This window comes from Phoenix dactylifera, chromosome 1 (genome assembly GCF_051530095.1).
Source record: "Phoenix dactylifera cultivar Ajwa chromosome 1, Ajwa_hap1_PhDact_Kaust_v1.1, whole genome shotgun sequence".
In the NCBI taxonomy this organism is placed as follows: Eukaryota; Viridiplantae; Streptophyta; class Magnoliopsida; order Arecales; family Arecaceae; genus Phoenix; species Phoenix dactylifera.
In genome coordinates this window covers 7052011-7194886 of record NC_143190.1, presented here as the reverse complement: position 1 = coordinate 7194886, position 142876 = coordinate 7052011, and the positions used below count along the sequence as shown (strand labels likewise).

The 142876-nt window shown below is 41.4% G+C and overlaps 9 protein-coding genes, 2 non-coding genes and 1 pseudogene across 19 annotated transcripts; 2 read left to right on the top strand and 10 right to left on the bottom strand.

Moving 5' to 3' along the window:
• Positions 1-389: 389 nt before the first annotated feature.
• On the bottom strand, positions 390-464 carry LOC113463652 (small nucleolar RNA Z105). Its single transcript, XR_003388319.1, has one exon. It is a non-coding gene; the product is annotated as a small nucleolar RNA Z105 (small nucleolar RNA).
• Positions 465-595: 131 nt separating this feature from the next.
• LOC113463653 (small nucleolar RNA SNOR75) lies at positions 596-686 on the bottom strand. The gene has a single exon (XR_003388320.3). It is a non-coding gene; the product is annotated as a small nucleolar RNA SNOR75 (small nucleolar RNA).
• A 5658-nt stretch (positions 687-6344) lies between these two features.
• On the bottom strand, positions 6345-19784 carry LOC103721175 (cold-regulated 413 plasma membrane protein 2-like). Its single transcript, XM_008811254.6, has 5 exons — positions 19646-19784; positions 19387-19569; positions 9032-9139; positions 8205-8275; positions 6345-6784 (listed from the first exon to the last, which is right to left on the bottom strand). The coding sequence occupies exons 2-5, from the start codon at positions 19563-19565 to the stop codon at positions 6531-6533; spliced, it is 612 nt and encodes a 203-aa protein (XP_008809476.3). The 5' UTR covers positions 19566-19569; positions 19646-19784; the 3' UTR covers positions 6345-6530.
• A 10039-nt stretch (positions 19785-29823) lies between these two features.
• On the bottom strand, positions 29824-34635 carry LOC149768480 (uncharacterized). Its single transcript, XM_089930591.1, has 2 exons — positions 31288-34635; positions 29824-30528 (listed from the first exon to the last, which is right to left on the bottom strand). The coding sequence occupies exons 1-2, from the start codon at positions 34633-34635 to the stop codon at positions 29824-29826; spliced, it is 4053 nt and encodes a 1350-aa protein (XP_089786717.1).
• A 3736-nt stretch (positions 34636-38371) lies between these two features.
• On the bottom strand, positions 38372-41206 carry LOC103709194 (BTB/POZ domain-containing protein At5g66560-like). Its single transcript, XM_039114340.3, has 4 exons — positions 40780-41206; positions 40619-40688; positions 39198-40523; positions 38372-39080 (listed from the first exon to the last, which is right to left on the bottom strand). Exons 1-4 carry the CDS (start codon positions 40878-40880, stop codon positions 38532-38534), a joined length of 2046 nt encoding a protein of 681 aa, XP_038970268.2. The 5' UTR covers positions 40881-41206; the 3' UTR covers positions 38372-38531.
• Positions 41207-48110: 6904 nt separating this feature from the next.
• Positions 48111-61112, bottom strand: LOC103709173 (Tetratricopeptide repeat (TPR)-like superfamily protein). Of its 4 annotated transcripts, none has more exons than XM_089929910.1 (6): positions 60566-61112; positions 57266-57507; positions 49497-49703; positions 49332-49422; positions 48920-49190; positions 48111-48622 (listed from the first exon to the last, which is right to left on the bottom strand). In XM_089929910.1, the coding sequence occupies exons 1-6, from the start codon at positions 60871-60873 to the stop codon at positions 48239-48241; spliced, it is 1503 nt and encodes a 500-aa protein (XP_089786036.1). In that variant the 5' UTR covers positions 60874-61112; the 3' UTR covers positions 48111-48238. The 4 variants fall into 4 exon arrangements, with proteins under 4 accessions (XP_089786036.1, XP_088575522.1, XP_089786039.1 ...); XM_088719396.2 differs by having other exon boundaries at positions 49497-49700; positions 60566-60986; XM_089929913.1 differs by having other exon boundaries at positions 48111-48688; positions 60566-60977.
• A 1017-nt stretch (positions 61113-62129) lies between these two features.
• On the top strand, positions 62130-77857 carry HCF164 (Thioredoxin superfamily protein). 2 transcript variants are annotated; one of them, XM_088719395.2, is made up of 5 exons: positions 62130-62415; positions 65537-65752; positions 68365-68468; positions 69137-69479; positions 77658-77857. In XM_088719395.2, the coding sequence occupies exons 1-4, from the start codon at positions 62233-62235 to the stop codon at positions 69417-69419; spliced, it is 786 nt and encodes a 261-aa protein (XP_088575521.1). In that variant the 5' UTR covers positions 62130-62232; the 3' UTR covers positions 69420-69479; positions 77658-77857. The 2 variants fall into 2 exon arrangements, with proteins under 2 accessions (XP_088575521.1, XP_008792622.2); XM_008794400.5 differs by lacking the exon at positions 77658-77857 and adding an exon at positions 70017-70236.
• LOC103709171 (tRNA-processing ribonuclease BN) lies at positions 71303-80098 on the bottom strand. 4 transcript variants are annotated; one of them, XR_015976895.1, is made up of 7 exons: positions 79983-80098; positions 79818-79878; positions 79321-79685; positions 77934-78281; positions 77634-77856; positions 73665-73765; positions 71442-71572 (listed from the first exon to the last, which is right to left on the bottom strand). XR_015976895.1 is itself a non-coding variant. In XM_008794399.4 (6 exons), the coding sequence occupies exons 1-5, from the start codon at positions 80034-80036 to the stop codon at positions 77638-77640; spliced, it is 1047 nt and encodes a 348-aa protein (XP_008792621.2). In that variant the 5' UTR covers positions 80037-80098; the 3' UTR covers positions 71303-71572; positions 77634-77637. The 4 variants fall into 4 exon arrangements, 2 of the variants coding, with proteins under 2 accessions (XP_008792621.2, XP_088575520.1); XR_015976896.1 differs by having other exon boundaries at positions 73665-73762; XM_008794399.4 differs by lacking the exon at positions 73665-73765 and having other exon boundaries at positions 71303-71572; positions 77934-78274; positions 79314-79685.
• Positions 80099-87818: 7720 nt separating this feature from the next.
• On the top strand, positions 87819-89712 carry LOC103709169 (allene oxide synthase 1, chloroplastic-like; annotated as a pseudogene).
• Positions 89713-100267: 10555 nt separating this feature from the next.
• On the bottom strand, positions 100268-105898 carry LOC103709170 (wall-associated receptor kinase-like 14). Its single transcript, XM_008794398.5, has 3 exons — positions 104990-105898; positions 102729-102800; positions 100268-101560 (listed from the first exon to the last, which is right to left on the bottom strand). The coding sequence occupies exons 1-3, from the start codon at positions 105690-105692 to the stop codon at positions 100389-100391; spliced, it is 1947 nt and encodes a 648-aa protein (XP_008792620.2). The 5' UTR covers positions 105693-105898; the 3' UTR covers positions 100268-100388.
• A 2322-nt stretch (positions 105899-108220) lies between these two features.
• Positions 108221-116911, bottom strand: LOC103709168 (clast3-like protein). Of its 2 annotated transcripts, XM_088719391.1 has the most exons (8): positions 116694-116911; positions 116407-116572; positions 114616-114674; positions 110953-111068; positions 110610-110847; positions 110393-110516; positions 109944-110046; positions 108221-108880 (listed from the first exon to the last, which is right to left on the bottom strand). In XM_088719391.1, the coding sequence occupies exons 1-7, from the start codon at positions 116754-116756 to the stop codon at positions 109967-109969; spliced, it is 846 nt and encodes a 281-aa protein (XP_088575517.1). In that variant the 5' UTR covers positions 116757-116911; the 3' UTR covers positions 108221-108880; positions 109944-109966. The 2 variants fall into 2 exon arrangements, with proteins under 2 accessions (XP_088575517.1, XP_008792617.2); XM_008794395.4 differs by lacking the exon at positions 108221-108880 and having other exon boundaries at positions 109653-110046; positions 116694-116900.
• Positions 116912-133002: 16091 nt separating this feature from the next.
• On the bottom strand, positions 133003-133583 carry LOC108511386 (uncharacterized). The gene has a single exon (XM_017843351.5). The coding sequence runs from the start codon at positions 133481-133483 to the stop codon at positions 133166-133168; it is 318 nt and encodes a 105-aa protein (XP_017698840.1). The 5' UTR covers positions 133484-133583; the 3' UTR covers positions 133003-133165.
• Between the last annotated feature and the right edge of the window lie 9293 nt (positions 133584-142876).

Here is a 142876-nt window from a genome sequence, read left to right as displayed (position 1 = left end):
GAGAAATCAATTTGCCCAATAATTCTCAACTTAAAATGACGAGGATCCAATGTTAACATAACAACCTAAAAAGCCAACCTCTATTTCTACTCCCAATTATTTCTCAGACTCTTACGGCCCGTACTGATCGATGCCTACAGAGCCTGGTCACGGGCAAGTTGAGAATGACCTCCAAGGCCAAATCACAAAATATATATAAAAAAGAGAAAATAATAACAAGAAAAACTCTGACGACTAATATGGAGCAACAGGCCAGAGACTACCAATTCAACTGACGCCCGATCCCTAATGAGGGGGGGTCAAAAAAATAAAACGTAATAACAAAATCAGATAAAGAAAATTATAAAAAGACTTTTTTTCGATCTATGGGATTAATATCTAACTGGCATTCAGAATGAGTAGGAGGATTATTTCACTCATCAGTGAAAAGATCTCGGGAAAAAATAGTTTCATCATTATGCCATATTCTTAAGCAGCAAAGAAACTACGATTTTTATTGCAATCAAAAGCCTGAAAACAAGATTTCTTTATTAAAAAAAAAAACTCTTGGAGAAAAACGATTAAAAGAAAGCGGAAGGAGAGGAGAGGGGGGGTTATCTCTCAGACAAATGCCTCGATTCGTCCTCATGATGATTTGAATGGAAAGATCGGACTCGTCATCTATATTTCTTTGCTCATCACCGAGAAACCCCTTGGCCCCAAGATTTAGACCATCAGACTACCCACTTTAAAACCTTGCAAACAGCTGAACAAATACAAGAAAAAAAAGGGAGAAATCAAAAGATGCGGAACAATCACCAAGGAATTGAAGAAATACATCGATCAGGCCTCCGAATTCGAAATAAAAGAAAGGGGGGCGGAGGTGGGAAGAGAAGGAGACCCGGCGGGGTTTGGTAGGGGACGGACGAGAGTGCGACGGAGAGAGGGGTGAGCGAGGGGGGCGGAAATTTATAGGCCGAGCGCTCTAATTCTAGGGTTAGGTCTCGGTTTTGCTCCATGCTTGTAGATTTACGTAAATGCCCCTAACAGTTGGAGGCGGCATCGAACCCGGTCCACAACTGCGCCTCAAAGAGCGGCGACCGGTCCACCAAAGAAATATCGGCTCTCGCTTCCCGTGAACCGACCCAAGCAGGCCAAACCCAAAACCCGATCCAGATAAGCTTCCAATGGTCAAGCCCATAACCTTCTAGAGAAGCGGGAGAAGGTAGAAAGTGACATTTAGCCTCTCATAATCTTAAAAAAGAACAAAAAAAATATAGATCAATCACTACATTGATTGAAGGAGGGAAAAAATTTAAATTTAAAATAACTAAAAGAAACCAATCATTTTCTTAAGAAAAATAAAAATAAAACAAATTTTTGTAAACTTTTTGTTTTAGATTGATGATCCAACCTGGCCAATTGTAGATAAAAGATAATTTTCGAGCCTGAGTTAAGTCGAAGCTTGAACTCATGCCTACCATATAATGTTTGATTAAAAAAAATTTTACCTAAACCCAATCCAAATTGAAAAACTATGGGACAATTTTAAATAGTGGCTTAATGACTGTTATTGATGTAAAGATGTAGAAATATATAATGATCTTTACTTTTCATTAACTTCTGCTGTAACTAAGTATCGTAGCATGTAGTAGCATGTAGTGGTCGTTATTTTTCTTCATATAAAATAATATTTATTTCAAATTTTTTTCATGAAAATTCTCTCCAAGAGTGATCACATGGTTGAAATATATATTATTTTATCTAATAAAAAATAAAAAAAATAGTGCCATTAATTTTTTTGATATCATCTATTATTTTTTTATTGTGACAATCAAAATAGTTATTATTTCAATGGTTACTGTAATATTAAAAACTCCAAGAGTTTTTTTTTTGCTGAAACGGGTTCATACAATTCGAATACGAATACACTCAATAAAATTAGAAAACAAGTTTCGAAGCGCTTTAGGCAGCTCCCCCTCTTCAGTCCATAGGATACCTTCGGAGTGACTGGCCACATAAGAGGTCACTCAGTCTGCAGCTCCGTTAGCCCCTCTGAATACATACTTAGTCTGAAAGGCCATATCATCACTCACCATAGCCCGAATATTTCGAAATAGAGGATGTCCCCCTCCGCCACCAGGGCCACCTTGGATCCAATTAATCATAGTGGTCAAGTTGCCCTCCAATATGACCGAGCTGGTCTGTAGTGTGCGCCGAGCATGGCTCAGGCCAGCCTAAGCCGCCCGTAGCTTTGCTCCCGAAATTGAGGTATCGAAGATCTGGTAGCCACTAGCAGCCACTATCCTATAATTCAGGTCTCTAATGACGAAACCAGCACCTCCTCTATTGTCGCTGTTCAGCACACATCCATCGAAATTGACCTTGAGAAACCTCGGAGGGTGCGGGCTCCCAGGTGAAAAACATCATACAAGGCGCTACCTGAGCAGAAGGGGAGCTTCATATGTCCCGAGCTATCGAGGGTCCATATGCCAAGCCTGCATGAATGATCTCTACTTCTTCTACCCGGGCGCGCTTCATGACGAATCTCAAGGACGAACTACTCTTGCCAAACGTCTGAGCATTCCTAGCCAACCAGATCTAGTAAGCCGTACAGGTCGCCCCAACGGCCACCTGGCGCATCTGGGGTGCGTTGGACCACCGACGAATCGCTTGTAGGAAAGATCCCATCTGGCCGCAAGCATCTTGTGGGATCTTGACAAGTCTCCAGACTCCCCTAGCCCACATGCACTGGAATAGGGCATGATCCACCGTCTCGTCCACCTGAGAATTCGGACACTGGGGTTGAACGCCAAGTCCTCTTCTGCTCAGTAATAATTTTGTCGGCAGGCGTTCCCAGGCCACCTTCCACAGAAATAATTACCCGCAGGTAGAGTCCAAAACTCCATATCCAAGCACAATCCATCCCGAGCCTGTGCTCCTGCTGGAGGGTGTGGAAGACATCTCCCACCCTGACACTAGCTCTACAGGACATGCTCCAAACTCTCACATTTGGGCCAACACACCCCGGAATCAAGAGCGATCGAACATGCTTTACAAGGTGCTCTCCAAATACCCGACCAATCATGCCGACATCCCACTCCACCCCCTCTGGGCTAAGGAGATTGCAAACTCGAAGTTCGTCAGCAGCCTCGATGCTGAGCATGATTGGCCAGAGTCTCAAAGGAAGAGAGTTCACCCACGAGTCCTCCATCACATCCACATTCTGCCCACGCCGATTAGCCATCTGGTGTTGGCCAAGGCGGTGGGTATATACCTGCGAATCTCGCCGCAAGTAAGAGCACCTTCGTCTACTCGAGGTCGCTCCATTAGTTTGCACCCGGCCGTACCTAGCTGCCATGACTGATTCCAAAGATCCTGCGGCTCAAGGATAAACCTTACCGCATGACGAGCAATGAGTGCCTCTCGTTTCTTTAGGAGGGATTGCACCCCAGCCCTTCCTCGCGGACTGGTGCGCAGACTCTCTCCTAGGCCAACAAGTGCACTCCATGGCCACTTCCATGCGAACCTCATAGGAAGTTCCGAAGAAGCTGATCGATCTTCATCAGCACTGCCTTAGGAACAACAATATTAGACATGAGCTAGACAGCATGGGACACAAAACCGACTTGACTATTGTCAGCCTGCTTATCATAGATAGAGATGACATCCTCTAGCCCTCTAGCCTGTCCTGGACCCATTGCACCAGCTCGGAACACTCCACCACCTGCAACCTCCTCCCCTTGATAGGTACCCTAAGGTAGCTCTATGACCCCTCCTGCTCCCGCATCTCGAGAATCCTCCTGATCTCTCGCCTCACCTGCACCTCCATCCGCGGGCTGAAGCAAATGGTTGATTTCTGAAGGTTCACTAACTCCAAGAGTTTCTTTACAACGAAAATAATGGTTGTCAATTATTATAATGGTCAATAATAGTTCCAATTTGGGGAAAATTATAGCACATCATTTTAAGCTATGCTTTGGAACAAGTTCATGAGGATTTTATTGGAACATTTAAGATAGGAGAAAAAATATATATTTAATTAAAAAGTTAGGAATTTCTAATATTACTTTTTCTTACAAGTTTCATCATCAATATATATTTAGGAAGGCAGTTCTAGAATTTTATAAAAGTTTGGTTATCAGGTGATCTCACGTAATAAGAAAAATAGACAGTCGGGCCACATTGCAACGGATTGAAAGTCTTGATGGCTAATTGATACTTTTCAAATTTTTGGGATCTAAGTGTACCCCAGACTTATGGGGGTGTATCTATAATTTTTCAGAATATATTTTTTTAGAATTCTTTTAGAGAAAGAAAATAAGGGAGGTCCATCCATATTATAATTATGTAGGCTAAAATGGTTGGAGATGCATCATTTGAGATTTGAATCTAGATTTTTTTTTTTGGTTGCTAGACAAAGGGTGCAAGGTGCTAGGGAGAGACCCAGTTGCTGAATTCCAATAAAATAGATAGAAAGAAGAAGATATCTAAAGGAATAAAGAGCAAGGTGCTAGGGAGAGACCCAGTTGCTTTACATCAATTTCACTTTAAATGGCACTTTGTTTCATTAAATGGCACTTTTGATGATACCAAATCAAAGGGATTTATGAGAATACACCACACCAGCGACTTGTGGAGTGATTTACTTGATTTACTTGGCTCTGGAATCCTTAAATAAATCTATAAGTGCGGTGCACCATCCATATTGGCGCAGCAATCATCACATTTAAAATTTTAAGACTGAGATTAACAACCTCTTTTCTTTGTAATCCTCTCAACAAAACCAAAGACATAGAAGTCCACTTCCACCCCTTTTGGAATACATACCAATAATACGGATGGCATCCAAGTATCTCTTATGTTATTGACCCCCAAGAAATTTAAAAAGCCAGTGATCTAGGAGAATCATAAGACATAATATCATAAACCAAATTAGCCACTTTAAATAGATTGGAAGGGGGTTTGTGATTAGAATCTATCATATTCCAGACTTGATCATTGTCTAACTTCTGGAAGCCATGATTTTAACTTTCCTATATGTTCTATTGCATTGAACTTTTCAGATAACACCTTGAGACGTACGAGGATTCAGTGACTCTTAAGGATTTCACACTTTTTTGACCTAATGGTACGATAATATTTAGGTCTAGAAATGGAGACATAGCTTCCGCCTTAAAAGAAATTAGGCCAACACAATGTAGAAGTCGCGGTTTAGTTCTAGAATAGTATGACCCTCGACTTGAATTTCCTACAAGTTACTATTGTAGCAAAAATTTAACATTTTTTAACTAGAAGACAAATTTGATCTGGATTTGAGTAAAAGGCATTGCACTCTGTTTTCTTATTCAATTGATGAAAACAAAAAGAATATAAAGATCTTCCTTCTATTCTACTATTTTATTATTATCGTCATTATTATTAATAGTATTGCTGTTATTATATTATTATTATAGCATTGTTGTTGTTTTTGTTATTATTGTGCTATTTGGAGCGGAAGGAAGAAATTATCTGCTCATTGGATGAGTCAGCCATTACTTACCATCATTTATCAAGTTTCTCTTAAACTAGAAGATTTTACTAAATCTTTTATATGCCATGCTCGTAGCCTAAATTGGGACAACAAGGAATGAAACAATATGTTTACCAAGCTCTAAAAGTAAAGAACGGAACAAACTTCATGGTTTTAATACAGGTCGTCAAACTCGTTGGATAGAATACAATGTTTTGTTATGTACCAAACTTCCCAAGAAGACTTTTGAACCCCCTCGGTGCCAATTATTTATGTAATTAACTTGAGTGTTATATTGATTAATTTCAATCATCGTGCCTATTATTTTGACACATTTCTCTCATCGTGGTTCCTCCACGTACGTAATCAAGGTTGCACATGAAGGATGATGCTAAACCTGACATACAATGACGACCATTTCTTTATCAACTCAAGCATTTGGAATCAATTGATTATTCAACATGATATCAAGAAACTGATTTGCTACAGAATTGTGAATGCAAATCTTCTCCAGATGCATCATTTATTTGGTTAACCTAATTATCATCTCGACCCAATTAAGTCATTATGTTTATCATCTTGACTCATTTTTCAATTATCCTGATTCCTCCATGAAATAGACAAGACCGCACATGAACTCCAGCATTTGGAATCAAATGGTTAACATCTTGGAAATGCGGCCTTATTTTATTTATTGTTTTTGGTACATCGGCAACTCATACACAATGGGTGTGAATGCAGCAGCTCATAAAATCAGAAAAGAGCTCTCTAATTCGGTCATATAAATTAACCAGAGAAAAGCATGCATGGGTGCACCAAAATCCCAATGCAATGCATACCGAATCTGCCAGACTTCATCCCCAGAACAAGAAAAATATCCCTATTTAAGCACAAAACCATTATTTCAAAGAGAAGCCTATCTCAATATTTTGGTGGTTCATTAGAAAGACGACCATAGGAAATCCACAATCTCAAAATAACCAAATCCGACCGTCCCAACAACGGCAAACAAAACATTTCCAGAGCTGGAACGAGGAGGCTACATGAAACGCAGCACCAAGCACCAGACAGGATAGACGAACAAGAGAATGATACCTACAGTATTTGATATGCCATGACTCCTCGTGAATGAGTTTCTGAAGCCCCCTGATGCTCGGATGTGCTCTTGAAGCAGGTAGCAGCCAATGACCAAACATATGACGACGCCAACTAGGCCGTCCCTGATTGTGTGGGCAAAGAAGCTAGGGGAAACCACGAGAAGAAGGATCAACGATGCGGGCATCTCCAACCAGTCTGGATCAACAGGAACAATGTTCACATAAGAAAGGATCCAATTTTTTTGATCAGTTACCTACAGTATTATGATGTCTTAACATGTTATAATACATCATGTATAGGTATCCTTCTGTTAAGTGCACCATGCCAGGGCACTTCAGCATGGGATGATGTGGAATCATGCGCCTATACTACGTTTACTCATGCAAATAAAGGAGGAAGGAAGATCAACATATTTGAAAGAAGCAATGTATACAACTATAAGGTGGATCATTTAGCAAGATTTCAAAGGATATAGTTTCAAAAATAATCTACACAAAGGATAGGAGAATGCTGACATAACTTCTCCACGATCCAAGATATTTGTGGTTCAAAAGTTTTGAGCATGACCGTATATAGACATTCAGCAGAAATTTATCACTAAATAAATAGTATGATGATTCAGGAGTTTCCACAGGAAGCAAGACCCATAGGATGATGCTTTAATGTTTGGAGGCACCAAAGCACAATGGTACAAGGTAGCTTGGATAAATCCTCCTCCTTGAATGGTTAATCTCCTTTTTTTTTATCCTTCTTTTCAGTGTGTATATGTGTAATGACCCTGAAAATGGTTAATCAGCTTGTACAATATATGATAGGCATGCAAATACTTGCGGACACAGTTTATACACCAGACTCAATTCAGAGTTGAAAGGTGGAAATATTGTTAATTTAGCAAAAGACTTTGAAGTGTTCAATTGATTATGCATTAGTGCTTCTGGTAAGAGCAGAAAACATGCCTTACAAACCAAACTCATATAGATGGGGAGACACTCATGTAATATGGTTGCAATTATGTGCGAGTCCATCAACACCAAGAACGAATTAATGCCTCTGATCATAAAGCATTTTCTTCCAAACCAGGGAAAAAAGAAACAGAAAAAGAAGCAAACATAATTTGAGCTAAAATAACATCTGGGGTAAATAAACAAATAAATAATTACATAAATCTCTCATTGGTCGTACAGAAAGGAGACTGTCATATTTTCAGGTTGAAAGGGTAGTTGGTAACATCTTGTGCTTCCTATTGTAGAGTGGGTTACATAAATATCGACCATTCCAATTCCATACATGACCAACACTTCTTAAATTTCAAGATGCTGCATTTCATAAATAGCAAGGAGGAAAAAATAACTTATGAAAAGTCAGCAAATATAAATCTCAAAACCACAATTCTCTATTACTGATTGGGAATTGACAAAGATTAAACAAATAAAACATTTGTACAAAGAAAAAGGAAAAAGAAAAAAATAGAACCAATTATAAGTGCATGAACAAATAGACACATTATGACTAAACAATTGCTGATAATTAAGACCTTCAGAGTATTTGTGCCGCTAAGGGGATACTAGAAACAGGAACATGATAGATCAAGCTAGATTAACATTAAAACATATACCTGGAAATTGCCGGGGAAAGAAGAGTCGCAGCACAACAGCAATAAATGCAATCCATTTACCAACCTCCCCCCTGCAAAATATCTCAATAAAATTGAAGACCAAACCATGGGAAAATATATCATAAACAACAAGACTTGTCTGATCTGTTCAGTGGCACTTCCAAGTTTCCTTCTCAATTAGTTAATACATAACCAAGGCTAAATCCTCTGAGATTATTATATAAAAAATTAAACCATTTCTCACAGTCTCCTATCAAACCTTTACAAAAAAATCTGTAGCCCATTCAGTACCCCCATACCCAGACATTTTTTCAACCATTTAACTTCCTCCAAGGAAGAGCAGTTCTGGCCTAAATTGTCATCCAATACATAATAGTTGTCTATCATTACTTTATATATCCAATAACAAACCATATCTAATATAGCCATTGTTCATCCTAGTATCATACTTGCGAGCCTTCTCCACTGCCTAACATCCTGATGCTATGTCAAAGGTGACCTGACTATTGTTTTTTGAAATTATTTTTTGAATCCCAATGGAGTTTGATTAAATACTACCCTGAAGGCATATCTACACTTCATTTACCTCAATTTAATCCTATCAGGAATGTACTCATTTATCTGTCCATCATTCAGTAAAGTTGATTCAAGGTGAAAAATATTCCCACTACATATTTTACCAACACTAATTACATCCTTAAATCCTCTCATATTCCCGCTACACTGGTACCTTAAGTTATTTGTTCTGGTTCACCTAATTTTTGAACCTTCATTCTGCAGGTCATCCACAGAAAAAACCAATATAAAAGAAAGAAAAGGATAGTCACCTCAGTAAAGAAAACAGCACAGATGGCAAGCTCAAGAAAATGTAAGGAACTAAAAGTGCAGTCAACATGTTTGTCCTCCAGTTTGTCCGGTCCAATACCAACAGATATCTGCAGTAAGAAGACACACAAAAAACTAAATTATTAACTTCAGAAGTAAGGTAAAACAATCAAATCAATAGAACAGTATTGTGGCAGCACATATAGGCACTTCTAACAAGTTTATTGTTTAAAAAAAAAGGCTGAATATGTATATCTGTCTGTATATGATACAGAAGATTCCAGACATCCCAAAAACTCTGGGGTGTTGGTAAAAAAACTGTCCCAGAAAATTTTAAATCTATAATACTCTACTTCAATAAATAATAGGCAGAAATAGGCTTACAGAAAATAAATAGAGAAAGTGGAAAAATGGAACCCGAGATGCTGAGGCGTGGTATGTTGGTCACTTTCCTTGAAGTAGATTTCATCGCCTTACAGTGCACTAGGCTTGGATGGCGTTCTACTCCTGAGATACAACAGCCTCTCGCACTGTTCCTTCTGCCTCAATGATTTGCACGGATCAAAGAAGCTTTCGAACCCAGAATCAGTATGCAGCAAGCCCGTTGATTGAAAGAAAAACAGCAAACAGGGAGAATAGAAGTTCTCTGTTTTCAATTTTTTTTATATCCTGTCTAATCCGAAGAGGTCTATTTATAGACTTCTTCGGGACAGACGCGACCCAAAAACGATCCAACGGTCGAAACCGGTAAGAAAGTTTGAAAAAACACTGGGAGTATGGCCAGCGGATGCGAGGTTGGTTGCGAAGAGGTGCTAACGAGGAAGCGACGTGGCTCCTCGTGCTATGGGTGCGAGGCACGGCCCACGCACCTCTTGGCTCATCGTACCCGTTGTCCGACCTCGGCTCCTCTGGGCTCATCACACCTGTGGTCCGACCTCGGCCTCGGCTCTTCGCGCTTCAGTTGAGGTGGGTCGGACGAGCACAGGCACACAGAACCTCGGACGAGCAGGGGCAGGGCCCAGCGAGCACAAGCACATGCGCAAAGAACCTTCGCTCGGACAAGCACAGGCACAGCTCGGCTGCAGAGAACCTCGGCTCGGACAAGCTCGGCTGCAGAGAACCTCGGCTCGGACAAGCACATGCCCAGCTCGGCTGCAGAGAACCTCGGCTCGGACAAGCACAGGCACAGAAAACCAAGCTTTACATAATAGAAATAAAAAGGAGGGAATGGGAATCGAACCTGTTATCTCATCCCCACCCAAACAACGCACCAACCACCAAGCCAAACTCCCTTATTAACATATATGTATAATATATATATTTTAAGTATGAAAACTTTTAATCATTATTTAATAAAAATCTAACATTCCCCCACCTGATTAAAATGTTTTCAAAACTTTATAAAATAAAAAATAGTCAAACCGGGCTTGTTTATGTCACGACTTCAATAAAGGTAGCTTGCGGCTTTGAACCTTTACCTAGTGAAAGTATATTTTCATCTGAAAGGTAAAGTGGTAGCTAAAAAGCTTTGAACCAAATCCTTTGGTTCAGATTTCTATATACTTCACCCATGACAAATGCAAATACTGGGTTCATTATAGGTGGTGCTTTTTCTGGCCTTATGCACCAATATCTCAGTTTCATGAGTGCTCTAGGGGTTAAACCCTTATCCCCATAGACTGCGGCCACACAGTCACACTCACATAGGTGAGTCCTCTAAGGGTGCTCGCAGCACAGCACCTTGCCATAGTCTCGGACTCATTCAGAGTTTTAAACTCTTCCGTATACCTCTGCTGTATTTAGCACTCACATCACAGGGAGAGACCAAATGACATAAAGTCATTTTATTATATTGCTAACTAATCATTAAACAACTTGTTTTTTCCGTTGAACCTTTCGTCTTGGGATCTCCAGTCAGAAAAGGTTGGGTTGCCATTGTCAATGATTCCTTATGGGTTTCAGTCCCATCCCCTTTGATGTTTCTATGACTTTGCTTCTAGCCAGTCCTTTAGTTAAAGGATCTGCTAGGTTATCTTTAGATCCAACAAATTCCAAAGTTATGATACCATTTTTAATTAGGTATCTAATAGTCTTATGTCTCACACTAATGTGTCTTCTGTTTCTCTTGTTATACTCAGTATTTCTACAAGTATTAATTGCAGCTTCATTATCACATAACAAAGAGATAGCAGGTATAGGCTTTTCCATAATAGGTATTTCAGACATAAGATTCTTAAACCATTCTGCTTCTTGACTTGCAGAATCTAAGGCTACAATCTCAGCCTCCATAGTGGATCTTGTGATCACAGTTTGTTTGGATGATCTCCAAGCAACAGCTGCACCACCCAACATGAATATGTATCCACTAGTTCCTTTTCGATTCACTGAATCAGTGATCCAACTAGCATCACTGTATCCTTCAAGTACAGCGGGAAATCTTGAGTAATGTAAACCATAATACATGGTACCTCTCAAGTATCTAAGTACTCTATCCAGTGCTTCCCAGTGACTAAGACTAGGGCAACTATTAAACCTACTAAGCTTTCCTATAGCATAAGAAATGTCAGGTCTACTTGTATTTGCAACATACATCAGTGTCCCAATAATTTGAGCATATTTCTCTTGGGCCACTGGATCACCTTTATTGCACTTCAAGTTCAAACCATGCTCATAAGGTGTACTCACTGGTTTACAGTTGTACTTATCAAACTTCTTCAATATTTTCTCAATATATTGTGATTGATCAAAAATTATACCATCAGGTATTCTGGTAATCCTGTTACCAAGAATTACCTCTGCCTGACCTAAATCTTTCATATCAAAATTATTAGACAAGAAAGTTTTGATATCAGTCACCATATTCATATCAGTACCAAAAATTAAAATATCATCAACATATAAACACAAGATAATACATGAATCATTTTCTAACTTTGAATATAAGCACTTATCTGATTCATTTGCTTTAAAGCCATAAGAAACAATTATTTTATCAAATTTCCTATGCCATTGCTTAGGAGCTTGTTTTAAACCATAGAGGGATTTGACTAACCTACAAACTTTTTTTTCCTGTCCTTGAGCCACATATCCCTCTGGCTGATCCATATAGATCTCTTCCTCTAAATCACCATGAAGGAAGGCAGTCTTGACATCCATTTGATGAATTATCAAATTATGGATTGAAGCCAGTGCAATTAAAGTACGAATTGTGGTTATCCTAGTCACAGGAGAATATGTATCAAAGTAGTCAATACCCTCTTTCTGAGAAAAGCCCTTAGCAACTAATCTTGCTTTATATTTTTCAATAGAACCATCAGGTCTTAATTTCTTCTTAAATATCCATTTACAACCTATAGCCTTACTACCAGGTGGTAAGTCAGTTAAAAACCATGTTTTATTAGTCATAAGTGAATTCATTTCGCTATTAATAGCTTCCTTCCAAAACATAGAATCTAATGAGTTCATAGCATCTTTATAAGTTTTAGGATCATCTTCAACCATAAAAGTATAGAAATCAGATCCAAAATCTTTCTTTTTCCTAATTCTTTTTCCTTTACCAAGTTCATTAATATCATTAAGTTCATTTTCATTTTCATTATTAGGAATAATTAGAGAATTAGATGGCGAACTACAAGATGCATCATTAGATCTATCTATTACATGCTTTTCTATTTTATCCTTAAATGGAAAAATGTCTTCAAAGAAAGAAGCATCTTTAGATTCAATTATAGTATTCTTTTCTATGCCATTAATATCAGAACTAATGACTAAGAACCTATAAGTAACACTATTAAGAGAATAACCAAGAAACACAGCATCAAAAGTATTAGGTCCTAATTTTCTTTTCTTGATTAAAGGAATATTAACCTTAGCCAAACAACCCCAAACTTTTACAAAGTTTAGGTTAGGTTTTCTTCCTTTCCAAAGTTCATAAGGAGATTCATTAGAACTTTTAAATGGAACCCTATTAAGCAGAAAACATGCAGTAAGCATTGCTTCCCCCCACCAAACCTCAGGTAAACTTGAGTTGGCAAGCAAAGATCTTACCATATCTTGCAGAGTCCAATTTTTCCTTTCAGCCACTCCATTAGACTGAGGTGAATAGGGAGGTGTAACTTCATGTAGAATTCCATTAACTCTACAGAATTCATTCAAGTCATTAGAGGTGTATTCTCCTCCTCTGTCTGACCTGAGAATCTTTATTTTCTTGTCAAGTTGATTTTCTACTAAAGATTTATAACTCTTAAACATCTCAAATGCTTCATCTTTAGATTTTATTAAATAAACTTGACAATACTTAGAATAATCATCTATGAAGGTAATGAAATACCTTCTACCCCCTTTAGTCAAAGTTCCATTTAGATCACATACATCTGAATGTATTAATTCTAATAAAGTTGAATTTCTATTTACTATTTTAAATGGTTTTCTAGGTTGTTTAGATTGAACACAAATTTGACACCTTTCCTTTTCATTTAATGAAACATTAGGCAATAAACCAGAGCTAATCATTCTTTTAATAGTATTATTATTCACATGTCCTAATCTAGCATGCCAAAGAGATGAAGAACATATTGAAAGCACAATTTTATTATTATTATCAGAAGAAAAATCCAAAGATACATTATTTATTACATACAAGCCATCACACTCATAGCCTTTGCCTACAAATGTTCCATTCTTTGTTATAATCACTTTCTTAGATTGAAATAACAAAGAATAACCACTTCTATTTAGAAGAGAACCACTGATCAGATTCCTCCTTCCATCGGGCACATGGTACACATTAAATAGTGTAAGCACATTCCCAGACGTAAGCCTTAGAAGTACTTTTCCAGTTCCAAGCACTCGTGCCGAGGTGGAGTTCCCCATAGTTACTGTTAGGCCGCTGCGGACCTGATAAGTAGTAAAAAGGGTATGATCAGTACACATATGAACATTCGCACCTGTATCCACTAACCAATCGGTAGAGCAAATTGCCAAATTTAATTCTGGACTTAAAGTTACATACCGATCATCAGTACTAGTAGGACCAGTACTGGATAGCACCATGTTGGTTTGTGGATTTGCAGGTTGAGAAGGTGCATGTTCATAGTTCTGATACTTCTTCTTCTTCATCCGGCATACTCGAGCCATATGACCGAGTTTCCCACAATTGTAGCAAATCGGCTTCCGATCATTCTTATTGATATGATGTTTTGGCTTCATAGGTTTTCTTTTGTTTTTAGGTCCACCCTTTTCAAATTTGGAGTTCTTGAATTTATGGGTCTTATTCTGGCCTTCTACAAAGTTCACCTTGGTTAGAAGCTCAGGATTCATGAGTTGCTCATTATCTTTCTCAAGGTGTTGTTCTTGGATCCTAATGGCAGACAATAGAGTTTTCATTGTCATATCCTCGGTTTTATGTTTCAGGGATAACCCAAAGTCTTTCCAAGAAGGTGGGAGCTTGTCAATGGTACAAGCAACTTGAAGGCTCTCAGTTATTCCCATTCCCCTTAAGCCTAATTCATGATAAATCACTGTTAACTCATGGGCTTGGTCAACTACGGGCTTGGTGTCAACCATTTTATAAGACAGGAATTGACTAGCAGCATACTTGTCCATTCCGGCATCTTGGATACCATATTTCTTATTAAGATCATCCCAAATCTCCTTGGAGGTTTTAAAAGTGCAGTAGACATCAAAAAGGGGATCAGTAAGATAGGACATAATCCTTCCCCTACACAGGTAGTCTTTCTTCTTAAATTCCTCCAAATTACAAGTTCTAGCTGGTTCATTCTCTTCCTCATTTGGAGGAGAGTCAAAGATTATGGAAAATAACCCAAGTGTGGTTAAGAAGATATCCATCTTCTGTCTCCAACGTTTAAAGTTATTTCCATTAAATTTTTCAGGAGGAACCGGGTCACTTGCATTGGCCATTGGGGTAACTCTAAGTACTAGCCTATTATATGTAGGAAATAATCTACTTCAAGAATGTTGGTAAAAAAACTGTCCCAGAAAATTTTAAATCTATAATACTCTACTTCAATAAATAATAGGCAGAAATAGGCTTACAGAAAATAAATAGAGAAAGTGGAAAAATGGAACCCGAGATGCTGAGGCGTGGTATGTTGGTCACTTTCCTTGAAGTAGATTTCGCCGCCTTACAGTGCACTAGGCTTGGATGGCGTTCTACTCCTGAGATACAACAGCCTCTCGCACTGTTCCTTCTGCCTCAATGATTTGCACGGATCAAAGAAGCTTTCGAACCCAGAATCAGTATGCAGCAAGCCCGTTGATTGAAAGAAAAACAGCAAACAGGGAGAATAGAAGTTCTCTGTTTTCAATTTTTTTTATATCCTGTCTAATCCGAAGAGGTCTATTTATAGACTTCTTCGGGACAGACGCGACCCAAAAACGATCCAACGGTCGAAACCGGTAAGAAAGTTTGAAAAAACACTGGGAGTATGGCCAGCGGATGCGAGGTTGGTTGCGAAGAGGTGCTAACGAGGAAGCGACGTGGCTCCTCGTGCTATGGGTGCGAGGCACGGCCCACGCACCTCTTGGCTCATCGTACCCGTTGTCCGACCTCGGCTCCTCTGGGCTCATCACACCTGTGGTCCGACCTCGGCCTCGGCTCTTCGCGCTTCAGTTGAGGTGGGTCGGACGAGCACAGGCACACAGAACCTCGGACGAGCAGGGGCAGGGCCCAGCGAGCACAAGCACATGCGCAAAGAACCTTCGCTCGGACAAGCACAGGCACAGCTCGGCTGCAGAGAACCTCGGCTCGGACAAGCACATGCCCAGCTCGGCTGCAGAGAACCTCGGCTCGGACAAGCACAGGCACAGAAAACCAAGCTTTACATAATAGAAATAAAAAGGAGGGAATGGGAATCGAACCTGTTATCTCATCCCCACCCAAACAACGCACCAACCACCAAGCCAAACTCCCTTATTAACATATATGTATAATATATATATTTTAAGTATGAAAACTTTTAATCATTATTTAATAAAAATCTAACATGGGGTACATTACTGATCTACACAGTTATAAAATGGAACAGAAAAGTTGCATAAAAGTGAGGCAAATTCTAACTAAAGATGCATGCGACATCACATAAGCATCAATACAAAGTCTATGGCAACAGCTATAACAATTCACTATCTCTCCCTTCAATGAAGTTACATTACGGCATCCAAGGAAAACAACCAAGCATCAAGAAAAATTAACAAAACTGCAGCTTGTTTTGTTCAAGTCACAAAAACCAAGCATTTCCTGGTACATATACTGTTGTTTTAATCTCAGTATAACTGAGTATCATCGTCTGATGTCAGAACATTTGGATCCAGCAGATACAGAACAACCAACAGAGAAGTCATAACTGATTGACCAAACCCCAGTTCCCATGTGAAAGTACAAATAACAATGTTTTAGCTGTTTTATTTAATTATAAAGCATCTCCTGGCACAGGCACTGCTGTTTAATCAAAGCATAACTGTGTATACTCATCAGATGTCAGAACATTTAGATCCAGCAGATACAGAACAACCAACAATGAAGTCATAACAGATTAAAGTAAACCTAGTTCCCCTTTGAAAGTACAAGCAATAATGCCTTAGCCGTCTTATTTAATTATAATATGTAAATACTCTCAACACATAAGTAGAAAGTTGCAATCCGTAACATTAAGCTGAAAAAATGAAATGTAAAAGTATAAACAGCTAGAGTTTACATAGATAAGTAGGAAAGATTGCTGATGGAAGAGCTTTAAAAATCCCAGATGTTCCTAAGTAGGCAATGGAGTTATGTGCGCATCTTTAGAGGAAAGTCTACAAGAGAGGAAGAAAATATGTTCTCACAAATTTGGATTTTCTTTGCGATGGATTACATGTCATGCCTCCATCTTAAGGAGGAATACTCCACATGCCCCTTTCTTTCCTAATTGTCTCTTCTTTTTCTTCTCAGTATGCAAATCTAAGTATTGAAGCAACATGAATTCAGGACATCAAAATCTTCAGCAAATAATGGGATCTGAAGAGTACTTTATAGCATCCAAAGCTTGAAAGGCTTAAAAATGCATTTGTATGTGGCAAGTATGTCGAAGTTCATTAAGTATATTGCCTACACATATTGTGTTTCCTTTCCTTTTGTTTCTTCTTGCTTTGAGTGTTCTGCTATAACCCCCTGGCATCATGTATGTATAATAATTTATTGCCTTCAGTTGTGCTGATGTATTTCACATTTCTTTTAAGCCTTTATAATCTAAATAACACGTCCTAAAATCCTGATCAGGAGCTTTCATGAAATCATCAAAGAACAATTCCCAAAAGTCAAAGCATCCATAGCTCATATCCACCTTTTGAATTAGAAATCAAAATTATCCTCTGCATGTTTGTAGATCATCAACCTATCCTACCAAATCACTATTGGAAGTTTAGATCTTCAAAGCTTTCATCAAAACGTGAACCAGAGCTCTGGTCAGATGTCCATGTGAAAGCTTTCCCTCTATCCAATTCTTTTCCATTCCATTTTCAATTAATGGTGATAGAAAAGAAACTTTTCCGACCACCATGCTCTTGCTAGGGACTTGCACCACTGGCAACATGAACCGCTAGGACAAAATGTTTAAACGATCAAAGATCGCATTAAGGTGAATTGAGTCTTTAGTCTAACACATCCCAACTGAAGCTTCCTTATTATAGTTCTTTCCCATTCTCTAGCCACTGAACAGTTACAAATATATGGTTTTCTCACCACAAAGCTCTTACCAAAGGCTTGCACCACTAAATCCATAAGCAAAACTAGCTATACACTTTTAAGCTCTTATTTTTCCTCATGATTCATCTCTGAGCGTCCTGGCAGCCATTGAGTATGAATATAAGAAAAAGAAAAATAAAGTAGCCCAACTATGATTGTGCACGATATGAACCTTTCTCCCACTAATTTGTCTTGAATGATCTCCAGCCCCAGATTAACCCATACCTAGCTGTTCATTTCATTCTTCGCATAAGGAGCAACTATCTCCGTCTCCTAGATTCTTCTGTAGGTTGGTGAAAGCCACTCACTTGTCTTAGTCTTGCCTGCTCGGTTTTCATCCTGAGCACCATAATTGCAACAGTTCTGGTCATTCATAACCTTATATTAATAGTTCTGTTGAGGCCTGCTGCTGCATAACTTCTCCAAGCACAGACTTTTTTTAAGACTTTCGGTTTTGTTTGCATTTCATTTGAGTGAGTTCTTGAACAACCCTCATGCACTTCTCATTGATTCAAGGTAATATTTTGAATCCCTTATTTAACTAGATTACACCTACAATATAGTCCAATCCCATTTTCTAGAACCAAATCTGGATTTTAAGAAAAATGAGTCTTTTTCTTTTTGGCGCGGAAGGAGGGGGGTTGTCAACCCTAATAGTACATCAGGTCCATTGTGGAATCAAGCATGTAATGGTTTTATATTCCCCACGATGATATAAGGTATAGGCCTTCTTGCTATCCAATTTAGACTAATTCAGGTATAGCATAATGAGTGAATTAGAACGACTTATGCCAGCACCAAACATTAATTTATAGATGAAGACATAAAGAAGAAGCACTATCCATGTTTGCATCCTTGAACGCAACAAATGATGATATTTGAACAAAGGAACACAAACTTCATCGATATCATGAAACCAGCCAATATTTTCAGGAAAACCTGTTCATCAATCGTGCTAGTAGGCAAAAAACCTTAAAAACTTTAGCCACTCGGCCCACTCCAGAAAAATTACTATTAGTTCTTTGTTGGAGTCTTCTACTCCATGGACCATCCAATATATCTCTTTTTACACGAGGCGCAGGGAAGTACCTCGCCGTTATCAAAAAATTTGTTTTAAAAGATGCAACGACATCTGTCCATAAAGACAATACCTTCAATCGCTAAGCAGTCATATGGTCATGATCTGCGCCGCTCGCATCGGGAAAAAAATGAATTGTTAGAGAGAAAAGGAGACCATTATCAAAATAAAGGCCGTATCCAACGTTTTTTTCCTCAAAAGAACAGAAAAACCCTTCAGACTCAATATCCTTATTTTTTTAGACTGATGAGAATATTATATGATTCTGAAACAAGAAACTTAGGACTTTGCAGAATAGATTTAAATCTAACACCTCAAAGATTATGGTAGAAATAATCAACTGCCACAATCAACAGATTTTCTCTTGCAATTTAAGTTAATACTAAACAAGAGAGGAATGGATCGATGATGAACAGAGAGTAACTGGTACCCGAAATGAACTTAGTTGTCATTAAAAGCATACGTACAGAGAAATCGAAAAAAGAAATCAGAATAAAGCGGTCACAGGGGAATAAAGGATCTAACAAGGCGAGTCTCACATTGCTGAAAAGGAAGCGAGGAATTGGAAGAAGGTGGTGCCGAACCCAAGTCCACTGCCAAGCTTGAAGGCATGGCTGGCGAGCTTCTTGGCCGCGATCCCGAGCTCCTTGAGATCCGACTCGATCAAATCGTCCGCCAACCTATCCGTCTTCATCTCCAGGTACCCTATCTTCCCCATCCCCCTAAGAATTTTTTCTCAATTAGAAGCAGAACTAGAAGAAGAAGAAATTTTTTTTTCTTCGAAATTTCAGAGCTCACGCTAGAAAGTTCTCGAGAGGAGGAGCAACACAAATAGGCAGGAGGGAGGCAAACGGCTGGCTGGCCGGCCCACGTTCTCTGGATCAACGTCGCAAACGTGTCCCACGCCTAGCTTATTGCCGTAGGCGAATCACGAAGACGTGTCACTTACCGCGGGCGGCACCCAGGTGCGAGTAGTGAATGGCCCTCAGGATCTTTTAACCCGTTTAATCTATTTTAATTTATTTAATAATTAAATCAGATCATTATCCAATTTAGACTCAGCTGCTTATGCTGCTTTTTTTTTTTTTTTTTTTTTTTTTTTTTTTTTTTTGGAGACGCTGATAATGTCCTATCTTTATTTATCAAAAATTTATTAATCCGAATTCGATCTATTTATTAAAAAAATAAATTTTAGATTTGAATTCGATCTTTTTATTAAATAGATAATTTAAATCAGTTGCATATAATCTATTTATTAAATAAATCAAGCAAGAATAAATAAGTTAAATAATTTTTTATTAGATTAAATATATTTAAATAGGCTAAATATATTAAGTAAGCTGGATTAAATAGATCGGAAATAGATTTACCTGATCCAATCCAACTTAATTGCTATCCTTATTGGTTTGTTCCTGTTGCTTGGTTGTATCCATTAAACTTTGCCTTTACTGGCACATGCCTTACTATCTGAGCAGCGGTATCGAGCTCGAAATTTTCAAACAGAGAGAAACGTCAAAGTAGATTATCCTTGAATTTTGAACAGGCATTTTTTTGTTAAGCTGGATATATCATACCGTTTTAGCATGACTACATCCAATAAAATCAAAAAAAAGAGGTGACGAAGAGGGGTGGAGCAGACTAGTAGCTATCACAAATCCAGCCACTAGAGTGGTGCGCAACATATGAGGCGACCCAATCAACTGCCCTGTTTTCCTCTCGATAAGTACGGATGGCCTAGGAGGCCACACAGTCCCTCAATAAGTTGCGAATATCCTACAATAATGAGTGCTCATCGCCTACCCTGGCATGGCCCTAGATCTACCCAATCACAGTTGCTGAATCTCCTTCCAGGTGAATATGATCTGCCTCCAAATTGACCCGTGCGTCGGTGATCTCTTTTCAAGCAGCTCTGAGCTCGACTATAGGAATAGAAGTGTCATAGAGCCTACCACTGCAATCAATCTCGAATTAGTGTCTCTAATCACAAATCCAGCTCCTCCTCATCCTCCATCCTTAGACACATTACCATCGAAGTTTACCTTGAGAAAGCTTGAAGATGGGGTTCCCAAGAGATAAAAATCATTTGAGTCTCTCTAAGAGTTGAGTGGGGCCCCCTAGTATCTCTAGCAATTCTAGATCCTTTGATTGTTTGAGCCTAAGCAAACTCATCTGCATAAAGAAGCTTCCTATCAGGTACAATCCTCAGATTCTACCTTTGTCCCTCAAACGTCTGGCATTTCTATCCAGCCAAATGTGATAAGCAACTTAGGTAGTGCTGACTCCCCTATCACTAGTGACAAGTCTGCTGATGGACCCCTTCAGGTGAGCAAAGAAAGTTGCAGTCAGGGTCGGAGACTGCAAGAAACCTCAGTTGCCTCTAGCCAACTACCACACCTGGACTACCCTTGGGCAATGAAACAACACATGCTCATGGACTCCTCTACATCTCGGCACCCATCACAAGTAGGGTGGAGCCTCACATCCCATCTACTTAAAACTCCTAGGGCGGGAGGCAACGCCATACCATCTTCCAAAGAAACAAAGCAACCTGAGGGTGAAAACGGAGCCTCCAAAGCCAGCCACCATCCATTGACCGAGATGTCTCAACTCTGTACAACTCCCCAAGGTTACTAGCTCTCACCTTGGATTTGCTAGTCGGACTCGAGTCCTTCTATCAGGTCCTCCTCCCTGGAAACTGGTACGACTAGGATCCTCTGCCAACTGATCCCCAAAGAAGTGTTGGACCTTCACTTTATCCCATCTCCACTCCTATGGATTGAAGAGATTGCACATCCTAAGGCCCGAGCTCTCCACATCAACCAATGTGGGCCATAGTTGATAGAAAGATCAGACACCCACATATCATTCAACACATCTATCGACTGGCCATCACCGACTACCCACCGAATCTGAGTCGTCACCTCTAGAGCATGAGAGCACATCTCCTGCCAAATAAAGGAGCTGCACCGGTTAGCCTGGAAGTCTGGCGCCATGGCCTGGTCACCGTACTTAGCCTTCATTAACGAGCTCCATAGGCTATCCAGCTCAAGCAAGAACCAAGCGACATGTCTGGCCGCCATAGCCTCCCTCCTTATCAGCAAAGAATAGATCCCAGACCCCCATAGCCTCGGGGCTGATATACCACCTCTCAAGTGAAAAGATGGAGTCCCCTCCTGCCATCTAACACTCTCTATATGAAATTCCCGAACAGCTACTCCACCTTCACTAGAGGAGCCTTGGGCATAGCAGTGTGAGTCAGCAAGTAGACCAGAGCGAGCTGAGGACTTATCTCACCAATGTCACCCTACCCATTATAGAGCGCCTGCCACCCCTCCAGCCTTTGTCTGATGCCCTGCTCGATCTTGCTGCACTCTATCATCCACTATCACCTCCTTATAATGGGTACACCTAAGTATCCCCAATTGCCAACCTGCTCTTATATACCTAGGATCTCCTTGATGTCAATCCTAAGATGCGACTTAATCTTTGGGCTAAAGTAGACTGCTGATTTGGTTAGGTTGAGTTGCTGACCTGAAGTAATGTAGTGGTCCTCCAGGATTCCCCCATTCGTCCAAGCGCTCTGTCTCAAGGCTTGGGCAAGGAGCATGCAATCATCTGCACAGAGAAGGTGAGAGATTAGCTCGGGATATAAGGTAAGCCTATAGGCCTCAAAGGTCTACATCAAGGTGGCAACACAAAACGCTCTGGACAAAGCATCACCACAAATAATGAATAGGTAAGGAGAAAGAGAGCAACCTTATCGAAGATCGACAGTGGAGTGGAAAAAGATTGTAGGCATGTCGTTCACTATAATGGTGAAGGACGGGTCCTGAATGCACCCTATGATCCACCGTATCCACACCTCATGGATCCCAAAGCTCGCTAGGGAGGAAGAGAGGAAGCTCTAGCTCATCCAGTCATAGGCCCGGTTGATATCCAATTTGATCGTCATAAGACTCCATCGACTTGGAGCTCTCTAAAGATCATGCATGAACTCTTGAACAACTAGGATGTTGTCAGAAATGCCCCGGCCTCCCACAAAGGCCCTCTGCTCCAACTTGATGAGTCTGGAAAGAATCTCCCTGAGTCTGGCAACCATAACCCTCGTAATGACTTTGTAGAGAGTTGAGCGAAGGCTAATAGACATGTAATGGTTCGGCTCAATAGCATCCCGCCTATTGAAAATTAGAGTGACAAATGTTCTCTTCCATTCCTTAGGCATTGAGGACATATAAAAGAATTGTTGGATACATGCCACCACCTCACGCTGGACGATGGGCCAGTACCTCCTGAAGAAGAAGGGCGGAAAACCATTCGTCCCAGAAAACTTGTCCTTTGCTAGTGACCAGACATCCTCTGAACGTCCCTAGCCATGATTGGCGTAATGAGATCACCGTTCTCGGACTCCGAGACTCTCACCTTGGGCATTAGTCCAAAAGTAGGGCTACTACTCTCCAGCTGGGCTGACCACCTTGAGCTGAAAAACTACAGAAGTACTCGGTAGATACTCCCCGCATCCTCCATCATCTAGCTATTGTTGTCCCTAATGCTTCGGATCCTATTCCTCTATCTCCTGATAATTGCCGACCGATAAAAAAAATCTAGTAGTTTGGTCACCCTCCAAAATCCACTGTACCCTAGACTCCTACCACCAGAGGGACTTATGTTAGCACAAAAGTGAGTGATGCAAAGCCAGTTGTGCTCGCAGCTTAATCAGGTCCCTGGGGGAAAGGCCTCCATCCATCTCCTCCTTAGCCTAGATGAAGGTGATAGAGCCTTCAGTCTCTTCCAATCTCTTAGTGATGTCCCCTACCTCCTTAGCCAGCAACTACCCAGCCACCAGCCATGCACCGTCGACAAGGGTCGCGTTTCGATCATCCTCACTCCTATATTAGAAGATGCAGTGCTTCTCTGCCAACGGAAATGCCTCCATGTCATAGTCCAACTTCCCTCGGGTCTTAAGATCCCGAGCGACCCACTCGGCAGGAACCCTCTGCCCCAAACTCGAAGCTATGAGCACCATCGTCTCCTAGGCATATTCCTTTGTCAGCTCAAAAACCTCCGTTAAGTCCTGCTGGAGGTTCTCCAACTCCTCTACTGTGATTCGATAGCTCGTCCAACCTGGTTGTCAGAGGGGCCCTTGAACCACGCTAGATCTCGTCCGATTTCTCTCTTCCTGTCTCACGTTCATCCTATCCTCGCCACTAGAGAACTCCTTTGTTGGCTTCGCCTTACGATCACTCTTTCTCCTTGCCCATCACCAGTTCGACAGAATTGCACAGACACCACATAAATATTAAAGCTCAGCGACTTGGAGCCCGTTCCTTGCTCTTCCGCCTACCTCCCCTTTGATTTATTTTCCCTGTAACTATTTTGGACTGGCGATTTCGTATTCTAACGTCTTTTCCTTTCTTTTGAATTATAAAAAGAAATGGTAGCGATCTAATGGTTATAGTAACAGTATTTTGACAGTGATGTTGATACAAACCCGTTATAATATTAAGTTAGTTATTTCAGGCCCAATTGCTGAAAGGCTCAAGCACGGTGGCTTTGCTGCCAACGTGCCTCGTGGTCCGCCACATCATATTCATATGATTAAAAGAAAATTTAGGCATAGAAAATACTAATTGGACCCAAAAATGGACCTAAGCCTTATACCCCGTATATTAGATTGGGAGATGGTTAAAGAAAATTGGCCTCGACAATAGTAAAATAATAATTAAAAAGAAGGATGGGTGAAGTCTGAAAATTTGATTCATCAGATCATAAAACATATAATTAACGATTGTCACATTAAATGCTTTGCTTGCTAAAGGAGATACCTAGGTGTTTCTAATTTACCAACCAAACTCCACAATAGCTTTTTTAATATTACATCTAGATAACCAGTACAACGAATTAAACTGATTATTTATTTGCTTTTGACATGTTTAGATGATTTGATTGAAAATTCTATTGGAGTCGTGAATTAGACCACTATAAATAGTCAAATCATAGGATTATAGGCTGAGCTAGGTCTATATTTATAAATACACAAAAAGAATTTCAGAGTAAGTTGTTCCAAATTTCATACCGAAAAAAAAAACCCGTCAACAGGTCTTTTGACAGGTATTCAACGCTGCTTTTTATTTGAATCTATTTTCTTTTTATGAGGAAGGGCATGATTTGTGTGTGATATAAGCAACATTTATGATTTGTTTGCTTTTTTTTTTCTTTAAGATTTTATTTGTCATGTTTTCTCCGAGTGCATCTATAATGCAACTTTGATGTACTGAGTAATTTTGAATGTATTATTGGGACCAGTGGTGTTTTTTTGGCATTTTCTGATCCAAGTAATGAGAGGAATCAAGAACATGTACCTCAAAAGAAGCCTAACTATTTGGATCTAGATGTCATGATGGTGATGCAAGTGATTCACTCCTGAAGCATATATGTTGTCATGAGATAGCTCATATAAAGCATTCTAGTCAATGCGAAAATGCATCCATTTTCTTTTGGGTTGCTATTGCATATAGTAGAGGTGATACATGTATGATCAATGACCTTGTTCTTTATATTTTGAAAACAACACCCTCTGAAATACTTAAAATGGCTTCACTGGTTTGGAATTTCACAATTTTCTTGAAGGAAGAAAATTTTTTATATTATGCTTTACAAATGGATATCTCTTCCCTCTTTTTCTTTCTGCTAATAAGAAACAAAGATTTTCTTCTATCTATAAAATTATTGCTACTTCAATCTTAGCATAATTAGTGCTTCCATAAGTTGTTGAATGCATAAGCATCCTTTCTTTCTATTTTATTATTTTATTTTAGTGCAAATTGGATGGAGACTAGTTGTACATGCTTCTACATGCGGTAACATGTTATATAGAAAGTGGAAACTTATGCATCGAACTGCTTAATTTTAAGTATCGGTTCATGGTTCCTATTAATTTTTTTTAATAAAACTATAAGTTTTTAAATGTTGAGGAACTTCTAAATGTAGTTATCTCAAAATCCATATTTCCAAGCATATTTAAGATAATCTATGATCGACTTTTAGATACAAACTCTCGATCACTTTGCTACATACAGCATAAACTTGAAGGTACCATATATTAATTTGGTTGCACAATCATTTTGAAAAAAAAAAATCCAACAATAATCATTTTTTGAAAAAAGATAGGTAACTGGTCTATCTGATTGCTTTTGTGAATTAAAATAAAAAAGAAATCCACTTGATTGGCCCTTGTGCCAGCCCATTTGCATCGCTACATATGTAGATAGAATTGGGTTCTAACTTTTCCAAACCATACTCTAATTTGTCGTCTCCTCTCCATGTTCAAGGAAAGCCATGGGCTGAATTAATTCCTCACTAGCTTTTCCTCTTCAGCTTTAACTACTGAGGAGTGAGGACTGCTTAGCCCCCTCATAAATACCCCTCCACGGCTTCTCATCCCTGCCCCAGATTTTAGTCAATCAATACAATTACCAACAAAATCTGACTTCCCAGCTCATTTTCACACAAATTTCAGATCAGATTTAGCTTCCAACATCCCATATTTTTAAGCTTTTCTGGACCTAAATCCATAAACCTGGAAGGCACTTCAGCATCATGTCCCAATTTTAAGCAGTTTAACGCATAATGTTAGAATAACCTTAGACGAAGCAAAATGTTCTCTAGGAGTAAACAAATCAACAGCTTCGTAAGTCATCAGATAAGCAAACCTCACATTTTTAAAACTTAGACATAGCTGCAATATCTTGGACGGATTAGATTGATGGAAACAAAAGTAGATAATAAAAGAAGGAAACAGTTGTGTCTTTAGATGAATCCAAGGCTGGAAAAAGATGACACTTGAGCTACACTCACAGAATGCTTGAATTGCATCGATTAAGTTATATAATTAGCTACACTCAGTGAGTGAAAAATAAAAGGCCTCTGGATCACTTATTTTATGCCATTACAAGAGATTTTCTTTTTTTTTGGTCTGTCGCTGTGGTAAAACAGTAGTTTGTGTACCTTACCAAAAAAGAAAAAAATAAGTTAATGTTTGAAAAGCTACTAATCTAATTGGTCCTTCTTTAAATTCCTTTAGTGTTCCTATCTATTTGGGTTTTACATTATTTGCGTTGCAAGAGAAATAGTTGAAAATTATCTTCTTCTTTTTTTTATACTCTTCTCTTGACTGCCTACTAGATATTATTTTCTTATTATATAGAGTTTCCTGTAAATGGTTTCTCCGTTGTCTTTCTTTTAGCTTGTCATGTACCCTATTGCTGCCAAAACCTGAGCTGAAGGTTTGAAGAATACCAATCTGTACGCACAAGAAAGAACAGAATAGAGGTCATAGAAGTTGTGTCCAACGTGAGGACCCTCCGATGTTTAAGTAAGCATAGAAAATTTTGGAGGACAGAGGAGAATAAGACCTCAGTAATGGATTAGGCTTCTTGTTCAACCGGTATTAGGCTTCTGAGCCCTAAGTCGGGTGGAAGACAATCTCTTGGTTATCCCATCCAGTTCAACCCAAGTAGACTTGTCCAACTAAGACGAGTTCTTTTTTTCCTCAGTACCACGTGTCAGCTGATCAAATTTGGGCTCAATTTTGGATCTACATTGGTACCTTGGTCCCTTGAAGAAGTGATAATAGAGGCCCTTCTTTCTTCTTTTTTTCCTGCTTTGGCGAGTTCATCATACAAATCGTATATGAATGTACCCAATAAAATCAAAATATATAAGCTCATAGAGTGTTCGAGGCAGCTCCCTCTCTCTTGATCATAAGGTATACTCTGAGTTGTGAGTCGCATAGGCAGCCACCCAATTGGCCACTTCGTTGGCCTCTCTAAAAACATGCTTGGCCTGAAAAGCCACCCTATTTCTCATCATCATCCTAATGTCCCGAAGCAAAGGATGGCCCGTACTCACGCCCCTAGAAGAGGCCCTTCTTTCAACTTGATAGACCATCAACTTTCTCTATCAAGGGATCCAAGGCTCGAGGGTATTACTGGAGTTTGGGTTGGTATGTCCTTGCTTCCTCCACTGATTATTTTCTTCCTTATGACATAAACCTGTCCTTTAATTCACCCATCTTTGCATGCATGCCATCACTAGGATATGTAGAGCTGTTCAGATATATGGTACAGTCATATGTAAACTGATAAGAGAAAAAGGTCAAAAAAGGGGAATTTATGAGAGCTATATACTTTTATAGTACGCAGCATCAGCACAAAAACATGAATCACCATAATATTTGCCATCCTTGATTTATCTCATTTCTTCTGCTCAGGATTTTTTTAGGAAGTCGCAAGGTTGGCGTGATTGGTATTCTGGTTTCTAGGTGGACGACTTATCATGGGTTAGTAGTGAATGTTGCAACAGATTTTAACTCTTTTTCAACACATTGTCCCTGTGACATATAGGCTGTTCCTCTGGGAAAAAGAAACGGCATGATGAACATTTAAATTATGTAGCTGAACAAATTTTACTATTTATTAATGATGAAAATATTTAAATTTTGGTTTAAATTTTGGGTGTAATTGAAATATTGTTCGTTCTGTAGGACTCGTAAGCTCTTTAAGAGCCATGCACCTGTGTCACGTAGCCAACTTTGAGAGTGTGAGAAGCTGTTAGGGACAACGGAAGATACAACTTAAATAACGGATGTCACTCGTGAATCCTTCATTAAAGAGTTCTCTGAAGTCTTCCATCTCTCTCTTGATTCAGAGTAATCTCTGAATTGGACCTCCCCGAGGAAAGTTTGTTTACAGGGAAGTCATTGCTTCTGAAGGAGCACTCAATTTGAGAACAAACTACATTGCTCCCACCTTCTTGATTAAATGACATAAATACTCCTCAAGTATTTTATGTAATGAATAGGCTGTGTTTACAAGACTAAACATTTAAATCACAATTATAATAAAGGAGCTAAAAATGGATGGGCAGCACAGGGACATTGAAATATCACAGAAGTCCCACATTTCTCTCTCTCTCTCTCTCTCTCTCTCTGTGTGTGTGTGTGTGTGATGAGACTGAACATTATAATCATCAAAGCCGGTATTTCAAACATGGGAAACTTGTTTCTCTAAAATCGTTTTCTTTTTTGCTTTGGAAAAAAAAAAGATTGTAAATTATAGTTCCTTGAAGATTATGAATCATTTTTTCGTAGGTGAAGATTTTCTAAAATCTAGCGTTCATTTTGACTGCTTTCTGTCTCGTGAGCTGCGCTGCTCGTCCTCAAGAGGATAAGGCTATTTTGGTAACGTACGAACAACCTGCTCTCCTCGTTCTTTTACTCCAACCTTGTACCGAGTCCCGGTCGTTGGCTTTGGTAAGAAGAGCTCGCCAGCTTATATATATAACCAGAGCACTAATCCTTCGCAATTTGGTCTCTGTGTACTGTAAGCCGGGCAGCGCTGAAGAAGCTCGCCAACTGTTCGACAAAATGCTCGAAAGCGAACGCCAAGGCTCTTCATGTTGACTTTTGCTGAAAAGCATCCACTCGGCTTGTATCCATTGGGCAAATATGAGTTTCATCAAACTTTGTTTTTTCGAAGTACCAAAAGCGTCGTTATGAACATAAAGGCTAAGGTATGGAACCCGAGAAAGAGGCTGGCCCAACTTAAATGAGATTTGATAGCTTCTTTATGATTTTCCGGAGTACCAAAAGCAAGCATGACGTCGTTATGAAGATAAAGGCCCAAGATATGGAACCCGAGAAAAAGTGATGCAGGACGGAAGTACGGATTGAAATACAGAGAGAAAGAGGAGAGGAAGAGGGGAAGAAGAAGGGAAAGAGGAGAAGAGGAGGAGGAAGAAGAAGACCAATTTTCATTCATTAATTCATTAAAAAAATTAAGCAAATGCTTGCCCTATATATGTAGGGCCACCAAATAACAAATAAGTCCCTATGAAGAAAACAATTTGAAAGAAGCCCTCAAAAGACAATATGCAAACTAATCCCACCCACATAAAATAAATAATAAAAATGACATCAATCAATCCAGCCACAACGAAAGTGGCTGGACCGTCTTCCTGCGACAACCATGATCCTGCAAAATAATCAGTCCAGTACTCGTGTCCGCACCAACTCCCCCCGGGTAAGAAGAAGTCGACCCCGACGAATGACTCTGGTAGTACTCCAAAAGATCTGGGTCAATGCGCTGTAACTCCGCACGTGTAATCCATGTAGTATCAGACTCCGGGCGTCCTCGCCAACGAACCAGAAAACGCTGAACACCCCCATCACTGGTAGAAACAGTCTGCTCATCTAAAATGGCATCAATATTTTCTTTTTGTGCTGGTGGTAAAACTAGAGTGGTCGGGGATGGGATGGAATCAAGAATAGGAGTATCATCAAGCTCAAGTGATGGCAGAGCGAAAGGATCAGTAGGAATAGAAAGGGGGCCCTTGTAAGCAACCAAATCCTCAATATTAAAAGTGGAGCTAATACCAAAATCAGAGGGAAGATCAAGAACGTAAGCATTAGTACCCACTCGTTGCAATACCCGGAAGGGCCCAGCACTACGAGCCTGCAGTTTCTTGACGGTTCCAGATGGAAACCGCTCAGGCTGAATACGTATCATAACATAATCCCCAGTTTGAAATGATTTATCTCGCTTATGAGAATCAGCTTGTAGCTTATATTGAGCATTACTCATATGAATGCGCTTGCTAATTTCCTGATGCAGATTATGAATGTGCTGTGCAAATGCATGTGCAGACTCAGAAATGCGAATATGGGGGGACATAGGTAGGAGATCTACAGGTTTGCGAGCTTTATAACCATGGACCACTTCGAATGGACTCATCCCGATAGATCTATTGACTGACGAATTATATGCAAATTGGGCGACAGGCAGAATAGAATCCCAGTTACGATTGTGATCCCCGACTAGACTACGCAGAAGGTTACCTAGACTTCGGTTGACGACTTCGGTTTGGCCATCGGTTTGAGGATGATAAGCCGTAGAAAATTTAAGTTTGGTGCCAACCAGATGCCACAAGGTTTTTCAAAAATAGCTCATGAAACGGACATCCCTATCGGAGACAATGGTTTTTGGTAAACCGTATAACTTAACAATCTCATCAAAAAATATCTTGGCTACTCGAGAGGCATCAGAAGTTTTGGAACAAGGAAGGAAGTGGGCCATTTTAGAAAAACGATCCACAACCACAAAAATGGAGTCATGTTTCCGAAATGTGCGAGGAAGGCCGAGTACGAAGTCGATACTAAGGTCAAGCCAAGGGCGATCTGGGACAGGTAACGGAGTGTATAGGCCAGTATTTTATTTTTTGTGCTTAGCTAGTTGACACGTGCGACACTGTCCCACAATTTTAGCAACATCCCGTTTCAAACTTGGCCAAAAAAATTGACATTCAACTTCTTCTATGGTCTTATCACGGCCAAAATGTCCAGCGAGACCACCGGCATGTACTTCCCATATCAAGAAATCGCGCACGGAAGTGCGCGGAATGCAGAGCTTGGAAGCTTTGAACAAGTACCCGTCTTGTAGATAAACACCATCAATCAAAGGTCCTTGTCCATCAGCAAGGGCATTATAGAGTTGGCCAAAATCTGGGCAAGACAAGTAATCGAGCTTAAGTCTATCAAAACCGGTGATGGAAACAGACATGGCGGACAACAGAGTTACTCGACGACTTAACGCATCAGCAGCTTTGTTCGCAGCACCTGACATATGCTTGAGGACAAAAGTGTAATCCTGGAGGAACTGAACCCACTTGGCATGTCGATGATTAAGTTTTTTCTGAAAATTAAGAAAACGAAGTGCTTCGTGGTCAGAATAGAGAACAAATTCATTAGGAAGGAGATAATGTCGCCAATACCGTAGGGCCTGGACTATGGCATAAAATTCTTTGTCATAGGTGGAATATCTTTGTCTAGCCTCATTCAGCTTTTCACTAAAATAGGCTATAGGATGACGTTCTTGACTAAGCACACCACCTATTCCTAAGCCAGATGCATCACATTCCACCTCAAAAACTTTGTTAAAATCAGGGAGTCGCATAACTGGCGCTTCCGTCATTTTTTTCTTAATGTCATTAAATGCTTTAGCGGCTGCGCGTGTCCACTGAAAATCACCTCGTTTAAGACAATCAGTGATAGGTGACATAAGTGTACTGAAGCCCTTAATGAAACGACGGTAAAATGTGGCCAGGCCGTGAAAACTACGGATGTCAGTAATATTCTTAGGTTCAGGCCATTCAACAATTGCGGTGATTTTCGCAGGGTCAGCAGATAAACCCTCAGAGGAGACTATATACCCTAAGAAGTTTACGTGAGTAGTGAAAAATGAACACTTCTTAAGGTTAGCATAGAGGCTCTCGTTGCGTAAAGTCGTACAAACTTGCCTTAAATGGCCTAAATGTTGCTCCTTAGTTTGACTATAAATAAGGATATCGTCAAAGTACACGACTAAAAATTTGCCCATAAAAGGTCGGAGTACTTGAGTCATCACTCGCATAAATGTACTTGGAGCGTTTGAGAGGCCGAAAGGCATTACCAGCCACTCATAGAGGCCATCTTTTGTCTTGAAGGCTGTCTTCCATTCATCTCCTGGACGAATCCGGATTTGATGGTAGCCACTTTTTAAGTCAATCTTGGAGAAAATCGAGGCACCTGCCATCATATCCAGCATATCGTCGAGCCGGGGAATAGGAAAACGGTATTTGACCGTGATTCTATTAATAGCCCGACTGTCTACACACATTTGCCAAGTCCCATCCTTTTTTGGAGTAAGAAGGGCAGGTACTGCACAAGGACTTAGACTCTCTCGAATAAATCCCTTTTGTAGAAGCTCGTTAATTTGCTTTAGGAGCTCTGCATGATCAGAAGGGTTCATCCGATAATGGGGCAGGTTAGGAAGGGTAGCTCCCGGGACTAGATCAATGGCGTGCTGAATATCACGCAAAGGGGGTAAATGATCTGGAAGGTCTTCAGGAAAAACTTCTTTGAACTCCTCGAGGATAGCGAGGGATTCAGCCGATAATGTGCTTTTAAGATGTGGCTGAAGTTCTTTAACTAGCAGGGCAAACACCGGAGAGTCCTTAAAGACGTTCCTCTCAAATTCCGTGGGGTTAAGGATATGCAGTTCCTTCCCCTTTGAGTTACTCTTGTCCGTACTCTTATTTAGCGTTTTGGGCCGTAAAGGATTAAGCTTAATCTTTTTACCCTGGAATACAAAGGAGCAAGAGTTAGTTCGACCGTAGATGGTGACATCGAGATCGAACAACCAAGGCCTACCTAATATCAGATGACCTACGTCCATTGGGAGTACGTCACACCAGACAGTGTCTTTATAAGAGAGAATTTGAATAGGTACAAGACACCGTTCCTTAATGTGAATGGACGACGTGTCGATCCAGGAGACCTTATAAGGTTGAGGTTGGGACACAGGAGTCAGACCCAAGCGGGCGACAATGCTGGAAGATATCGCATTAATGCAGCTCCCGCTATCAATGATAACTTTACAATCTTTTTCGCCGCATTTAATGTAAGTGTGGAAAATTGAGGTTCGTCTCCAGTCATCAGTCTCTTTAGGCTGGGTAATTGCACACCTTACTACATTTATAGTGGATTGATCAGGTTCGTGGGCAATTTTCTGGGGGTTAGGTCGGAGATAGCCTAAAAATTGTGATTCTTCCTCAGTTTCGTCTTCGACATCGTGAATATCATCTAAATTAGGCTCATAAATTTGTTCCTCCAAATTATCTATGTCATCCTTCTGTTCATGTGTGTCAATAACTAGGGTCGGATTTGCACATTGGGAGGCAACATGACCAAACCCTTGGCATTTAAAGCACTGAATTCGTGAGCTTGGTTTTGGAGGTTCACCTAAAATTCCTTTGCCTTTAATATCTCGGTTTTGGATAGGTGGAGAAGAAAAAGGTTTAGGAGGGACAGAACCGACTGGGGGTCTGGGTCCAGATGGTTGGGCACTAGTGGGGACCCGCCTGGTGTCAGGGCGCCTAGCAAACATAGATTTGGAGAATTGTTCATAATTTTGCACAAATGTATAGGCTTGGTCTAAGGTGGACACTTCACGAAGGACAAGTTCTTTCCTAAGCTCATCATTTAGGCCTCGTCGAAATCGGCTCAAGATCATACGTTCATCTTCAGCTACATTACTACGCATCATAAATTCATCAAATTGGGCGATGTATTCAGTAGCTGTGCGACTACCTTGTCTTAAATTGTTCCATCGATCTAAGAGGTCAGATTGATAACTTAATGGAAGGTATTTTTCTTTTAATTTTTCTTTCATCTCTACCCAATCGGTAATAGCAGGTTGATGTCTCCTGGCTAACAGTTGTTCGGTGTTTTGCCAAAACAACTTAGCTCGACCAAGGAGTTTCATTCTAGCGAATCGGACCTTTTTCTCCTCCGACAGATTGTACCACTCAAAGAAGTGATCCATTTCGTGTAGCCAATCGGAGAAGACCTTCGGATCAAGACGACCATCGAAAGTGGGGGCTTCAATCCTAATGCCTCGCGTTACATCTTCATCAGGGTCACGAGGCTCTCTAGATTCTACGGTATGTCGGTGACCTCTATCAACAGGAGGAATGGGACCAGGTCCTCTAGGGCGAGGATAGGCATAATGGTGACCTGGAACAGACCTATGATCAAAGTTGCCCTGCCGAACCGAACCTTGTTGTTCTAGGATTTGTTCGAGGGTATCATCCTCATCAAGACCCGGTAAATGGGGAGTACTAACCTTTTGGGATTCAATAACCCTTTGAAGTGAAGCCTCAATTGAATCGAGTCGAGCATTAACCTGGGTGGACATTGTGGTTAGGTCATGAATTTGGGCGTTGTTTGCTTGGACTTGGGCATTCGTATTTTGGACTTGAATATTAGTTTTTTGAACTTGGGCATTAGTGTTTTGGACTTGATCATTAGTGTCGTGGATAGCTTTTAATAGGGCTTCAATTTTGGAATCCATGTCTAGGGGAAACTCAAGATGAGATGCGACACGACCACTACGTAGATGCATAAAATGAATGACCAAATGTATGAGCCGACCAACTATAAAGGTGCCTAAGTAGACCTAATGCATGAAATGAATTCACAATTGCAAAGTAAATGCTCAATATAAACTAAAACTACTCCCTAGTAAATAGTTATTGCAAACTGAAAATTAATATAATACGCAGGCCAACAAGTAGCTGCAAACAAGTAGTACCAAGTTCTCGGACTATGCAAGGTGTCACGGAGCCACATATGTCTCCTCGATTTGATCTAGCTCCACAGTTAGTATTAAAGAAATGTGACCACTAGGGTGTCTGGTTGTTTTATGGATGTATGTGGTTGCATGTATCGGAATATGTGGAGCGAATCACCAAGCACAAAATTTGATAATTAATGCCAACTTAAATGAACAGATGTAACCTGCGGGGAGGGGAAACAGAGTTGACCCAAACCAGATAGTGGCCTGTGCTTGCAGAAGACGTCCAAGCTGAGATGATGCTGGGAAGAAGGTCACAGCGTTACAGGGCCCGGTGGTGGTGGTCGGAGCAACTGATGGCAGGGACGGTGGAGCGGTCTGTGGTGATGGCTGTCAGAGCCGGCAGTGGTGGTGCAGCAGTCGACGGCGGCGACGGCAACGCGGCGGCGCGGCGGTGAGAGCAACCCTGCGGCGCGGCAGTGCGGCAGCAACTAGCAGGCGGCGGCGCGGCGGCGACTAACAGCGGCGAGCGGCGGCAACGCGGCGGCGCGGCGGTGAGAGCAACCCGGCGGCGCGGCAGTGCGGCAGCAACTAGCAAGCGGCGGCGCGGCGGCGACTAACAGCGGCGAGCGGCGGCACGGAAGAGCGGGGGCGGCGCGCGGCGCGGTGGTGCACGCAGCAGAGATAGCAGCGGCTGTGGAAACGGGCGAGAGCGCAGATAGCAGTGGACGGCAGAGTGGGTGGCGGAGGAGGTGGGCGTAAGTGGTGACGGCTGAGAAGGAGCGGCGTGGGATGGCAGAAACGGTGGTCGGAAAACCCAAGAAGAAATCGGGAAAATAAGAAGGGAAAGAAGAAGCTCCCGCACGTGCGTGACTTATGCGTCACGTGCGGCAATTTTTTTATTTTTTTATTTTTTTATTTTTTTTAACCCAAATGGACTCGGGTTATCGGGTTAACAGACCCAACCCGTTAAGACAATCCGATCCGCAATTTTGAATTTTGAATTTTGATTTTTTTTTTTTTTGAATTGGTTCGGGCTAACGGGTGATGGGTTAACGGGTCTAGATCTTACCCGTACTGTGGATCTTCTTCCACCTTCGACCGCCCGTCCGCTTCCGCCGGATCTCGCCTGGTTTTGCGGCGGTGGGTGCGGGGTGACGTTGCGCCGGTGGAGCGGGGTGCTGGTGCGGCAGTGAACGGGGCGGCGACGTCCTTCACTTGGTTCCGGCCACGGTCGGTGGCAGCAAGATGCTGCCGAAACCCCGGGAAAGCACGGCGGCGACCGAAGGCGAATCGGCGGCGCGGCGAAACGGATGCGGTGGATGATGCTTGCACAGTGACAATCAGAGGAGAAATTGACGAGGAAGCTGGCTTATTTGCCTCCCGGGCTGCCTTGGGGTTTTCCGGCGACAGTGCCTTTCTTCCCTGCGTGAGATCCGAGAGAAGGAGGGAAAGAAAGGGCGAGAGCGTCGGAGGCAGCGGCGGTGGGAAGTGAGGGCGGCGACGGCGTCTTGCGAAGGCGATCTGTGGATTGATGCCGGGTAGCAGTCGACCGACGGGAGGGTTTTGCTTTTTCTTTCTTCACAGTGGGTGAGGTGATGAACAGGGAAGAAAATAAGGAGGAAAGGGAGCGACCCTTCTTCTTCGGAGTACGTGCCGTGTGACGACCTTCCGTGCGTTCCGGCGTTTGCGGTGCAAATGATCTAGCAAAATACAGATGAGGAAAAGGCCGAAAAGGAATCGGCGGGGGTCCGTCCATAAACCGGATCCTTCGACTTCAGCAACAGAGGCAAAGTCAGCCCTGCTCTGATACCAAAGCTGATGCAGGACGGAAGTACGGATTGAAATACAGAGAGAAAGAGGAGAGGAAGAGGGGAAGAAGAAGGAAAAGAGAAGAAGAGGAGGAGGAAGAAGAAGACCAATTTTCATTCATTAATTCATTAAAAAAAATTAAGCAAATGCTTGCCCTATATATGTAGGGCCACCAAATAACAAATAAGTCCCTATGAAGAAAACAATTTGAAAGAAGCCCTCAAAAGACAATATGCAAACTAATCCCACCCACATAAAATAAATAATAAAAATGACATCAATCAATCCAGCCACAACGAAAGTGGCTGGACCGTCTTCCTGCGACAACCATGATCCTGCAAAATAATCAGTCCAGTACTCGTGTCCGCACCAAAAAGGCTGACCCAACTTAAATGAGATTTGCTAGCTTCTTTATGGTCTAACATTCTTGCCAACGTTCCTTCCAGTCTGAAATTTATGTGGACGGAGAGAGTTAATAAGGATGATTCGAACCCGGAAAAGAAAGAGGTGTATGAGAAGGTGATGGAGTTGCATAAAGAGATGATGGCAATAGGCTACGTGCCGGAGATGAGGTATGTGTTGCATGACATTGATGAGGAGGTGAAGGAGAAGGAGGTGATGTATCAGGGCGAAAGGCTGGCCGTTGCTTATGGGCTGTAAGCACGCCGCCGAAGAACCTCCGGAACTGTGGTGACTGCCACAATGCCGTCAGGATCGTGTCCAAGGTTGTGGAGAGGGAGATAATTGTGAGGGATAACAAACAGTTCCATCACTTCTTGCAGGGATTATTGGTGAGAGATCTGTGGAAAGAAAGTTTATAAAGTTCTGGAGGTATGGCGTACTTGTAACCCTGCCGTTGAACTCTTTGAGTTCATACGTCCAGGTCATGGGTTCAGCCAATGGCTCAACAATTAAGAAACGTCCTCTCATTATTCCACTGGCTCCCCAATAGTTTTACGTCATGTAGCTGCTATGGTGCAGGACGGCATGACGAGAACATACTTACAAGATGGATTCTAGAAGCCAAGCCTTGGAGGCTTCTCCAACTGGGAAATGCTTTTGAGTCCACATCATCTATTTCGGCAGCTCTTATTCATTCCTGAAATACGACGGTGCGTTGTGATAATGAAAAAGGGCAGTCCCTCTCCAAACTGTATGACATAATAGCTATTCATGATGGAGTAGCACCGTAGAAAATTTTATCTCAATGCTGTATCAGCTGCTTCCAATGAGCTTATTATGAACCAAGTTTAGGCACAGAAAATATCAAATAGAGCTGGAACCCAACTAAACATGAATATATTTAGGCCTAAGGCCCGGCCCATAATCAGCTTGTGTTATAACTGTTGTTATATAGACAGACCACAAACTACACTCGTCCAGTTTCTTTCTTTCTTTCTTTTTCTTTTTTGGAGCAATTCTCATTCTAGTTGAGTTGCGAAAGCCACTGGGGTTTAATACCAGTAGCCTTGGTTTGATCCCTCTACCTGGGAGTGAAAGGGTGCACATTTAGATGTCGAGCTGAAATTTTTGTTATCCTGTTAGGTAGATGAAGGTCGTTAATTGTTATAGCGTTTTTGTGACAACAGGATGCATAGAGTCATAACCATCAATTTTTTCCCCCTCTCTGAAATCTGAAACTTTAACAAGGAGAACTGTTTTCCCAAGAAAAAGAAAAAAAAATCCGATACGTGATGAATTAAAAGCTACGGCGAACGTTCAGTTCTGGACTTCCTCGGCTCCACCACGGTCCGCTGGTGGGAATCACAAACTTGGGTCGTAAACTTACATCCAAACCTCCTCGTAAACGAACCCCAAACCCCAGCTCGCTCTCCCCCGCCACGCACCCCACGAATCCGATCCATCTTCTCGATCGCCTTCCTCATCGTCGAGCACTCCCGCTCCAGCTCCCGTACCCTGCCCCTCATGCTGTCCATATCCAGCCTCAGCACCTGGTTCTCCCGAATCGCCGTCCTCCACGTGCCCCCCTCCCTCCTCCCTCCCTCCGCCGCCGCCAGCGGCCCCCCCTCCTCCTCCTCCTCCTCCTCATCCCCCGCGGCCGCCGCCGCCGCCGCCAGCGTCCCCGCGATCGCCCGCCGGAGCTGCAGCTGCTCGAAGAACAGCACCTGCACCACCGCCCGCAGCGGCAGCCTCTCGTTCTGCGCCGCGTGGGTGCACGCTTCCAGCGTCAGCTTCCGGCAGTCCATCACACCGCTCACCCTCTCCCTCTCCTCCTCCGTTATCCTCGGATGCGCCTAGAATTAAAATTAAACATGGCATAAAATTACCGAACTGCCCCCACCCGCTTCCCTCAAACGATACAATACACTTGCGGCACAAGGTATAAAGATTTGCACCATTAAATCACGCACCTTGACATAGACGTCGACGGCGCGATAGAGCCCATCGTCGAATACTCTAGCGTGGTCCGGCAGCGCCAGCGCGAGATCGCAGAACTTCTCCGGTCTCAGATTCGCGTCCGACGCGATCTCCGATAGGTACCCGTCCACCAGCTTCCCCACCATCAGCAACGGGTTGTTATTGTTATTGTTACCTGGCGGTGACCTGAAGGCCAAGTCCCCGCCGTCCTCGTCGGCGGCGACCACCGCCGATCTTTCCTGCAGGCCTTCGAGGAAATAGCCGAGGATCCTCTCGACGCAGTCCACGTCGTAGAGCGTCTCGACGAGGTAGGAATAATTCGGTATCAAAAGATCGTCCAGCGTCGCCTGCTCCAGCTGCGACGCGATCTTTCTCTCCAGCGCCGTTGCACAAGCTTCCGAGGCGCGGAGTATATTTGCCGTCCGGAGTAAACCGAAGAGGAACCGGGTGGTGACCAGACCGGAGCTCTTCCCTTGGGGGAGGTTGGAGATGACGGTCTCGAGGAGCTCCCGCTGTTCGGGCTCCGAAGCCACCGGGGCGGTGGCGTGGTGGCGGCTCGTTCGCGAGAGACCCGGGATCGATCGCTTCGCGTAGGAGATGAGCGATCCCTCGATGATCTCCGAGCTCAGATCGCAAGCTCTCATGGCGGCGATCACCCGCTTGTACGTCGGGAGGCTGAGAACCGTGAGGTCCTCGAACCACGAGTCCGCCACAGCCTCGCCGGCGGAAGACCGGATCCCGCTCTTCCGCCGGACCGCGGCGTCGATCCCGTTCCACAGGGCGGAGCTCGAAATCTTGGTTTTGGGCTCGCCGGCGGCGGCGGCGGCCTCTGTGATCGGCCAGCCGAAGAGGGAGCTGAGATCGGAGGCGGAGGCGCGGGCGGCGATGGAGTCGATGCAGCGTTGCGCGATGCCGAGGTCCTCAGCGAGGGGCAGGAGGTCCTCGCAGGACTTGAGGGCTCTCACCGATTCCTTAAGGCTTCGGAGGACGGACTGGGCGAGGAATCGCTCGGTGCGGGAGATGAGGTTCTCCTCGGAGAATTCTTCCGTCATCTCGAGGTACTCGGCGGCGCAGCGGAGCGGGGCGGCGTTCCAGGCCGTGATATCGATCTTGACGCCGTAGCAGAACTTGGCGGCGGTCTCGAAGATCTCGGCGCCGCCGGGGAACTCCGGGAGGGGAATGTGGTGGAGATCCTCCTCTTCTTCGATCTCTTCTTCCCCCCCTCCTCCTTCAATGCCCTCTGCTAGTCTCGCTCTGGGGTTTTGCTCCCGCTCCGTTATCACCTGGTGGAGCTTCTTGCTCTTAGACATCAACGGGAACTAAGCAAAAGGGCAAAACACAATCCATCTTTTAGAGCCAGGGATCCAAAAATCGGAGGAACCAAAGAGAGAAAATGGAGTTGTAGATCAATCACCTTGTGGAGATGGAAGCTCATCTCATCGACTTCGATTACGACATCGCTGGGCAATCCAGTAGTGCAAAACCTAAAAGAAATTCGAGATGAATCCTTCATTCTCGAGACCAAATCGAAGATTAAAGACGAAGGCAAAGGATTCAAAGTAGGAGAGAGCTCACCATGCTTGGCCTTTCGACCCGGGCTTCTCGGCAGCCATTCCTCCGATCAGAAACCCTAACCCTAGATCCTCCCTCATACACTCAACAGCAACCCATCCCATTTCCCATAACCAAAGCCATTCTTCCCGAACCCCATCTCTTCTTTCGTTCCGACCCCTCCTCCGATTCCGGGGAAGAAAAAGAAGCGATTTTTTTGGGCAATGGCGGGTTGGACTAGCGGTGGGAATCACAGATGGGACGGAGAGAATCCTGACCGGGCGAGCAGGGACAAAAGGAGAAGAGTTTTGAACATTTTTTTACCATAAACATAAAAAGCATTTATTTTTTAATCACTTAGTGCTGCGGTGCAGGCTTGCTTGATAATCCCACAAAGTAGCATACTAGCGTAGTAGAGCATTCGCCGGGCAACATCCGGCCGGTGAGATACCGTGGTATCTTTTAAGCCATGCCGTATATATTGGATCGCCTTATTTGCTATCTAATATTTTAGAAATTTTTGTTTTTAAACTTGGTATGATTTTGTTTCTCTAGCTGTGCTACGGTCAATGTAAAAATTAAAAAAAAAAAATAAAAAAAGATGAATTTATTTAATTATTTTTTTGTCTCACCTCGTAGATCTGAAAACCCCAAAAGCTATCGTAGTCTGGTTGCCAACTGGCTTTCATTGTTATTTGGAGCTCCCTTTCTAGATATCGACATCAACATTGCCTGCCTCCCCTGCTTGTCTTCGTTAGATATTTTAAGGAGTTATGATTTTAATGATTTTTCTGTGAGGGGGGCATGCATGGCATGAGCCTTTTGCAGGCCGCGCAGCAGGGCTCATCAATGCCCATCCACCGTTCTTACAATGCCTTAAAGGTGGGGGAGGAAGGATGCAAAAGTTCAGAAGGAGAGGAATCCAATAGAAGTGGGTAGGAAGGCATCCTACACTTTGCACAAAATTTCAGTGCTTTAAGTTATTTTTTTTTTCTAAAACAGGCACATCAAACTACATAAATACGGATATAATGAACAAAATTTAAAAATAAAATATCATAAAGTGTCCTGGACAGTTTTTTTTTTTGAAACTACAGAATATTGTCCCAATAGCTGGCCACTTAAGCCGCCACCTAATTTACAGTTCCATTGATCTTTTTGAATATGTATCCAAATCTTCTGTACTTTAAGTTCAAATATAATTATTTTTCGTTTATATTCTACATATCACAGTAACTTTCTAAGAAGTGATGGATATTTTTTTTTTTTAATAATAGATGAGTGGAAGTTGTGCAAGAGCCTGAATGATGTTTTGGAAGATCCAAACCAGGCAAAAAAAATTTCATTCTATTCATTATAGGACTGCTAAATTGCCAATATGGTACATCTGGTGTAAGATATATTTTTTTTTCAGCAATAATTATGTGGGGTCTCGACTCTTGGAGGACCACACAGGTCTATCCTATCCATAAATGCACTCGTTTTGAGTAGGAAACTTTTCTTTTGTCCATTATTCTCATGGGTGTACACTTAACGGATATCAACATTTCATCAATTCTAAAGCAACAAAAAAGGATTCACAAATTTATGCAAGACACTGCTAATCCATTACGCAAATCTTAAATATCTAAAGGAAACTAATTTGATATTGGTGGCTAAGGGAAGATAGAGGTGTGAGGAGATTTAATTATGAAGAATTGGTTGGTTGGAAGTAGGAAGGCCTCAATGAGGGTTGAACTACAAGCATGTATAGATTATGTAGGTCCCCTTGAGCTTAATTCTTTGGTCCACCTAAGATTTCCACGCTGTACTGTACCATTGAAACAAGCTGAGAGCCATGAGCTGATATACCTATGTACTTCATCATGGTCTCTACTGTAGGGAGAGTTACAGAGTATTCCTTGGTGTTTCTCTATTAATTTTCTCCAAAGAATTAGCTTACGAAATAACTTCGCAATAATGTTGCCAAAATAGGGTTCCTCGTGGGCGTTCCACTTGCATTGAAAGAGTGAGGCCCTGAAAGAGCCGAGAAGGCAGGCTGTGGGGGCCAAAGTTATTGCCATGTCTCGACTTTTGGGAGTGGCGATTCTACGAACAGCTGCCGAGCTACTTCCACTTGGAATGGTTCTTTTCTCGCCTTTTCTTTTCGTGCAATCGTAAGTTCGTGTTGGGACTTGGTACAAGACTCGGTCGTGCACGCATGGTATGGTTGTTAATCATTGAAACGTAATGATTAGCAAGGGAAGAAGGCATGGTCATAACAAACATTTGATCCTAAGGCTCGATCCAAGGTCTCTCATGGCCTCCATCTAATGGTGATACATGCAAGCCCTTTTTTCTTTTTTTCTTCTTTTTTTTTTTTTTTGCTAAGACCAATGATACTGACAAATGTTGTATAATTACATTCGTCAGAAAGTCAAATATTCTGTATAAAAATTAGCCAAACCACATCATGCATCCATAACATTTTATCGAAGTGATCTACAACAAAAGAAGCAACCAAATCCACTATGTTATTCATCTAGCAGTAAATATGGCTTGCCCTAAAGACAGTATACTATCTCGATCCTGCCAGATATCCAAGGGCAAAGAGGATCTGCCTCTGACTGTGGATTGTCCATAGACTCACCCAATCATGATGGATGAGTCATCCTCAAATAAAATAAAGTTTGCCCATGGGCATAACTTAGCATGGCTCAACGCTTGCTTTTTTATTTCCCAAGCAAAATTAAAAGAACCTTGCTGCCTTATGTCTCCATTCAAAAGCTGTCCGATCCTTTTCTTTGGGCAGACTATTGTCTTCACTTTTTCACCTCACTTTTCCAACCCTATTGTAGAAACTAAATGAGTAATATGAAAAAGTGATAATACATATGCATATATATATATATATACACACACACACACACACATTTACATACATACACACCAAGTCATTAAATAAAAATAGTAGTTATCAATGCTTTCTTTCATATACAATGTGCATGCAACACCAATTTAAATAATCTCGATAAGAGAAATAGTAGTTACATCTACATAGACTCATCCATTTAAGCAAAAACAGTTGCATAAACTTATTTGTTAAAAGAAACTTGTAAGCATCTTGACAAAGCACCTTGTTTTTTGATAAGAGAAATAAACTGACTTAATGCATGTGAGTAGTTTGTTCTGGATCACAAGAAATATGTATATAGAAATGGACCAACATATGCTTAGATTCTACTCAAATGTTGATCTTTTTGTCAAAGACATCATTCGATCCATAATTAACAAGGAACAAGTATATATCACACCCTGTCATGCCCATCGAATCCTAAGTTTTAATAAGAAGGCTAGTCCCTTCACTGCCAAAAAATATGGGGGGCCTAATATCATTTAAACAACCATCTAGGATTCCATTTGTTGTCTACTATAATGGAAATAATAGTTATTATACATGCAATTGATCAAAGCCAAGACACCACATGGAGCTTCACCAGAGTGCAGATATGAATGCCAATAAGGTTTATGGAAGTGCACATGACTTCTCTCTTCCACTCCCATCCTACTCGATCCAATACCTCAACACCACCTCATCATAGATGTTTTTTGTCTGGGAAAGGAGGAGCAGAGACAATTCTTCCAGGGAAGCAATAAGCCTACTTGGCCTGCAAAAAGGAATGATCGACATTGCCACGTAGTTTGTTTTAACCATATTTATATGCTACAATTAAATTGTATTACATTTGGATTTAATAAGCTTGTGAACATACAGGGATCGTTATGGCTCTTTCTTCTATTGTGTCGATTAAAAATGTTCTTCTCGTAGGAATTCACCGGTCGTTCAACCTGAGAGAGGATTTTTTGAACCATCAAAAGAAATGACACTGCAGCGACGTTGCCTTCCAGGCTGAGTATATTTATAGAGAGGCTCATAGAGCCACGGATTAGATGGTTGACCACTCCAGAGAAGCTCTGTGGGTTGAAAAGAGGGAGTTCTCTAAAGCACTCCGAAACTTGCTATTTTTTGATTTTTTTTTTTGAATGTATTCATACTAAAAATGTATAAGTCATCCGTCGCAACCAAAAAAAAAAAAAAAACGGCACTGCCAGTTTTTGGGACTACTCGATAAACTTGTTTTGGGCATGACTTCCAGTACAATTATTCCGAGTCCTACCATTTAGTTGTTGGTTTTTTTTTCAGTGCAAGCCTTTTCTGATCACAGTCATGGAGCACAATTTTAAGATCAGAAAGCTGATAGAAATATCAAGCAAATTTTACATGCGGATTTAACTTTGTCATCAACCAACTAAAACTACAACCATGATCATCAAACATCTTTCCATACGATTAAGCAAGGAAAGAAACGAGGGGAAAAATGCCTTGAATGTAAAGATTAAAAGCTTTGGAAATAGGATTCCAATTGGTTTTGAATTAAGAGCTAGAAGCTCTTTCCTTCGAAGTCCTTGCTCTTGTCGTTATAACTGAACTTTGGACTTCACTTATGAGGATTGCACATGCCCTTTATTTGTTCAAATTAAGAGACACCATCGATGTTTTTCCACTGGATGACTACCATTCATGAATATCACTTTGAATCTGTTTCATAGTTTGATATGCTTTTGTGAATTTTTGCCAACTTAAAAAAGAAGTCATCTCTACACTTTTCTCGATAGAGTTTGGGGCAAATCTCAGAAGCATTAAATCATTTACAAATTAATTTCATACATAAAAATTTAGTCAAAGAAGAGCCCCACTACAAGAAGAATAAAAGAACAACTGAAGTCCCCAACAATTTCATTCATCTTACAAAATATATGGTTAATGCATTAACTTATAGGAGTGAGTTGAATGACTAAAGTCCACAAGTAACCCTCGGCCGAAGGAACTAGAGGTGCCACTAATTCCTATTCAAAACCATGCCTTGTGGAGAGTGCCTTAGTTTCATTGTCTGCTACTTACCTTCACCCTATACCACCTCAGTTTGTCCCTTTTGTTGGCCCTTTCATTTGAATTCAAAGAGTTATTTTAATTCATTATAGTGGTCCTAGGTTCAACAATAGGTACCTTAATGAAAACGTTTCTAGGTACTTTAATCCTTTTCTAATATGATTCTATGGATTGGTTAATGTTTGTCTTGGTTTAGGCTGGTTCTAGCTTTTGTTTTAAGGTCCGGCCGGTTCAGCCGGGTCAACCAGTCCGACTTGCGACCCAAAAAGAGCCTATTGAGTCAAATCCCAAATCTTATGAAAAACTATTACTATCTCTTGCTTCAAGACATTCAGGTCATGCTTAGTGGCATGTGTTCAGAGTCGCTAATGGGGTCGCGGACTAGATGGCTTCGTATGTGTCTAATCACTTCGGAGATGCCCGATGGGTTGGGAAGAGAGTTGCTTAAAGCACTCCATGATTTGTTGTTTTATGATCTTTCTGGATATATCCGTATTAGAACTGTATGAATCATCCAGTTTAGCAAAAATAAAAAAATTCTGAAAAACCTGAAGTACTTCACCGGCTCGGGGTGTTGACCCGCCCAACCCACGCGGTTCGACTCAGTATTCGACTCGTCCGGGTTAAGCCATCCTTGGCAAGGCAGCGCGTGTTGCTGCTGGCGAGAAGCACGAGATTCTTGGGGCGGAGAGCTTGGCGGGAAGGATTCGCGGAGGGGAGGAGGAGGAGTCCGAGGTAGAATCCTTGTCTCGTCTCTCACGTCCCAAGGAGGGATTATTAGAGTTCTTGTCTCTGGGATTGTATGCTCGCATGATGAGCCTCTGCAGGAACTGCACTGCTCTCTTGGCTTATAAAACCAGAAAAAATAATCTGAGAAAGATTCAATGAAAAGGAGAAATATTAGAAAGAATGTTTTGGTTGTTTGAAGGTCGGAAGAGAGAGGAGTTTATAATTCTTTGGCTGAGGCTTCAAACAGCTATTTTAGAAGAATATATGCTTAATTAGAGACACTTTTTTATGGGACATGAACCGGTGACTCTATCATGCATTTAAGCATATCATGGCCCATTCAGATGATGGGAGAGCCTTGAGTATCTTCGCGTCCATCCGATATATCTCCCATTACCTCGCATCTTCACGTCCAAAGGCCATCCATCACTGCATAAAAGACTAACATTTTTGCATATAAACATACAAATAAGTGTTGCAAACTTATATTCCGAAGCTTTCCAAAGCATCGATGAAGTATCGGCAATACAAATGCCAAGAAAAAATTTACGACGTTTTACATATACACCACCTTATTAAAATATTGTGATGACGCTAGTTAGAAAAGCATCGTGAAAGATCAGTTTAAAATTTCCGACGTTTTTAAGCATCACTAATCTTTGATGCTTATTAAAAGCATCGATAGACTTCTGCACGCTCGGAGGTTGCCGATGTTTTCTGCTAATATTGGTAGCTTATCCAAAAAATGGCTTTTCCTATTTTTTTTTGTAGTGCATATCCATGCAGCCACCTCCAAGCTGCTGCTGCTGCAGCAAAGCTGCTTGGATTTTTTTGGTATTCTTATGAGGTTTGCATAATAGGATTCAAATCATGCAGTTAATGACATGTCCCTTTTGCACCCAAAGGAACCATATGTTCTCTTTTGACTATTTACTTTCTTAATTAAAACCTTTTGGCTACGCCATAGTTCTCAAAAAAGCCTTTTGACTAAGCATACAGAGGATAACAAAAAGTATGGTCTTATTTCATTAATCTACTCAACCAAAATTTCAAATAGGAAGCAGATAGAAGACCTTGGCTCACAGGAGGTTGACATCTTACACTTGCAATAGAAACGTCAAATCACATCGACATGTTTCTCCCTACAAGACCGGTTTCATTGCTAAAGACCAGAATTGTATTAACTATGATCAAAACTCTACCGAGCAGCAATACCAAGAGCTTCTAAATAACATGCAGTTCCTTTCAGCCTCACTTCTAGCCGTTTGCAGCCTCCATTCTTCCACCATAACATCATGCCATTGCTTGAGCAGTTGCTCTCTTCTTCGAATCAAGCTTTTGTTTGATCAGCATGTCGCCATGGAAGAACAATCTAACCAGCCAATTGAAGTGATTGCTCATAGGCGTGGTCAAACGTTATGCAAAAAATACAAGCAAAAAACATTTTATTTGATCATTGCTCTTTCGTCTCACTTCCCTTCAAGCTAGTGGCGGAGGAGTTCTCGGAGTGCATTGCAACCCCCCACCCATCATTAAGATTAATTCTATTTCCTGTTTTAATGGCAAATTAATGCATCAGACCTGTGGATAAAATGATAGTGACTGTGACCATACAGTCACGCACAAGAAGCAAGAAAAGCAAGCTCTTAAATAAGAAACCACACACATGCATTCGGCACATAGCAGACTAACAAAGTAGCAGCATCATAAACTTTCCTATTGGAACGACACAAGTTCAGAGCAATCCAAGTGACCGAAAGTAGAACAATTCCACAATATCAAGTCATACAGTGAAAGCCAAAAAATGGGAGAAGTGTATGAGCATTATTTTGAAGAAGTTTCAGAATCCTGGGCCATGGAATTGACAACCTCTGAAGTGCTGCTATCAGCTTTCTCTGTAGATGAGTCCAACAAAAGCTTCTTCGGTGATGGCTCTACAACGACTGAACTTACAGTAGCCCGCTTTACGCCTCTCCCTATAACGCCCAGGTGTGTTACACCTCCATTCGTTGCAGCAGTAGAAATCGTCGGCGAATCGAAACCACCAGCACCACTGATAATGCCCATCCGTGATGAACTCGAAGATAAAGATCTGGCTACACTCTCTGGCAGGTTGTTCTCGCCGGATGTTGATTTGGAAGCAAACATTTTCATAACTTCAGACACAACAGATCTTGGATTTGATTTGATTTGCTGCAGGTCTTCAAGCTGCATCCCAAAAGGGAAAAACTTGATTACTTTCATTGCCAAAGATATACCCCATCTACAGTTAACCTGTTGTAAGAAAGTTACCAAGAAGACAGGTACTCAAGAGCTCTGATTCATATATTAAATGTACCCAAAAAGGAAAACAGAGGTACAGAACATATACAAACAAATCACACAACATAACTGAATATGCCCTAGTCTCAGTAAGATAGTTCATATCAAGATTTGTGCTATTTACTTAATAACAAATATACTTCGTAAAATGCTAAATACTTTAACCTGAACAATTCAAGATACCTTCTTTTCAAGCTCAGTTGAGATGCCACCAAGAAAATCTATCTCTTCCTCCAAATTAGACAATCCAGAACTGGTTTCACTGGAACGATTACCACTTTTATCAGTGTCCGACATAGGGTCTCCACTGGTTGCTGCAGAATCTATAGTCTTCACTGCATTTTCCTTGAGTCTTTGTAAGCGGGATTTGCACAAGGAAATAGCCTTTTCACAATAGGGAATAGCCTCTTCAATTTTTGACCCAAGCTCCAACACCAAACATATCCTAAAATTTCTATACTCCAGTTAAGTGAGCTAAAAAGAATTAAAAGTATTCAAACAGAAATTAAAAATTTTAACATCTCATTCCAGAAAATGATCTTGCTACTAGGATGGTCACAAGCATTAAGCCACATGATCTACTTGATAAGGATACAATTCAACAATTCGTCGATTATCTGACTCAACCAGACATTCCATTATGGATAGAGCTTTCTGATAGTCACTAAGGGAAGTCTCAATATCCTCTGCAATTTTCAGAAAAATAGTTAAAGTTCAATATATCTCTGACAAATGCAACTATGCATGATCAAAAGCTAACCTCTTTCCAATGAGACCTCCCCCAGAGCAGCCAAGATATTTACTTTCTCCAATGAGTCTTCTGGGCGCTTCTCAACAATTGCTCTAGCAACATCTAGCATTTTCCATGCCAGATCTAAATCAGAGTCTTCTTCATCTGCTTCTGCCAGATCCTCACCATCTCCTTCAGTTCCCTCATTAACATCTTCCTGATCCTTGTCGCTACCTTCTTTCAGGGGAACAAGATATGAGAAACCGTGATAATAACTGTGCGCTATAAAACTACAGAGATTATAACTGTATCGTCAAGCCACCAACATGCTGTGAAAGGGAAAATACATACTACCCACTCTTAACTTCAATTTATATAGATAGATTATATATGAATAGAAGGGGAGATAACAAAGTTTTCAAAAAAGAACTTATGTGTGGTGTATCGTCAAGCCACCAACATGCTGTGAAAGGGAAAATACATACTACCCACTCTTAACTTCAATTTATATAGATAGATTATATATGAATAGAAGGGGAGATAACAAAGTTTTCAAAAAAGAACTTATGTGTGGCTTGTCAGGACATACAAATAATTGCAACATGAATAATAGTGAATTTTTCCCAGGTAGCAAAAGCACCTTATAGAAATAGTGATTGGAATTCTATAGCTCCATGAGAAGCATCAGATCATGTGATCCTTTGGCTTGACCTTATTTAATGATTCAACCAATTAAAATTAGAAATATAAATCTCAAAAAAAAAAAAAGAATATCAGTTGAGATTTGAGACCAAAAGAAAAGTACATCGCTCTGACTAAATTTCAGTTCCCATTTCATTTCACACCCATAGTGATGATAATGAAACCTAATTTTCAACCATACCATGCATACCAAAAAATCGAGATAGAAAGAGAAATGAGCTTCTCATTTATTCAAGATTTCCACCAGACAGCCCCTTGATGATCAAACAGCTAGCTGCCTTCCTAGACAATTTTCATTAATTGTGTGTGTTAAAGGATAATGCAGCAATATCATTGTTTTCCATCTTTTGAGGGGTCGATGTCCTTCACAAGATTGAAAGAGAAATATTTATAACTGGGAAAACACAGAAAATGTAGGTAGTTGGCTGAAAGGGTCAAATACTATTTACACACGGAACAAATTTAACAATGCCAACTATATTGACTAAGCTTTATCGATCATTTATCACCTTATCAATCATTTATCACCTTGATGTTCTACTTCTTATTTTCCATGAGTCCAGACTAGGTCACTCATCCTATATGATGACGAGCTTATTTCCCTTGTCAGTGCTCTTTTAAAGCATACATCCAAATAATAATTTTGATGATAAAGGTTAATCCAAGAACATACACCACGAAGCCTTGGATCATTCAAAAAATCAGATCAGCTGAAGGACTTAATAATGGGACTAGCAGGCATGAATAACTATCAAATTGGTCAAATAAGCAAAGAGTTGTGTCTGATGGAGGTTAAACCATGGAGTCACATACAAAACTAGATGATTAAGATAGTGATTAAAACGCATAACTCAGTCATGGCTTCGACATGAACACGCATAACTAATTAATACAAGGTTCGCAATCTCAGGACTAGACCCCCTATTAGTACCATTCTAATAAAGTGTCGGTATGCCCTCATACCGACTCTTAGTTTGGTACAAATATGGTATTAGGCCTAGTATGGGACAATATGCACAGGTACAATGAACCTTAGATTAATGCAACTCATTTTTTGCATATAATTCAAAATACATTGTTTGAAAACTTAATTCAGAAACTTTAATCAATTTTAATTTTGGTTGGGCCAAAGAGATTCTGTATCAACATTTTCAGCTGAGTATCCGTTAACAAGAAGAAGAACATTAGAGAAAATTCAGAACATAAAAAAATAAAACAGGTAGGAATTAGAAGTATATATGCACGCACAGAGAGACATACATATGCATATATAAAAACATTATTCATGCACATAAACGCATATGTATCACATAATGTTTTAGAGAATAAAATTGTTAGAATTTTATTAAAAAAATAAAAGACAAAGATTTAAGAAAAATCATCATTTAGAAAAACAGACCACATACCTATCTATAACAATGATGCATTATTTTGTAAGAATCTTATACACCAAATATAAGCATTCAAATTGAAATAGCATTTTTCATCATAAAAGTATACTTTAATTTGTAAATTTTGACTAAATTGAGATTCCTTATCATGCGTATGCAGGATCTACAATATCTTGCCAAGTGTGTGCAAGTCTAAAGCATTAATGCAGAAAAAAATGTATGAAAGATATGCAGGATCCAGCACTTCTAGCTTCCAACTCTACTCAAAGCTAGTAAAGTATTGAGTTCTTTTTGCAAAAAGTGCTTGCAAAAGACAATTTATTACCCAAGAGCAAGCTCAACCCACCCTGCCAACCCCATCTGGTGAAAAAGAAACACAGCCACACAATTTTTCAAAAAAAAGGGTTAGAATTTTAGCCTTCTATAAGCCAGCTTTAGGTCAAAAATACCAAATCAAAACTGACAAAGCTCAAGCATTTTCAATACAGTTTTGAGCAAAACATAAAACCTTTCTAAAATGCTTGACAATGAAAAAGGAAATAGTCATGTAAAGATAGGGTGGGTATCAGTCAGGTTGGGTCAGTTTAGGGATAAAATTGAAAACAGACCGATTTAGACCACTTTCCTAAAACCAAAACCGGAACTAAAACGACGGTTTATAAAAACTGAATAAATTGAACCAAAGATATTGGTTCGGTTTTGGTCTGGTTTATCGAGTTGAGGAGATCCAAATTTAAGTTCATTGTATCAGGCTGAGAAGATCGAGGCATTGCCAGTTCGTAGTAGTTTTCTTGGAGATTTTATCTGAAAAAAACATCTAAAAAATCTACGAATCCCATAGAAAAGAGACTTACAGTCGGGATAGACCTGAGAAAGGTTTTGGATGCTTTCCAGTTCTTTGTAGACATCTAACTTATAAACTTCTTTTCCTCATACTTACCATTCCAAGGATCAAAAGAAATGCATTAGGATAGGAAATAAAGCAATCAATAAGAAAGAGAAGAAAGGATTAAAAAAATAAAGAGGAAAGAAAGTGATGAGGACCTAATGAGGAGATTCCTACCAGCGAGCTTCATGAGAGAATAGTGGGGCTTGAAAGAGATGAGACATCCTATAAGGCACGAGACAGACGTCTCTCCTATCCATCATAGCTGCTCCAACTGTAGGGCCATGACATCATTGACTTGTCATCTTTGGATTCTCGGGATGAGGGGCCTCCCATGGTTGCAGTGGTGAGGAGAAGAAGAGGTGCAGCGAGATGAGGCTTATGATAGAAGAAAAGTTGTGGCGGCCTGGTGGGATGAAGGGGCACTAGTGGCTATGGTCGTGAGGAGAAGAAGAGATGGCAAGAGAAGGGGCAATCAGTGATCGTTCGAGTGGAGTACAGTGGTTGCAGTGGTGAGGAGAAAAAGAGATGTGGCAAGATGACGTCGGTGATAGAAAAAGAGTTGTAGCAGCCCGGTGGGATGAGGAGGCTCTAGTGGCAATGGTCGTGCGGAGAGGCAAAGATAATAAGAGTAGGGTCAATCGGCAATTGTTCGAGTGGGGAGGACAACCATGAAAAGGGATTAGGGTTAGGGGTAAACTGCTAAAGGGACAACATACATATGTTGATTTTTCAGTTTGGATTGGTTTTCCAAAAATTTAAACCGAAACTGAACCAACTTCTTCAGTTTGGAAATTTTTCAAACCGTAACCAAACTGGCTATAGAAAAAACCAGTTTAAACCGAACCCAAGTGATCAATTCAGTTCGGGCTCGCAGTGTGGTCAGTTTTTTGCACACCCGAATGTGAAGATGTGCTATAAGTTTTTTAAGTTACCTCCATGTATTTCTGAGTCTTGCTATAAGCGCACTTAGGATAATGTTGGGATAAGTCTATGATTATTTCAAAAGAATTTAACTAGGATTGTTTTATAAATTAACTTGATTATATTCAGCATTCAAATACATCTAAAACCCAAATTCAAATACCCCCACAATTTACAAGGATTGTAACTGGAAAGCAGAAGCTCCTATTTGAGCCTAACTATACATGATCACTGCATGCATCCACGAGATGCACCTTGCAAAGTGTTTGGCACTAAAATCAGGTTAATTTATACCACATTATTAGGGCCTGAAATTGTGGTCCGATGATTGTCGATGCAAAGTTCAGGTGGCCTTTTTATTATTTGATCATAAACTTCAAAATTGGATGAATTTGGTTATATGAATGATGCGGGTGAAGTTTAGACATTTGAGTTTCAAGCCTCTAAGTTCTACTCGATGTAAAGTTAGGTCATAACCAAGTCAATGATAACCTAATATACAGTCAACACCTTTTACCTTCTTTTTTCTTGTTTTAATCACCTTTAAATAAAACATTTTTACCAGCATTTTCCATACAATTCTACAGCAGCAACTTCTCATGAACATCACTTCAAAGTAGTACTTCTTTCTTGAATTATCACAATTTTGAGGGACCCAAGTGCGCCAAAAATACATATTTTAACCAAGATATAGGGGCTTTAAAATGTTATGGTGGTATAAGAACATATAAGTCTCTCTTTTTTTCGGAAACTTATATATTTCACTAAAAACCGAAAATAGTATCTCATTTAAAAATTAACATTGCATTGATTTATTTAGATGAATTTTTGGAGTTGGTCAATCTCCTGTTTTTCCAGGTAGAAAAATTAGGATTAAATCCCAATCCAGAATCTCATTTAGATAGTGAAAAAAAAACAGAAAAAAAATTGGAATGCATCCATACCTTTATAAGTGATCAAGTTCATTATAGGCTGAGCGAAAATTAATAGTCAAGGAAGACCTTAGTTATCTAAAAGATGAATAAATGCAAGAGCTGATCAGGGTGCAACACACGTAGAGGGAGGTTGACCACTCCAAAAACTTAGAGACATGACACCCTAAGTAGAAGTTTCCTGCTGCTAAAGACCAGACCCACCAAACCACAAGCAATTGCCACCCTTGGTGGTTCTATTGTAAAACACATAGAAAACAAAAACACCTTAAATATGACAGCAACGAGGCTGATGAGGTGGAGTTCTAATGTAACAACTTTTCAAACACCATCAAACTTGAAGGAAAAAATTTGTAACACAATCATTAGACCAGATAAATGGATCAGAATGGCAATGCAAAGATACATGAACATGGGCTGGGATCAAGAGATTGGGACAGATGTGTGATCAATTTAAGAATAAAATCAAACAGTTGGAGGATTGCATAGAAATTCCCCAGCAAAACAAGATGACAAACACAAGTGCAGTTACTAACATAGCCACCTTTCCTAAGAGAAAGCAGTTAGGACCTAGACCATTTCTTTGCCAATCCTCTTGTTTTCCTAGGACTCACTCACAAAAATCCCAATATTCCTTCAAGTCAAACAACCGAAAAACCAAATTTACACATGTATCTACAAGTAAAACCAATGATAGGTGCTTATTGCATGTATACTGCTTATATACAAAAATGTAGAGTGATGAAGATTAACACGACACATACTAGGCCAAAAAATTCTCACCAAAGCATATTGAGAGGAAAGATGACCAATGTCTCCACATTCTCTAGACAAATACAGTATTTGCAATCAACCACATCTCAGCATATTAAGGCTTAACTGCAAGTTATCATTTAATGAAATATCCCTAGCTAAAAATTTTAATTCATGTCGTTAGACCTTCTAAAAGAAAAACAAGTAGTTGTAAGCAGGTTTCCACAAAACTTATAGTTGGATTGTTTATGTTGATGAGTCTGTAAATTTTATGTCTATTATAATAAGAGAGCCTGAGTTGGGGCATGCTAAAGCTGGACTTCAAAAGTGAAGCCTCCGCATGAAGTGGAAAGTGTGACAGTCTCCAAACCATATACAACTTCCCCCTAATACTACTCTATGCCATCCTCTCCTTTTTTGCAAAACATGTGCACGGCAAGTGCAGAATACTAGTGTTTATAATCTATGCATGCCCATATAATATGTATCAACACATGGCATGTTACATGGTTTCAAATCCCATGGGACGACCCGCTGGATGCCGGTGTCAAGATATCCTGATCGACGCATCCTAGGACATCCTTCGTCCCAAGTGCGGGATAAGATATGAGGGCAAAGGCTCTCGTTCTATGAAAAATTCAGAATGACCCCATCCCATAACATTTAAAACCTTGTGGCATATGTGCGGTACAAGTTTTGGTGATGAGCATAAATGTCTTTGTATAGGATCCATCTAACATTATAATATTTTTCTCGTGGGTCCAACCTAAGTATCATACCAATACACATTGCTAAGTGTTAGGTGTAGGGAAGAGTTACGGCAGCTTGGGCCGGTCTGAGCCATGCTTGGCGTGTGCTACAAGCTAGCTCAGTGATCTTGGAGAGGGACTCAGCCACCATGATCAGTTGGATCAAGGGTGGCCTGAGCGGCGGTGGAGGGGGACTTCCCTTGCTTCGGAATATTTGGGCTATGATGAGCAATAGAGTGGCCTTTCAGGCAAGACATGTGTTCAGGGAGGCTAACGGGGCTGCGAATCAGGGAGGCACTTTGTGGGCCAGAGAGGAAAAGTTGCCTAGAGCACTCCAAGATTTGCTGTTTTCTGATTTTGTTGGGTGTATTCGTGCTCATACTATATGAAACGCCCATCTTAAGCAAAAAAAAAAGTGTTAGGTGTAGGTATTTTGGTGTAAATTAAAGGATTCACGTAACATAGATGCGGTCCACGGATGCATTTGTGTATCTCTATTTCTAGAGAGTCTACATGTAAACTTATATATGTTTGCATCCACCTGTAACTATTATGCATATATTTTAAGCATGCACACACTATACATGTATCAAAATGGCATATGTATAATCAGTAGATGCACTTCCATAATGTTAAGCAACAAATAGTTTTTCAAATGTATCTTAATGAAAAATGTTGAACATGAATCAACAAAGATGTTAAAACAAATGTATAAGGATGCAAATGTGTTAAAAGATGAATCAGTCTCCTATTTGTTTAAGTGAAATATTACAGCTAGCTTAGCTTTTCTTTCTTACCCCTATTTGCAGTTGCCACAAATGGGAAGAAAGGACCAAGCAAGGTGTAATCAACCTTTGAGTTTTAATGATGCAGGTCTATCCTTTTCCAAACCAAGGCAACTACAAAATGGGTGGGTAAGTTGGTATCAACCCAGGAAGAGAATCAGTGCATCAAGTGAAAAGAGTGAAACCAAGATCTAGGGAAACAAGCACTTAGCAAGTTCCAGAGTTAATCAAGCTGAAATTGGATAAGAACCAAAGATCTGGTGTGATAGATTCAATCTCCAAGTCAAAAATGAGACAACTGATTGGACCAAACGTCCACAATCAGAATCATCCTATTTTCAGTGATTTGTTCTCCCTGATTAGAATAGGCAAGTTGATTCCCTTCATTGGAGACCATATGAAAACTTCAATTCTAACAAAAGCATTTTTGAATAAAGAATATTTCACTTATCTGACAATATTTATGATGAATTTACTATTATGAGACCTCAGTGATAGCATTTACAATAAATTTACTTTTCTGAGACAGATAAACTAATCAACATGCATGACTTAGATACTCTACTGGTTTTGATCAGTTGCGTTCATCATATTGACTTATCTGAACTGATTAAAAGCACATAACCTTTTCAACCCCAGAATAATAACAATGACATGGCTTACATAGAGATGCATACCTTCTCCAGATTCCTCATTATTACCACATGGAATGTCTTCTTTATCATCACAAGCAGAAGCCTTTGAGCTTCCACTATTTTCTGCACCACTAGTGGTTCTATCCTTCTGCAGGTTTGTGGGAGAGCTCTTAGGAACATTACCCAATGGATCAGCTTCCTCTTGAGCCTTGTATAATAGTGCACAGCCATATTTATAATAAGCACTAGCACATTCCTGAGCAAGTTCTCCATAATGCGCAACCCTGAATAATAGAATATGTGTGTTAACTTCTCCTGATGATGATAAGCATTAATCTGCAGCATGGTTTATATTACTTCTCTATTTTTTCTGCGGCAAAGATACAAGAGGCATCTTGTAGAGCAAATGATCGTGGAAAGCTGAATAGCTTTAGAACAAGACAATGATAATGATCATCAGAAAGTAATTTATAACGCATATGCACATGCACACAAGCACGTTCAGATGTAGAGGCATAAATGATATGTACACATTAGAAACATTGTACATCGCAACCAGTGTATGATAATAGTACATTCTAAGTCAAATTTTCAGTAACATGCACCTCTAAAAAGTTTGGAAGATAAAGATAAAGCAGCATCCATAGGATATAATTTTGATCTTTGCCTTGAGATATTGCATAACGATTTTTGTGCTAGACACCGACTATAGTAGGCAGTCAATTGCAAAGGATGTACCTGTACAAATATATATACATGTCTAGGCACGCACACAAGCACAATGCTTATATGTGTATTTATAAACAAACTATACAAACATATATATGCATGTGCATATACATGACACGCATGTAGACATGCACTCATAAGCACACTCAAGAAAGCTAAAAGAAAAAACGCACAAAACACATAAATACATGCAGACACCCACCCATATGCATACTGAAGCAAGCTAAAAGATACAGGCATGTGCACGCACATGCACACACACCAACTCGCTCACATGTAGACACACTCAAGCAATCTAAAAAAAAGTAAAATGTACAAACATATATAAGGGCATATGTTGTATACACAAACATCTAGAAATACAAAACCCACCCTATGCACACTCAAGCAAGTTGATAAAATAAACACACATGCATACATACAATACATCTACACATCCATATACACAGCAAGAAGATAGGGGGGGTGCATGCATGAGTGAGAGAGAGAGAATCCTGTTACAAGGAATGAAGGCTTAATCCAACCAAGAGGATTCCAGCTCAACCTAGGAAATGATCGGATGGGCCGACTCATTTGAAACTCCAGCATGCATTGGTGAATACTAATTAAAGCTTGAAGCATGAAATGCTGTACCGGTCCGGTCCTAGACCGGTACCGGAACGACAAAAAAATCGGTATTTCCCGATTTTTTATCCGAACCGGCCGGTACGGGCCCGTACCGGCCGGTTCGCATCGGTACGATTTTTTTTTTAAGAACCACAGCGTCGCGCACTGTGATTTTTGAAACCGTACCGGACCGGGCCGGTACCGTACCGGACCGGGCCGGCCACCGGTACGCCGACCGGTACCGGTACGGCGGACCTTGGCTTGAAGGCTACAATTACTAAACCAAGAGTCAGCCAATCAACAAGACAATATCCAGAAATACAAAATGCAGTTGAGTTAGTCCAAAGCAACAAAGAAGCAAGCTTTAAAAGAACATTGATCGCAAGGAAAATTGAAAAATATACATGATGCACCTGCGGCAAGAGTATTGCACAATAATGAAGGACATAATGATGGTTTAAGCATGCTAACTGGAGGCAAATTCACCCTTCTAACATCAAGCTTCACCCCTTTTGTGAATCAGTTCAAAGCAGAACACTGAGTTTTGTGCTAGACACTGACTATAGTAGGCAGTCATTTGCAAAGGATGTACCTGTACAAATATATATACATGTCCAAGCACGCACACAAGCACAACGATCATATGTGTATTTATAAACAAATTATAGTAAATCATACGAAGCTGTCTAGGTTTGCATTTATATATATATGCATGTGCACATACATGACATGCGCTCATAAGCACACTCAAGCAAGCTAAAAGAAAAAATGCACAAAACACAATAAATACATGTAGACACCCACCCATATGCATATACTGAAGCAAGCTAAAAGATACAGGCATGCGCACGCACTCATGCACGCACACCAACTCACTCACATGTAGACACTCAAGCAATCTACAAGAAATCAAAATGTACAAACATATATAAGTGCATATGTTGTATACACAAACATCGAGAAATACAAACTCACCCTATGCACACTCAAGCAAGTTGATAAAATAAACACACATGCATACGTACAATACATCTACACATCCATATACACGGCAAGAGGCGAGGGGGGTGCATGCATGAGAGACAGAGAGAGAATCCTATTACAAGGAATGAAGGCTTAATCCAACCAAGAGGATTCCAGCTCAACCTAGGAAATGATAGGATGGGTCGACTCATTTGAAACTCCAGCATGCATTGGTGAATACAAATTAAAGCTCGAAGGCCACAATTACTGAACCAAGAGTCAGCCAAACAACAAGACAATATCCAGAAATACATAATGCAGTTGAGTTAGTCCAAAGCAACAAAGAAGCAAGCTTTAAAAGAACATTGATCACAAAAACAATTGAAAAATATACATGATGCACCTGCGGCTAGAGTATTGCACAATAATGAAGGATATAATGATGGTTTAATCGTGCTAATTGTAGGTAAATTCGCCCTTCTAACAGCAAGCTTCGCCCCTTTTGTGAACCAGTTCAAAGCAGAACCAGACAAAGAAACAGCAAACCATATATCTTCCCATTTTTACTCACAAACTGACTCCAACCAAACACAAACACCTAATCGGATCCTATAAGTTTTGGCTTTTCTAACCACCTCAACATCATCAAGGGAAAACGCATAGCAAACTTAACCGGAAAAAGACAGACGCCAACAAATTGGTGACCCTTCTTACATTGATATTTAAAAAAATATAAAATAATAAAACTTTCATAATTATTTGAATCTTTAAAGAACAGATTCAAAATACAAACTTTACCCCGTCAATTTGGTCCGATAAGAACTTCATTGCAGCTTTAGAAAACATTTCGCATCAAAATTATGATCATCAGTCCCTCGACAAAAATATCAATAATAATAAATAATATTTAGAGAAAACAAACTAAATAAAAATGGAATCGCACTTAAAGGGCGAGAGCATAGAACTCTTTACGGTAAGAAACCAAAAGGAATGCCGCAAAAATAAATCCAATAATAAATAACTAAAAAGGAAAAAAAACCTAACCTAATTTCTAGGGCGCGGCTAAGGCAATCCACGGCATCCACGAAATCCCCGGCCTCTATTGCCTTCGACCCCTCCTCGAAGAACTCATCCGCGAGAGCTAGAGCTTTCTCGGCACTCTGCTCTTCAGGGCCGGAAGACCCAGCTGCTCCGCCGCTCGAAGAATCGCCTTTGCCGTCGACACTCGGGCCATTCCCCTGCTCTTCCGAAGCTGGGGTTTTCTCAGCCTCGGGGACGACCGGATCCGCCGCTAGGCTTTTCTCCTCCTTCTCAGGGGGCTCCAAGGCGGGAGCTTGGTCGGGGGAAGACATGGCGGAATGAAAACCCTCGAAACCCTCTGAGTTCTCCTTGAGGCGGAAGACTGGCTTTGAACTGGGGGAGTACCTGGCAACACCAGAGAGCGGGGCTTGTCTTTGCTTGCAGGTGGATATTGGAAGATCGGACGGCTGATATTTTACGTCGAGTTACGTGCAAGTGATGCACGATTTTTTTCGGACCGGGGGTTTCAATCTTTGGGGGAGTTGTTTGCCGGGAAATTAACTATGACGATGACTCCGTAAGATGTGCCTTGGATTGGGCTTTGTTACCCTGTTTGGTCATGACTCATGACCATGACCATGACCATGACCATGGTTTCATGTTTTTCCCTCTCCTTAGAAGAAGGTACAAACACACTTTTTTTTTTTTTTCTTTTTTTGCGGTTCCCTGTATTTTGATTGCCATGCAGTAATGTACACTAAATGCAACTATAAACACTCATACCTTATTCTCAACTATTCTGCTTGAGTATGTGAACTTGTATCAAACCCCTCTTCATGTTGAAATGATGCATGTATGTACATTTCCTTTATAGCTATGGATGCTTCCTTGCATGCGATCATAATTATCCTCATTTCCTTTACTTGTGCTATTCATATCTAACACTAATAAAAATAAGTTTGGAAAGGAAGATCGAACCAAGAAAAGGCTCATTCAGTCTGTTCTCCTCCTCTTTTTTTTGTTTTCTTCAACAAAATAACATAGACTAAATGTGAAGCAACATAGACTAGTCTTTCAATCAAAATAAAATGTGTAATTTAAGGCCCTGAATTAATTCCAAGCTATATAGATAGCCTAAATCTATATAAATCAATGGAAATAGCAGTATTCGATAACCATATCTCCTTGTTCTCATCTCTTCTTCGTCGCCCTTTCAATGCTATTGCAAGCACCATTGCTTGACCCGGCAATTAGTAGCTACCACCATCTTTATAATCTCTTCTTGCTTCATGCTAGCATGCAACTTGAACTAGATTAATCCAAAAACGCGAACCGACCCAACCATGCTTGGTTGTTAAAATCTTAGTTACCTATCCCAACTTAGAATTTCCATTATGAACAATTCACCTCAAATTGCAGGTCATATCTTTTAGGGTTTAACCCAATCTAGTTTGATCAGCCTAAATTTCACTTCCCAAGATCAGCCCAACATCCCAACATTGCACCACATCACATGTCTTGGGATTGATTGGACCATGTTGGCCAGGTGTGCCGTGGACATCTCGAGACCCCTTTTAAGATCTTGTAGTAATAACCAGTAATTTTATAGAGCACACGGCGAGGGGCGGCCATCATCTTCTTCCTCGAAGCTGAAGCCCCCTCCAAAGAGTTGAGAAACACCAACCGTCTCCATGGCGCGGGTCGCTTCCAACTCTTTCGGCTTTCTTCACGAGCCCCTACCCCGCCTCGACCCGAACCCCCCGCAACGCTCGAGAGCCGCTCTACGCCTCCAATCTAAACCTCATCGCTTCCAAAGCCTCAGAATCCAAGCGAATACCGACCCGATCGATTCCCCCATCCAAACCCCCTCCACGGTAAGAAACTTCAACCACCAATTTATATACAAGATACATGCTATAATCCCAGTTACTTTAGTTCCTATTCGTCTTAGAAGGATCGTTGTGCTCTCGGCAAATGAGTTGTTGAATTATCGGTCATGGACCTCTTTAATCGCGAGTTTTCGCTTGCTGCCAGAGGCAAAAATATTGAAATCGTATCCAAATGCTTGTTAACTGGTTAGATTTATATCTTCCACTGCCCTGACCTGTTAGTGCAGGTCTTGATAATTTTCTCGGGAAATTGGTAGGAGGTGGAGTTCGTTTGCTGTTTTTATTGTGATATCTGCACGATGTGTCTGAAGCCTATCGCTCGTAGCATGTCATTTGAGGCTCATGGCTTTGGTGGTGGGCTTGATTTCGTTCAGGCCGTGTGATGTGGTTTCTTTCTGAGTTTTGGTGGTCAGTCATTTTCTTGAGCCGGATCAGTTTGCTTTTGATGATGGCTGGCAACTAGTTTCCTTCATGCATGATATTGAATTATAAGTTGTCTTTACGTTAAGTAGTCAACAAAGTGCCGAGAAAATTCGTTTTAATATGAATTCTTTCTGCATGGGACGGATAGTTGGCTTGCAGAATTTATTGTCTGGAGTCAATTAACCGAACGAAAGAGCAGGAAATTTTATGAGGTTTTCAATTGAAGGAGAGAAAATCTAGGGAGAAAGTGAAAGAGAGATTGTTTTCAAAATAACAGAGCATGAAGCTTTCACTTTGGTTGTTTATTTGATCTTTTTATTAAATGATCCTGACATGTTCGCAGTGTGTATTTGAGAATTTTTTGTGGAATTTCATCATTATAAAGTATAAGTTGGAGTTGCCGAACCTTTATCCTTATTCACAGGAGAGGGAGAGAGAGAGAGAGAGAGAGAGAGAGAGGTGCTTTCAATATTTAAACTTAGACTTGGTTTTTTTCGTTTTTCTGAACCTTGAAATCATTATTTTAGTCCAAACTGACAGATTGCAGACAGGAAACATGGAGTGGAAAGGGAAGAGGGAATTGCACTGAGATTTAATGGATGGAAGGGTAAATTTATGCTTCTCGGTATTCAGAAAGGCATCAAGAACAGAAAGTGGTGGTCAGCACTGTTGGAGGAAGGGCTTATAAACACATTGAATTGCTGAGATATTGGATAATGATCAGCATAATTTTCAAATCCTTTTTACATCTCCCCAGTGTTTTTATTAAAAAATATTACTGATTTACTGAATTGTGCTTCAAAGTTCTAACACACATATATCCGTGTATGTGTGCATGGAGAAGATATCCAAGGGGTCATATGCCAAGTGATGCTATGCGAAACATCCCCGCCAACTCCTAAGCACACACAGGAAAAAAGAAACCTCATACCTTTTGGCTATGAAGTCCTTCCAACAATTCAAGCATTCCTTTTTCAATGATGATTATTTGATAAGGTCACGAAGTAGATGTCTCCAAATTTCCATGCTGAAATTAACTCTCCCTAAATCCATGTTTTTCTGGAATTTCTTCCAAAGATCATTCTGCTACAATTTAGCATTGTAGGAGATCCAATTTGGTTTTCTGTACATATCTGGAGGATTGATGACTTTCAAAGCAAAATACCATTTTTCATATAGTAACAATGCAACCCCATCATGGCCTACCAAACAATTGATTTCTCCAACTTTACACCCTTATTTTAACCCTCTCTAAATCCATCTATTTCCAGAGTTTCTTTCCAAGACCATAATTTAACATCATGGGAGGTCAGATTTTTCTGTACATATCAGGAAGATCAATGACTTCGGTTAGTGAAAAGCATTCTGCATATAGTGAAAAGTGGAGCTCATTTCAGTGTCCTAGAGTTGATGTGAGACTGTGCATGTTAACCTAGTGCATAAATTACTATTTAACTTCAAAGTTAGCCTTTTGTCTCAAATATTTTTTTTAGCAATGGTGTCAGTGAGTATGAACCAAAATGTTGCATCAAGATCAGCCTTCAGTAGCTTTTTTTCCATTTCTTTGAAACAAAAAACATTTCTGGTCAAGTTGTTATTTCAGAAGAATAGAAAAAGCTCTAAGGTTATAACATTTTTGTGAAGTTTCTCCATACAAGATCTTGATTTTAAACTTTAAAGAGAAATATTTTGCATTGTTCATTTTTCTTTGTCATGCCACTGGTTTCATGGTAAAATTCCCCTTTAGTTCTGGTGTCTCATGCAGATTTTGTGCCTGGTTCGGGTTCATGCTAAGATGTCATCACTCTATAGAAAATTGATGATCATTCAAAGATGCATTTCTAAGCTAAAGTTCTCCTTGAGCTGAATATGTCTATTTATAGGAGAAGAGAGGTGAACATGCTTATTGACTGCATTTTCAAATGATGGGATAGTTTTCCCAGTAGCTTAGACAGTTCAAAACTATGAATTCAAAGACTCAAGATCAAAAAATACAACTTTAGAGAATGCTACATAGTGCAGTCTATCTTGGGATAAATGTTAGCAACAGCTTATTTGTTGGTAAAACTGTGTCAAAATTTTGAACTTTGGTTTGAGTTCAGTTTCCCTGAGAGTGATAAGGATTTTATTATCTTGGCAAATTTGTACCATGCAGTACACAGAAGTACCTCAGTCATGGCTACACAAGCATCTACATTGTAATTTGTAAACCCCATCCCAACTTTTTTGGTCAGTATGAATTTGGACCAGATTATGAAAAGAAAAAAGAAAGAAAAGAAACATGCTATGAAGCATGCCTTACACTTACCATTGCTCAGCATTGAACAAAGAAAGATGCTGAGTAAGTGTTCATTTATTTTTTTCCAGATTTTTTTTTAATTTATTTCTTCAATCCTGAAATTTTCCAAATAAGCCAACATGAAGTGTTCCAAACATGTTTGTTTTTTCTTTAACAAAAATCTAGCTACCTATTTTTGATTTGCAGTCTCATTTATTCAATGGCAACACAATGTTATTATCAATCAAGACAATGATGCTTTTGTTTTTTCAGTTTTTTTGCTAACATAATTCTTGCTTTATGGAAAAGATGTGCATCTTCAATTTTCTTCAAAACTATGGCATACTTGTTTGGTTTGATATCAACTGCTTTCAGTCACTTGATTGCAACTTTTTAGCACCTCAGGATGAGCCAGTTTTCCAGACTGATGTGGTCAAGGATGAAGGACGAACCGCTAGTGTTTCCCAAAAGACTGAATTTGCAGAGTTTCCAAATAAAGATATTAATAGGCGGATTGCTTTGGGCTCTACTGTTGCAGCAGTAGGACTCTTTCTATCAACAAGATTAGAATTTGGAGTCTCTCTTAAAGATCTATCTGCTGCTGCTGTACCCTATGAAGTGGTCAGTTCATCTTCCAGTTTCTTATTTTACATGGTTAAGCATTCTCGTTGCTTTATTTTTCTTACCAGCAATTAAATGATATTTGACCTCCAGTTTAGTATAAAATTCATAGCCTGGAGTTTCTCTCTTCGGCAGTTAGTAGGTATCGAGTGCTAGTACAATATGTTTTCATTGCATTAAACAATCTGGTGTTTTCTGCTGAAATGTTTCTAGTTGTTTTCCTTTATGTTGGTGTGGCATCAAATTAAGATCTTTGCTATGGCTACATGTGCATGATGTCAAATGGTGACAGGGATGAAGGATTCTGTCCGTCCAACATGCTTCATTCCTAGAAAATATGGATGTTGCACCATGAATACATGCACATAAATGAAATCGATGCATATATTATCATGTAGGGTCAGGAATTACCATATGATGAGATGTTTAACAAGATGAAGGAATTTTTACATGATAGTTAATTAAAGAAAGCACATCTGATTTCTGCATCAGAAACTAACATATCATGACTTTTGTATTTTGCCTCATTTAGGTAGTTAGTGTGCAGCTTGACAACAATACTTGGCGTAGTTTGGACTTTATTTTGATGCTTTTAAGCATCTTGGATTATATTAGTTATACTGACATTTCTTGGATCAGAGGTAACCAGAGTTTCAGATTTGCACAATGCAACAAAGGCAAATATAACTAACCTGGCCAGGTAATAGATTTATCCAAACAACACTCTTTTATACCTTGTACTGAGCTTACTGATGGCAGCTTCAGGTTGGCCCACTGCCAGGCTGGGGCCTGACCAAATTATTTATACCTTGGTGTTGGCACTAGGGACATTTGAAATTTGGCATATGGGTGCCTGGTGGCATGACAATGAATGTGTGGCCTCCCATGGATGGCTACCTTGTCACAGGACAATGGCTTGCTCGTGGTTGACAGGTTTGTGAAGATGATGGAGAGGAAAAGGAATAAAGAGGTTTGAAGGAGGGATCTACTTGTGTATACGACCTTTTTTGATTTAGAGATTTTAAAACAGTTAGAAACAATTCTCTCCTTTTAAAATTAATTGGTTTTTATCACTCTAACACTAAGAGAGACATCAACAAGAAAATATCATGTATCAACCATGCCAAAATAAATTATCAATAGAAAAAGAGCATCCTAGCGCACGAGGCTTCCACTATTGCGGGGTTTAGTGAGAGTCAGATGTACGCTGCCATACCCCTGCATGCGAAGAGGTTGTCAATGATACCCAGATCATAATGGAGAAATCTTACCATTTCGACAATGCTTGCCCTCAAATTATCAATGTATTCAACCCAAATCCCAAGAGTGTTTAATTAACTAAATTTAATATTAAATTATCAATGTATATAATATTAAATTAAGTTAAATAAAAACTCTTGGGCTTTTGGGTTACATGAGCAGTACCTTGCATAAAACATTTCAAGCCTTAACATTTATGCCCAGCTAGACTCAAAGCCTTGAATTGCTTATCCTGCAGGCTGGCCCAAGACTGTTTCTAGCCATACTTAGTAGTAGTTCTACAAAAAGGATGGAGAGAGAGGGATTGAGATGTCTTTTGCTAGGGCTGTACCATATTGGATAAAGTGAAAATATGCCTTATTATTTTGCATGATTATTTTTACCATTGAGACTTACATGATGCTGCAAAAGTAAGATATTAATTAATATGTATCAAAATGTAAGGTAGTATAGAGGGCAATGAGCATAAGATAATCACTTAGCATAAATGTGGATATTGACGTAGTGTGTGGTAAATCAGGAAGGTATATCTATAAAGGAGAGTGGTATTGGAAGTTAGGAGTAATTATAGACAATAGAACGAGGAAAACTGCTTGTGATAGTTATGTTGAGTAGTGCGGTCAAGTGGCAGCCTCGGTGAGGAGGTGATCTCAGATACATCTTAAAGAGCCTTAGGGGAGACCAAGAAGGAGGTGATCTCAGTTACATCTTAAAGAGCCTTAGGGGAGACCAAGAAGATTTAGATGCATGTGCTAGAAAAAAATGATTTGAGCACCTGACCTTGGGAGAGGAAGATGCCTATGCAGTGTTTGCCACTTCTGTTTACTCATTATATAGAAACCAAGAATGTATCTTGTGTGTGCAAGCTCGCATTCTTACCAATGTGGTTTCTTGAACGCTTTTGTGTGTGTTCTTTAAGGTCTCCAAAGTCTAGGAAATGCTAAGACAATGCATGGGAAACCTTGGGGAAATGAATGCCATCACAAGCAATCCTAGAGGAACCTGAGAATTGCTTCTTGGATGATTGCTCATGTGAATCCCAAAATTCCATGTGTCTTTTTTCTTTTACTTTCTGAAACATTAAGAATATTCTTTTTATATGTATGGCTTTTGCATGTTTACCAAAAGTAAACTATTCTATCACCAGAATGCACTTGCAGAAGGGCTAGAGCTTGGTCATTTTCCAAGGAATTAAGCTAGTGCTCGCAAAATATCAGAAGGGTTCTGCTAGTGCTTTTAGTCTCCTTTGGAAGCACATAACTATAATCAAGAAGCTTGTTCCATAGTTTTATCTCCTAAATACAATTTGTCTTTGTTCCTCGTAATAGCTGTTACTTTCTGCTTGTTTGCAGGCTCTTTCAAATGGAATGCCCACTGTCGTCGAGTTTTATGCAGATTGGTGTGAAGTTTGTCGCGAATTAGCTCCAGATATTTATAAAGTTGAGCAGCAGTACAAGTAATCTTTTGAATTCTGGGACTATAGCTCCAGATATTTATGGAGTTCAGCAGCAGTACAAATCGTAGTAGTAGTAGTATGATACTTGAATGACATAGACATTTAACTGATTAACTGCTTGCCTTTTTAAACTTGATTTGCATATGAGCTTGTATCTGAACACTACCTGAGTTATCATTTCTGTATTCAAGTCTCTCCATTCTCCAAGCATTGACTTTTTACGTTTGCTATTACTGCAGAAGACGAACTTCAATTAAAAAATTTCCACGTGCAAATGTTGACTTATTTTTTAATTTCTTTTTTAACCCTTTTTTTTCATGTCAAGTCGTGATACATTAAAGATGGCATAGTATTCGTTATTGTATAATACTTGAATTGACATAGACATTGCAACTGCTAAAGTGCTTGTCTTTTTAAAACTTAATTTCTGGTATTAAATTGTACGCTAACTCTATCCGAGTTCTAATTTCTGTACTACCGACTTTCTGCTGTCTCCCAGCTTTGAGTTTCTAGCTTTGCAATGACTGTAGAAGATAAACTCCAACATAACATTTTCCATGTGCAAATTAGTAGACTATGAATATATTAGTTGTGGCTTTATTTTCTTGTTTGAGATCTTACATTTTTCATCTTCATTTGAAATATATTAACATGACCTTGTTTTTCAGAGACCGCGTGAATTTTGTTATGTTGAATGTTGATAACACAAAGTGGGAGCAGGAGCTTGATGAGTTTGGAGTGGAGGGCATCCCCCATTTTGCCTTCTTGGATAAAGATGGCAATGAGGAGGGGAATGTTGTGGGCCGACTTCCAAAGCAATATATTCTTGAGAATGTTGCTGCCCTTGCCAATGGTGAACCCACAGTACCTCATGCCCGAGTTGTCGGTCAGTACTCTAGTGCAGAATCCAGAAAAGTGCATCAAGTTGTTGATCCTAGAAACCATGGTTAGGTATGCTTTACATTGTTGATAGCTGCTCAGCGCCAGTTGGAATATCAAGTTCAGATACAGGTATTTTGTTGCTTTCTCCTATACGGTCACTGTGAATGCAAGTATGCACAGTATCAGTTCTACAGAGCATTTAAGAATCAAGCAGTATAAGAGGTTTTTTTTTATTTTTATAGAGCCTGATATTTACATATTTTAATCTTTGTGGAACAGCTGATCATATCCACTGAGATCCTGATAAAAGACTCTAAATCGCACCGTTTGATTATCTCCGTGCAGGAATCGATTGATAAGTTAAAAAAATAAATAAAATACATAATCCTAGAGTCAAAAGATAAAATAAATAAAATACAGAATTCTAGAGCCATCTATCTTTTGAAATCATTTTTGAGTTCCTTTGCGAGTGGTGGCATCAATGGTTTCCATCCATGTCTTGTCCTAATAAGAAGTTATACTGCTTTATGAGAAATTCCTCGTATCTTGTCCTATTAGGATGCTTAGGAATAAACTGCTTTTTGAGAAATTCCTCTAGTTATGATGTTTAGCTCTTAGCTCTTGCTTCTTATGCTTGACTATATTTAAAATGTCCTGTTTCCACAGGCTTCAGTTCTAGATCTATTTGCTGCCGAAATCGGGAAATGCTTTCCTGTTATGGAAGAGAACAGACTCATTTGCTGTACAATTCACCTTATTAACATTTGTTGTGACACCTTCTGTTCTATTAAGATTTTATTGCACTAGCAGTCTGTTCATAATGGTAATTGAAATGTTAAAAGCACCGACTAAGTTCTATGAGGAATGTGATGATTCACAAGTTTTATATGTAATAGCAGGCAGCGTGGTGAAGCAGGGCAGGTGTCACTGCTTTGTGTGCGCTAAAAGAACGGTCTAGGATAAGACCAGTGAAAATAATGGACATTGAGTTGAACTAGTTCCTTGAGAGCTGCATCAAATAAACACTGCACAATTTGGTTAAGAAAAGTATAAATCGTCATCAAGGAATTACTAGGTGGTTAGTTGTATGCTCACCGTTGTCGATATGATATTTGCAATTATGTTCTATTAACCTATAATGTATTTTCCTTCTAAACTTTATTCTCTAACAATTGCTTCTTAGTTATTAGCAGTGTCAAACGGTAGATTACTCCATTACAAAACTGCATCCCTCTCTCTCTCTCTCTACACATTTTAGCTTAAATTGTAAGGTACTGTACACTGCATCACCCCAAGCAAGCAGCGGTATATAGTTAGGCTTGATTGTTGCCAAACAGATAAGTGCATGCAATAGGGGGCACAATGCACATGATCTTAAAGCTAACAACTTGTACTCTAAATAAATAAACAAATACAAATTTAACTTGATTTCTCAGGCTTGCATTTGATTTGAGAGGTCAAGGGACGAGGAGGAAAGTCCTTTGCTCCCGCAATCTAAACATCTTCAAAAATGCAAAAGCTATCAATTGTGGATTTCATGTAGTTGCCAGGTGATGTGTGGAGGAGACAACTGCTTGGATTGCTATAGTATCCTTTTCAAAAAGAAAATGGCACATCCCTACCCAAAAATAGCATACAAATGTGCAATCTATGGAGGAGTTTACATATTGGCAATGAGGTGGTTGCTCGTGCAATCTATGTTGAAAGAAATCTAGTGAAAACTCAAGCAGGGGGTGAAGTCATAATAGCGAAACTGGGTTCATGAAAACACCCTTCACCCACTTTTTCCCCATTCTTCAGAAAAAAAAAAATGATTTGCCCGCAAAGTCCATGCATAAGCAAAATTTGCTGTTGTGCATAAAAACTAACTTTTCTAGTACATAAACAAGATCAAGGACAGGCAGTCAGATAAAAAATGTGATGTACAATGGAGAAAATGGACTAATTTCGTAGATATGAAGGCTATCTTTTTATCAGAAAGATGATAATTAAAATTCTGTTCTTTACAAAGCACAGGTTATATGAGAACCATCAAAGGCAAATATAATGCTGCAATACAAATCAAGGGGCCCTTGAGGCCATAATTTTGCAGCTGGCTGTAACCTCTCTTGTTGAGGACCAAGGCAAAGTGGCAAAGAATGACACTGAGAACCATTTTTCGCTTCCAATTAGTTCCATTTCAGGACTGACAGTCTCCGTGACAAGTGAAGTTAGCCAACAATCTGCAATAAGTATCATTAGAAATCAACTCAGAATCAAATCCCATAAGTGAACAAGCAATTACAATGGTGAAAATAAATATTGTCAGAAAGTTGGTCAAATATTAATTTGTAAGTTCAAAAAGGTTATAATCAGAATTTCAACGCCATCTTTTCTGGATGAAAACTTGAAATTTAAATGTTTCTACGTTTTAGAGAGCATACTTAACACATCAAGAATTTTGACACTTCAATTTGTGCCAATAGAAATTTTGCAGGTTTGCAGATTTATGAAGGAAGACTAAGCTTCATTTTCAAAAAAACATCCTAAAAAAAAAAATAAATCGGGTCCACACAAGATGTACGTAATTTTTCTGAAGTTTCAATGGAATGGCAATGGCTATAATCTGCAATACTAATTAGCAGTTTGGTTGCCTCCAGTTCATGGTTTCATGTTAATACTTGGACGGTGGGTGATTAAACAGGACCAGGATGATAACCCAACCCAACTCCACTCCCTATCCCCAAAAGAACAATTTTTTTTTTTTAAAAAAAAAAAAGACTCCCCCAGATCCGGTCACCAGCCCTTCCACCTTGCACAGACAGCTGGAGCATTGAGACAAGACCCCTCCAGTTCAGACACAAACTGGAGATGATCTGGACTCATTAATTGGGTATGTTATATCATCACATCTTCGACCAAAAGAAACAGGTTGATACAAACAATGTAGCTAGTGTTCGGAAAAATGTGAACCATAGAAAGGACCATATAATATGCATGATTCGTATACTGATGAGTGGGGAAACTGGTCCAGAGCTGAAAATTAATCAAATGCAATGATGGTCAGATCTTGGCTTAAACCCAGTGAAAAATGATTTTCAGGATTCGACAGGCAAGAGAAACATATCAATAAAGCAAATTATGGATTTTGATTGAAAGGGACAAGTTTAACGATAAAAGCTAATTGATCTTCTTTAAATCAAGAGCTTCAATAATCCTGGGTTTTGCATGCAAACCAACTATGACACCAAAGACTATGCAACCTATACTCTAATATCTGTAGCACCTATCTGATCCAATGTTGCAAAAATATATCAGCATAGTTATTCCCACAATAACAGAGCCTACTAGGAAACAAAAGAACTCTCCTTTATATTGGAAAAAGGTAAAAAGCCTCTCTCTTCAGTCATTTGCCCCAACCAAACCAGTTTGGATGGAAGAAAACATTTCTCTATGCCCCTTTTAGCTAGGCGACAACTACAATACAACTATCTATTCTGTTCTTTCTACAATACTAAATAACCAGCAAAGGTAGCCCATTCCCAAGCAGAAAATAGACCCCAAAAGAATAAGCTACTCAATGCTTCACTTCAAAGAGAGCATAAGCCATCGCATTCGAACCTATGGAAGAATCTTAGCTTTGGTCATCTTTCTCCACACAAAAAAGAAAGATAAGGATGCTGCTTTAAAAAGGATAAGAAAATTTGATTCCTGTCATCGTTTATCTTATGTCTTCCAAACAAACCCTATGCTGGACATGTTCAAGACAAATCCATCAGTAGCAGATATCTTCCCATCAACATGTTGCTTTTGACATAACCAGGTATACATTTGGACAGGAGTATTAAGACAGGCAGTCCCTGGTCGGTAGAGATCCTAACAGCTTAGGCAACAAGGTGGGCTGCCTAGTGACTTAGGCTTTCCATCCTTGGAGAGGTGGGGAAGACAAAAATGGCCAACAAAAGTATAATACAATAAGCTCGCTCTCTCTCTCTCTCTCTCTCTCTCTCTCTCTCTCTCTCTCGCATGCCTATAACCAAACCAAGATTGATCAAGCTTGGATCTTTGCAAGCTCCACTTGGAATTAACTTCAAGGATGAAGTTTAGTGTCAAGCTTGTCTCGTTTATTGTTTGAACAAGATCAATCTCAAATCAGAGGAATCAAAAGCATGCACATTTTAGTATTCACTTTATAAAAATTGTATAATCTAAAATGATAAATAAATAAGAGATTGGAAAAAGTCAACGATATGCTGTCACGAATATAAAAGGACATTACCAATTATGATCCCAGCAATCTAGGGTTTTGGAGGGTAAACTAGAGACAGATCTAACCTTTGGCATTTTTCGCACAAAGTAGCTACCTAAAGACTCAAATCTGCACCATTGCATTTGCCAGCCCTAGCCTTTTACCATGGCACCAAGCAATGGCCCTGCTGTCATGCAAAATGATATAAAGAAAAGATCAGCAACTGCACAGCGAATGGTGCTAATAACTAGTTTTAATTTTTTTTCTTCCCAACCCCACCCCCTTTTTCATTACATTGGCGCACAGTAGTTTGATTCACGAATGCCATTTTTTTTAAAGATATTCTGATTCCAAATTGAACTGAACACAGTCCTATTTCAATTATCTTGATATCCCTAAGTCAAGCTGAAATCGAACTTGTTAGGCCTTAAGACAACCTTGAATAGAGCCTGTTTTTTTGACTTGATTCTGACAATTAAAATAATTTCTAAGTGCGCTTTGTGTTAAATCTTTGATAAAGGATTTAATGATTTCAAAATCCATGACGGATAATCCAAATGGTCCGACCATTGATGAGTGTTCCGACATAACATTTGCAAATATGTTGCAAGGACCACTTTTTTGGATTATTTACACAGGTTAATTTCCATGCTTCATTGCACAAGCTTATGAATTTGCCCTTGGTCCTTGCCATCTTGATTACGGTTTAATATTTCTTTGCTTGGTGGATTTTGCTATCTTTTGGTCCTTGCCCCTTTAAGATTCCACATGCAAGACTACTTATCAACAATTTTCAATCAGCTTGGTGTTATGATTTGTCAGTATGTTGCTCAGCATATTACAGTTCATCCCTTTAGCTCAGGGTAAGTCATCTTAATAAACTCTTGATGCTCTCCAAATATTAATGAATGTGGACTTTAATTGAGCTGATTTTACTCAAAATATGAACTGGTTTTAAGAACCATCATCTGCTATTTGACTTTTATCTTAGCAGTTTTTCTCCACTTCCTAGAGACTACAAATTCTCCAGTTGGCCATACCATATTTGCATGCAACTCAATTTTTTTTTAAAAAAAAGAAAGAGAAAGAAAGAAAGAAAGACAACTAACAAAGTTGAGCATGTCATTTACCCATCTTATTAGAGAGACATGTCACTAGTTTTATTTAGGATTGTGGTAAAGTAATTGCCATCTTCAGGAATCATTTTGAGTTGAACTTTGACCATTATATAAATTTTTGTGACTCTATATACATATTATTGTCTCTTGGTTGCTTGATTATTTATTTGAACAAAATACTTAGAAAGATATATAGGTAAGTGATAGATGATAAGGGTATAAATATCGTTTATCCATATTGTGCCAAAAAGCAACCTTATTTTTTTGTCATACACTCATACTACAACCAAACAACACAATTAGTTAAAGCCAGGCAGGAATAAGAATTCCTAGCCAAATAAAAATAAGCATAACTTGTGAAGTAACTACAACAAGCATGACTTTCACTAGTCCAATTTTTCTTACTCTCCAACAAGAAGCACCCCTAAAACCAACGTTTAATGTACCACCCCAAACCTCCTGGTTCTAGGCATATTGTACTGTACCAAGGGCAAACCAACACGATTTCACCCCAAAATTCGAGAACTCGAGCGTGGACGAGGAAGGAGAGAGAGAGAAAAAGAGTGAGAAAGAAGGGGAGGGAGGGAGAGGGAAGGGGAGGGAGGGAGAGGGGGAAGGGGAGGGAGGGAGGCTGCTCGGAAAGAGGGAGAAAGGGCTTAGAAGCCCCATGCCCCCGCGGTTTCGTTTTGAAACAGGGGGCCTATTTACTTTTTGCCAATTTTTTAATTGAAGTCGACAAATGGTTTGCCGATTTCAGTTCAAAAAATTCAAAAAATAAAAGTTCACCCCTAGAACGGTATGGTACGAATCCGTACCATACCCATTCTGATCACCGACCAACACGGGTTCTGGTATCAATTCGACGAACCTTTCCTAGAACTCTTATTTTTTCCATTTTTTTCATTTTTTTCATATACACTGAACTTTTATGAATTGGCCTTTTGTAGATGTCCAACAAAATTCCAAATTCTTGTCATGAGACTCAACCACCTTCTTCAACTTTTATCGCAACTATTGGTATTTGTTTCCAATTGGTGTTGCTATTTGAGATGCCTAGAACTAGGGGGTAACAATGGGTCAAAGAAGGTTGGGTTCGGATAGGGGGTTGTGTTCGAGTTAAAAAAAAATCTCAAGCCATAAGACCTATCTATAATCAGTTTGCAAAGTGTAAAGAGTAAACCCATGCCAGCCCATTTATTTTACATAAACACGTATCCATCCATCAACCTATTTGTCATTCATCAATCATATAAAACTAAAAAAGTAAAGCAAAACATGGTAATCAAAGATCCCAAACAAGTTCAAATTTAACTTCAAAGATACCATCATAATACCAATGAATTGAAGAATTTAAGATATATGATAGTCACAAACTAATTAAAAATAAAACTAGCTAAAATGCATTTACTCAAAAAAAAAAGTAACTAAAATGCAATCTCACATCCTCAAACCCCATGGTCCACCCTATCTGTCACTCTCTATAATCCTTTTTCTTTTGGGTGAACCAAGCCACATGAAAAAAAATTAGAGATCTATTAAGCTAGTTCCCCATCAATTCAACCATGGAGGCCAATCTAGTCTAGGGGGCTAAAACCAAACCCAACCATTTATAATTTAGTTGATTAAAAGTTGACCGGAAAGCGAGCCAACTTTAAGTAAAAAAAAAAAGGATTTTTTACATGGATACCCTTCTAAATATCAGATTTTGTATGAATATTCTTCCAAAATTGATATTTGCATGTATAACCTCGTAAAACTCTGTTATTGTACAAATGCCCCTAATATAACAGTTATTCTAACGGTGTTAAGAAAAATCATATTTATATTAATTAAACATAAAATAAAATTTTAAAATTATGCTATTGTCCTTGTCTTTTTCTCCTGCTATTGGGATCGCGATCTATTTGCACATCTACCCATTAAGGATATTTTAATCATTTTAATTTGAAACTGTTAATTTTTTTTACGTCGTTAGATAACATGGGTACAAATGCAAAAACAAGAATAAAAAAAGATAGAATAGCAAAACAAGTGTTTTACGAGAGTATATATGCAAATATCAATTTGGAAGGGTATTCATGCAAAAAATCCTAAAAAAAACAAACTAAACTAATTTATTCTGGGTGGATTCAGGCTATGTGGGTTAGATTTTGCTGCCCCCACCAAGAACCATCATTCTATGACTACATATTTAATCGACCTTCCTGATATAATGTCAATTATCTTGTCAAAGACTTATGAAAGTCTTACTAGCTCATAATTATGGATTGTCAAAGTTACAACTGCTACAATCTGATTGATTATAGGCCATGCAGATAGAGGCCTCTTTTAGATCTTGGGCCAAACTTGCAACAAATGTATGCCTATCACTCATAGTATAGCTCCTACTGTTATCATGCCCATTAACCTAAGGACTTTCCTCCCACCAACATGTGTACCCTCATAATGTTCTTCCATCAGTTACTTCACTGGCCATCTTGAGCAAAACAGAGACATTGTATTCTGCATGCATTATAGCACATGCGTGTCAGTGGTATTCTTCACCTAATTATCCCTTACTTGTGAGACTTTGTATGTGATCTTCATATTATAGGCACTGAATATGGATTTTATGGACATGCTGTATGATGATGTACTCACAGGTAGTCAACACTCTGTTGTAACTATGTATGTTTGACTTTACACCTTAGTGAAATCATGCATCAGCATATGCTGCTCAAGTTTCTGTAGATCATACTAAGGAGAAAACCCAGCCTAATTAGGATACAAATTTAAGAATTCCGCTCTGCTGACCTGCGAGAAAGAAGGCTGCAAACTCCATGGTTCATATTACTTAGGTTTGTAATTTTTCTGTAATTTGTTAATGCCACCAACGTCATGTACTACACAAGTTTTACATATGTGCATATAAAAGCAGAGATTATATTCTGTACTTACACATTTAGTAGTTCTCTGCCACAGGTCTAGAAGGGAAGAGTCTTAGAAGAAATGTAGTCAAGGACCACAAACAAACAACACCAAGGACTTGCAGAACAGCTAGCATGGAAACCAATGTTCCACCTATTTCCATTAACGCAGGGGTCACAGAGGATCCTCTCATTGAGAACATCAATTTTTCAATAAAATGTGCTCCTTTATTTAACTGAAACAATCTATAAACCTGCAAAATTAAATGAGTCGTGTCTTAAAATTTTCTACCAAGCACAGATGGTTCAAATAGATATGCAGGTTACATACCTCAAAAATAATTGGCAATATAGGCCAACAAGATGAACCACGCCTGTTGAGGTGCATCTCGAATGCAAATTGAGCTGCACATCCCAGTAGAAATGGAGCAACTGCAACCACAGCTGGGAGACCAATAACTGGCCAAGCAACATATACAGCAAGAATAGGAGCAAACACCTTGAAACCCATGGTGAAGAACGCAGAAGACAAGTATCCTTTGAGGCCTGTGATGAGGCTCCATCTCTTAGAGCTGAAGTCAAGATATGGTCGCTGTACATGATCTGTTATAGATAGAAATGCAGCGAGCCCAACATAAAATATGACCTCTGAGGACAATGACGCTACAATTTCTGCAAGGTTGCAGTAAAAATTGTAAATCAAAATCAATACAATATCTAAGTGAGCCACTAAAATCAAAATAAGACATTCTTGAAAGCACAAAAAGAAAAAAAATTGAGACTTTTTGCTTAAGCAGTAGAAAAGTATTTTCTAGTTGAAATCTATTACTGATAATTATTGCATAGTTATGGAGTATCTCATAGGACTGAAAAATATTTCTGGAAGATTGGAACAGTTATATTTTTACAATTAGTATGATTATGATAAAATTTCTTATATTCCCTCTCATTTCACTAATCCCTGAATTATTCTCAACTTCTGCCAAAATTTTCGGTCTCTGAGCCTAGCTGTTCACTTTCCACAACTCAAATTTATAAATGATACAGATTTGAGCTTCATCAACAAAGATCAATCTGAAAGATGGTTGTTGTCTCCAAAATTCTTTGTTTTACATATTTCAATAACAAGGATTGATAATTGATGACAACAATTATTGCCCATCATAAAATCTATTCGAAGTTTGGTGGAATATCAAATTTAGGGGAGGGGTGGGGGAAGAACAGATGACGGTGGTTCTAAGCTACCAGATTTTTGGCTGTCTTTGAAGTATGAAGCATAGTGTCCAAAAATGATGAAATCATTAGAAATATAGTCAGAAGATTGGCAGAATGGTTACTAGATTAAATTGCAATTGAATTCATGTACCAATAATGCGAAACCTAAAGGTAAAATGGCAAATCCCCTGCATAAGAGAAAAACACAGAGGAAAATCAACAGAACAACAAATTTATATTCCAATACCAAAACAACTTGCAAGATAACTAACACTTTACCAGAACAAAACTTATAAGAAACCAATACCAATCAAAACCTATTCATTATAAAAAATTCAATCTCTAGCAGAAGAATCAGAGCCAAAACAACAATGCACTGGATGATAAAATCAGTATCCAAATTAACAAAAAACTACCAGTAGTCAAATAAGGCTGCAGAAAAGAATTTAATTTCTTTCGGTAGATGCTGAAAAAATGAAATGAAACGATGAAATACCTGCAAGAATCTCATCTTTGAGTAGCATTTCAATAGCATTGCCAAGGAAAAATTGGGGAAGTACCAGTGACGATATCAATGCGAGCGGGCCGACAGCCCAAACGTACGACCCTGTACCATCCTTGAAAGGAGAAGAAACCAATTTCCTCTCTTCCAACAGCTGGTGGGTCAGTCCACAGAAAGAAACTGAACCCGACTTCCCGCGGAAGGGGTCCAAACCGATCCTCCCAACAGACCCAGACCTTCGAACCACATCGGAATTCGGAGTGCCCACCATGGAGCTAGCATTTGAATTGGGAATGGAGAGAACCACCTTTTTCACTCCATGAGAATTCTCCGAGTCGGGCAAAAGGGAGAACACCTTACTTTCCCCTTGAGGAGTTTTAGTGGAAAATTCCCAATAAGAATGGAACCAAGATTACATTGCCAAAAATATGAATGAAGATGGATGTTTTTTATAGAAAAAAAACCTTCTTGAGAGAAATCCAAAGTGAAAAGAGGTACCTTTAGAAGCATTTCCAGGTCGAAATCTGACGTTCTTCCACCCGAAATTACGGAGAGATACCTGGAATCAGATAAAAGAAAGACGGAAAAGGATCAGAAATCTAACAATCATTTAAAAACGGAAAGGGAATTTAGTGCTTAGAGGGTTATGAGAAGAGTACTTACGTTGGTGGAAGAATGAGGGATGGGGTGAGAGCAGCAAACGGACTGGACTTGCATTCCCCTCGTCGTCTGCTCTTCGTTGCTGTGGAATGTGGATTGCCTTCCACCCTTTAAAGTTTAAACCCTAGTAAAATCTTAACCCCCCGGACCTAGCGGGTCGGGTAAAAACTGATTCGACCCGTACCCGATCTGATGTGGACCTGAGCTTGGTCAGTTGGTCCTAGTTCACAGAAACATGGGTCTTGTATGGGCCTTGTATGGGCCCTAAAAGGCGACCCAAGATTAAATCTGGATGCGTCTTCTAGGTAGGGAACAAATTGGGGGGGAAAAAATGTACTCCAAGATCTGCATTCTATTTAGATATCTTACTCTCCTGGTATCTCAAATAATTGTTCATTTGCCCATTTGCTAGCTAACATGTTATCGATGAACTTTATACGATCTCCTTTTCCCTTTTTTTTTTCTGCTTGTTATTGAATTGAAAAGGAATTACTCAACTTGTGAAGGGATGATTCAGTAAAATTGTTTATGAAATTTGTATCAAAAGAAGAAAAAAAAAGAGAGAATGATGATGAAGAAAGAGTGGGCGGGCGAGGGAAACCTAGTAGCTATCTGGGTTCCCACAAGGGGGCTGGGGCGAGAGGGACCAGTGCATGCAGGCCATCCGACGATGGTCGAGTAGTCCCCAGTTGCGTCATATGGCTTTTGAAGTGACTTGCATCACCCACCAGATTTGGTTGGCTAGAAATGCTCGGACTTTCGGTGAATGTAGCTTGTCTCTACGGCTTGTGGTGGAGCGCGACTGAATACAGGCAGCGGAGTTCTTTAGGATTACCCCTGTAGGCGGGTCTTTGATAGCTCGGAATATCTGAAACTCTCATTATGCTCAGGTAATACTACGATAGTATTCTTCACCTAGGAGCCTCCACCCCCAAGCTTCCTCAAGGTCAACTTTAATGGGTAGTACTAGATGGAGGGTATAGTGGGGGCGCGGGCTTCGTGATTAGGGACTCGCGCTCGAGGGTGGTGGCGGCTGGCGGTTGTCAGCTGTCAGATACCACGGTTCCTGGAGCTGAGCTGTGTGCGGTTTGGGCGGACATTCGCTATACTCACCGGGTTTTGCAGGCCAACTCCATCATTGTGGAGGGTGACTCAATCACAATGATAGGTTGGATCCAGGGGATCCGAGTGGCCTGAGTGGAGACCACCTCCCTACTTTGGGACATTTGGTCGATAGGCAGGGACGGAATGGCCTGTCAGGCTAAACACACCTTTCCAGAGACCAACAGTGTTGCGGACTGGGTGGCTGCTTATGCAGCCAATCACTTCGGTGGCAACCTGTGGACTCGGGGAGAGGATTTGCCTAGGGCATTCCGTGATATTCTGTTTTTTGATTTTGTTGGGTGTGTTCGGACTCGGATAGTATGACCTATCCATCTTAGCAAAAAAAAGAAAAGAAAGAAAGAAAATGGCATATGATTCATGTTAACTAACTATTTGATTCAGGAGAATCCCTAGACCTATTTTAGAGTGCTTTGACCACCTCGAGATGGTCTAAACCGGATCCAAGAGCAAGTGGAAGCCAATGTGCATGCCTAACTTCGACAAACTATAGTTTCCATGTGCTCTTTATGAAAAAAAGGAGGGTAACTTTTGGGAAAGAATAATGCTACATGCATCTCCAGGGTTCGACGCACGTAGGGATTGAGAACATATGATTATATTTGGTCTCAAAACGAGCAAGTTGAGATAAATTTTTTTTTTCACATAAGACCATGACTATAACTCACAACATGCGAAGAATTAAATAAAGTAAATTTAGGTAAAATTGATGTAGAATTCAAAATCTAGCTTTAAAAGAATTTTAGTTTTTTATATTATTATTTTCACTAGTCAAAGTTATTTTAGAAAAATATAACCCCTTCCAACTAGAAGAGCAATTCCATCCGAATTTTATAAGGATGGGGCTCATTGGTATAAATAGGATAATCATAATCAATTTTATCATGAGGTTAAAAAAAGAAAATGCAATATAAAATCATAGTTTTGCTGTTGCTGCTATATTTTGAGATATCCAAATTGAGTAGGTTGAAGATTTTTTCTTCTTCTTTTAAATCATATCACCACGAAGCATCAAAAGCCAAGCAATTAGGGAAGGAGAGACTTATCCTTGTATGTGCTCTGAGTCATGCACAACTGAGTCAAGAATGTCTGAAGATAATGAGTCGAGCTAAATAAAGTTGTTAAGAATGATCAAGAAAACGAATCAAAAATGAGTCAACATAATAATTGAAAACAAATTAAGGGGACAAAAATTCAAGAAAACCCCCTCTCAAGTATGAGTGCATCAATGTAACAACCAGTCGGATACCATGCTTTGTTGCTACCATATTTCAAAAACTTAAATTATTAGAGAGTGGTTCAACAATATGTATCAGGACATAAGAATCAATGCAAGGTTTTAGGGTTCTAAAATAAGGTAAAAAAAAAAATTTTATAACGTTGAGTCTATGCTGACGTGGTTTCTCAGCTATGCATGACATACCCATGCCATGGGTGCTGAGCGCAGAACCACAAGCAATTACGTGCATGAATAAGTCATTGTGCATGGAAAAACCGCACTGCCTGGAACGAGCTCGTCTTCACATCATATGCGAATGAAACATGTTGGATTTGAAGCTAAATATAAACCTTAAGTTTGAAATTATTTCAGACTAGAACTTATTATTTCCGGAGTGTTGGGCACATGCAATTGGCCTGTGATTTTAAAAGTTCAATAAAGCTGTACTTTGAATTGTTTCTTGGCCATCCGAAAGTTGTTGTCCAGAGTCAAGAGTGTTCTAGTAACAAATTTTCAAGATTTCATGCAGGACTTTGTGATTCTGAGTGGCATCAAAGCTCCAAAGCTAGCAAGAAAGTTGCTCCTTTATTTGCTTGAATCATATGTATTGGGCTAAGGTGAAGATATTGAGAAAATAAAAAACTTTGCCTGCAGCTTGATCATGAGGTTAACAGATGACATTTCTTTAGATGGATGTACAAGGCTACTGTCACGGGGCTGAAGAAAACTTTTTGTCACTAAGTCCAAGCAAGATGGCTTGATTCTCTGATAGCTGGAGGTGAGTAGTACACCATATGTTATTCTATAACAACATTTGAGAACACTAAGAAATAAAGGTGATTACGATCACTAACAAGTAATGCTATGGGCCTCTTGGTATGTGCATTCAATAATTCTCTCCTCATGCGGCAAGAAGCGATTGGTGCAACTCATGAATAGGATTTGTTGCTAAACACAAGGATTGGTTGGTTATAAAACTGCAAAGTTAGTAATTAATAGGCTCGAAGAAATCAAGAAGATTTCTTTGAGTAATTGTTGAAATAAAGATGAAGGCACTGGTTCCTAGATGCTGCCCTCCTTAGCTGGGTTTAGTTAATGATAATAGTTTAGTTTACAGAATGGTGAATCTAATAAGAGGTAGCTAATATAGATAAATGATAATAGAAAATGAGAGTGAATCATGTGGGGGAGTATATGTCAACCGATGATGGAAGATAATAAGTTTCATTAGTTTTTATTTGGATTCACGTGTGATAATGGATATGGTCAAAATGAGGGAGAATTCTAATTATATAGTAGACTTAACTAGTAGCCCTATTATATATATTTTAGGGTTAATTATGCTTTTGGTCCTCCAAATTTAGGTCGGTTTTGTAATAAATTCTTAAACTTTAAAAAGCTCAAATTTGGTTCTCATTATTTCACAATTGTTTCAATGTTGTTATTCCGCCCAATTTCGGCTACTCTCTTACCGAAAATCCCTACTTGTATTAATCGGTGATTACGTGGCTGAGTATATAGCAAAAACCGCTCTAGATAGGTGATTACATAATTGATTGGTGATGACATAGTATATAAGTGATAACATGCAATATAGTAGATGACATGGCATATGTTAGATCTCTTGATTTCAAGTATGATTTAATGTATAGCCTTTTCGCCAATTCTAGCCATAATTTTTAACACTGGAAATGCATGGAAACCTTTGATTATGATCCATATGCCCCCTTCCTCCTCCTTTTTGGCCTCTTTTCTATCTTTGGTGCTCAGCCTCGTCCTCCTCCTCCATCCTCGAAATGACCAAACCCTCTCCTTCTCCTCTGCCTCAGCGACCACTAAGCCCCCCACCCTTGTGACGACCCAGCCCTCCTGCTGCTCCACCCCGACCTCCTCCGCTAGGTCCTCGCCCTACTTCCATCGTCGAGCCCATCGCTCGAGCTTGTCGTAGCCTCCTGCCACTAAAGCCTACAATCGCGTGGCCTTTCTCCTCCTTCTCCTCTCTATTATTACAATTTAATGTTCTTTTCCTTGTCGACGGGACAAGAGATAGAGAGAGTGAGGAGGGGGAGGAGGAAAGCAGTGTGATTGCAGGCTCGAGTGGGAGGAGGTGACAGCAAGCTCAAGCAGTAGGCTCGATAATGGAGAAAATGCAAGGATTGACGGTGGAGGTCGGGGTAGAGCAGGCGTAGCACCATGGCGAAGGCGGGGGGCTCAATTATTGCTGAGGGCAGAGGAGGTAGAGCTTTATGGTGATATTAAAGTAGTTGTGAAATAATATGGACCAAATTTAAGCTTTTTGAAGTTTAGAGACTTATGAAAAAACCAATCTAAACTTGGAAGATCATAAGTATAATTAACCAGATATTTTATTGATACAACAATGCTCATAAATTTAAGGGCAAATGAGCTGTCTCCTCTCTTTAATTGAAGATGCAAAAGAAAGCTTGCAAGAGGCTCGTCACCACCAAACTAAAATCAGCATCTGGGTGAAAATTCACAAAATTAATACTCTTCATGCATAAAACCAAAAAAATAAGGTTATTAATAAACAAGGCATTCTAAAACATTTTTTTGATTGCTCCATGACAGGTGGATGCCAAAAAGATGTAAAGAAAAATCAAGATATTTACCTAAAAATCATCATTTATATGGATACATATTAAAAACATAAATATTATTTTATTTGAACTAGAATAGATGAAAGATTAACCAAAAATCAGAATATTAGGAAGATATGCTTAGCATTGAAATCAATGATGTTATATCTGTTGGGGCCAAAATAGAAATATTGCAGAATAAACTAAGTCAAAACCTAACTAGAAACAATATTCACATAGACAATATATCAAACACTTAAAGAGCAGAAATAAAACACACCAAATTTATGTGGAAAAACCCTCCAGTGTTGGAAAAAAAAAATCACGGGGAAAATTCAATCAATCTACTATAATAAATATAGAGTTTACAATAGTCAAGTTTATGCCTAAAACTTGAGTTCTCAATAAATTGAGAAAACTCCAATATCACCTCCTTGAGAGTAGCACTGTTCTCACCCAAACCACTACAATGTGATGAACCCAAGAATGTAATGAGATGCCTAATAATGAATACTACAATTTTCTATAGCATCCAACACAACTTTTAGATAGAAATTCAATTTGTTAAATCTTCATGTGAAAAACCATACCCAATAATAATAAAAAAAAGACAGAGAAAGAATCTGTTTCTTCTTTCGTACGGTGTGCAAAACTGATTCATGGTTGCACGTGCTCTCCTCGCTATTCCGCCGCTCTCCTTTCTTTCTTTTTTGTTTTCTTCCTTTTTTTTTTATTTTTTTTTATTGCGCCGCAGCCTTCTCCCTGTTTTTTTTTCTTTTAATTTCATCATCCGGAAGCCCTTTTTTTTTTCTCTTCACGCGTATTCTTTTCCTTCACGCGCACTCCCATGCAATTCTGCCAAAACAAGCAAAGATAAAACCCTAATGGCCTTTTTGGGCCTTCCAAAGTGGGCTGGACCCACTTACAATATCAACTAACAGATCAGCATCATGCTAATAAGGATATGATGACAAAATGGGGGCTCATATGCCACCTTTGGCTGATGTACAAATTGGTTACTTCCTCAATACAAACTAGCTTTTCTTTATTATTTTTTTTTGTGCTAAACAGAAGTATCATACATAATGTGTACGGATACAGCCAAAAAAATCAAAAAATAGTACATCATGGAGAGCACTAGGCAACTCCGCTTCTTGCATCTATAGGTGATCACCTGAATGTTTGGCGACAAAGGAAGCCATCCAATCAGCAGTCTCATTTGCTTCCCTAAATACACGCCTTAATTTTTGATTATGCGCTTGTTTCATTGTCAAAGTTGTTGCTGTTTTGTCACACTCTAGCTCAACATTCCTTCATTTTTTTTCATGCGCATTGCATATCTTCATTCTTCATATCTCCACTTCAATTGCATATCCTTAAGATCAGATCACTAGTCACTTATGGAGCCCACATCGACTGAATGCATGAGCTCAATGTGTTCAGCTGCTCATTCACCTTGTGCTGAAATCTCATCAACAAATAAAATATGTTTAACTGCTCCTACCATGCCACACATATTTACAAGAAGATAAATGATATCACTAACTGAGTTATCTTTTATGCTGTTTATCACTTTGTAGGATTTATTTGAATAAACCATGTGTCCGCGTCGGAGCTCCTGTATAACTTTATGTTACTGATTTTGTAGACCACGTTCACAATCTTGAGGTATAAGTCGTCGGTGTACCAAAAAGAAAAAATTAAAATCGCACTCCCACGCGATGCTTGAAATCCTGCATTTTCAACGTCATAGTTCCCACGGTTGACATATTCTTATCAACAAAAGGTCTTGGTCCAAAGGTTCCTCCAGCTCATATACTTTTCCGGCACGGACTTTGACGAGTTGAACCCATCATTCCTCCACGCCATACAACCCACCACAAGTCAAGCGTTTACCATTCCCGAACGAGACCACCACCCTCACACATTTGGATTTTTCCCAGATCGGTCCACTCACGTCCAAAAAATAAAAATTTAAGGTTTATCCGGTGCTACCTGCCAAGGCCAGCTTCGGTCCACGACATCCCGTATGCCGAAACACATTCAGACACGTGTCGCGCGTTTACCCACACGCTGCCGTATTCCGTGATCGCACCGTCTCGCTTCGGGTTCAAAGAATATCTCCAAAATAATGAATAGCAAAAAAGATGGTCCAATCAGCAACCCTATTTACTTTTCGAAACACATGCATAATTTGAAAGACGTCACACTTTCTCAGTATCCGCCAAATGTTCTTTAAAAATAAATGGTCGAATACTCTTTGTCTCCTTATGTAGAATCCGCTCAATCACCTCCGCTGAATCTTCCTCTAGAATGATGCTCTACACCTTCAGAATTTATCTCGCACAGGAGACTTTCTTCTAGGCTATCCTGAGTTTCGCCTCCAAAACTGCTGTCTCAAAAGTGCGGTAACACCGTACAATAAAAAAAAATACTTTAAGATCTGTACGGACTACAATTCCATGGTTTGTATCGGGGGAAAAAAAAAAAAAAAGCCAATCATTGTCTTGTGCGAAAAATACAGCCCGAACCTTACATGACTCAGCCGCGAATTCGGGTATATGGGTAAAAAAGAATTTTGCTCTATGCAGCGGATCGGTCCCCTCCACCAAGCCGGCTGAAACTCTAGCGCCACTTCAGATCTCCTGCTCCTCCACGTGAAGCTTCAAAATTCGTGCTACTCCGCTGTATACCTGGTCACTCCACGCAAAGCATCAAAATGCGCGCAGATGTACCGCTAGAAGAACGGATTTTAGGGCGGCCGGGGTGTGTACTAGTAAAACCTTTTTTTTTCGAGCCCATTAAAAGCACGTTTCCCATTTGGCGACCTTGGTCGTTGCACGGCTTTTGGAGCCCACGGGCCCACCGTCTTTTCCCCTGGTTAAATACTAGTCCACCTCACTAACCACCCAACGAAACGAGTACCCAGAGAAGGAGAGCACAGAAGATAAAGAAGATACTAGAATGGCTTCCGCCTCCCTTACCTTCTCCTCTCCCACCATCCCTTGCCGTTCTCACCCTCTTATCGCTACCACCCTCCGCCACCCGATCCCCGCCCGTATCGCCGCCTCCATATCGGAAAATCCCGTTACAGCAAAACCCTCCTCCACCTCCTCCTCGTCGAAACTCCCGATACGAAAAATCCCCGGCGACTACGGGCTCCCCTTCTTCGGCCCGATCTGCGACCGGCTCAACTACTTCTATTTCGAGGGGCCCGACGAGTTCTTCAAGTCCCGGATCCGGCGGCACCGGTCAACGGTGTTCCGGGTCAACATGCCTCCCGGCCCTTTCCTTGCCCCCGACCCCAGCGTCGTCGCCCTTCTCGACGCCGCCAGCTTCCCCGTCCTCTTCGACACCTCCCTCGTCGAGAAGCGCGACCTCTTCACCGGCACCTTCATGCCCTCCACCGACTTCACCGGCGGCTTCCGCATCCTTTCCTACCTCGATCCCTCCGAGCCCAACCACGCCCCCCTCAAAAAGCTACTCTTTTTCCTCCTCTCCTCCCGCCGCCACTCCATCATCCCCGAGTTCCGCCGCACCTTCGGCTCCCTCTTCGATACCCTCGAAACGGAGCTCGCCGAGAAGGGGAAGGCTGACTTTAACGAAGCCAACGACCGCGCCGCTTTCGATTTCCTCGCAAGATCGCTCCTTGGCAAGGATCCCGTCGAGACCAAGCTCGGCCTCGACGGCCCCAAATTGATCACCAAATGGCTCGTCTTCCAGCTCGGTCCCCTGTTGACTTTAGGCCTCCCCAACTACTTAGAGGACTTCCTACTCCACTCCTTCCGCCTCCCGCCGGCGCTGGTCCGCGACGACTACAACCGGCTCGCCGATTTCTTCCGAGAATCCGCCGGCCCGGCGCTGGACGAGGCGGAGCGGCTGGGGATCTCGAGAGAAGAGGCGGTCCACAACATCCTGTTCGCCACATGCTTCAACGCCTTCGGCGGGATGAGATTTCTGTTCCCGAGCTTCATCAAGTGGGTGGGGCGCGCTGGAGCGCGGCTCCACGGCCGGCTCGCGCAGGAGATCCGGTCGGCGGTGAGGGCCAACGGCGGCGAGGTGAGCATGCGAGCCATGGAGGCGATGCCGCTGATGAAGTCGGTGGTGTACGAGACGCTCCGGATCGAGCCCCCCGTGCCGTTCCAGTACGGGCGGGCGAAGCGGGACATGGTGTTGGAGACCCACGACGCCCGGTTCGAGGTGCGGGCCGGGGAGATGCTCTTCGGGTACCAGCCCTTCGCGACCAAGGACCCGAGGGTGTTCGACCGTGCGGAGGAGTTCGTGGCGGAGCGCTTCGTCGGGGAGGCTGGGGAGGCCATGCTCCGCCACGTGCTATGGTCGAACGGGCCGGAGACGGCGGTGCCGACGACGGAGAACAAGCAGTGCGCCGGCAAGGACTTCGTGGTGCTGGTGGCGCGGATGCTGATGGTGGAGCTCTTCCTCCGCTACGACTCCTTCGAGATCGAGGTTGGGCTCGTCGGTGAAGTTGACGTCGTTGAAAAGAGCCACCTTTTGAGTGGGCGGCGCGAGTTGCTGGTCCATTTGATGTGGCTACGGGGTGTTTCTGGGAAAATAGAGTGGACGGGGTAAAATTAAAATATTGGCGTGTCCCGCCGCGCGAGAAGGACATGGAAGAAGGCACTGCGATGCCGCATGGTTTCCAAAATGGATCATGGCGTTGTTTAGGAAAGTTGTTAGTAGTAAAATTGTTAGAAGTAGAGTTATTAGAAGTAGAGCTGTTTGAAGCAAAGGATTTATAAAAAGTTGTTTGCTGTTTGATAACTATATTTCTAAAGTGTTGTGGTACTTTAATATGCATTGGGTAAACAAATTGAGAAATTACTTTTATATGACAAAATGACCATAAAAGATATTACCAGTATTATATAACGGAGCATAATAAAATATAATATATATTAATACATAAATATATGATATAGTATAATATTAATGTAATATAATATAATATTATTAAAATATAGTACTATAACATTATGTATTATAGAATAATAATTTAATATAATATTAAATTATTTAACATAACATATCAATGTATTATGATATAATACAATATAATATTATATTTATAATATAATAAATAATAAATATATAAAATATTATAATTATTAGTGTAAATTAATTTTTCATCCTTCTAATGACCATTTATCTCTCTAACAAATTTTCTAGCTAGATGGTAAAATTGGTTAAATAATTACTAATATTTTATTTATTTATTTATTTATTTAGGTTAGATTATTTGCCACCCCTCTATATTTTTCTTTTTATTTATTTTATTTATTTATTTATTTATTATTTTATTTCATTGAAATATAGGGGGGTCGCCGGTCATGGGTGGTGATCGGCATGGTGGCTGCCACCGTGGGCAGCCACGAGCTTCCAAAGCAAAAAAAAAAAGAAAAAAAAGAAGAGGAAGAAGGAACAGAGGCGGCAGCGTTGAGAGGAAGAAGAAGATAGAGAGGGAGAGGATGGGTGAGAGAGGAAGAGGCGGGATGAGGGTTCTGGGAAAAAAAGTGTGATTTAAATGGGGGTATTTTGGTCCAAAAAATAGCTTCCTAACAAAGCTGAAAACAGCGTTTTCGAAAAACTCCAAATTGGAGCTTCTCCCCAAAAGTTGTTTTCAGCTTTCCGCAAAAGCTGAAACAGCTTTCCGAAAATGTTACCACACACCATTTTTTATCTAAAAGTACTTTTGGAGGGCCAGAAAGTGCTTTTTGGCCCTCCAAAAGCTCTCCCAAACAGCGCCTCCATTTCTATGGAAAGTCTATCGTTGGCATGCATGTGTGACCGTAGAGGCAGATGCATTTTTGTTGATTTTTTAAATTAAATTTGTGAAGTAATTTAGTTACTTTTCAATGCGATTTCTATAATTAAACTTGCAATGATATTAGATAGACCCTTTGCAAGCTCTGCAAATGCTTATATGTGTTGGGAAAATGGTTAAATATGTGAATAGTGCCCTTTTGTAATATGGTTCAATGATACCTTGGCAAGCCATGCGCTACAAAGTATTTAATAAGATTTTTTGGCATGAAACTAGGGATAATGCATGTGTTTGTGGTAATGGTCATGGGTAATACGAATATAAATATATGCCACGCACTATATTGTTTTTATTCAGCACTTGACATGTGTGTTTTCATGTGGTCCGCGCGGTTCTGCAACGCTGCTTTCTTCCGTATAAATCGTCTACAACACAAGTAATTTGTTCATTATTTTTTTAAAAAAAATATTTTATTTTATATCTGTTGTCGCTAAAAATCGGCCTGAGTAAGATGTCAAGTTAGCTGGGTTGCTAGAGAATTGGCTAGTAGAAGTCGACCAAAGATTGTGATGTACCTTTGAGATGGTGAGATGGTGGTCGCTTGTTTGGATAGCAATGGCTCCAATGTTAGTTGCTCTCGAGATGGTGCGGGAAAGAGAAGACCGTGCTCGGACCTTCGTTCCGACGCCCAGTCCAATCTAAAACAGCAAAAATGAAAAAGTTTTCTTGCTGGAGAGTGACTAAAAAATTCTTTGATACCTAAGGTGGATTTTCAATGAACAACAAAGGTGTTGTGAGAGTAGCAAAGCAACAGCATAAGGACATAAAAGGGCTTAAGATCACTTTACCTGCAGGGTTCTTCATGAACAGTTTATCTAGGTGAGGGTTGACGCCCATCGTCGAGAAATTCAAGCATGCAGATTGACTGTTTTTTTGTAGTGCATCACACATATAGAAGGTCACGCATGGGCGTTTCGTCTATGCATCATGTTCCGCACATCTCACCCATGCGGTTATGGAAACCGCTCGCTATCGTGGCCGAGATATCACCGGTTGGGAAGAGAACTTGAAATTCTAAGACTCCCCACGTGTCTCTAGATAGGTCATTTGGCAGACTTTGATTGATTGATCGAAAGTTTCATAGCGAGCTCTGATGGGTCCGTCAACCATGTCAGTGTGATTGATTTCGAAACGTATCAATAACAATTTTTTTTAATTTTTATTTTAAAAATATAGGATTTTTAAAATAAGATTTATGACATGATTTAGTAGATTGCCAGCAGCCCGAAATGCCAACTAACTGAATGAAGTCTTGCCAGCATTTTAAATATAGTATTTTTTTTTATGTATGTATGTATGTATGTATGTATGTTTTTCTACACCTCGTCACCTATCCAATTTTGAAGTATTTATGTTTAAATACTACAAAGTACTGTCAAGATCTAAACATAGAGCCTCTGCCTGCTACGCAAGTATGGCCGCTAGAGATTGGCAAGTTAAATTAGAGGAACTTTCTAATATATATGCCGAATTCTCGAGGCACGAACACGTTGAGCCTGACGTTTGATAAACCGGACCTAAAAGGGAACGGCATATCATGTATGAGAATTTATGTGATTACATATCCTATAGCCAACAATCCTGTTAACTTTCCTCACGTAGACAATTTAGATGTCATATTTCAGTCCGTCCTATCTGCAGGGCCTGCCCAAAGAAGGCTAACCACAGGAAAGACCTCAAAGACAAAATAGAAAGAAAAAAAGTTCTCCTTAGTGAGTTCGCCTTAGGCCGGCCCACTGCAGAGAAGGCTTCGAAAATAAAATGGAAAGAAAAAAAAGGCTCCTTCTAGTGAGTTCACCTTAGGCCCCTAAATGTATTGAGCCACTCTTGCCCATCTGTCAGTTTTTTTTTGTTAAAGAGGAAGGTAACGAATGGCATCAAATACAATGTCGCTATATAGAGACAAGTGTGCCCAGTTCTAGCTTTGTTTAGATGCACACTATGTGAAGCCAGCAAATTTGTCTAGGTATTGAGGAATAGTCTCATCATGCAAGCCCCCTCCATGATAACTTACTATCACCTTCTATCAAAAGATGAATTATTTAGACCTAGCTAGTAGGCAAAAATCATCAGTAATTGTACTTCTCCAATGCATGTACTTGATTGCAAAAGCAGTTTCAAACAAATTACAAATTAATTACAAGGCTGTCCAGGCTTCTTGATTATTGTGCTAGCAAGAGCTAAATGACATGACCTATTACTAGTTCTGATAAAACTAATCTTGCACTAGATACTGCTTCCATGTTTTTTGTTAACTTCATTATCTCATATTGCTTTCTTTTTAAAGGGGAAACTTTCATCAAAGAAGATTTTGCACCGGCATGAATAGAAAAACCAAAGGAAAGCTCATCACAAGTAGTTAATGGCAGGAGAGGGTTGGGCTGGCCTAGCATTGCCAGGGACTATGGAATTTTTGGTCCAATTAATACTAATACTGTTGCGGGGACGGCATTCTGCCGGAGCCTCACACAACAACCTAGCCCACATTAAGCTAGCAGAGAAAGAGGACCGCGTTCCTTCCGAGGTATTGCACGCTTTGAGGGTCGAGCGTACCCGGAGCCCTCCTCACGGTTTTGTCCCACAAAAGGGCCCTCGAGAGGAAAGGATTTCCACCCCCCATTTAAGGCACAGAATCTTTCCGCTACTAACCGATGTGGGACTAAATTCAAGGCCCCCTCCCCCCTCCACAACATAACCCCCCAGCGGGAAGGTCCTGTGTCGGATTTTACCCGCGACAGCCCCCCAGGCAACCTGAGGGGTAGTCAATGGAGAGAAGAGGCGCCCCTACCTGACGCGCCATCTGTTGCGGGGACGGCATTCTGCCGGAGCGTACCCGGAGCCCTCCTCACGGTTTTGTCTCACAAAAAGGCCCTCGAGAGGAAAGGATTTCCACCCCCCATTTAAAGCACAGAATCTTTCCGCTACTAGCCGATGTGGGACTAAATTCAAGGCCCCCTCCCTCCTCCACAACAAATACGTACATGGATCCCCCTCAAGCCAAGTTCTTTGCTCCTGCAAATTGTCATAACTTAATATATAGCCTTCCCATGCTACTCGTAGTTGAGCAATAGAAATAGAGGTAGTGTGAGAGGATAGTTTCCGCAACGGAATCTGGCCTTGAGGAGAGTCTTGGATGCCAGATCTAGACCTATGTATTATCCCTGATAGAACTGTGGAAACTGGTTTTTTTCAATGCCATATGGGAGCGGGCTTCTAATGAACCATATCAAATAAGGGGCTAAGAAAGGTGCAAGAAGCACCCCAATGCCCTGCATTGTTAGGGAAGATGAATTCCGACCTTAAAGATATTTTGACATTTGAAACTATAGTGCCAATTTAGCAATCCAAAAACTAGAGGCCGGCATTCTTTGAAATCTAGCTTCTCATTACGAGCATTCTATAGCAGCCACCCGTTAAAGCCCGCAAAGCTTTTAACTCTACAAAGTCTAGTAGGCTTTTTTTTTTTTTTTTTTTTTTTGATACAATGGTGGTTCACACTGGTCTTACATGAGTACGGCTAATAAAGTCAGAAAAAAAAAATTAATGAATAGAAAAAGGAATAGTCTTGTAATTCTGCCATAGGACCCCATCCGAATATTGGGCAGCAAGGGAGGCACCCAATTAGTAGCTCTATTAGCCTTCCGATAGACACGAGTGGCTCGGAAGGAGCCACATCCTTTCGAAAGCCTGTGTATGTTCCATAGCCGATTGTCCGTCGTCGTCCTATACTGGCCTTAAATTCATTCGATCGTCGTGGCAGAATCCTCTTCAAGATAAATACAATCCACACCCAGGACAAGCGTTGCATAAGTGAGACATTTCCAGGCAACTCTTAGCTCTGCTCTGATGATAGATTGATAGTCGTATCTAAGATGCATTGTCTTCCGACCGCAATTAGCCTGGAGTCATAACCTTTGATCACAAAAGCCCACCCCTCCTCTACCTCCACCATTAGACTAAAATGTAGTAGTTTAGAGGCAGCAAATTATTAGGTTGGCATTAAAAAATGGATATATATGAAAATTTGAACAACAAATAATTTTAACTTAATTGGTATGAACAATAGAATGTGTTACTTGCATGCTTTAATGTTGAGCACTTCACCTTCAACGTGCATTTAGTTTTGGGAATAAAGAAAATTCAAAAAAATCATTTTATTTCTATGTATTCCTTTTCATCCAATTTCATCCTATTTTTATTGAATATATCTGTAATTCTATTTGATTGGAAAATCTGAATAAATTGAAATAGTTGAAAATGCTGTTGGTTGGATAACCTGAAGTAAATGAATAATTGTTAACATTTTTGCAATTCAAGAGGAATTAAAGCTATTTCAAAAATTGAATAAAATTATCCAAACCATCCTCATCAAATAAATTTATGCAGGTTAAATAAGATTTTCTATCCACCGGTTAAAAGTAAATAAAAAATAGGTTTGTGGCTGAATAAACCTCCTATTCAACACTTATCAAGGATCTATCTATCAACCAAATAGGCTTATTTAATATTAGTCACACTCATTCATGAATGAAAGATGTGATTCTTTTTATTAAAAAAATATAGCTCTTTCATTAAATTGCTTGGTTCATCTTAGGGGTTTTGAAATTCATCTCCAAGCTCATCTGCAGCAAAGTTTTCTGAAAGAAAGTGAAAACAGCCACTTTGTGAAAGTCAGATGTCAAGCCAGGCTACCATGTAATGGCTGCTTTTACCCAATAAGTCCTATCATAGACTAATTAAGGCATTCAAAATATCATGGACCATCAATTACAAAGCTAGCTGTTGATCCGCATATGATTAGTAGATCATTCATGGGAAAAATGGAAGAACTGCAGCATGGATTTGTAAACCTTTTCTTCCATCTATGATGATATATGATGCCCATAGGCAATAAGCCGACAAGAAGGTCTCACGGGCTTGCGACGCCAAAAAGTATATTGTAACAACTCAGAACCCCAGCCAAAATATCTAGCCGAAAGATATTATTTGGGTTTCTTGATCCTGAGTACTCAAGATCTTCAGCAAATAATCAATGTGGGACTAAACACACACCCGCATGAGTCCTCACATACTCTCTCCATTTAAGCTCCAACGCCCTCATCAGGCTAAGAGTTCAAATATGTTTAAATCTAATCATAAGCACTACGATTGGGCCGTGGTCAATGCCAATGGATCCGCGCTGCAGTATCCCATAGTCCACATAGATTATCACCTGGGTTGCTTCCATACTATTTGTAACAACCTAGGACCTCATCCAAAATAGCTAGTGAGAAGGTATTATTTGGATTCTTTAATCCTGTATAAGTATCCAAGATCTACCAAATAACCAATGTGGGACTAAACACACGCCCGTACAAGTTCTTATATAAATAAGATGTCTCAATTCTTCATATAGCATATTCTGCAATTAATATAAATTTACATCCCAACATCCCTGGTGTCTACCCATCTACACTAATCCTATGTCTGATTTTATAACTTATGATTTATCCACTTATGCTTTGATACCATATTAATTGTCATGCCCCCGACCCAAGATCGTGAGCTGGAGGCTGCGGAAATGCTACAGCTTATAGGAAACTCTCCTCACGAGCATGCAAGGCATCTCGTCATGAGATCATAATCAGGCAGCATGAATAATTTAAATAATAACGTTCAAATTCCAATTAGATGACAAAATTAAAAGTTTTACGAATTAATAATATTTCAAAATCTTGCATCAACTCTAAACTAAAATTTAGTCTAAATAAAGATGTCAAAATCTTGTCTCTAATCTCTCTCCTATGATAAATCCTCAAGTCGAGCTAATTCTTCATATCTGTAAAAATAGTAAAAAATTGTATAATGAGTTAAACAATCCAGTAAGCAATAAACACTTTAGCTAGATAAATCAGATAATATATTAAATAATCATTTACAGAAAAGAAGCATAAGTATTTCATCAATTTAAAACCAAATCCAGATATGCAACATTTTTGAAACATGACACGTACCAAATTCAATTTTTTTCAAAATCTAAACGTTGTTCATAAATCAATTTCTTTCAAATCATCAAATTCAACTTGACATCCTAGAACTATGATCACATCGAAATGCCACCATATAACCTCCAATGACAGGGTATCAAAATACTAACGTACAACCTCCACTGGCAGAGTATTAAAGTGCCAACATACAACCTTTATTGACAAGGTATCGAAGTGCCAATGGGGGGCCAATGTGCAACCCCCATTGGCAGGATATCCAAATGCCAACGCACAACCCCACTAGCAGGATATCAAAATATAGTTTGGTTGCAAGTCCAAATCCGTTTCGAAGCAATACTTGTTTTTCCATATTTAGTATTCCAAATTATAATATACATAAAATTATACGACATCGAAATCAATCGATCATAATCCATATCAAAATCAATACGTTCAATTAAAAATTATATAATATTCTAGAAAGAGGCATATATAATAATAAAATACCATGCTTGATTCTTGAAGTTCATAAATCAAGAATAATTTGATTCGAAAAATATTTATAATTTGTTGATAAATCTAAAAAAGGGGTTCCATTACTTACCTTACGAATGCAATCCAACTTATAGATCTAATTAATTCCGAAAATTCTTTTTAGAGCCTAATATTTCAAAATTACACTTTTCATTAGAATTTTTTCATAAAGTACTTAAAAATGAAAAATCCAAAATTCCAACACCCTCACACGGTTGATCAAGCGAGAGTGCCCGACACCCCAGTCGGTCCAATCAAAGTAAAATTCATCGAATCATGCTCGGACTAGGGCACAGATGGTTCAATAAAGATCAGGACGATCAAATCTAACAGTTTTTGGCAAGTGGCAGGGTGGAGACTGACACGTCTCCCGATGATCCTGGATTAGGATCCTTCACTAAGGTTGACCCATAATCATGAAGAGAAGTATCTTACAAGTCATCTCTCTCAAGAGTAGAGAGAGAAATTTCAAATAGAGAGAAACTTTATAGAGAGAAAGATGGAGAAGATAGAGAATCTCGATTTGGGTTCAATCAGGGGTCTGGGTTTAGTTGTCAATGGCATTGTTCAACCTAAATTAATTAACATGTCTAGCCATGAATCAAGAGAGAGAAACTTTACAGAGAGAAATAAGAGAGAGAAAAGACAAAGAAAGAGAGAACAAGATCACTCTCTAGCCAAGGGAAGAAGAAGGGAGAGGGAGAGGGTGGCTGTAATGCTGAATCAAGTTAAGAGACTCATGGTCGGCCAACAAGCGGCAATAGGAGGCTGACGGCCGACAGCAACAGATGGCGACATCAAATCAAAAAATAGGCGTTTTGACCTCCTTAAATTGCGGAATTGAGGCATCTCGACAGCCGGAACTCTGGCCAATACCATAAGCCACCATGGGGAGCTAGAGGGGGATGCCGACACAAGCGCCGATGATGAAACAAGCCGGAATTAAAAGGAAAAGCGATCGATCCACCCAAACAGGAGAAACAAGACATCACTCATTTCCACAAAATTCCAATGATCATCGGCTTAATTGGGGCTCTCAACGACCCCGAAAGTAGGAGAGAAAGAGTAGCTCAAGGGAGGCCAGATCCTTACCTGGTTTCCGGTGATGGTTGGCCACAGCAACGACGTTGATACAGTCGTCAGCTGCAGAAGAAATTGAAGAGAAATCTGATAGAGGCTGAGTTTTCTAGCGAAGTGGAAGAGGGATGAGGGAGGGAACCTCTAAATAGAGCTCAACCACGACCGAAATTCGACCCGAAGTCGGATTTCGTCCGACCAACTCGAAGAGGAAGAAGACTCCATCGGGATTCTGGCCTCTTCTTCCGAGGCATGTGCGCAATATGTGCCGATTTTTTTTTTTTTTTTTTGGATGGGCTAATTACTCTAGCCAGTCAAATGGATTGGCCCAGATAGTGGGGCATCACACACACACACACACACACACACACACATATATATATAACAACTAAGTTGACGTATTCAATTTGCTCTGCTTTCTGACTTAGCCAAATTGGACCCATCTTTTTTTTCAGCTTTCCTAAGTCAATTGAATCCTTGATTGGTTCATCTTGTTAGATTTTGTAGGCAAGTCAATGCATTGACTTGGTGTACGTTGAGGTTTCAGTAGTGAAACTTTAAGTACAGCTTACTTTTGGCCAAGAACTGGTTTACCAAACATTGGAAAGGTGTTTATTGTATTCAATAACAGAGCATTCACGTTACGTAAATCGGCCACAGCAAATGCACGAACCACTTATGTCCTTCGGCCAAGGCATGATAATTGAGAGTTTCTCTGCTCTGGGCCAGGTGTATATGAGGTTAAATCTGTGCTCCCTCGCTTGATCTCCCTTCCTTGATCAACATAAAAGAGCCTCAGATGTATCTTGAGGTCACAGAAATAGGATTTTCCAGGACCAAGCCATGATTCTATTGGATGCAGGACCTTGAAAATATACCAAACGCTATTCCCAGGAGACATCCATGAGGTTTATACTGAATCTTGAATATTGAACGAGTTTTGGTTCATGTGCAATGAGTCCGTAAGTATACTTGCATCACATTTTTTAATAAAATAGAAAGAAAATAATAACAATAATAAAAAGAAAAGCTAAGGAGAGAACGAGGCCACTTTTCATAATATATAAAATTTCTTCATATAATTAAAGCCATAACATCACATAAAATCCACGGAGAACAACAAATCCGCTACTCATAGTTATGCTAGCTTCGTGTTGCGAGATTTGCTAGAATTCTAATCTAAGAGATTTCTTTCCCTGCAATGAAAAGACGGTGGGACTGTTACCTGTTTATGATTTGAACCCAGAACTTTTTCTCTTTTTTTTGGGACACCACCCAAAAGAAAGGCTTGCTTTCCCATCAGCACGAGCTGCATTTCAAGTCCCGTGCCTTTGTTTTGCCCCACTTCTCAATGTAGACTAATCATTGTATGCGTCCAAGGAGTGCTTCATACCCACAAAGTAAGAATTCCGTGAACTGCAAAAGTAGACAAGACACTTTCCAGCTCTTCAAGTATGTCGTTCTCCTTAGCAATCAAATGGTGGAAAAGGCACCGTTCTTTTCTTTCTCTTTTTTTCTTTTCTTTCCTTCATTTTTTTTTATTTTTTTTTTGGTCTGATAACAGAAGTGGAACATTTATTTTAGAAAATGGAAATAGAACATATGAAATCTTTTGGCAGGATGGCAGTATCTTTCAAAGATTGCACTATGCAACTGCTGTTCTTGTATCTAGAAACGAAGATGCCCTCTCAGTAAATAAACAAAGGCCTATCAGTTTATACAGTGGTTGCTTTAAGATCTCAACCTAATTCTTTACCAACCCAAACATTTGAAATCGGTGATTTCTGTGAGTGCCTTCATCCACGATTCGAACTTTTCATAAAAAGAGATAATAAGACTTAGAAATCATCTATTAATCGATATTTTTTTTTTAATCTTAGTGAGGATTTAGAATTACCACCTATTAGTGGTCAATGGCATGCACATCAAAGTTATCTAAATCCCAAAGAGAGAGAGAGAATAATATTGCAGAGTATTTCACACTTGAATAAGAAACCTAACAAGCTTCGACCTTAGGGTCAAGAGAAGAAGAACTCCTACAGAAAACTGCGTTCAACGATTTACGCTGCTCATGGAGACATTAGTTGAAGAAGAACTCTGCTCGCTGAGCCACGCATCCTGCACCGAAACAGGGGAGTCCACCTTCGTAGCACTCATCAAAACCAACCTCCTGCTCTTCCCTTCTTGTGCCATCTCGACACCTCCATCCAACTCCCCATCCCTTAACATTTCCAACTCCTCCGCCACCTCCTTCATAGATGGCCTCAAGTCCTTGTGAAACGCCAGGCACCTGAACGCCAATTCCGCCACCTTTCGAATCGAAACCAGGGTCCATTCATCTACATTAACCTTTATGAAGGGGTCTATAATCTCCTCCATCCTCCCCTTCCCTATCCTATCCACGGCGAGCGCCGCGAGGTTCACCTCGGTCGGCGCTCGGCCAAAATCCACCGCCTTCATCCCCGTTATCATTTCCGCAAGCACGACTCCGAAGCTATAGACGTCGCTCTTGTCCGACAAATGGAAATCCTGGTGATACTGCGGGTCGAGATAGCCCGGCGTGCCCTGCGGCGCCGTCGAGATGTGGGACGACTCCGTCATGCCGATCCTGGAGAGACCGAAGTCCGCCACCTTTGCGCCGAAGTTGTGGTCTATCAGAATGTTGCTCGACTTGATGTCTCGGTGGTATATCGGGGGGTGGACGGCGGAGTGGAGGTAGGCAATGGCGTTGGCCGTCTCAGCTGCAATGGAGAGGCGGGACGTCCAGGAAAGACCTTCGCCTCGCTCGCCATGGAGGTGCTGCGAGAGCGTGCCATTGGGCATGAACTCGTAGAGGAGGATCTGCTCGCCTCTGTCCATGCAGCAGCCTAGAAGGCGGACCAAGTTGGGGTGGCTGACGGAGGAGATGAGCTTGATTTCGTTTGTGATTTGCTCCAGGCTATCGGTGTCGCGGCGCTGAATCCTTTTGACGGCGACCACCCCGGTGTTGCCGGGGAGTTTCCCGACGTACACCGTTCCATAGGCACCCGTGCCACGCCTGTTAGCGTCGGAGAAGTGATCTGTTGCTTGCTCGATGTCTCTGTAGGAGTAGACGGGAATGGTGCAGGATGCTTCCGATAGTAGGCGTTCGATGGTTTCTTGGCTTTTGGAGGCGGTCCTACGACGGTGGAAGAGGTGGCAGAGGAAAGCAAGGCCAGCCATTAGAAGCGCTCCGGCGATGATCCCTGAGAAAAGAAGTAGGTATCAGTAAGTTCTACCAGGCCACTGAATCATAAAGAAAGTAAGGTAGGTATATGTACGTTTTATTGTCAAATTGAAATTTGGAGTATCACACCCGGGCAGCGACGTAGCATTCCACATCAAGCACGTTTACAGAAAAACCAATGGAGCTGCAGACTGAATGATCTCATATATAGCCAATCACTCCAAAGGTGCCTTATATACATGTGTCCGTACTAAAACTATATTCATTTTAGCAAATAAAAAAAAACTATCTTCGGTTGGTGAGGCTCCGGATGATGATGATGGGCCTGGACTTCCTACAGAATAATTTCAAAGTCATCTACTCTTATAGAGGCTGAACATAAATCATGCAACCATTTTTTTTTAGGAAAAAAATGGCAAATTTTGTAGCCGACCATGGGGCTAATTAAATTTTGATACTATTTTTCTGGTGTAGCCATATTTACTTTAGTTTTGCAAATCAAGAAAAGAGAGAGCTCCACATATCAACTAGATCCTATGGAGCACATAGGACATTAGCTAGGTGGAGTGCATTTGATCACAGCTGCCATGCCAATCGCGAATGGCTGTGATTGATGAACCGGCCCTTTCCGATGCACTTGCGAGTGAGAGAATATGCTGACTCTAAAAAAAAATCTCAGACTGCTTACATAGCAGGTCTAATTGGTGGTGACTATAGATCATGTTTGGATAATAGGACAGGGTTTGTGGATTCTGTTACCCAAAAAACAAAAGAAAATGATTTGGATTGGGCTGGTCTTGTGACAGAGATAAGCAGCCTCGATCTGTGGGTCTCACATTACAGCATCTAAGCTGGATCATAAAATTAATGCTGTAGGTTGGCTCGGTCCAAAATTCGCAAAGCTAATTATATAACATAGTAGAGGCAGAGTAGTTGCATTTTGTTTTATTTTTTCTTGTTGTTCATGATAGGATTCTAGGAAAGCTATTCAATCTTTAACAACCATTCATATTTAGGTCAGACATGAAATAGACAAGAGGTCCACTTATATCAGAAGGACCACATTTCACTATTAGCAATAAGAACAATTGTACATAAAGCTGAACAAATTTCTTGTTCCTACTTTATTATGTGATCTATTTTTAGTTACGAATTATTATTGTGCAGCACTAAAGATTGATAGTTACCTGCAACGAGCAAACCTGATCTGGCGCATCTGCCTGATATGTATTTTGAAGCACTGCATGAAGAAACCTGAACTGCAACAAGCCAACAGGAAACAACATAACAAAAAACATGTTAGAACTCTCATTCAGCTATCTATGCTATATTACTCGCACCACATTGCTCGGTTTTGTAGGGTTTTTCAAACTCAAAATTAACATCTGTTATTTATTTTTTTTACTCTAATTACATGCAATCATGATCTATCGAAGTCATGCTCGCTGAATTATATAATAATTCAATTGCAGACAATTGCAACAAGATACATACTGCAGTCCAAGAAATACTGCGATCGGGCAGCTGGGGATATCTAATCAGCAGATCTATGCCACAATAAATGGTTGCAGTTGGTTGGTAGTAGTTGAACTGCAATCTCAATGGGTCTAGCATCAAACCATATTTCTATAAGGATAAGGCAGGATGTGGATGTCAACATGTCTCCATTCTTCTCAAAACTAGGTTTTACTATTACCCTAATGTGCTAATAGTTATAGTGTGTAATATTTAATAATGGAAGAGTTATAGAGAATTCAATTATATTAATGTTTATATAATACAATATTGGATTCTGAATTGGCATGGGACTTGAATTTGGAAAAGAAGATCGCAGCAAAGCAATGCATATGATTTTCTCCAAGGAGTTCGAATCAATAGTTGTGATTCTTTTACTTAAGAATGTTTGAAATCAATAGCCAGAATGGAGAGATATTTCAAGACACCATCCCCACCCCCTACTCCCAAACAATGAAAAAACAAAAAAATCCCACGAAATATTAGCTATACTCTTATATGTAGATTATTCAATTGAATCTGGAGGCTATATGAACTTGAAATTAAACAAAAAATAGAAAAATAAAAAGGTGTACTTTTCGAGAGAGATTGAAGTATATTCAACACATGGTTGGTGTAAAGAATGAAACCCCTAGCTTCATGGATGGGTATTCAGAAAACTAAAAACATTTTTATAATATTATTTTAACAAAATAAACAAAAAAAATCTTTTCATATATAATGTGTGAGTTTTAACATTGGACACATGCTAAGCATTTTGTAAGTAGATTATCTTAACGAGTTAGGATCCTTTTCCATTCGTACATGAACCAAAGTGGACCGGTTCTCTAATGATGACCAACCATGATGGGTGCGATGCCATGATTGGATGGACCCCACCTATACATTGTTCTATATATAACATTAGACTCATTCAATTACTACCCCACCCTATCAATTTGGGGTGGCAATCAGGTTGAGTCGGATCAAATATGGATCGGATTGGATATAGATTAGGTCAAAAATTCATCAACCCAAATCCAACCTATTTATTAAACAGGTCAAAATTTTAAATTTGAATTTGACTTATCTATTAAACAGATAGCCCAATCCGACCTATATAACTCATTTATTAAACATGTTAAATATGTTAGATGAGTTTTTAATGGGTTAAATAGATTTAAACAGGTTAGACTGGTTCAGCAGGTCGGGTTAAATAGATTAAGCAAGTTTCAACCAAATTAAATAGATTTTAAACAGGTTAAACGAGTTGGGTCATAATCCAATCTAGCTATTAAATTGGCCAAAATGGGTTAAACTGGTCCAAAGTTCAAATCCGAACCCAACCCATTTAATAAACAGGTTTAGACTGGTTGGCCCATTTACAACCCAAATCCATTTATATCAGACCTAAACTCGCTTATCATATATTAATAATATCACTATTATTCTCAACAAAATATTAATAATATCATTCTTATCATATAACAACCATTCATTCTAAGGTTATAAGTTATAGCAAAGACTACTTCTGTATAACAGTTTTCATTTAAACATCTAGTCTATGTAGCATAAGCGGTACCCCTCTCAACCAAAATATTCCAATAACCGCTGTAACGTTATGAAAACGTTATATAAAGTACGATCACCCGAAAAAAAAGATGTTTAAATAATTTTACTATTTAAAATGTTAAAATAATCGCCAAATAAAACGACGTCTCCGTAGCGGTCCAGCGTGCCGTAAGCTGACCGCAACCAACCACGCCACCATTGTTCCCCTTTATGAGTGCTTTTGGTTCCGATCCTCCGCGGCACACGTTAACCAAAACAACACCCTCCCAGCACCCCTCCAGTCAGAGTCACGGGGACGTAACCTTAGAAAGTTAGAATTATTCAAGCGAACCACCGCACTCGCGGAGCACCATAACTAAACCAGAGAAGGGATCGAACTAACCTCTGCAACCGTCGCCGGCGGCGAACCCGTCCCCGGCGAATCCCGGGTCACACGTGCACCTGTACCCCATCTTCCCGGCCACCGAAGTATTCACAGGCGCGCACGTCGCATTTGCGGAGCACCGGCAGTCGCCATTCATCCACCACCCGAGCTCCGCCTCACCGAACACCAGCTCCGCCTGGGACGTGCTATTCCCGCTGTATCTCAGCGAGGTAAACAGCAATCTACACTTAATCTCGGCAGTCTTTTCTCTGGATAGATACCTATCCTCCGTATGATCGGAGTAGCAGCTTATGTTATCTCCCTTGAGCCCGCATCTCTCGAGATGTAAGCCCTCGGAGATGATTTCAGTGGAGATGACGCATGCCGGGGAAGGGGAGCTGCACTTCCGCAGGAACAACGAGTTCCGCGGCGTCATCGCGTAGTTGCCCCCGAAGAGGTCTAGGGCGGCCTCGAACGGGCGGGTGCAGTTCGCCGGGATGCCGAGGAGGATAGTCTCGGATGTGATGTTCACGACGGGATATCCGCCGCGCAGGATAGCGGCTGTGCCGTTGCAGTTGAGGCGGATAGGGCATCCGGAGGAGAAGCCGAACGGATAGGGGACGCTGGACCCGCCGCAAGTCCGGTTACATCCTTCGGCGAGGATCGAGGAGAAGGCTGCTAAAAATAGGAAGGGGAGGAGGGCGCTTTGGTACGGAATCATACTTTTTAGGGAAAAGATGGATGGAATTGGATGGGATAGCGGAAGCGGAAACAGAGGGAGATTTCAGAATTTGGGGTGGAAGAAGGGAAGGGAAGGGAATAGCGAGTGCATGGTCTTCAGCAGGAGAGATGGAATTGGAATTATGATGAATATAGTAATCATTTTGGGCGGCGAAGTCTCTTTCTTCTTTAGTCGTTAATAGTGGTAGTATTTTTCTATTTGTCCCCGGAATTGTTATTGGGGAGTGCGAGATTCGGGAATTTGGTCAAGAGGAACGGCTGGTCAAAAAATTAGACCATTCCCAAGAAGACCCTCGTTCTTGGTAATATTTATGGACTTATGGAGATACTTGAGGGATGTAATTGATGCTGCAGAGGGGCATAATAGTCATACAGATAAATGCCTGGGAATTGATGATATACTAGTAGTGCCGACTGAAGTTTTCTCCAGCTACTTCTGAATTCCAGCGTAGAAGGAAATAGCAGAGTGATTAGGTGAATCCAGAGAAGAACATGATGACGTGGGACGGAGGAGGCTTTCAGTATTTAGAAAGGCCAACAGGGTAGCCGACTGGATGATAGCTTATGTGGCTAATCATTCAGAAAGTATCCTGTAGTTAGAAGAAAGGAAGTTGGCTCGAGCACTCTGTGAGCTTGTATTTTCTGATTTTATTGGATGTGTTCGTACACGCATAGTATGATCAACCCGTTAAAGCAAAAAAAAACAAAAAACAAAAAAAATATATTTTTTTAATGTAAAAAATTAGTGGTTATCGACCCCAAAACTTTGAAAATTTCTACATGAAATTTGATTGATGAGGATTGGAGCCAATATCTAGTTAAAATTTAAATTTTGGGTTCAAAGTCTTTGGATGGAGCAGGTATTTCACGTTCAGGAAAGTCTATACGGTTTGGCACATCTTTTTTCTTCTTAGATTACCTTCCACAAGGTATTTGGTGTCTTTTGGTTGGAAATTTGACCACGTTTTGTGATCCAGGAAGTGGAGATAATTTCCTTGAAATGTTAGGCAAATTTGGAGTGTGGCGTATGACTCGGTGGATATTTATGAATTGTATTATTCTTTTAAGCTTGATTTGAAAAATATAGTGATAAATTTTCGAAATAAAAATATCATCATAGATAACTTCTTAATTATATGCTTGAGATTTTTTTTGTTTTAAAGAAAATCCAAAGAGAATGATGATGAAAGTCACCTCCATTTTATTATGCAGATGGAATGTTAGTTTAATGAGAGACACCATTTCATTAAGTTTGGGTTGCAAGGAAACCGATTTAAATATTAAATGGTGGTTAAGCTAACCTTAGAGCGATACAATTAGATTTATTTACAATTAAATTAATGTTTATATGTATTTTTTTATTGTTTAATTGTCTCGATTGTGCCTTTTTTTTATTGTTTTTGTTCTATCTTCAGTCTATTTATAATTATACTATATCTAGGTTTCTAGGTGATTTGACTTGTCATCAGCATAGAGGTGCCTGTGACTGAGCTGGTCATGTTTCCTAGATCTAAATTAACTTGCACGTAGATGCAAAGTCAAAAAGATTTCTTTCTTTTTTTCTGACAGTTTAGCATGGTCAGTTTGTAAATTACTTTATATCTAGCATTTCTACTCCGCAGGCATATTCCACTGGACGAACAAAGAAATTGCTTGTACTTATGCTTATTTTGAGTTTAAGAAAAGCCATCATGGCAATGATCTTGTTGCAGTAGTAATTTAATTTTACTTTGGTGGAACCCATGTTTGTCCCGTTTCTTTTGTCTCTTTCACGACATATCCTCTTCTCCGTCTGAACACTAAACTTTGTAGAATGAGAGAAAGTATCTTAATCTGATGGCATTACCCTTAGTTTATATAACTTTTTAATTAAACATAATTACAATAACAAGAATGATGATAAAATATGTGATAAAAAAATGACAACTTGTAAGACATGGATGTTAATAAATTTTTATCAAGGTTCTGTTACAATAACATTAATGTTCACATTTAAATCTGCTGCATGTGTATACTTTTTCTTCAATACAGGCTCGCTCCCTATGGACAATTCTGTGATTTATGGATGGCATATGATCACTTTACATGAAATTGTAGGGATTCTGAGGGAGCCAACTAGTGTAGTTGGTAAAAAGTCTCGGAGAATTGGTACCGAGGAATTAGATTCATGTTTCCATTTTACCCGGATTTCGGTCGAGATTTCTGCCACCCTAATGCAATTCAAGCCGAGAAGAAGATGAAGATAGTGCTTTCTCAGATGGTCTACTCAGCAAAATTGGAAGTGTCATGGAATCATCCTCCTCTCACGTGAAGCAAGAACACGTCTCAGATGCTAAATAAACACGTCTTACGAGTGTGGATGCTAATTACTACTGTATTGGGAAGTCAAATCTTGGGACCTCTACACCGAAAACTGAGGTACCAACTGTGTAAGATAAACTCTAGTTAACAACTTACAACAGTTGCTTAAACTTACGTGATGGTACGTTGTAGTGAGCACCATTTAAGTAGTGGAAATATAGAGCATTCATTATCACAATCCTACGCTTTCTGACACCTAGATACAAATTACGGTGCATAGCCACCACAACTCTAGTAAGAGTGGATAACGTATCTAACAATCTTTCGCTTGGTTAAGGTGCAAGGGACACCAAACAGCCTACGTCATGACTCGGTGTCGTTGGAAACGTTTCTTTACAAAGCCTGAGGAGATTTCACAGCCAGCAGTTCATTATTTTTACTATTATCCCAAGGCTAAGGCTATGTTCTTTTGAGGCACTTTTCTTAAGCCAATCACGTCAGTTGCTTGGGAAGTACTCCAAGGTGCCGTCTCCACGTCCCTTTCCATCTCAATTCAATATCGCAGTAGCAGCCAAACTCGGCCATCGCTTTATTCTTGGGCCCCTATAATTTAATAACTGCATAGGCTTTCAACAACTCTGTTTCTTATGTCCATGTGCGACCACATCTCGTTAGAAAAACTGGCAGTTCATACTCCCCCTTCCTACACGTTTGAAACGAAATCACCTCCAAGACAGACGTTTGAGATGTTACCATGCGGCGTGCAGCACCATACATCTCTGATGAGCGTCTCTGCTCATCATACACGACACAAAACTTGTTTTTGGAGAGTCCATCCCTCATAGATCTTCGACAAGGAGCTTCATTCTGATACAGAAAAAAAAAATACATTTGAGTGATTAGTTGCCGACTAGCCTACAACCCCATGCAATGACCCTCGATGAACCAGTTCTCGATTACAAAAAATACTAATTTGAAAGGCTCGCTACAGAATTTACATTACATGCTAGAGAAGCATGAGAAGTACCAAACTGAATAGATATTAATTTTGTAATGGCTGAAGCAGCAAACTTGAATTCGGCAAGAATCTCATTTCTTGGTAGTACCAAGAGAAAATTGACTCAAAAATTGGATAAGGGTAAAGATGCAGCCAGCACCACGGCTTATTCAAGTGCCCCGAACCATGCAAAATGGTCGCCTACTACATGGCTCACCTGAAGGGCCTTCAAAACCCAGCTATTTCCTGTGATCAAACATCATCTCGTTGCCAATGAGTTAATTTGGAAGCCTGGTGAAGTCACTATTGTGAGAAAAGGCTTGTTAGCTACATTTGTAAATAGCTCAGTTGGGGGACTAATTGCAATTTGTTATCTTATTTCCATGGAAATGAAGACGTGGTGGTGGGCCGTCAGAGAGGACTATCCCGATACATTAAGGTGAGTTCCTTCACAGGATTGTCAATATATAGTATCGTGCCACTTGTGCGGAAAAAACAAGGAGTGGATGCAATTATTAAACAACGACAACACCACCAACCACCTCTTTCTTGTAGTCCACTCCCCATCTATATCACATTTCTTGTTCCTGAAGCGTGTTGAGCCATGATATCAAACACTGGCCATTTGTCTCACACGCGGAGGATCAAAAGCCATTCTTGAAAAAGTATATTACTAGGCTTTAAGAAAAGTGAAAAAAAAAGGATGTCACTAGTAGAGCATATAGCTAACTACTGTAATGCACAAAAAAACAAAAAACAAAAATTCTTTCTTCGTAACTAGTTAATTTGTTTTCTTCAGCATTCCACAGAACAGTTTATCCAGACAGCAGAAATCCTTCATGGAGAATTAGCTCCCAACAAGTTTGCCAGTGGGGGGTCAAAAAAAAATTTACCCAGAATTTGGTTATCATTCAGCGTCTTAAGTTGCCTCACCTGAGTATTTTCAGAAATGAAGATTAGAAGAGGGACATATCAGGTGGTGGTCCATAAACAGTTTTCCACGACAGTGGAATAATCCATCCACCATGTTCATTGCCTGAAACATCCCAATCATAAAATTGCAATCAGTATCACATGCATGGTTACCTGATTATAACTTAAAGGAACACTGAAATTAAATCAGGAGTCGTGAACAAAGCTGAAATGCACATCATTGATAAAAATCAACAGCAGATCAGCTCTGGTTACCAAAATCCGGAAGCAGGAAAAGCACAATGCTTTAGACATCCAAAAGGAGCCATAAAAACGACATCCATTGCACCAAGGAAAAGAAAAGGTCATCAAACCAGCCGCAGGGTGTTATGCTCAATTGGGTGTCAAGCATTTCTGGTTCAAAATATAAAGAAGGAAACAGAAATCATAGCAATGCAACCCAAACTTACCACAAAACTTATCTGGGCTCAGGCCCAGAAGTCTGCAAGCTGCCTCAGCCAACTGAAATGAATCAGAGATGTTGTCCCCTTCCGAACAATAGCACAATAAGCAAGTAACCCTCATACCTTTTGCCTAGTTCCAACATGCAAAATGATAAGTAAATCTTTTCGACAATGAGAAGTAAAAGGAAACAATTTTTTACACGAAATATAAAAAAGGGACTACCTTGCAACAAGAGAACAATGCAGCAAAAGGCAAGCCTGGGAAATAGTCATCATCTACCAATTCATCATCGTATGTGAACACATCTTCCTGAATAGAATTCTCTTCAGCTAGATGTTTAAGATACTTCCATCGCCTTTGGGATGGATCATATTCCTCAAGTTTCTTCCACCCTAGCTTTTCACAGTCACTATCAGTTCCATCGTCACTGGCACTTGAAATGTAAAATATCTGCATATTACTGATGAATGGGCAGCCATATCATCAATAAGACATGTAAATCTCATGAGCGTAACAATCATGGATAACATGGATATAAGAGATGCAAATGGTACTGCTCACTGACCTGGATGCATCAATCTTTTTCCTTCTACCAGAATCTAAACTTGAAAGAATAACATGTTTCTTTCCGATGCTTGATGCAAAATGCATCAAATTCTTTGCAAATTCAACCATCATTCCCTGTATTAGTTATAGCTCGATTGGATTAATATCCAAATATGAAATTAATGATATAAAAAAAACACTTAAAATCTTGGGTAAATAGGCATGGGATTTTTGGATAAGGGCACCAAATTCTTGTGAACATTACTCGCAAAAGGAAAAATGCTAAAGGACAACTGAAGTTCGCTTGGGACATAATATGAAATTTTGTGGGCTTATTATGTCTTTATTACAGCTTTCAGATGTTATTCTATCATCACATGTCAACACCCTTACGTGAAGGAGAAGTGCTAGCAGGATCAGTATTCATAATTCTTAACGCAAGAGGGAGAATCGTAGCTGCAAGAGCCAGAAGACCATTTTGCTAGTTCTGTTTGTTTAGGCAAACTCATGGCAGCTTGGGATGGAATCCGACATGCTATCATCGAGCTGCATGCATATTTTATCCATATATGGGGTGATTCAGCAACTATGACTACTTGGTTAAGCTTTTGAGAAATAGGAGAAAAATGTCATCAGCCAATACTAAGCAATATAACAGGGATGACTAAAAGCCTGAAATGCTTCAGGGTCTCCCATGTCTATAAGCCTATAAGGAGGCTGGTTTTAACTGTAAACTGTCTTGCAGGCCTTGGATCTACAGTTGATAAAAAATTTATTGAACAACTGTATTTGTCTTGTAGCAAAAAAAAAAAAAAACAACTGTATTTGTGCATTGACAATTGAAATATTATTAGTTTACAGTGGAAGTGGATCTGTCAGCATAATTCTGCTTGACATTACAAACCTACCTGCAGGTGGAGCACTGATCAAACAAGGATGGGGCATAAATAGTACAATGTGGTGTTTGTTGGATGTGTAGCAATGCACATATACATGGCTAAAGTGTAAAAGACATGTCTCAGGTTACTTGCATGCATTATAAAAGAAATTTCCGATTATGTTTGGAATGGATTGACCCAAAGAAACCTGTTTTAGTCGCTGGGTCAGGGATCAACGTTTCAACCATGGGTCAATTGCGGGACATTCCACTAAACCATAACATCATAAATAGAAAAATAAGTAAATATTGATAAATAGCAACAAATCTTTAAAATTCTACAAAAAGGGGAAACAAGAAAATGTACCATAATAATTCAGTCATTTAACTTTTAGAAAGAAAATTCTATATAATGTAACAAAATATCTGAAGCTTATTGACATTTTTAATTATAATAAATAATAGAGTTTTAAAATATACGAGATAAGAAATGAATATTTTTTTATTTTCTACCAAAGGAAAAAAGGTATTTTATTTTTTATTGAAAGAATGGACTACTAAAATTGTTTCGCCTAATTAGATACACAATTCACAAGCATAATAAAATAAAATATCAAATCATTTCAACTATTATCCTACGGGCTAAGAGATTGGCAATCCCACACTTGATCATGGGATGGGCCTCCATGCCACCATTATTTTTCGTAAGCATTTTTTGGCATAATTCAGGCAAGAGGACTCTAAGTTGATCCACCTAGGGTCAACCGGTTCAGGGATCGATCCACTGAGTGGATAGTCTGTTTGAAAGTTCGAGTACCTAGTGACCCAACTTGACAAGGCTCATAAATGAGGGTCAGGCGAGTCGACTTGGCTGATAGGGCTAGAATCGAGCTAGGATTGACTAACCATGCTCCTGTTTGAGCCCAACCCACAATTCTTTGGGCTTTTGGCTAGGCTTAGGCTCAATTTTTTTTCAAAATCCCAGCCCGAGCCTGACCTAATCTCGGTTCTAGATCGAAACCCAATCAGGCCGATCCGAATTAGCACGTGTGGGATATAAAATGAGCCAACCATAGTTGGCCAGATTGATCTGATTTTGGCCTAATTATCCTAAATGCTCAACAATAAGATTTTTGATGAAAAACATCTTAAATCTGAAAGAAATTACAGAACTAGAGCACTTGCTACAAGAGATCACTTCCATGATTAAACTTAGGGCTAATATTAATCAATTCTGTGAATAAAAACCATCATATATAGAAAAGGACATAAGTTTTTATCATTTAATATCAAATTATCATAGCAGCATTAATCCTTGCAAAACCTAATCATCTGGAATAAGAGTTAATTTCTACCAGCCTAACCATGGATTTCCTCTCAGGAGTAAGGGAAAAAAATCAGGCTATATCCATTGCCATCAGCTGGTGTAAGCAAAAGCTAAGAAGTTCATATACTGTATGTTATGCCATATAACAAACATGGTACAAACATACTATCCTTGTTCATGGCCATCTCTTGCCCTCTCATATCTGCTGCATGCATGACTTGCTAGACCAGTCACCACTTCATGCCCTTTTTCTATGTGGGCAAAACCATCTTGATACTTGGACTAAGAAAACTAGAACAATTTCCCATGGTAAAGATAATCAAATCTCTTCCATCCGACTAACTGTTTAGCACCTAGTGACTATCATCAACCTGCAATAACATAATAAAATAAACTAATGATATCCAAGGAATAAACTTTAGAAAAGCACAATCGTCCTCTAAGATTCTGTTTCTACTCCTCCCCTCCTTTGAATTCAATGCATAACTTTCCAGTTGAACCACACAAATTACTTCTACATGAGATGATTTTGACACCAATAAATTCACCTACAGAGAATCACTTTATCCTAGTTGCCTTCTTCAATGAAGAGTGGACAGCTTCATGGTTTAGAAGATGCAAATCCTTTGTTGTGGATTTAACATCAAGACTAAAAGAAATAAAATGCTCAGATGGGTACAACCTTAGTGATTAGTCTTCCAAGGAAACCACTAATAGAAAGCCTCATAATAATGGTTTAAAGTTTCCGTGAGAACTCCAAAACTACGACCAAAATATTTTGGTTGCAGGCAGAAATCAAGATCAGCTTTTGAGTTTCGGCTTAAACTGATATATGGGCCAAAATTTATCATGCACATGTATCAATTTGTATAGCTCTTTTCTTATTTCTTCAAAACACAACTTTTTACAATGCAAAGAATAGATGACATCAAATTAAAAAAAAAAAAAATCCTTCCTCCCTCAAACTATCACAAAGTAAATATGGTGGAGAGCAGAATTTGTAAAACACCAAACAAGTCATGTCAACCATGAATTCTTGAATTTCGGGTTCTACACACCCATGCATTATTATGTCTTACTTTTGAACATGGTGTCTAGAATATTGCTACATGGCCAGAAAAATTGACATGAGATTTATTCTTCACCTTGTACTATCAGGTGTCAATTCATTTTTCAATAAAGGTGGGCATGGATGTTTTAGGGAACATCTCCTTAAATGGAACAACAATGATGAGAAAAACTAGCTAAAACATAAATATCATCCCATACAAAATGAAAATTCTGCTGAGGAAGTCTTGACCATGAGAACAAGGACAGAGGAAAATAACTGGTAAATATGCACTCCTTCTGCTTCTACATCAGGGGAAAAATTTTAACATAGCACGTAAAATTTGATATATCTTGAAATAAAAAAATGAATTGAAACATGTCTTTGTGGTGCATTCACAATTTGAAGCAGAATAACAAGTTTGGCTTACCTTTATAACTGGAGATCTTTGTTGGATAAGACTAAGTGCATATGAAGGAGCTTCATAAGCTGCAATGGGACATTGAACACTATTCAACTGTAAACAAGTCTATTTAACTATATGATGAGAAAGTTACGAATTATGCAAAGCACAAAATGATCTCATGCATCTTAATCAGCTCTTAATATAACAATGCACAAACAATTGTTTAACAAGTGTATATGAATAATTTATCTGCGACTAAAAGCTCTTTCACATGTGGTAGTTGTAGGTGGTGATGACTTGCCATTTTTCAAAAGCTGAATCAATTTAAATTAACAAAAACGAAAAAAAAATGAAGTTTGACAAACCATTTTATGATCAATAATATGAATGACCTAGGAAAACAACATAGGGCAAAAAAGGTGGTACTTCAAGACCATGAATATGGTACTTCAAAACCATGAATATGCCTCAGGTAGTGCAGGACCACCTAAATTCCTTTTGGTTGAACAAAAAACTAGAAACAGTCTTTTCAAAAGTTTCTTCGTTAAGTACTGATGGTTCACTGATATCTTATGCACCCCATTATTTAGACTGGTGCAGTATATGGTGGACCGTAGAAATAGAATTGTTTGTTTTTGTGCTCCAAATATAGGTGGCCCAACATGTGCTGGTCCTTGGAAATAGAAGCATGGTTTACACAAATTTTCCTCTTTTTTTTTGTCGTTGCTGCAAATGCAAGTTTTTTGTGGCATATTTAAAAGATAGCATAATATATGGTAATCATACCAGTGAAAGTGATTGGAAAGGTGAGTCCCGCAGCCTATGTTTGATATAATTACAGGAGATTATTTTGACTATTATGATATGCTTGAGGAAGAGAGTAAGGTTTCTGAAAACTAAAATGAAATTTCATGTAATTTTTGGTAATAATGTGTGAAGACCAATGGTATAGGTTTGGCTAACCACCTTTTCACATATGAGGTAAAAAGATCTTGGAATACATATACTTCAAACTGATGGTAAAAATAAATAAAGAGTTTGAATGATAAGTCATTTTTACTCAAACAAGGGCTTAGGGCAGCAAAATGCACCAAGAAGTCACATGTAGATACTCTTCATCTATAGGCAACTGAGAATTCAATCTGGCGCCTTTCTTTCAGTGTTGTCCCACTCTTACTCTTTAAGACTGAGCAATCTACCAACATCCCTTAAATTCTCTTCCTTGATGCACACCTCGAGGAGGGTACTAAGTAGGTCATTTTAACTTGGACGCACTAGCCAGGGCCCCAAGTGCACCTCATGCATAATGAAGCAATTTCATGAAAAGTGTCTCAGGCCATATAAACCAAAAATAGGAAAAAATATCTATGACCGCAAGAGATTGTTAGCTTGAGCTCCTAAACGTATCCCCCAGCAAAGTATAAAAATAGGATAATAGTAACATTTATGATTATTATTATCTGCTAAAAGCCTCAATAAATAGGATACCTAAACCTTCTCTAATTTTCTCTGCATTCCAGTGCTTTTGGTCATGCTCTAAATTGAATGTGTAACAACTTGAAATTTACTCCATGTGTCGTTCAAATCAGTTTGAAATAAATAAGGAAATAGCCAAAAAAATCAATAAATAACCAGCCAATTTCTATATATTATTAACCCTGGGATACACTTTATAAATTGAACACCATTGGCCCCAAATCAAGGCCAGCAGTTAGAGACAACTACACCTATAAAACGCATTTTCCCGAACACAATCACATCCAATATTGAATAGGAAATGTTTTTAGGATAAATTCGAATAGGAGAAATACAAACCTTCGAGGGGCAGCGCGAGATCACCCTCCGGCGCTGGCCCATAAGCATCATTCCCAACACAAGGAAGAACGGAGGGCTCGTCCAAGTACCCAACCCTTCTGGCTCCGGTTGATGAGATCAGGAGATCGATTGCCAGCTGCCCCACGTTCCCGATCGAGAGCCCTGGCTACCAAATCGGAGCAGGCAAAGTCCAAATTAACGACCCTTACTCTCCATTAAAACCCTAAAAATAGGACGTGCCGAAGGAGGAGGAGAAGAAGAAGGGAAAGGGGTTCGGGATTGCGAACCAGAAGGAGAGTAGAGCAATCGGAGGAGAGGCTTCGGCCTTCTTCTTCGAGAGTAATTTCCATTGCGAGAAGAGGGCGGAGCGGCCTTCTTTGCCTTCGAGTTTCACCCCTCGGTTTTGGAGCAGTGCTGCTTTCGTCTTGGCATCAGGAGACGAGGAGGTGTATAAACCTTTTGGTCTGAGCTCGAACATAGCCGACGTCCAGGCCAATCCATATTTGGGGCAGGCTTGGTCTAAGACAACTTCCATTTGGGCTTCAGCTACCGGGGCAAAAGTGGATCGGATAGCATCCGAATTTATTTTCATATCAAAATCTATCTAAATACAAATAAAAAATTTAAGCATCTGTATAATACCTATATTCGTATTCGTATTCATATTCATCAAAAATATATATATATATATATATAAATATGGAATATCAGATTTCATCTATACCTTATATAATTTTATATGGCACTTATTAACTTTTAAAAAAATAAATGATCATATTAATATTCTATTAACTTGATTTATCACCTACTTAGTAATATTTTTGATTCTGCAGTAATAAAGTTTAATTATCCGATTTATATGTATACTTTCGATACCCGATCTATGATCAGATCTGTTTAAAACAAATATGGATATAAATTTTTGCATCTGACTAACATTTGTATCTATATCTGTATTCGTCAAACAAAACAAATATGAATATAGATATGCTAGTATCCGATTTGATTTCAGCCCTATTCAACTACGATTAGTTTGTTAGCCTCTAAGGCTTAGTTTAAATATGATGTATCCATCACATGTTCATGCATGTGCATATTTTTTCTTTTTTTTTTTTGGCAACAAAGGTGCGAGGAAACTCACTATAAGCAGATGAAAGGCATTGCCACAAGAATCGGAACAAGAATCACTAAGGTCAGACGAAATTTGAAATGAAGCGGCGAGGCCGGGACCCCGAGCTGAACAATTGGGTTGTAGAGTATTGACAATGCTTGAGCTTGAACTTAGATGGAGAAGCATGCCTACTCATCCAACCTGAAAATAGAAAGGGGAGTTCATTTGCCGGAGTCTACCCGGTTGGGGATATTTCAATATTTAAGTCAACTAGATTCCGGATGTTTTAAGAAAATTTTGAAAGAGTTGCAAAGTGGAAAAGTGTGAGAGCTTAAGAAAGCATATCAGAAGGTCCCTCAGTGGTCCCTTTTTATAGAGTGGGGTTGATGTACATTACCAAGTAAGGTGGAAGTAAGCCTTAACTGCTGAATAACGGCCCCCATGTTGTGCACGCCGAGAAGCTTAACCGCCTTGATCGTGCAATAATGGTCAATCCACTTGAGATGAGCAGTAATCGCTTCTCAATTGGAGAGATTATGATCATGTCTTTAATGGCTGTTAATTATTTTAAATATACTTGAATTGGAGATATGTGACTTATTGCCACTGGTCAACTAGCCCGCTTTACTTGGCTTAATGGTTCAAGTCGATACCTCGGTTAATACCAAAGTTAATACTTTGGTTGATTGCCATAGCTGGTGGCTTAGTTGGCTACTAAGACTGGCAGCTCAATTTACAATATACTTTACATGACCTTTAAAGTAGTGGCATAACTTTATACTAGCAAGATAGGGTTTTAGATCTTCACTAACATCCAATTCCCTGTGCCAATTAGTATGAAGAATATGATGCCTCAGCATCTCAACCTTGTATAGTTAACCACACAAAAAAAGAAAGAACTAATCAAGTACGTTTGTCACATCCATGCGCATTGCTAGTTTTTCAAACATTAGAAACTATTTAATTGAAGCCAATGAGCCGGCCAACTCGCTATATCTATTTGTTTTATTTTATTCCCTTCTTCTGAGTTCTGTCATGCATGAATCAGTCGCCTAAGTGCTTGTTTTAAACTAAATAACTTTGCATATTAAAAAAAAAATCATATCGAAATGGTCTCCATATGCAACCATGCAAGCTGTGAGGTATCCACTTACACTGACACAGAGATAAAAAGTTGATGTGAAATCCAATAATACATGCTATTCATGGATTCCAACTTGGAAAAGTTGAACAACATTAGGTCACCATGAAGTCTTTCCACAATGTTCTCTACCTCCATAGGTCACCATAAAGACTTTCCACAATTTCCTTATATTCTATGGCAGATTAATTATTAGATAAGGTGTCATTCTCATGTCATTGTAGCTTTGTCCTTTCCTCTTGGTGGCAAGCCATCTTCACTGCAGCACAATGTTAAATACTCAATTACATCAAACTTAGCATGCCTACTGTTGGGGGGAAAAAAAGTGTCGCCATGCTTTGGTAAGCAGACCCCTCCGAGCAGGGGCCGACCGAGCAAATCCCTCCGAGCAGGGGCCAGCCGAGCAGACCCCTCCAAGCAGGGGCCGACCGAGCAAATCCCTCCGAGTAGGGGCCAGCCGAGCAGACCCCTCCGAGCAGGGGCCGACCAGACAGACCCCTCCGAGCAGGGGCCCACTGAGCAGACCTCCTCCAGCTTGGGGACACTAAATCTTACCAACCTGAGGACGCCTGAGTTGCACACTGAGATTACGTCCACCCGCAGCACGACCGTGCAGACAATTAATGCGTAAGGGTCGTGCAGACACCCGGTTCACTCAACAGTCAAAACGCATGGCCCTTGCAGGCCCCTGGGCTTACTCAACAATTAAAGCGTATGGTTTCCGTCGCCTACGGACATCGAGTCTCTCACGGCAAATCCGCATGCCTACAAATGATGGCGACTCCGTGATGACAGGCTCCGGCCTAATCTCCTACCATGATAGCATTGACTTACATGATCAAGCATTAATGACCAATTGTACGACAACCAATTTACTCTGTCACGTCACAGGTAGCCCGATCCTCCCTATAAAAGGGGAATTCCTCCACTTAGGAAAGGGGGTTTTTTCTTTCGTCTCACTTTTTCTTTTCCCATACAGACCCCTGACTGACTTAACCATCGGAGGGCCGGCGTCGGAGAGCCCGGCCACCGGCTTCTTGCAGGTCTCCAGGAGGACGCCGCCCGCCGATGCGCCGCCACCCAGGCAGCGGAGCTCCTCTTCTCCAGCCGACGGCCGCCCCCGGGTCCAATTTCCAGCAACAGTTGGCGCTAGAAGGAGGGGCCCGAGTCGCGACAATGAAGCTGAGAAGCAAGGGAGCTTCCAATGCCTCCCGACGTCCTCCACCTAGCCCCGGACACTCTGTCCAGAACTCGCCACCTCCGGCCGATTTGACTCCCCAAGTTCGGCCGGAGCAGTTTGATGCCCTGGTGCAGCAGGTTCAGGCCTTGGCCGCCGCTGTCCAAGGCCTGCAACCTAGGGGCATCCCGGCGGCACCACTCCCTCGGCCTCAGTTCAGCCGGTGCCTCCTGTGAGCGGACTGCCCCTCCCAGGCCAAGATCCCCGTGCTCAGGCCTCCCCCTGGGGGAACACTCGGTGAGGGGTCCTGGTGACTGGCCACAACCGTCAGAAGCCGAGTCAGTCCCAGGGCAACCTGCGCCAGAGCGGACCGCTGCGGCGGTCCCTCGAGAAGCTGGAGCGCCATATTGAGGCGCTCCGCGGCAGGAAGTCGGGACATGATGGTGACTTCGAGTTCACCACGAGGTCCCCCTTTTTCCAGCAAATTGAAGATGAGCCGGTCCCGCCAAGGTTCAAGATGCCTCAGGTGGAGCCTTACAACGGCAGGACCGACCCCCTTGACCACTTGGAAAGCTATCGGGCTTTAATGGCCCTGCAGGGAGCCTCAGAGGCTATGCTTTGCAGAGCCTTCCCAGCGACACTCCGAGGAGCAGCCCGGCTTTGGTTTACCGGGCTGAAGCCTAGCACCGTCTCCTCCTTTGAACAGCTTGGCAGGCAATTCGTCAGCAATTTTGCTGCCAGCCGACCCCGGCGGCGGACCTCCGACTCCCTCCTCGACATAAAACAAAAGGAGGGAGAGTCTCTCAGGAAATATTTGGACCGGTTCACCGCCGCAACATGGGAAGTCCGGGAGCTTGACCAGTCAATTGCCATGTCAGCGCTGAAGATGGGGGCCCGGTCTTATCGATTCCTCTTCTCCATCGAGAAGAATTTTCCTGCTGACCTCACTGAGATGCTGGTCCGGGCGCGGAAATACGCAAAGGCCGAGGAAGCTGTCGCTTCCAGGCGGGGCGGGGCCGAGCAGGCCTCCAAAAAGCAAAAGAGGCGCCGGGAGCAAGGCCATCCCAGAAGCCCATCCCCGTGTCGAGCCAAGAATCCGCCTCGTCTGAAGAGTCCGCCCCGATTGCGGGGACCACTTCGCCAGAGGTCTCCGCCTCGCCCAAGGTCTCCACCACGGTCCCACATACCCAACGGGAGGTACGAAAATTACACTCTCCTTACTGCTCCTCGGATTGAGATCCTCATGGAGATCGAAGGCCGGGACTATTTCCGGCCCCCGCCCCCAAGACGGGATCTCGGGGCCTGGCGCAACCCCCGAAAGTACTGCCGCTTCCACCGGGACCACGGCCACGATACGGAGGACTGCTTCCAGCTCCGGGACGAGATTGAAGCACTCATCCGCCGAGGAGTGCTTGACCGGTTCGTACGGAATCGGCCTGCAGGAAGGCCGGCAGAGAATCCCACACAGCCCGAAAATCTCCGAGTGTATTATCAATAGAGCCCCGAAGGGTCCCCCGCTTCAATCATAAATCTCACCTTTTACAACGACTTGCTCACAATTGCTTAATTGTGCTAAACTTCTCCTGATGTCTAAATGCTGACTCCCAGACGACCCGGCCCAGCTCGTATATATGACCCTGCTCGGATACAGCCTGAATCGAGAAGCCGGACGCCTTGGCGAAAATTCGGAGCGCCGATATCGAGCTCGGCTCGATCTCCACCGACCGTCGAGCTCGGCTCGATCTCCACCGACCGTCGAGCTCGGCTCCATCTCCACCGATCATCGAGCTCGGCTCGATCTCCATCAAATACCTCGACTACGGTCGGGATGCCCCGATCCCTCGGGATGACGGGAGTACCCTTGCGGTCTCCACCATCCATCGAGCTCGGCTCGATCTCCACCGACCATCGAGCTCGGCTCGATCTCCATCTGTCGAGCTCGGCTCGATCTCCATCAAATACCTCGACTACGGTCGGGATGCCCCGATCCCTCGGGATGACGGGAGTACCCTCGCGGTCTCCTCCATCCATCGAGCTCGGCTCGGTCTCCACCGACCGTCGAGCTCGGCTCGATCTCCATCTGTCGAGCTCGGCTCGATCTCCACCGACCGTCGAGCTCGGCTCGATCTCCACCGACCGTCGAGTTCGGCTCGATCTCCACCGACCGTTGAACTCGGCTCGATCTCCACCGACCGTCGAGCTCGGCTCGATCTCCATCAAATACCTCGAGTACGGTCGGGATGCCCCGATCCCTCGGGATGACGGGAGTACCCTCGCGGTCTCCACCATCCATCGAGCTCGGCTCGATCTCCACCGACCATCGAGCTCGGCTCGATCTCCATCGATCTCCACCGACCGTCGAGCTCGGCTCGATCTCCACCGACCGTCGAGCTCGGCTCGATCTCCATCAAATACCTCGACTACGGTCGGGATGCCCCGATCCCTCGGGATGACGGGAGTACCCTCGCAGTCTCCACCATCCATCGAGCTCGGCTCGATCTCCACCGACCGTCGAGCTCGGCTCGATCTCCACCGACCGTCGAGCTCGGCTCGATCTCCACCGACCGTCGAGCTCGGCTCCATCTCCACCGATCATCGAGCTCGGCTCGATCTCCATCAAATACCTCGACTACGGTCGGGATGCCCCGATCCCTCGGAATGACGGGAGTACCCTCGCGGTCTCCACCATCCATCGAGCTCGGCTCGATCTCCACCGACCATCAAGCTCGTCTCAATCTCCATCGATCTCCATCTGTCGAGCTCGGCTTGATCTCCACCAACCATCGAGCTCGGCTCGGTCTCCACCGACCAGCGAGCTCGGCTCGATCTCCACCGACCGTCGAGCTCGGCTCGATCTCCACCGACCGTCGAGCTCGGCTCAATCTCCATCGATTATCGAGCTCGGCTCGATCTCCATCTGTCGAGCTCGGCTCGATCTCCATCAAATACCTCGATTACGGTCGGGATGCCCCGATCCCTCGGGATGACGGGAGTACCCTCGCAGTCTCCACCATCCATCGAGCTCGGCTCGATCTCCACCGACCGTCGAGCTCGACTCGATCTCCACCGACCGTCGAGCTCGGCTCCATCTCCACCGATCATCGAGCTCGGCTCGATCTCCATCAAATACCTCGACTACGGTCGGGATGCCCCGATCCCTCGGGATGACGGGAGTACCCTTGCGGTCTCCACCATCCATCGAGCTCGGCTCGATCTCCACCGACGATCGAGCTCGGCTCGATCTCCATCTGTCGAGCTTGGCTCGATCTCCATCAAATACCTCGACTACGGTCGGGATGCCCCGATCCCTCGGGATGACGGGAGTACCCTCGCGGTCTCCACCATCTGTCGAGCTCGGCTCGATCTCCACCGACCATCGAGCTCGGCTCGATCTCCATCTGTCGAGCTCGGCTCGATCTCCACCGACCGTCGAGCTCGGCTCGATCTCCACCGACCGTCGAGCTCGGCTCGATCTCCATCAAATACCTCGAGTACGGTCGGGATGCCCCGATCCCTCGGGATGACGGGAGTACCCTCGCGGTCTCCACCATCCATCGAGCTCGGCTCGATCTCCACCGACCATCGAGCTCGGCTCGATCTCCATCGATCTCCACCGACCGTCGAGCTCGGCTCGATCTCCATCGATCTCCACCGACCGTCGATCTCCATCGATCTCCACCGACCGTCGAGCTCGGCTCGATCTCCACCGACCGTCGAGCTCGGCTCGATCTCCACCGACCGTCGAGTTCGGCTCGATCTCCACCGACCGTCGAGCTCGGCTCAATCTCCATCGATCATCGAGCTCGGCTCGATCTCCATCTGTCGAGCTCGGCTCGATCTCCATCAAATACCTCGATTACGGTCGGGATGCCCCGATCCCTCGGGATGACGGGAGTACCCTCGCAGTCTCCACCATCCATCGAGCTCGGCTCGATCTCCACCGACCATCGAGCTCGGCTCGATCTCCATCTGTCGAGCTCGGCTCGATCTCCATCAAATACCTCGACTACGGTCGGGATGCCCCGATCCCTCGGAATGACGGGAGTACCCTCGCGGTCTCCACCATCCATCGAGCTCGGCTCGATCTCCACTGACCATCAAGCTTGTCTCGATCTCCATCGATCTCCATCTGTCGAGCTCGGCTCGATCTCCACCAACCATCGAGCTCGGCTCGGTCTCCACCGACCAGCGAGCTTGGCTCGATCTCCACCGACCGTCGAGCTCGGCTCGATCTCCACCGACCGTCGAGCTCGGCTCAATCTCCATCGATCATCGAGCTTGGCTCGATCTCCATCTGTCGAGCTCGGCTCGATCTCCATCAAATACCTCGATTACGGTCGGGATGCCCCGATCCCTCGGGATGACGGGAGTACCCTCGCAGTCTCCACCATCCATCGAGCTCGGCTCGATCTTTACCGACCATCGAGCTCGGCTCGATCTCCATCGATCTCTATCTGTCGAGCTCGGCTCGATCTCCGCCGACCGTCGAGCTCGGCTCGATCTCCGCCGACCGTCGAGCTCGGCTCGATCTCCATCGATCATCGAGCTCGGCTCGATCTCTATCTGTCGAGCTCGGCTCGATCTCCATCAAATACCTCGACTATGGTCGGGATGCCCCGATCCCTCGGAATGACGGGAGTACCCTCGCGATCTCCACCAGCTATCGAGCTTAGCTCGATCTCCACCAGCCATCGGGCTCGGCTTGATCCTCGCCGACCCTCGGTGCCTGGTTCCGATGTCAGACCCAGGTCGCGATTCGGGCATCTCGAAGCCAGCGGTAGCTCCGTGTATGAGCTCAAAGGGCTACGACCCCATGCTTTGGATTAAGCTCGGGGCCGTCCTCCACGAAGAACAGTTCGCGGCACGGGGCATATAACCCCGAAAAGGTACGCTTTGATTGGCGTCTGTCTTGCTCGATACGCGTGTTCCATTCATTTTTATGTCGGATACTTTTAGCGGAAAGCACCTCGGCCAATATTGGGGTCCTCCGCCGAGCCGACTACGAACTGAAATCTGAGCCCTAGGTCGGTTTTTCGGCCGCTCGGTAAAATTTAATCCCGAGCTCGGGGGGTGCAATTCAAGCTACAAGCTGGCTACCTAATACAATGATTAGAGCACGGCGCCCCGCAGCTGGGGCTCCGAGATCTACAACCGCGAAACTGCGACTCAGATCTAAGAGCTCGACAAGCTCGGGCATTTTTTCGGTCTGAAGCGCCTTAGCAACTCGGGAATCCGCGCAGCAAAGCCTTGGAGAAACATTAGCTAGAAAATGCGCTAGAGTTGGAAGAGCGAAAATTATAGAATATTCTCATTCAAAAAGCCCGAGGGCCAAGTACAAAATTAAGTCTCGGCCGTGTGGTAGACATGGGCCGACCTCATGTTACAAAAGGAAAAGAAAAAGCACAAAGCTAAGAGGCGGCTGTCGCGGCGTCCCCGGCCGAGATCTCCTCGGGCTCGACTCCAACGCCCTCGGCTTCGGCCCCCTTGGCAGTAGTCCCAGGCTCGCCGCCTTCAGTGCCTCTAGGCGCGACCTCGGGAGTGGCTCCCCGAGCGGCCTCTTCCGCGGAGGCCTCCAGAACTGCCTCTCCGGTCGCCTCGGCTGGTTCCGCCCCGAGGCCCTCGACTCCAGCTCCGGGCTGGAGTAGACTGAGATCAAAATCGGGGCAGAGCTGGCGTAGTTGATTATGGAAGTCGTTGAAGCCCTGCATGAGCCCGTTCACGCCCTCCTCCTCCAGCAGGTCGCGAAACTCTTCCGATTCACGGAAGTGCTTAACGGCATTTTGGGCCTGCTACCGGGCCTCCTTCTCCCGAGCTTCGCGTTGCTCGGCCTTCCGCTCCAGATCCCTCACTTCCTGCTTGCGGACGGCGAGCAGGGACTGGGCCTCGGACAAGCGGGCCTCGAGCTCTTGGGCCTTGAGGTGAACTTCCTTCACCTCTTGCTCGCAGATAGCGAGCGTCAAAGTGGCCTCGGCCCGACGCGCCTCTACAGCGCGCACCTCTGACCTGGCCAGGGCGTGTGCGCCCTTCTCCTCTTCGAGCTCAGCGGTCAGAGCCCGAATCTCGTCCTCGGCCGCCTCCACCTTCGTCTGGAGCATTTTTTGCTCGGCCTCGGATGCGAGGCACCTTGCCTCAGCCTCCTCCTGCCCGCGCTGATGCCTTCGGGCCCGGTCCCGGTAGTCTTGGACTATATGCATCAGCGTCTCGATCTCGTGAAGGTGCTATAAAAGAGGGAGATGAGAAACAAGTCCAGTTCAAAACAAACTGGTACAAATGTAAAGGTTTAACCCTAAGAGTTAAGGGCACCGCATTTAATCCGAACCGGCACTTCGAATACGGAAGCGTCGCGTCGGATCGTGTGGTCTCATCATGAGCCCACGACACGAGGACGCTTCGAAAAACGAAAAGGGGATGATAAAACATCTCTGGAGAAAGAGGCGCTGCCCATTAAAAGCGTCTCGAAACGCGCGATAATTCAAAATCTCCTAAACCACATTAATACTACTTCCCGCGCTCGAACTTCTGAACAGCTCGAGCTCAGAAGTCGGGGGGTAGTGTTGGGGGGAAAAAGTGTCGCCACGTTTTGATAAGCAGACCCCTCCGAGCAGGGGCTGACCGAGCAGACCCCTCCGAGCAGGGGCCGACCGGACAGACCCCTCCGAGCAGGGGCCCACTGAGCAGACCTCCTCCGGCTTGGGGACACTCAGTCTTACCAACCTGAGGACGCCTGAGTTGCACACTGAGATTACGTCCACCCGCTGCACGCCCGTGCAGACAATTAATGTGTAAGGGTCGTGCAGACACCCGGTTCACTCAACAGTCAAAACGCATGGCCCTTGCAGGCCCCTGGGCTTACTCAACAATTAAAGCGTATGGTTTCCGTCGCCTACAGACATCGAGTCTCTCACGGCAAATCCGCATGCCTACAAATGATGGCGACTCCGTGATGACAGGTTCCGGCCTAATCTCCTACCATGATAGCATTGACTTACATGATCAAGCATTAATGACCAATTGTACGACAACCAATTTGCTCTGTCACGTCACAGGTAGCCCGATCCTCCCTATAAAAGGAGAATTCCTCCACTTAGGGAGGGGGTTTTTTCTTCCGTCTCACTTTTTCTTTCCCCATCAGACCCCTGACTGACTTAACCATCGGAGGGCCGGCGCCGGAGAGCCCGGCCACCGGCTTCTTGCAGGTCTCCTAGAGGATGCCGCCCGCCGACGCGCCGCCACCCAGGCTGTGGAGCTCCTCTTCTCCAGCCGACGGCCACCCCCGGGTCCAATTTCCAGCAACACCTACATATATAAGTATTGTAACTATTCATACCAGCATATCTCATTCAACTATCAACCAAACTATAACTGAACAATTCTAGAGAGTGGCTCCCAATTTTGCCAGTGTCTCCAATCCTAAAAATTTCTGCTACCTCTTACTGCATCAAAATAAAACTACCCCTCTTCCATTCCTGCCTGAGGCAGCCATTGACAAGCACTAATTAAGGAGCAACATTATTGTCTCTTTTTTGAGTAATATTAGAAATGACTATTTCCACCATCTAAATAAACAAACCATGCATATTTTCCTTTACCAATACTCAATGTATGCACATAGAAACGAATGATTATTTCCATGATCTAAATAAAAAAAAAAAACCATGATATCTTATCTATAACAATAATGAAATCCAATCCGTATATTTAACTTTTTTGTACATATAAAACAACAAACTCACTCATTATTAGAGGGTGAAAGGCTATGCGCCTTCTTGTGATTTAATAGTTATTCATCCACTTCCATGTTAGTGTAGCATTCTTCTTATCTTAAAATGCGATTTTTGCATCAATCCAAGAAGAGGAAAATGAAATTTGCACTGTGCGCTCTGCACTCCACCTTCGTTTGTTCATTCTCTCTTAGCATCCATCCTTCTATAATGTAATACACTTCAATCTCTTATTTCAAATCTATCTTAGTTTGGAGAAACAAGGAAAACGAGTGAGAAACAAATAAGTGCACGTATATAAGTCAATTAAAAAGGAACTAAGAAGATGCCAAATTTATTGAAGTGTAAAATACTGTAACATCCGATTCCATAGCAAAAGTGAGCAGTTATTTTATTAGGTAAAATGTTTTACAACCTACTGACAAGAATAAACCATCCTCACATGAGAAGCAAGTGCAGTGTTCGAAGGCGTCAGTGACGTGTCTTGCTGCTAGTTTTATGTTGGAATCTGAGAGTTTATGGTCCTCCCTTATGAGGGCTAAGTATGGCGCACTGTCGATTGGTGTGAGGGTAGAGCGACACCACTCTCCGATCTGCAGGGAGATATGTGCTAGAGCTCCGCTGGTGTTTCCGGCGATCCAGTGGGCCATTGGGGATGGGACTTCGGTGGACGTTCTCGAGGATAGCTGGGCGACAGAGCTACCGATCAGTAGATTACCGATCATGGTGGACACAAGCAGACTGATGGGGCATAGGGTTTGTGATCTGCTAGTCCCAGGTGAGGGGAGATGGAATGAGAATCTGATCTGGGAGGCTTTTGGGGAGCAGTTGGTTGAGAGGATTATGACCTTATCGATCCCATCTCATCTCATGTGGAGCCTGACAGATCGGTTTGGCTGCCGACGGGCCGTTCGATGGTGCGTGCCAGAGATATTCATGCTTGGGCTTGTAGAGAGCCAGATAGGTAGATTGATGGTGGTTGGATATAGAGGATAAGGGTGCATCCCTGGGTGGCGCTTTTTCTTTTGAATGTGGCTTGGGGTTGCCTTCCAACTAGGAGCGTATTGGCCAGGCGGGGGATGAGGATAGCTCCGCTTTGTGAGGTTTGCCCGGATGTTGAGGAGACTATTAGCCATGCACTTCTTCGATGCCCTACAGCCGTGCAAATTTGGAGATGTAAATCTGTGCCATTCCCTACGTTGTGGGAGTTGATGGAGGATATGCTTCGGTATCTAAGCGAGTCTATTCGGAGGCCGACCGCTGCTGAGACAGGTACCATAGTGGCTTACTTAGCCTATCACATATGGTTGGACAGGAACGATCGTCTGTTCGAGGGTAGGCGGTCATCCCCACGGCAGTGATGGAGATAGCCATATGGCATGCGGTAGAGTTTTCAGCGATAGCCACATCGGCTTCACCTGGGAGGGCTAGGGACATCTAGGGTACCTGTCTTGCTATCTCAGTGTCCAGGTTCAGTTATTTTTCTTGGGTACCCCCATCCCCTAGTTATCTTATAGTGAACTTCAATGGAAGCATGGCGGAGGGTGGTGCCTTTGGGGGCGTGGGCTTCGTGATCAGGGACCATGGAGGCAGATTTATTGTGGTTGGAGGGCAGAGCACACCAGGTATGTCAGCCGTGGGAGCGGAGCTGCGGGCAGCTTGGGAGGGCCTTTTGTATGTGAGACGGGTGCTGGGGGCTGATAGCCTATTCCTCGAGGATGATTCGTCCACGGTGATTGACTGGATCCGTGGAGTGGACATGTATGGGGATGGCCACTCTCTGATATGGGATACATGCAGATTGGTGCGGGAGTTGACTTCCTGTCAGATAGCTCATGTATATCGGAAGGCGAGCAGTGCAGCAGACTAGGTCGCCTCTTATGTTGCTCGGCATACTGGGGAGGTCCTCTAGACTAGCCTAGATAGCATTCCACACTCTTTGTATTGTTTACTTTCTTCTGACATGGCCGGCTGTATTCACGTTAGAGGTATATGAAATGAAATACCGTTTTGACCAAAACAAAAAAAAAGGTCGCACCCCACTCCATTTGGAGCATCATAATCACCTCATAAATTACATATCGGCCGCTAGATATAGATAAGGTAGGTTGACCATTCAAAATTTGCCACGTGGCCAACCCACATAGTGTGCGGAGACTCTTTTGCATTTCAACCCTCTCCCCCCTTAACTTAGCAACAACTCGACTGTGATCGCAAACTGTTTCCTAACAAACATGGTACCCAAGCAAATCCCTCCGATCGAGAAGCTCTGGCATGATTTATGGGCGGGATACATGGGTTATTACCCTATAAACTAGCGTATAGCCCCAAACTCTCAGTAGTGAGCTTTGGCCCTCGTCTATATATTGCATTCCTGGAGCCTTCTAGATAATTTCTTTCGACTCTCTTATGCTGTCTCTCTGCCCCTTTCGGGCTTTCTCCTGTTTTCTAAGAGCCGTGTCTGACTTAGACATCGAAGAATCTCCAGCCAAACACACTCCAGTGGGAGTTCTTCTTTATTTTTGTTGTTTTAGGTCGGTGCGCTAGTCAAAGCTGTTCCTCTACCATCTAACGCCAACTCGGAGGTCCACGGTGATGAGATCATCTCTAATCGAGCACAACAGCCATCGGATCATTGCCATAGAGGAGTGGAGCAACCCCATCCAATCTTTCTGATTCAGACGGCAGACGAGTCTTGATCTCCAGCAACCCCGTTAACTCCATGCTTGGGTCGGGACAATTCCTAGCAGTAATAGATTGGTGCTAGAAAAAGAGTTTTGATCCCATATTTAGATGTTTGGTTGATCAAGTAGGTAATAATATAGCCATAAAATCAAGAAAATCATAAGCAGCGACCACAACCACCCAACAGGATCCGCTAGAGTCCCGTTTTGGGTTAGATTCCCCATCCACTCTCATCATCCCAGCCGATGGAGCACCACGCAATTGGTCTTCTCTTCCTCAGCTGAAGTCTGTCAGTGTTCTATCTTCAAGGTATGCCACTAGACCAGGTGCGAGAGGAAGGGATGCTGCTATTGATGGACCGATGCTACCTCTGGATCTAAACCAGAATAAGGGAAGACGTAATTCAAATATGCGCCTGGAATTAAATCACATTGGTATAAAGAGCCGGAAAGGAAGAAGAGGAGGGAAGAAGCAACGGACTGAGCGACGAAGCGACGGGATTGAAACGGCTCTTTGCAGAGCTCTTGGAAGGTTCCTCCTCCATAGGAGCCATAGCTAGATCTATCGGTCATGGCTAAGCAGTTCTGTATGCTCATGCAGTAATTTCAGTGTTGACCACCACCGTCCAAAATCTGCAACAGATAATTTTTTTGTTTTTTTTTTGGTGAAAACGGCAATTCATATAGCTCTAACATGAGTACATCGTGCCAAGTCATAAGAAAGTAAAAAGTACAATGAAGACAGTAAATCTACTACGGATGTCCAAAGGATCTTCCTAAAATGTCGTACAACAAAGGAGGCGACCCAGTCTGCAGCGGACAATTACTAACTAACAGCCGCAGCAAACTCGCCTATCGGAAGACCAGGAGCATCTGTTGTAGCCGAGTCATCATTTTCATCCTTGAAGTTCAGGACGGCCGGACACAGCCTTCTAAATTTCGTCGAGGACTTTGGTGAGGCATGCAGAAGTCGGCAACTTCTCTTGAATGAAACGCGCAAGAGAGCATGCTAGCCCCTAAGAGAGGACGCGTGATGGATGAAAGTGTGCTGAATTCGGAATATTTTGCCGTCTTTAAACGGGAATCGTGCGCTCAAGTCCGATGTATAGTGCCGAATTTGATGGACCCAGGACGTGTTTTGGTTTTGAAATTTAAACTTTAGAGGACCATGCCTGCTGAATTGAGCACGACCAAAAAAAATCCGCCTGGATTGAGTCCGCAACAACCAAAAGCCATTCAATATTCTACAAATATTCTCCTCCTCCCCCTCTTTCTCCTCCTTCTGGTTGACCTCGCCGTGCCAGAGAGCCTTCTCCTCCTCCCGGGTTGTTCGCCTAGTGTAAGTTCTAACTTTTATGTATTGACCGTTGGATTTGGGTGGGTTCTCATCGCCTGCCACCTTCTCTTTCAGGAGCTACAACCCAAGGAGGTCGCCGAAGATTCTTTTTCTTGTAGTGGTAGCCAATCACTTGGATGTACTTTGAAATATTCAGGCCATGGACCGCAGATTGGGTGGCGGCATAGAGTTCAAGCCAAATATGTTTACAGAGAGTCGAATGGGTTGCAAACTGGGTGGCCTCATACGTGACCAATCATTCCGGAGGTGCTCTGTAGGTCGAAAAAAGAGAGCTGCCTAGAGCGCTCTGGAATTTATTATTTTTTTATCTTTTTTTGATATGTCCATACTAAAATTATTTAAATTATCTGTCTTAGCAAAAAAAAAAAAAAAATCTTGGATGGCCTTGGATGACATGGAGTAGATCAATAAGCCAGCAAGCTAGATCTATTTTTTCTATTCTTCTTGCATGCATGAATGAGATACTATCTACTCGCACTGCAATCTCAAAGACAAAAAAACAAAAAAAGTGCTTACCCTACATTCAGAAGTCAGAACCCAAAAGAGTCTACATAAATACGTGTTATTATTCGTGGAAACTTAGCAAAGCTGGCAAGATTCTAATTCTCTCTTCCACTATAGGCCAGAATAAAGTATTTCCCCAGCTGCCGCATATCCCAAGAGAGACCAGTAGATAACTTGGGCACCTTCTCATGCCACAATATCTTATCCACCAGCCGATAACCGTTAGGCACCGATGCATTCGCACCGGCAGGCGAACAATTCTCATCACCCCGATTAAGTTAAACGGAACATGATATCTTATCCACGGTGGTATCATAATCAGACCAATATATCCCTCCTTGGCCCTTGCGATGAGGAGACGCTGGACAGATGGGAGCCTCTCCTGATCTCTATTTTTTAGGGATATATAGCAGAATAAATTCCCTCTATAAATCACATCCATAGGTTCTGCTATCCGAACAGGCCGGCATTAGCATGTCCTTTTGTGCATCGAATAAAATATAACGCTCTCTCTTGTCACTTCTTAATCAGCCTTATTAAATTTTGCACCCTGACTCCTTTTTCTGTTCATTCTCTCTACAAACTACAAAGTGATTAAGCAATGCAAGAAGGAAGGTTCCGAGAAAAATATTAGAATACTGTATTAATATCCAGTACAAGGATCCAGCATTATCTTAAGTTTAAAATATATGGTGATATCCGATTAGGATGAATGGTTTATTTATTCCAGGATATCTCCCTACCGACCGACCAGGCCGGCCATCTAAAAGCTCATGGCACTGGCTATCACAAATCGATAAACGAGTCCAGCGTTCCCGTGGTCACATCAGAGCCGTTGGATACGGACAGCTGTCAAACAACGCACTCGATAGGACGAATTTCATCCAACCACAACCGAATCCAATTATAAGCCACAACACTTAATTATAAAAAACAAAGAAAATTCTCGCTACGTTATATGTACAAAACAAAACAGAAGAATGCACGAGATCGAGCTCATAAGACTCTCCGACCGGCGGCGGCCGGCCGGCCGGCTGGAGTCGAACTACTCTGGCGAGCTTGGATCATGGGGCGGAGAAGACGTCGTCGAGCCACCAACTGGAGGGGGGCTCGCCGTCCTTCTCGCCGAGGTCCGGCGAGGCGCGGAGAAGTGACTGGATGGCGGCGCGGATCTGGTTGACGCGCTTCCGCTGGCGGATGCGGCGGAGCACCATCTCCTTGTCCAGAGACCGTCGGGCGGCAGCGGCGCCGCCGCCCTCGTCCGGCTTCAGGTAGATGCAGCTCGTCACAGAGTTCTGCAGCCGAGGGCGCTCGTCCTTGCCGTTGTCGTCGTAAGCGGAGGAGGACGAATGCAGGGGCTTTTTGGGAATTAGAAAAGCCATGGTATCTTCTTCCCTAAAAAGGCCTCCAGAGGAGCAGAATGGGAATAGCAGTAATAAAGTGGAGAGTGGAGAGAAAACGAGAGCTTGGACGGGTCGGTGCGGGGGGGTTTATATAGCGGTTTGGGGGGGGCCAAAACCGGGTTCCCAAGCTCGTGGTTTCTTTCTTTCTTTTGTTTAGTATTCACGTATTGAGAAGAGACCTTAATTATAAACTTATAAAAATATTCAATTATCAATTAATATACCAATTCTCTTATAGCATCTCCCTGTTTGTATCAAAAAACCTATCAGTCCTGTAGATGGTGGCTGGTAGTGGATGGTCCAGATTGATGGGCCAGGGAAGATGGATGACATGGTATCTTCCACTGGACCACTGATAGAGAGCTTGATTTGGACGCTAGCTTTGTGGGTGCTGTATCATTTTGGAGTTTGCAGTGTGCAGCGTCAAGATCTACTTGGATTCTTAATGGCTGTTTAATAGTTGAGATGGTACGTGTGATGTCATCAGTGCAATATAGTACAACAATAATGCGGTACTAGATGTTGGGAAACGCCGGAAAAGAGGACGGATTACAGCTATCATTCCACTGTCTCGAACTTGTTGTGAAATTAGTACTCCATCATGATCGGTGAAAATATCCTAGTAGTTTCATCCATCTTATAACTGAGCAGGATGTCCCATGTTTGCAAATTGCTATAGCCCAAAAGAGACGTATACATACATACATACATACATATTAATATTAGCGAGGTCTAGATGTATTTGCACCTTGGATGCTATCATCCCATGCTTATGGTTAAATCGGCTTTGAAGAGAACTCTATACTACCTCCATGGCTCAACCTAACTGCGAAAATAAGCACGATTCATCCTAATCTATTGAGATCAAATTACTGGCTCTTAGTTCTACAAGTATCACGTAACAAATAAAAGAAAATTGCATGCTAACATAAGTGCTAGCAAACATTCATTTGAAAAATTCAGTGCGATTTGTAACTAGTGGTGGAGGCCATATGCATAGGCGAGAGATGTTAAGCTTGATATAGTTAATCATCGATCTCATCCATGTTAGCTTATATATCTATATATATTTGGATCAATTAGTTGGTTAATATTCTATTAGCTTGTTGGATGTTATTTTTTTAAATTATCTCCAATCATTTGTTTTCTTGATTCCTGAGTTTCGAAGAGTTACCCCATTGTATGCATGGTTTGACAAGATCTGATCCTAGGACATTTCATACAACTACCAAAAACATGCATGCATGGTTTGACAAGGTCTAATCCTAGAACATTTCATACAACTACCAAAAACTTCAGCAAATCTAAACGAAATGACTTATAAGAATGCAATGAGTATTTTTAACAACAAAAAAGGTTATATATATATATATATATATATATATATATATATATATATATAAAATAAGTGATGCGAGTGTAATAATTCACCTTTTTACTATTATTGGATCATGCAATGGTCATTTTAAGTTCCATGCAAAGAGGTGAAAGAATACAGAGTGCTTCGAGATCTATATGAAGTCCAATCCAATAATTGCCATTACGAAAGAGAAAAGGCCGATCATCGTGGGAGCACCCCCCAAGTTCCCATCACACAACAGTCGATTCATGCGCCTTTCCAGTAAATACTACTGCATAACACGGCAGTTCTTCCAGTAATCAACCTTCAATTAATCTGCGAAGAAAGTGGCTGGCGCAGTTCTTCAAGATAAGAGCCACACGACCTCAACTTTTCACCTACCCTCTCACGAGGAAATGGCGGAAAGCCGAAACCGGGTGCGCTGGCCTCAGCCTATAAAACCAGTGGGCACCCCGTTTGGCGGATGATGCCAGAATCCGAGGGCGTTTTCGTGGGCAGGGCCGGCAATCCTCTCCATTCCGGAGGCTGACGCAAACTAGTATTTATCCATCTCTCTCTGGTGGGCGCTGAAAAAGGCTGGTATTCTTCGTACGTCGGCAGCTTTCCCATGTTTCATTCCAGCATTTTCCCTGTTCTTGAAACTCACGGCGAATGAATGGGCTGAGGCTCAACGGAAGCGTACACCTTTTCTCCACGGATCTCCGACAGTGACTGGCCAGGTGATGGACCGATGCTAGAGCCCCAAAATACTGCAAGGAAAGAAAAAAAAAAAAGAAGCAAACGCTGAAAGAGAGAAAACCACCGGCAAGGGGCAATGAGTGCTCCCTATTATTTTGTCGCGCAACCAATCCGAAACCATGAGGCTAGAGTCACGACAATTGTCACGTGTTTATAAAAAACTCTTTAAACAACCTCAACACATCAAAACATAATATTCTAACCATACTGCAAAATAAATTAAATAATAATATATAAATTTTATTTCAATAACTAATTTAAAATTTAAAGATTTCATATTTAATATTATTTTAGAATAATATATTAATTTAAATAAATTCTAACCTAAAATAACTTATGCTAAAGTTCAGATTAGTTCGTAAAAAACAAAAGGCCATATAATGAGCTAGAGAGCCCAATAAACAATGAATATTTTAGCTAAATTAATCAGCCAATAAATTAAATAATTATCTACAAAAAATAAGCGTATGAAATTCATCAATTTAAAACCAAATTCAGGTATCAAAAGATTGCATATGCTAAATTCATTTTTTCTCAAAATTCAGATGTCGTTCATAAATTAATTTCTTTCAAATCATGAAATTCATCTCAACAACCACGAATATGGCTGCATCAAAGTACCACCGCATAACCCCCAATGGTAGGATATCGAAATACCAACGTATAACTCCCACTAGTAAGGTATCGAAATACCGACTTACAACCCCCACTAACAAGGTATCGAAATACCGACATATAATCCCCACTGACAAGGTATCGAAATGCTGATGTACAATTCCTACTAGCAGGGTATTAAATGCCGACGCACAATCTCCACTGGTAGGGTATCGAAATGCCAACATACAACCCCCACTAATAAGGTACCGAAGTGCCGACTTACAATCCCCACTAGTGAGGTATCAAAATATAGTGTAGCTGCAAGTCCAAATCCGTTTCGATTCAAAACTTTTTTTCTCATAATATATTTAGTGTTTCAAATCGTAAGATACGATATCAAAATCAATTAAACATGATCCATATCAAAATCAGTACGGTGAATCAAGAATCATACAATATTTTAATAAAAAGTATATATAATAATAAAGCACCATGCATTAAATTTATAAATCAAGAATAATTTGATTCAAAAAATATTTATAATTTGTCGATAAATTTAGAAAAAAGGTTACATTACTTACCTTGCGAATACAATCGAACTAATAGATCCAATTAATTCTGAAAATCTTTCTAAGAGCTTAATATTCCAAAATTATATTTTTCATTAGAATTTCATCATAATTATTTAAAAAAAATGCTGATTTTTAACATCCTCATAAGCTGACCAAGCAGGAGTGCTCGGCATCTTAGTTGATCTGATCAGGTTAATTTTATTGAATCAACTCGAATTAGGGCACAGATGGTTCAATAGAGATCAGGGGTGATCAAATATAACAGTGTTTGGCAATGGACCAGAGTGGGGGATGGCACGCCACCCGACGTTCCTAGATTAGAATCATTCATGAAGGTCGATCCAAAAATCACTGAAAGGTGTACTTACGGGGTCCAACAACTAGAGAGAAAGTTTAGATAGAGAGAGAATAAGAGAGAGAAAGGAGAGAGAGAATGAGAGAATAGAACTCTCTCTTTAACAAGGAAGAGGAGGAGAGGTGGCTACTAGTGGAAGGCGGGAGGCCCAAGAAACCACGGCTAGCCAACAGATGGTCGGCGGCCAATGGTAGTAGGTTGTTGGAGGCAGAAATCATCAAAAATAGGGGGTTTTACCCATTACATCATGTAACCAACGCTTCCTAGCGGTCAAAGCCTTGGCCACGACTGCAAAGCATTGTGAGGAATCAGGCGGAGACCTTGGTGACAAGATCTGGCAGCAGCATCGGTCGAAAAGAAGGAATGAAATCGAAAAAATCCAAAAAAATAGAGCATCTGGTTCTTGACGACAATCTAACAATCATCGGCCAGAATCAAAATTTCGAATGACCACGGAAGAAGGAGAGAGAGAGAGAGGCAAATTTAAGGTTTCAGGAATTTTACTTTGCTTCTGACGACGGTTGGCAGTGATAATAGTGTCAGAAGTGGTCGACATCCGAGGAGAAAAATTGAAGAATTCTAGAGACAACGTCGATCGGAGACTTGGGCTCTCTGATGTGGTGGAAGACGGATTAGGGGGGAAGCTCTAAATAGAGCCGGAGAAGACCAGAATCCACCCTGGGTCAGATTCCGTTCGATGAGATCGAGAGGAAGAAGACTTCCATCGGGAGTTCTTTTCTCTCCAGGCACATGAGCGGCACATGATGGTTTTTTTGGCAGGCCAATTCCCTTCCAACTGGGCGAATACATTGGGTTGGTCAAATGGACTGAGCCAATTACTGGGTATCACATATTTTCTTGCTATTTTAGGGCAACATAATTGGTAAGTGGCAAACTCTACCATATGGACTGCGTAAACTCTCAAAGTCATTGCTAATTCTTCCTAATGCTTGAGTGGGTAGGCATTGGCAGAGGAGGAGTTAAACTAGCAGATTTTGCACGTGATATCTAGTGTAAACTCTAATGTAAGCACTACTTTTGTTTCAACTCTCGAGTCATTGTTAATTCTCGCATATGCTTGAGTAGAGAAGAGTTAAACTAGCATCGTCGTCCCTTGGGATGGTTAAAAAAATCTGGGGTTCCCATTAGCTCCTGTAGCATTCAGGACTGTGTCATTTCCTGGAGCCCCCCACCCTCTAGCTTTCTAAAGGTAAACTTCGACAGCTGCATCGGGAGGGACTAGCAGAGGTGCGGAATTTGTTATCAGAGACCAAGAGACTAGATTGTGATCAGTCCATCGTTGGTGCCGAGCTCAGAGCCGCATGGAAGGGCATCACCTATGCGAAGCGTGTTTTGGGTACGGACTGTATTCTCCTTAAAGGGGACTCAGCCATGGTGATCGAGTAGATTTAGGGTTGGAGGCACGTTGTCGATAGGATGTGGTTGCTCCACAACATTTGTAGTTTTTTGGGTGAGTGCACTTCCTATCGGACTACACATATCTACAGGAGGTGAACAGTGCTGCGAACTGGGTGGCATCCTATGCGGCTCATCACTCCGGATGTTTTATTTGGGGAGACCACGTGTCTATCCCTTCTCCTGTGCACTATTTTTTTTTCTAATTTTATGAGTTGCACTCACATCCGTTGTGTGTGAGTCGCCGTTGTACCAAAAAAAAAAAAAAAAAATTAAACTAGCTAATCTTGTACGTGATATCTAATGCAAATGTCACCAATTTAATTGCATCCTTTTTCACGTATTCCCTGCGCCTATAACCAATGCGGCATTGGATTGGTTCCTAATCAAATGTCTGTAAGGATTCCTAATTTAGTGTTCATACTATAAAGGTTTTCCAAATTTTCTAGATATATGAATTAATTGATTACTTGGGAATTCGTGATGATATATTCCATTAATCATGGTGTTGTTTTTGTTGTTCTTCTATCATTTTGTTTTCATATGATTTAGTATGCCAATATATCATTAATCTTACTTCCTTTTATTATTTTTTCCTTTTAAATGTTTTTGTTATCCACATTTTTTCTGAACCTTCCGTTCTTTTATTCGCGCAAATTTTCGTCTCTTGCCAATCTACCCTCGAAAACTAGAGTTGTCACAGTTTCTGTGGACCCTTGGGGTGCCATAATTTCCAAAAGCTGGGATCCCATTAGAAGAGACTGATATAGAGAGGTTCATTGATTGGGGTAGCACATACAGTCGAGTTGAAGACTCTCAGGAAAAGTTGATGGCTTCCCGGTTATCCTAGCTCCTCGCCATTTGTTTCCTCGTGCTAATCATTTTCAGATTCATTTATTAGGTTTTACTACAAATCACATATGATTAGACCTATCTATAGGGCAGGAGCGGCCTAACGTATTTAGGGACCTAAAGTCGTTTTATCTTTAAAGCCTTCCCTGCAGTGGGCCGACCTAAGACGAACTCACAGGGAGCCTTTTTTCTTTGTACTTTGTCTTTGAGGCTTTTTCTGTAGTGGGCCTTCTTTAGGCCGGAGCCTTGGGCGACCACCTAAGTCGTCTAAGGGTTGGGCCGGCCCTACATGGAAGTACGGTCTTGCAGCCCTTTGAACAGGCTTGAGTCTAGGTTTTAGGCCAGACTAAACCAAGCTTGAAGCTAGACTCATTTAATAAACAAGCCAGCATCAATATTGAGAATTAAATATGACAAAAGATACTTGACAATTGTTGTCAGTAAATGAAGGGTGCACCTGGTGGCTTAGGAGAGTGTTTGTCGGCCTCTCCGAAAGGGTGGCCTTGGGGTGCAATCTTTCCGGGTGAAGCGAGAGGCGATCATCGCCCGACACACGGTGCAGTTCATTTTTGAGCCTCAGGGATTCTGGAGTCAAGTCTTGTCTGCTAGATATGGTTGAATGAGGTCTGCGAAGATGCTCCGGCGCAGACGAACTGTCTCCTTTATGTGGCGTGAGATTGGAAGGTATCTGCCAACTACTTGGGTAAATACCAGATGACTGATCGGTAATGGAAGGAGTATCGATGTGGTGGGGGACGCATGGGTGGATGCCCTATCCCTGAATCTTTGGCCGACTATGGTTAGTACAGAGGTGGGTGACGGACTGCGAGTACGTGACCTTCTCATCCCAGGAGGAGGGGAGTGGGATGGCGATAGGTTGCGGTAGGTATTCAGAGAACCCCTTGCTGAGCGTGTTCGATTCCTCCCGGTACCAAAGTGTGGAGGATCGAACGTCGGGCTTGGCGATCATCCTATAGGATCAGAATCAGGGTGGGGGATGTCGCCCGAGCCCTGCAGCAGGATCTTGAGGTAGGTCCTGATTGTGCTTAGGTTCGGCGGCTTGGTCTACACCCGAGACTGGCACTATTCCTATAAAAGGTGGTTTGGGACCGCCTTCCAACAAAATCGGTGTTGAGTAGACGTGGGGCAAGGATACCCCCATAGTGTACGATGTGTGGGGACGACGAGACGATAGACCACGTGCTCTTTCAGTGTGCGTGGGCGAGGAGCACCTGGCGACTTTTAGTGCTACCACAGGACACTTAGGGTCTGAGGGAGTAGTTTGTACAAGTCATCAAGCATTGGTCGGGGAGCCCCCAGCAGCGCCCCGTGGCCATTGGAGCTACATGTACTGCTTATCATATCTGGCTGGCCAGGAACGCTCGGATTTTTGGTGAATGCAGCCTACCTCCATGGTTTGTGGTGGAGCGTGCACGGGTACAGATAGCAGAGCTTATTTATGGTACTTCTTCAAGTGGGCCTTTGATAGCTCGAGATATTTGGGACTTTCCTCTTGCTCAAGTAGCGTCTCGTATGGTATTCTTCACCTAAGAGCCCCTATCCTCGAGCTTTCTCGATCAATTTCAATGGATCCGTACTGGATAGAGGGAGTAGAGGTGGTGCAGTTTTGTTATCAGTGACCCATGCTCAAGGATGGTGGCGGCTAGTGGCTGTCAGCTAGAAGAAACCTTGGTTCCCAGTGCTGAGTTGCGGACTGCATGGGTGAGTCTTCGATATGCGCGATGCCTCCTGCAGGCCAGCTCTATTATTGTGGAGGGTGACTCGGTCACAATGATAGGATGGATTCAGAGAGGCCCGAACGGGATGGAGGAGATCACCCCCTGCTCCACGACATTTGGACGATGGGTAGGAATGGGCAGGTCTTCTGGGCCAAACATATATTCAGAAAGGCCAACAGGGCCACAGATTGGATGGCTGCGTACATGCCCATCCATTCCGGTGGTACTCTATGAATCCGAAAGGAAAAGCTGACTAGGGCACTCCGTGACATGTTATTTGTGAACTTTATTGAGTACGTCCGTATTCGTATAGCATGACGCACCCGCTTTAGCAAAAATAAAAAAATATATAACAAGATTGACAATATTTATTATTTTCAAAAATAATAAATATTTTTAATAAAATTTAAAAAATAAAAAATGATCATTAAGCCAAGACCATCTCAAAGCTTGAAGCCCAAGTAAGAGCTAAGCTTGGACATGGGAGGTCGGCCCACAAACTGGGCCAAGTTCGATTCTAACTAAATTTGACCTTTGGGCGGAGCCCAGCCCGGCCCATAAACAGATCTTGAAACGACATATGCACATTAGGGCAAGAATGCTGCAAATATTTCAAAAACATACCCTTTTGATTGCTGAAAATATTTTGAAAGGAGACCTTCAGATTGTTTTAGATTATTAGGCACCATTCATTTTATAGCAAAGTCCGACAGATGGCCAAAAGTAAGAGTTCCATCATGGCGCTGGGACCTTTATACTAACATTATTGCCACCAATATTGCTGCATAACCGCCAATAATTTCTCCTTCACATGGCATGAGGGGGTTGGGGTAACTCGCAGGATTTGTCACCATACATCGGACCGATTGACCATGAACTTGCCAAATCAGCATATAGTTTCAGAAAACCTTTTCATGCGTGCATTATTGGCATCCCCCGGCATTTTTCCCGTTATCACTACATCAATTCGCCAACCACACAGACTTATAATGGATTTCAAGCAAACCCGTTTCCATTGCAAGTGAGAAGCTTAGAAGGATGAATCAGATTATTCAAAGATGAAAATGATACAATGTGCCACTTAGTTCCCGATCAAACATCATGCTGGCATGACATTAGCTGATTAGAAGGGGGAAAAAAGGTAATCAATCCCTGGCCAGAGGCACCAATCCCTCCTGCTAGATCAACTGAGGACTAGCGGGGAATATGAGTAGGAAACCATTAGCATTAAATAGAAAACTAAAAGGTGAACTGAGAAAGATACAGGTGAAACAATACTACAAAACAGAGCAATCTTATGATGAAAATTCTAGTAAATATATTGTAATAAACCTCAAACTCCACCCTTTTCGATGGAAAGATTGGAGATCAGCAGCAGTCAGAAGCCTGTTCCCAAAATGGAGTGTTTATAGATTTTCTTTGGCCATAACAGTTATCTTCTGGCAGGGAAAAAGGAAAAGGTGATACGTTAACAATAATGACCATCCAGCACAACTGATCCAGCAGTCGTTTGGCGTTTGCTTTTGGTCATAAACCAGCCTATACCTTGAGCCGATCAAGTTTTTGATTAGTGATTGATAAAGTCAGAAGAGGATACTATGAACAGAACCCGATAATCAGGGTTCCTCATATTTCCTTTATTCTCCTCAACGAATTCTAAATACTGTCTGCAGTTTCAGCATTTCAATTTAACCAATCTGGATATACATTAGAAAAAGAAAAGAGGACAGAATTGTGGGCTGA

Excerpts from the sequence above, each read along its gene's own strand:
- LOC103721175 (XM_008811254.6), bottom strand. The coding sequence starts at position 19,565 with ATGGGGAAGATAGGGTACCTGGAGATGAAGACGGATAGGTTGGCGGAC. Across the intron at positions 9,140-19,386 it reads CTCGCTTCCTTTTCAGCAAT|ATATCTGTTGGTATTGGACC; the intron begins GTGAGACTCGCC and ends TTCTTACTGCAG. Across the intron at positions 8,276-9,031 it reads GTGCTGTTTTCTTTACTGAG|GGGGGAGGTTGGTAAATGGA; the intron begins GTGACTATCCTT and ends GATATTTTGCAG.
- LOC149768480 (XM_089930591.1), bottom strand. The coding sequence starts at position 34,635 with ATGTCCACCCAGGTTAATGCTCGACTCGATTCAATTGAGGCTTCACTT. Across the intron at positions 30,529-31,287 it reads TCTGCATTCCGCGCACTTCC|CACATTCATAATCTGCATCA; the intron begins GTGCGCGATTTC and ends GCATTTGCACAG.
- LOC103709194 (XM_039114340.3), bottom strand. The coding sequence starts at position 40,880 with ATGGGATGGGTTGCTGTTGAGTGTATGAGGGAGGATCTAGGGTTAGGG. Across the intron at positions 40,524-40,618 it reads TGAGCTTCCATCTCCACAAG|TTCCCGTTGATGTCTAAGAG; the intron begins GTGATTGATCTA and ends CCTTTTGCTTAG. Across the intron at positions 39,081-39,197 it reads CCGTCGACGTCTATGTCAAG|GCGCATCCGAGGATAACGGA; the intron begins GTGCGTGATTTA and ends TTTTAATTCTAG.
- LOC103709173 (XM_089929913.1), bottom strand. The coding sequence starts at position 60,873 with ATGTCTTCCCCCGACCAAGCTCCCGCCTTGGAGCCCCCTGAGAAGGAG. Across the intron at positions 57,508-60,565 it reads AGCCGCGCCCTAGAAATTAG|GGTTGCGCATTATGGAGAAC; the intron begins GTTAGGTTTTTT and ends TCTATTATTCAG. Across the intron at positions 49,423-49,496 it reads GGAGGTCTCATTGGAAAGAG|AGGATATTGAGACTTCCCTT; the intron begins GTTAGCTTTTGA and ends TGAAAATTGCAG.
- HCF164 (XM_088719395.2), top strand. The coding sequence starts at position 62,233 with ATGGCGCGGGTCGCTTCCAACTCTTTCGGCTTTCTTCACGAGCCCCTA. Across the intron at positions 62,416-65,536 it reads CCATCCAAACCCCCTCCACG|GATGAGCCAGTTTTCCAGAC; the intron begins GTAAGAAACTTC and ends TTAGCACCTCAG. Across the intron at positions 68,469-69,136 it reads AAAGTTGAGCAGCAGTACAA|AGACCGCGTGAATTTTGTTA; the intron begins GTAATCTTTTGA and ends CTTGTTTTTCAG.
- LOC103709171 (XM_008794399.4), bottom strand. The coding sequence starts at position 80,036 with ATGCAAGTCCAGTCCGTTTGCTGCTCTCACCCCATCCCTCATTCTTCC. Across the intron at positions 79,686-79,817 it reads ACCTGGAAATGCTTCTAAAG|GGGAAAGTAAGGTGTTCTCC; the intron begins GTACCTCTTTTC and ends AAACTCCTCAAG. Across the intron at positions 77,857-77,933 it reads TATTGCCAATTATTTTTGAG|GTTTATAGATTGTTTCAGTT; the intron begins GTATGTAACCTG and ends TTAATTTTGCAG.
- LOC103709170 (XM_008794398.5), bottom strand. The coding sequence starts at position 105,692 with ATGATTCCGTACCAAAGCGCCCTCCTCCCCTTCCTATTTTTAGCAGCC. Across the intron at positions 102,801-104,989 it reads CGCCGGCGACGGTTGCAGAG|TTCAGGTTTCTTCATGCAGT; the intron begins GTTAGTTCGATC and ends GGCTTGTTGCAG. Across the intron at positions 101,561-102,728 it reads ATCAGGTTTGCTCGTTGCAG|GGATCATCGCCGGAGCGCTT; the intron begins GTAACTATCAAT and ends TTCTTTTCTCAG.
- LOC103709168 (XM_088719391.1), bottom strand. The coding sequence starts at position 116,756 with ATGGAAATTACTCTCGAAGAAGAAGGCCGAAGCCTCTCCTCCGATTGC. Across the intron at positions 111,069-114,615 it reads AAAGATCTCCAGTTATAAAG|GGAATGATGGTTGAATTTGC; the intron begins GTAAGCCAAACT and ends TAACTAATACAG. Across the intron at positions 110,848-110,952 it reads AAAAAGATTGATGCATCCAG|TAATATGCAGATATTTTACA; the intron begins GTCAGTGAGCAG and ends CCCATTCATCAG.
- LOC108511386 (XM_017843351.5), bottom strand. The coding sequence starts at position 133,483 with ATGGCTTTTCTAATTCCCAAAAAGCCCCTGCATTCGTCCTCCTCCGCT.